This window comes from Perca fluviatilis, chromosome 9, assembly GCF_010015445.1.
Source record: "Perca fluviatilis chromosome 9, GENO_Pfluv_1.0, whole genome shotgun sequence".
Taxonomy (NCBI): domain Eukaryota; kingdom Metazoa; phylum Chordata; class Actinopteri; order Perciformes; family Percidae; genus Perca; species Perca fluviatilis.
Window position 1 is genome coordinate 24,459,725 of NC_053120.1, and position 121,896 is coordinate 24,581,620.

The 121,896-nt window shown below is 39.8% G+C and overlaps 9 protein-coding genes across 20 annotated transcripts; 4 read left to right on the plus strand and 5 right to left on the minus strand.

Annotated features, from left to right (window-relative positions):
- Positions 1 to 12,880: 12,880 nt before the first annotated feature.
- Positions 12,881 to 22,407, minus strand: lpxn (leupaxin). 6 transcript variants are annotated; one of them, XM_039810631.1, is made up of 10 exons: positions 18,341 to 18,368; positions 17,671 to 17,706; positions 17,222 to 17,307; positions 16,985 to 17,055; positions 16,399 to 16,495; positions 15,795 to 16,052; positions 15,450 to 15,623; positions 14,893 to 14,974; positions 14,638 to 14,786; positions 12,881 to 13,315 (listed from the first exon to the last, which is right to left on the minus strand). In XM_039810631.1, exons 1-10 carry the CDS (start codon positions 18,351 to 18,353, stop codon positions 13,049 to 13,051), a joined length of 1,233 nt encoding a protein of 410 aa, XP_039666565.1. In that variant the 5' UTR covers positions 18,354 to 18,368; the 3' UTR covers positions 12,881 to 13,048. The 6 variants fall into 6 exon arrangements, with proteins under 6 accessions (XP_039666565.1, XP_039666566.1, XP_039666571.1 ...); XM_039810632.1 differs by lacking the exon at positions 17,671 to 17,706 and having other exon boundaries at positions 18,341 to 18,440; XM_039810637.1 differs by lacking the exons at positions 16,985 to 17,055; positions 17,671 to 17,706; positions 18,341 to 18,368 and adding an exon at positions 22,384 to 22,407.
- Positions 21,979 to 29,027, plus strand: scyl3 (SCY1-like, kinase-like 3). Of its 2 annotated transcripts, none has more exons than XM_039810628.1 (14): positions 21,979 to 22,278; positions 22,410 to 22,594; positions 22,929 to 23,114; positions 24,225 to 24,338; positions 24,490 to 24,546; positions 24,639 to 24,741; positions 24,846 to 24,957; positions 25,048 to 25,125; positions 25,365 to 25,504; positions 25,687 to 25,877; positions 26,258 to 26,429; positions 26,699 to 26,869; positions 26,965 to 27,752; positions 28,488 to 29,027. In XM_039810628.1, exons 2-14 carry the CDS (start codon positions 22,430 to 22,432, stop codon positions 28,548 to 28,550), a joined length of 2,340 nt encoding a protein of 779 aa, XP_039666562.1. In that variant the 5' UTR covers positions 21,979 to 22,278; positions 22,410 to 22,429; the 3' UTR covers positions 28,551 to 29,027. The 2 variants fall into 2 exon arrangements, with proteins under 2 accessions (XP_039666562.1, XP_039666563.1); XM_039810629.1 differs by having other exon boundaries at positions 21,979 to 22,197.
- Positions 29,028 to 29,233: 206 nt separating this feature from the next.
- c9h1orf112 (chromosome 9 C1orf112 homolog) lies at positions 29,234 to 45,658 on the minus strand. The gene is made up of 25 exons (XM_039810627.1): positions 45,485 to 45,658; positions 45,104 to 45,231; positions 44,662 to 44,701; positions 44,471 to 44,559; positions 43,922 to 44,026; positions 43,603 to 43,743; positions 42,625 to 42,787; positions 42,078 to 42,162; positions 41,140 to 41,278; positions 40,614 to 40,703; positions 40,406 to 40,470; positions 40,163 to 40,311; positions 37,356 to 37,485; positions 36,639 to 36,825; positions 35,277 to 35,359; positions 35,020 to 35,071; positions 34,356 to 34,445; positions 33,070 to 33,255; positions 31,824 to 31,943; positions 31,649 to 31,744; positions 31,438 to 31,548; positions 30,843 to 30,947; positions 30,680 to 30,760; positions 30,450 to 30,596; positions 29,234 to 29,607 (listed from the first exon to the last, which is right to left on the minus strand). Exons 2-25 carry the CDS (start codon positions 45,197 to 45,199, stop codon positions 29,401 to 29,403), a joined length of 2,757 nt encoding a protein of 918 aa, XP_039666561.1. The 5' UTR covers positions 45,200 to 45,231; positions 45,485 to 45,658; the 3' UTR covers positions 29,234 to 29,400.
- A 6,629-nt stretch (positions 45,659 to 52,287) lies between these two features.
- si:dkey-51e6.1 (uncharacterized protein LOC558617 homolog) lies at positions 52,288 to 53,333 on the minus strand. The gene is made up of 3 exons (XM_039812308.1): positions 53,073 to 53,333; positions 52,677 to 52,801; positions 52,288 to 52,551 (listed from the first exon to the last, which is right to left on the minus strand). Exons 1-3 carry the CDS (start codon positions 53,212 to 53,214, stop codon positions 52,459 to 52,461), a joined length of 360 nt encoding a protein of 119 aa, XP_039668242.1. The 5' UTR covers positions 53,215 to 53,333; the 3' UTR covers positions 52,288 to 52,458.
- Positions 53,334 to 55,709: 2,376 nt separating this feature from the next.
- sele (selectin E) lies at positions 55,710 to 59,816 on the plus strand. The gene is made up of 12 exons (XM_039812307.1): positions 55,710 to 55,848; positions 55,948 to 56,020; positions 56,153 to 56,557; positions 56,923 to 57,027; positions 57,124 to 57,315; positions 57,416 to 57,607; positions 57,756 to 57,944; positions 58,065 to 58,250; positions 58,394 to 58,600; positions 58,718 to 58,897; positions 59,010 to 59,142; positions 59,245 to 59,816. The coding sequence occupies exons 1-12, from the start codon at positions 55,846 to 55,848 to the stop codon at positions 59,303 to 59,305; spliced, it is 1,926 nt and encodes a 641-aa protein (XP_039668241.1). The 5' UTR covers positions 55,710 to 55,845; the 3' UTR covers positions 59,306 to 59,816.
- A 1,093-nt stretch (positions 59,817 to 60,909) lies between these two features.
- LOC120565835 (L-selectin-like) lies at positions 60,910 to 64,634 on the plus strand. The gene is made up of 8 exons (XM_039811884.1): positions 60,910 to 60,995; positions 61,073 to 61,128; positions 61,278 to 61,673; positions 61,761 to 61,865; positions 63,100 to 63,279; positions 63,504 to 63,593; positions 63,688 to 63,709; positions 63,880 to 64,634. The coding sequence occupies exons 2-8, from the start codon at positions 61,101 to 61,103 to the stop codon at positions 63,923 to 63,925; spliced, it is 867 nt and encodes a 288-aa protein (XP_039667818.1). The 5' UTR covers positions 60,910 to 60,995; positions 61,073 to 61,100; the 3' UTR covers positions 63,926 to 64,634.
- A 114-nt stretch (positions 64,635 to 64,748) lies between these two features.
- Positions 64,749 to 71,864, plus strand: LOC120566076 (selectin P). Of its 3 annotated transcripts, none has more exons than XM_039812319.1 (17): positions 64,749 to 64,881; positions 65,108 to 65,310; positions 65,393 to 65,471; positions 65,579 to 65,965; positions 66,051 to 66,158; positions 66,250 to 66,435; positions 66,780 to 66,965; positions 67,068 to 67,253; positions 67,367 to 67,549; positions 67,660 to 67,845; positions 67,993 to 68,178; positions 69,116 to 69,301; positions 69,438 to 69,623; positions 70,164 to 70,352; positions 70,484 to 70,672; positions 71,303 to 71,422; positions 71,529 to 71,864. In XM_039812319.1, exons 2-17 carry the CDS (start codon positions 65,308 to 65,310, stop codon positions 71,600 to 71,602), a joined length of 2,634 nt encoding a protein of 877 aa, XP_039668253.1. In that variant the 5' UTR covers positions 64,749 to 64,881; positions 65,108 to 65,307; the 3' UTR covers positions 71,603 to 71,864. The 3 variants fall into 3 exon arrangements, with proteins under 3 accessions (XP_039668253.1, XP_039668255.1, XP_039668254.1); XM_039812320.1 differs by having other exon boundaries at positions 64,769 to 64,881; positions 65,137 to 65,310; XM_039812321.1 differs by lacking the exon at positions 69,116 to 69,301.
- A 1,834-nt stretch (positions 71,865 to 73,698) lies between these two features.
- Positions 73,699 to 85,406, minus strand: lmx1a (LIM homeobox transcription factor 1, alpha). The gene is given in 10 exon segments (XM_039811798.1): positions 73,699 to 74,199; positions 75,229 to 75,414; positions 75,737 to 75,821; positions 76,268 to 76,345; positions 77,126 to 77,289; positions 77,292 to 77,333; positions 78,163 to 78,383; positions 84,543 to 84,723; positions 85,106 to 85,153; positions 85,256 to 85,406. Coding segments are annotated over 9 exon segments (1,128 nt in total). The 5' UTR covers positions 85,134 to 85,153; positions 85,256 to 85,406; the 3' UTR covers positions 73,699 to 74,056.
- Positions 85,407 to 86,918: 1,512 nt separating this feature from the next.
- On the minus strand, positions 86,919 to 121,352 carry rxrgb (retinoid X receptor, gamma b). Of its 4 annotated transcripts, none has more exons than XM_039811991.1 (10): positions 111,601 to 111,667; positions 98,756 to 98,982; positions 94,762 to 94,906; positions 91,762 to 91,953; positions 90,880 to 91,043; positions 89,895 to 90,024; positions 89,146 to 89,278; positions 88,904 to 88,995; positions 88,157 to 88,262; positions 86,919 to 87,360 (listed from the first exon to the last, which is right to left on the minus strand). In XM_039811991.1, exons 1-10 carry the CDS (start codon positions 111,665 to 111,667, stop codon positions 87,213 to 87,215), a joined length of 1,404 nt encoding a protein of 467 aa, XP_039667925.1. In that variant the 3' UTR covers positions 86,919 to 87,212. The 4 variants fall into 4 exon arrangements, with proteins under 4 accessions (XP_039667925.1, XP_039667928.1, XP_039667927.1 ...); XM_039811993.1 differs by lacking the exon at positions 111,601 to 111,667 and adding an exon at positions 121,206 to 121,352 and having other exon boundaries at positions 87,213 to 87,360; XM_039811992.1 differs by having other exon boundaries at positions 87,213 to 87,360; positions 91,774 to 91,953; positions 111,601 to 112,071.
- Positions 121,353 to 121,896: the final 544 nt, after the last annotated feature.

A 121,896-nucleotide genomic window follows, 5' to 3' on the forward strand; every position in this document is an offset into this window, starting at 1 on the left:
GATGTGATTGTGTTTGAGGAGGTAGTCTTAGTCATAGGCTTTTGTTACCCACATCTGTGAAGCCAGGTGTCCAGAATACCACACGTGTGTACGCAGTACAAAATGGCCACTGTCTTTTGATTTACATTAGCGGCTGTTTTAGAGGGACTTGAACATGTGTGTGGAAGTATAAAATCTCTGCCTGACCTGTATATTGGCGTCCTTTGGGCCATTGTGGACTCCTGTGCTTAAAACTCATAGAAACAGGCAAAGAAGGGCAAACATCTTAAATCCGCTGCTGTCAAAGAGAACCATATGAAGCCTTCACAAGCTCTGTGATTATTAATGCTGGGCTTCAGGGGTGATGTCAGAACCAGTGTAAGGCCATGGGAGAGAGGGGCTGAATAATGTGAAAATCCCCTTTTTCTTCCACTATGCGTGTAATGTTGTTTTGGTAACAGAATATGACATTTCATGCTTCCTCTCCATCATCTGCTCTTTTCAAAGTCTCTTTTTCTGTCTTTTTCCCCCCACATCTCCTTTGGTTTTCAGCTCTGTTTATTTTCAAGATCAATGCGCAGTCTGTAACACTTGGCTGGTCTGCTCCCTCAAACCCGAAGACTTAAGTTCATGTGTCAGCATGGATATACAGTCATCTAAATATGAGACATGAAGAGATGAGAGAGATAGGGAGAAGAGGGAACTGAAAGGAATAGAAACACAAAAGGAAAAAGGTGGTGATGGAAAGCAATTGATGTGAAGAGATGCAGGAATGCCAGAGAGGAAAATGATTAGGTATGATTGATGACCTTGTATGGATACAACGCAGACATAATTTATTGCTTTAAAGGGCAGATTTCAAGTGTCTGGAATTAATGGTTTGTAGAAAGAGGGCAGAGGAGGAGGCGGTTGGAGCAAGATCTGTCTCCGTAATAACAACCTGGCTGTGGAGTCAGATAAACAAAGGTAGACACACACACACACACACACACACACACACTTCTTTCTGCTCTCTGGGCATCGTTCCTACAGCTACTCTTCACTCACACATAGAGCTGTTCTGGTGCTTGACAGGGAGCAGAGGAGCTGTCAACAGGCCCGGAGCCTGTCAAGACGTTACCACGCTACACTGCTACACACACACACACACACACACACACACACACACACACACACTGATATAAACACACACTGATATAAACACAAATTCATACATGCATACACAGTTGAAACATGTCAAACAGCATGGCTTCTATGACAAAATACACACAAACACACATGCATAGCAGGTCAAGAGACACACATTAAACAGCATGGCTTGTGCGACTGAACTGACTGAGCTGTGACACACACAAAGAACAGAAACACATTAAACAGCATGACCCTTATGACTGAATACACAAACACATATGCAGAGACAAATACACACAACAGTCTGCCCATGAAAGGTCTAGAGAGGTAATTTTCTGCTTCTTCAGCTGACCCTGAACATGTGTCAAGGTTTACACTGTAATCTACTGTAAGAGACTGAGAAAAGAAAATACACAGACTTCTTTCCTTTCATTTCTAGATTTATTTATGGTCTTGCTTGGAGCTCTGTTTGGGCTGTCGTGTGTGTGTGTGTGTGTGTGTGTGTGTGTGTGTGTGTGTGTGTGTGTGTGTGTGTGTGTGTGTGTGTGTGTGTGTGTGTGTGTGTGTGTGTGTGTGTGTGTGTGTGTGTGTGTGTGTGTGTGTGTGTGTGTGCAGTATGATGATATCATTAACCACTTACTACGACTTTCCTTAGTATTAACTACTTCAGGCAGATAATCATTAAACTTGGTCTAAGATTGTTTCCCGAAACATTATCATCTTATAGTCAAGATTTCCCTGGGGTAAACTCTATTTGAGCATAGCTCAGTTCTGTGTGTCTCGAGTGCAACCCATCAATAACATCACGATGACAGCCACCAGTCTCCACCTGGCCTCATAGAAGATGAATTACAGCCTGAATCTGACTGAACTCTGATGCTCAGCTCCCAGTGGAGGGCATTCTGAGAGCCTTAATGCCCCACCAGGGAGGCCAATAATACAGTCGGCGCAATACCGATGCAAACTGTATTCTTGTGTTCTATAAGTATACATATTTATATACTGGAACCTGCAAGCATTTGCACTTATTCTATACATAAAGTACCTAAACATTTTTGACAGAATAAAGTGAAGAAAGAAATTAGACGTGATTCAGTGACGCTTCAACAAATGCTGGTTAAATTTAGTTACTCTATTTTCAATAAGACTAAAAGTTGACAGCTATTGTCTTTGAGACTGTACTTAGGTAAATGCTAACGTCAGCATGCTAACAAACTCACAATGCCAATATGCTGATGTTTGACAGGTGTTGTTTACTATGTTCACAAACATGGTTTAGCGTATTAGCATGCTAACATATGCAACATTTTGCTATTAAATGATGTGAATGTGGCTAATAAAATTTTTGCCCGAATGATGGTGCTATATAAAAAGTTAAGAGATTCCAACACAACTTTTTTTTATCTTTTGCAAAACATAATGAAATACTTTTTCAGAACTATCATTTGTGAAAACAGAATAGTACAGCTTGCAGTCAAACCTCTGCACTCTTGCTGTGTTCCATACTTTTCCGGCCAAACACCAATCATTTACATCACATATATGAGGTACTATTACAAAGAGAGATTCTAGCGGTGACCCTGGTGACCACTGTGGCTATACAGAGGCCTGATGAGAGCAGCCTGGTCGGACTGCAGAGGGTTAAATCATGCAGTACACTCTGGGGAGTTCAGAACACTGCAGCCGACTCAGCGAGACAGTCGGTTGATTTATGAGCCGGTGCTGAGCCTAGCGCAGTCTACTGGGTCGAGGCAAGTCACCATGATTGAAAGTCACATCCAAGCCAATGTACCGGCCACTCACTCACCACACGGGGCACACGCCCAGAGATAACTGTGTTCTGTTTCAATATCATAGGGTCTCAAATAAAGTTGACAGAGTAGCATTTACAAAGTAATTTGAGCACACAGGATACAGATTCTACTGTTCGTGTGGTGTTCAATTTTTGTCCCTCGTAAGTTTATCTTTCCTTCACCTCCTCCTATTTGCTTAGATTTTATCTTTGCCCTCCTCTTCCCTCACTTACACACTATCCTCTCCCTGCATTCATATACTAATGATTAGATATACTGTTTTTTTTTTTTTAACAGAAATTCAAAATCAGATGATGCAGTCAGAAACTTAGTGGCAATAGCAATCTGTCAGTTCTGTCAGTTGACCACTATGTTGGTCAGACTGAAATATCTCAACAATGGGCCATCATTTTGTTTTTTTTTTTTAGTTTCTATTAGTTCGTCCGTAGTCAATAGTTAATTAGATTCACAATCCTGTCCATTGTCTGTTCGCAAATCTTGTTTTGCTTTAGCGTTCCATTCACTGTCTCTACCATCCCAAAACAATTGGATGGATTGTCATTAATGTTTGGCTTTCATGGTCACCACAGGATAAAACCCACTGACTTTGGTGATCCTTTGGCTTTTTTCTACTGCCACCATGAGGTTCACATTTGTAGTTTTGAGTGAAATGTCTCGATAACTATTGGATGGATAGCTGTAAAAGTTGGTTCAGACAATAATGTTCCCATCATGGTGAATTTAATCACTTTGGTGCCCCCCTGACTTTTCCTCTAGCACCATCATCAGGTAAAAATTTTATTTTGTCCAAAACATTGTTTTATGATTTAATACATGTGCAACTAATGACAATCACATTAGCCTCAGCTTGTCATGCTTTTTGCTAATCGCAAACGGTAGCATGCTTACATGCTAAACTAAGATGGTGAATGTGGTAAATACAGTATATAAGCACTGCCATTGTGAACATGTCGGCGAACGTTACGTTTACATAGCACACGTTATTTTCCAAGTCGCAATCATGACAGGGAAGCTCCATTATGTCCATCTTGGTACTTAATAATACGGAAGTGCCTGAAAACCAAACAAACATGGACGCCTCACAAACCATGACCTGACCTGACTGTTGTTCAGTGTGATTTAACCCACATTTATGGATATGGTTTTATACTGTCAACGGACAGTATTGTCACACAATCAACTATGTTATTATACAACAAATCTCTTGATGATGTAAATGCTTGCAAGTCTTAGCATGTTTCTTTCCAATTTCTACTATTATACCATATGACATGAACACAGCATAAGTACAGCCTCACAGAGCTGCTAGCATGGCTGTAGATTTTTTTTTCAAACTACAGTATTGCTGAAACTGGTAGAATTGTATCCACGTAATCAGTGAGTTCTACACTTAATTACGTTAAAGTTTCTATATTATTTCTTCCAATTTAATTTTATAACAAATGAATGCAATTCTTTTCAGCTGCCCATATGAAAGTCCTGGATCACACTGCTCCTGTACAGCATAATCTATCTTGATGTTCACCCTCATCTCCTGAGTGATCTTTTGAAACATTGTGTTTGGATGTGGTGGGGGAAGGTCATAACTGGAGTCAGCCGTCAGTGTCTTAGCCAGCTATCTAGCAGCATACAGTGATAATATCTCAGGAGATGGTAAATTGCATGGCACGTTGTTAAATGTTAACGTGGTTTTTCAGGCAGAAAAGGGAGATAGCAATAGATGGACGATGCAGGCTTCAGCAAACCACTCACACTGCAAACAGAGTGATCCAAAACTAGATATTTTGCAACTGTCCAAAACATCCTGTTTGTTTCCTGTTGTGTAGGCGGTGGTTGAACAGATATTGTAACTTCTGCAAAATTACACTGACCATTGTGTGTCAATATTGTTTGATTCAGTTCCAAAGCTTTGTCTTATTTTTCTTATCAAAACAAAAAATGAATGAACAATTTGACTGGATCAGAAACGACTGTACGGAGGAAAATAATATTGTATGTTTAAGACTGTTTAAACGGGGGAAATTAATGTACAACTACTTAACAATAAGTAGGTCACTTATAGGAAAAAAATTATAATTATTATAATCACTATCATTAATCACTTTAGAGTCCAAAATTATATTCTTTTGACATTTGTTTTATTATTCTGTTCTCAGCTTGGCCTCATCAAAATGCTAATGGTGTAACTTATGTCAACCAGTTGGCTTAGTACTATAATTATTACCCTGCTGCCAACTATTCTACCCAATTTTCTCCAAGGAATTGTAATTTCTTCCTTCTGTATCTAATACTATTGTCACTGCTTCTCTTGATCGTTCGAATGGACAGAACATCTTTACTTTTGTCTCGGCTTTTGCCTTTCACATCCTCTATGTGTTGCAATATCAAACGGTACACATAAAAGCCTCTCCGCGGCGCTGGAAAGAGTCTCTCTTGAAATGTGTTTCTCATTTCATGCTATTATCATATCACTGGACGTGTCCACATGCAGTTTTTGTTTTGAGGACTGTGGATTCAGAGAGTAAATGAGCCACAGAGTCAGTAATTGAGATCTAATCCTACCGTAAACCCTGATGGAGACTCAACTGTTTAGTGGAAACATTTCCGAAGCCAGACATCATTCGGTGAAGGAAAGTGAAGATGTTGATTAAAATGACTGAATAATCCTAGAGTTCCTGTTTGTCTTGGCTGTGTTGGTTGCTATGTGACAATGGTGTGTGTATGTGAGAGGGAGAGGAAGAGAGAGAGAGATGGAGAGATAGATGGAGAGAGTGAGTGAGACTGTCTACATGAGTTTGTGTAGCACCAGAAAAAAACTGATGTAAGATGGAAGTATCCTGTCATGAATCTACTATAGTTGGTTATCAAAAAACATTGTACTTTTAGATACAGTAAACAAGTGGGAGCCATGTTGGAGCATCTTCTCACATACTGTCGTGTCAAACCTATATTGTCTGTCAAACACAATCTGGTGACTTGTTTTATTATTTCTTTCATAGAACAGTTGGTAAGGGTATCCAAAACGACATCATTACTTAACTTCCCTAAAAAAAATATGTTTCGCAAATATAAAATAAAAAAAATATATCTAATAATGATAGTTAAATCCAAACATTCTCCACTGAAACTACCAGAAAAATAAAGGATTTATGAGTGCATTGCATCACTGCATTTATTTTAATGATTTCAACAAATATAAAATATGCATGATTTAAGGTGGCAGCTGTACTTTTTTTCAAAAAATTGATCCAAGTTTTAAGTAATTTAACTTGACTAAAGGACATTTTAGGTAATTTAGTCGAATTTGGATCAAATTCAATTGATTCAGTCGACTGGCAGTTAACTCAATTTCAAAGAAGCCAGATTTCATGATTGAATATTACATTCTAAGAACTTGTTTTGAGTGCAGTATATCCTCAGAGAGAACTTTCTGTAAAAGGCTCTGCTGCCTTTACAGATCAATGGACCAGGAGTGACTGAAGTTGCAGAATTATAAAATGAAGAAGTCATCTTTATGATGAAAGCAACGCGGTGGTTTTGAATTACTGCACACTAAATCATTTTTATGCAAAGAAGTAACTCCAGCTCCATCATCACATAGCTGTGGAGGAGCCCTGGGCTCAGACAAGAGCTTATGATTGCACCTTAATGGGTTTAGTGGGAACAGGGTGTCACAGAAAGTACTGTGGAATTAATGATTAGAAAAATATCTCCTCTGACTCGAAAGTTTTGGATCAAGCTGCTAATGTATCCATCTGCGCTGAAAACCTGAATCCTCTCAGTCCAATTTAAGTGGATGTTCTGTCAAACACGCCAGAGCTGAGGTGCTGGAAAATGGACACCTGCTAATGAAATTACTGTAAAACCCAATTTTACAGGCTACCCTGTTGCCAGGGTGAAATTTGTGTGTGCATAAGTGTGTTTTGCCATTAAACTCATTACGATGCAATTATAGGCCTTCGTATGTGTGTGTATGTTACTGTATGTGGGTGTGTGGTTCTACACAAAGTTTCCCAGTGTTTTCCATAGCCGGCCTGTTGAAGGTTTGACTAAAGGCCCGGCCTTGTGGGCTTCCCCTGCAGCGCCTGTGATTTATCAACCAGCCAGCCCTGATCTGCTCCTCGTGGGGCTTCCCAGCCCTCAACAAACCTCCACAAACTTGTCTAAACCCAAGAGGCCATTCAGCCCTCAGACAACAGGGCCATATTGCGGTTAACCATCACTCTTTAAAACAAATCTTATAATGATCCATGCTGTGGCTGCTACAGAGGCGGTGGATTTGGATCAGAGCCATATTCCCAATTGGCCCCTTCCCAGAGCCACTCTACTCACTGTCTGACCCCTGGTCCAAGCCTCAGCCTTGCCACATAAGCGGGGCCAAGAGCTGCTGCCGTACAAACAATGCAGGGCAGCAATGGAGATCCAAGTATGAGCAACCTCCACTCCAGTGTGGAATTTCCATCCATAACCCAGTTTTAACCCCTTTGAAAACCTGGTGTGAACCTCAGTTTTTCTCAACCAATGTCCTGTGATCTCAAGAAAATCAACCAAGTAATCACAGGCTTGCCCACCATTAAAAACAAGAAGGGTTTAATTTTCTCAAAGAGCTCCATCGATCACAAGACTGGTTTTACCGAACATATCACACACTGTACCCACACATGGACACAATGAGGCAGCATAATGAAACCATCTATCTTCTTGACACTAAAGGCTAGACAGAAGAAGCTTACTGTCTTATAAATCTTTCTCATAACTCTAGCCAGTCTGGCATGCGCCGTTATAAGGCTCCGGATATAATGCACTGTGCTCTCTTTCTCTCTGTTTTTCCATGTTTAGCATGGAGGTCCAAATGAGAGACTTGGCAGGAGATGTAAGGGAGATGAGACAAAGACATGCAGCGGAGGAATGGGAGATGAAGTGTTTTGAAAGTGTCTTGAAGAACCTCCTATAGTGTCTCCCTCGGGAGCTGACTCCATTTAACCCATAAAAGTGGAGACTTGAAGTTCACTTGGTTAAGGATCAGCAAGCACACAGAGAAGACAGTGAGGCATGCACAGATATGCTTTGTGTCAACCAAACCCAAGAAGATCATAGTTTTCTTGGCTTTGCGTGTGTGTGTGTGTGTGTGTGTGTGTGTGTGTGTGTGTGTGTGTGTGTGTGTGTGTGTGTGTGTGTGTGTGTGTGTGTGTGTGTGTGTTTGTGCATAGCAAGGAGCACACAGTGTTTGCCAAGGACAACAAGAAGTTCCTCTTGGACAGAGAAGCTAGTCATGAATCAGGTGTGATACCTGCGTCTAGCATCAGCAGAACGCCAAAACAAACACACCCAAAAGTGGAGCTGTGCTGCAGTTTAACTTCTCTCTGTGTGGAAGTAATTACTGAGCTGTTGAAGTTGTCACTTTTCCTTTGCTGTTAAAAAAAACACTCATTTAAACTCCTACACAGACACACTCTATTTCACTAAAGACTTAGCTCTATAAACAGGTTATGTAGGCTTACCAGCTTACCTTTGTTGAGCACTGAAATTTGCATGTTGTTTGGCCAATAACGATGTACACACACCAACTCTTTCCAGTTCAGACGACTTTAGTTCTTCACATGTTGTTTTGATTTTCTGGTCGTTCCGAATCGAAGTAACCTTCTTGTCTCACCTCTGACAGCTGACTGCTGTTCAGCTTCATGGTGAGAGGGTATGACAGTTTCTCAAATGTAATGAAGTGACTTAAAAATTATGAATGAATCATTTCCACATATTTTCCAGTCTACATTAAGAGCACTAACAGCTGTTTAATGCAGACATGATATTGAACTCACCATGTTTTTCAAGACGTGCATTATTGTCAGAGAATTACAACACAAACAAAGAGGAGTTCACATCTTATCGCTAGATCATAATTACGGGCAATCAAGTGGGAAACACGGTTTATGTCAGCCATCTAGTTCTAATTCCAGCTTTGAAATTTTGGGAATTACTGACAGCAACAATATTTTCCACTCAGGAAGAATAACTAGAGAACTCTCAAAGCTACCATTGCTGGCAGTTACTTCTAAATAATAATACAAAATCAAATATTAACACTATAGTCAATTCAGCTCATTTAAAAGGACCTGTGCAGCATCTCCAATATGCAACTCTGCAAAAGCTAACCCAGGCTACTAAAATGATGTGACTACAATGCTAGCAGTGGGGGTAACCGTTTTGGTAAAATGCATGAACACCTTTTCCTGTTTTGTTGACAATACATGAATGGCATTACTCATCCAGTTGCCATCTTTGTTTGGGTCTAGGAACTGTAATGCGTCTTGTGAAACAGATTTGAATCACTCGTTTCTTGTACACTGGGAATATCTTTGACCTGGCAGCACACAGTAGTCTTTAAAGATAATGGGCATATTAGATTAGATTAGATTAGATTAGATTAGATTAGATTAGATTAGATTAGATCAGATTAGATTAGATTAGATTTTTTTTATTGATCCCAAAAAAATGGGAAATAATGGTGTTGCAGCAGCAAAAATATCAGACACACAGCACACATACAGAGTATACATTAAATAATAGGAAACAATATACATTAGACAATAATTGAATACTGCACGAGCAATATTTTAAATATATACAATTTGGAAATAAAATGTACAACTGATTCAACAGATATAGATAAAGTTAATGTACAAGTTGGGGAGTAAAAATGTACTAGTACTAGTAAAACTGTTTCTCTAGTAAAGATAGGATGTAGAGAACCCTATTGTGCAAGGTTGTGTAAGGTGCAAGGTGCATTCAGTGCAGTTGTCTTCAAAAACTCAAGTAAGTTTTCGTTAAATGACCTGATAGGATTTTCCAAGTGCACATGGCTAAAACATGATGAGTACAAATTTTTTTGTTTGTGACACATACACCTAAATATTGTTGTTCCAAATCAGCCATTTCTTTCCCTTTAGAGCACCATGTTCAGAGTAATATATCTGCATTCACTTATGTTCCTAATAGATGATACAGTGACCTGTTAAGTTAATCAGTACATACATTGACATGCCTAGTAATGATGTTACAGTAATCTGATCTATCCATGTTTTACTGCACCTACTGGAGCTGGGATTTCACTTTGTCAGGACTGATTTGCAACTGGAGTTGTCTCCAGCTGGCGTTTCCATAGATGTGTATCTACAAGCAAATATACTGATTAATGAGCGGGTCTGTACCTCAGACCTATCTGACAGTTATGGGTTCAAATCTGATGTGAACTGCTGGTTTTACAGGGTAGGGCAGCGCCAGCCGGGCGTGACCCACATTGGAGCTGAATAGGTCTGGACAGGCAGCTCCACCATCCCCATCAGGGGTGGCCAAGGGGGCACGGCCATTTTACAGGAGAGGAGGTAAGTGTTGGGTTTCGGTGTCACGCAGGGGTAACTCTTGCAACTACACTTGTCAACCACTGCCCTTCTCACCCAGCCTCCCTCATCACCAGTATCCATTATGTCCCAATATATGCCTCACTCCCTTTCCCTCCCCCATTGAGCTCTAGCTGCCATCTCATGGCCAAGTGTGCTCCCAGACCGTCCGTACTCTGTTTCACTGCTGTAAATGTCACCTGAGTTACACTCTCTCTGCTTTCCACAGACGGCCCTTTATTCGCCACCCTTTTAAAAAGACCCCCGCTCACATTTCATGTTTTCTCATTTTTACTACGTGCCAGAGAACCCCTTTCCTCCCTCTTCACTCAGCCATACGATAACACTCATAATTTTTCTGTGAATGCCAGAACTTCTTTCCCTGCATCATATCAAGACTTTGCAAAGCGTTGGTGTTGTCTGTATTGTATGACAGTGAGGGTGAGTGTTCAATGTGTGTAGGAGGTTTTCCGCTAATCTAAATTTAGGATAACCACTAGTTTACAGCTTTTTAATTTTGGAAAGCGAGCTTTAAACAAGTCTTGAAACTTAAACAGTGTTGGTACATTGGCTCATAAAAGCAAAAAAGTTGTGACAGTGAATGGTGCCGAAAGAAAAAAAATGTATGCTTGGATGAACATAATCGTCCCCTTAAGTTGTAACAAAGTGAAATTTTACAAACGTGTCACATGCAAGTTGATGTTGTTCTATGTATGGTTCATGCTGGAAAGTGTACCTCCTCAAAATGCTAATCTCTCAGGCGTGTTTAAATATTTTTAACATTTAACGGGGTGTCTTTGAGTTCAGTAGAATCTGGGAACAAGACTGTTCGATCATTAAACACTTACGATCTTGGATTTTGACCGAACACGATACATTCACACTTCTTCCATGATGCATGGTCCGTATTCTGTGGAGGCTAAGAGAGGCCTGGTCTGACAGTGATGACAGCATGATTAATACCCGCCTCCGTTCCCACTCGCACACTAACTTCACACAGCAAGTCAAAGTGGATGGAAGAAAAGTTGAAGAAAACTGCCTGAAGGGCCGACAAAAAGTAGCCAGTGTTCATCTGAAGATAAGACACTGTTTGATGACATACCGTTTGACATTGGCAAGAAATCAGTATTCTCAGGAGGTTTGGCTAACTTCATTTTTTCAAAAGTTATTTCGGTGATGTTCATTGCCTTACAAAACTGCTTTACACTATTAATAAAGTGGTTTAATTTACTTTTCTGATGTACCCTTTATCCCTCAATCAGCTTAATTTACTTTTTACTTAATATATAATATAATTACTTATACCATCGCATTCATTATTGATTTCCTAAGCTTCCATTTTTTTCCATACTGTATGAAAATCAGTTGCTGAGGTTTTAAACTATTGAAGTAGTTAATCACAATTGTCGCATTGTCCTTGATGGTGTGTTCGAGGACATGCAGACATTTAAAAGCTGGCGACTAACAAGGTATCTTGCTGTAAAATCACATATAAGAAGAAGCAAAAAGAAAGCATTTACATCATGAAGAGGTTAATGTGCCTCTGCTTCAGTTAAAGATTTACTACAGTAGATGGTAAAATAATGTCCACTGCCACTGCGGGGCAGGGCTGATAACTCATTGAATTCACAAGCTTTTTGCAATTAGTGCATTTTGAAAAATATTGGTTGTATTAGTGTAAAACATGTATTTTTTTATGCTGTGATTCTGCAGAACTGATAACAAAATCTTACATTAAAATAGATCAAACATTTCCTACTAAATCCGAAATATGCTGCAAATATCTCATCTTGACATTCCACCCAAACTATTAGTTATCAGAGTGAGTGAACAAAAAAAATGGGCCCAGACATCTAAAGTGCATCACCAAAAATAAATGTCCTCTAAAACACTTTGTGGCTGATTCATCTCTCAACAGTCAAAGTGAGTTGCTGAAGAGATGCAGTGATGTGAAGGAGCTCCTTCTGAAACTACCTTTGTTCATCTCACCACTTTCATCAATCTTCCATAGGCATCTATAAAGGAGCCTGTGTGGAGAATGAAGAGGGCGTTTGAATCTAATGCATGTGCCAGGGACCAGATGGTAAGTCAGAGTAAGAGGAAACTCAGGTTGGCACACCGATTGCGTGCCAGTCACTGCCAATACAAGCTATCATACCACATAGACAAGCCCCTTGACAAACTGCTCCATACTGCCAGAGAGTATCTCCAGACTGCCAAGTCTTATGGCAAACTGAGGAAAGCTTAATGGAAACCACTGATTAAAACTGCACTTCTGTGTTTTTCTTACACCATTTATACATTTTATGTGATCGTGATGTATGAAATTCCATATAATTTAGCCCCTTTTAGAAGCATCCAAAGTTCACATGTGTAAAACGTTTCTTCAATGTTTTTATCATGGGAAATAGGTATTTTCCTTGTGTTTTACAACCGTGTCATTAATTGTGTTATAATGTGAGCATTTCTCTCTTGATATTAACATAATCTTTTAATACTTTACATCACATTTTCATGTTACGCACTCCTTATTTGTAATAAATTAACATGTTGGCAATGAAGGACTGAAAAAGTGAAACTTTTATTGCTCATCTGTACCAAATACCCTCTCGTACTACATATCTTGTTATATATAATCGTATAGTTGCCTCATTTAACTTATCACTCATACTATATGAAAATTATAATTTCAACAACGATGCATTGTTTGTACGTTACGTACTGTATGTCTCACACAAAGAGTTTGTCAAAGCAAGCCGAGCAGTATGGCTTCCCTTTCTGCTCCTTGAAGATGCCTTGGCTAAGCTGCCGCAGACAGAAGGCACACACAAAGTGCTCCGGGTGAAACTTGCGATCGAGAGCAGAGATGCAGCGGCCCGTGATGGGTTCACCGCAGCCACCGCACAGAGTGCCCTGCCGGGAGTGGAAGTGCTGTGAGCAGAGGGGGCGACCATTCAACTCCATGAAACAGCCATCAGTGAAGGGCTTCAGACAGTCCTGGATAAAAGAACAGAAGGGAAACACATGGGAAGTGGAAAGGTGGAAGAGAAGATAAAGAGAGACAGAAAAAAGATTAAAGATGGTAACATGGAGGAAGAAGGATAATTGTGTATTAAAAGTGTTTTAAAGGACCATGTTTGAGCCCCACGTATACTAACAGCATGCATTATCCAAAGCATGCCATAGCTTTATGAAAATGTAACTTTTGGGATAAGTAATCAATGAACATTGTTTATCTAAGTTAGATTATTACAATATGGAAATTTAGATGCAAGGAGAGACTGTTTGTAAGTTCCCTTCATTAGACATGCTGACATTAAAGACATGCGGACATTAGTTATTTGAAAGCCGGCTGCAGAAAAGAAATCTCAAGTGATCTTGCTGCTAAATCAGACGTGAGCAAAAAGAGGAACACAAATGTGATAATGTGAAATGTATAGCTTCATGCATTCAGTAGCTACTGTTTGGCAGCTGACTCTGAAATGTTGAATGCTTAAGTACCCTTTGATGAATAATGACAAATTAGACCTTGCTCACAATTGAATTACTATGCAAAGCCAATGAAACATCAACAAAATGTGAAATTAATGTAACAAAATGTGACCTATGTTATGAAGAGAAAGCTGAAACAGTGTTAGACAAGACTAAGAGTCTACATCCATGCTATTTGCTCTGTGAGGCTGTACTCTATAAATGCTCACATTAGCATTTTTAGATAATTTTTAGGTTCTCTGCTGATAGTGAGATGCTGGTTGTGATGGTGATGATAAAACTGCAGTAACAACTGGTTTAGGTAGTCATAGTTGGATGTATTCTATATTTTATGTGATGTTGTTAATCTAAATTGTATTTATGTAATTTTGAGCGGTAGGTTTTAGGAGCAATTTAATTTATGTATTTCATTTTCAGGTTTATGAATTGTACTTCCAGTCAATGAATGATTTTCTATAAGGGCCATAAAATTTGAAAAGTTACTACCCTAATGCCAGAGCATCTCTATTCAGAGCATTTTATGTTTAACAATTGCTCATATAGCTAAGTAAAGCAGAAGTAAAGCTGCACATTGAACCATTTGTGACCAGATGCTGCATACAGAAGTAGGTTTGAAGAGAGTGTAAAAGATACCCACAATGTGGAATATGGTTTCCTTGATTTATTTGCATCATTTCAACCGCAACGTAGTCATCAGACATAAGGTTTTCATCACCCTTGTGGTCAAATTGTTGCAAATAAAGCAAATGTGTGGGTATCTTTCTCATTTATTCCCAGACTTGTATGTGAGCCAAAGCTGTGTGTGTGGTCTGAGGTAAGAGGCTCACTGCGCAGACGAAGCACTCTGGATGCCAGGTGCCATTGGCTGCAGTCAGGTAGTTCTCCCTAACGGACTCCCCACAGCCTGAGCACTTGGGAGCAAAGAGGAGGTAGAAGTCCTCTCTACAATATGGCTTGCCATCCTTTTCTAGGAACCCTGGGACAGGTATAAAATACATCAGATTAAATGCATAAAGTGATTTCTAACTGTTTGCTGAAGTTTTGGTTTCCAGTGAAAAGAAATAAATGCACAAGCCTCTCACCGTCAGGTCCAAACAGGCCTCCACAGTGTGTACAGAAGAAGTGGTCGGGGTGCCAGGTCTGGTCCAGAGCTGTCAGGATGTTCTGGTAAACCAGCCAGACATAGACATATTACAGCATGCTTTTATGTCCTTTAAAGATTTGTAAGGTTTGTCTCATCTCATATGTTCAGATGTGAGGAAGCACCAAAATGTGGATTGTGAACCACATGAAGTGAATCGTTGGAGAAGTTGCATTTGTTTTTGATTAATGACTTTGGTCTGCAGCATAAGCCCAGACTGCAGAATCCCAATATGATTTTGTGTTTTATTTATTAAGATGACATGTGGGATACAAATCTACAAAAATGAACTACCTGCTACTGTATGTCATCATCCAATCTTCAAAAGATTATTGTTTAAATAAGTGGATGTAATATATGACAGATCGATTAGAATCAGAAAACAAAGGCAAGTGTGGCATTTCAGTGTATGACAGTTCCTTTTGTTTGGAAAAATTATCTATTTTTTACGTCAACATCAACAAGAAAGAAGAGTGTTGTTTTCAATCATTTCCTCACCTGCACAATGGGCCCCTTACAGTAGGCACAACGAGGAGAGAAGAGCTGATGGTAGTCTTTGTCACAGTACGGCTGGTCATCTCTCTCAAAGAAGCCTGTGGTGCTCAGCTCCGTCTTACACGCCACACACACAAAGTGCTCAGGGTGCCACACTTGACCCAGCGCTGTGATCATCTACAGAAGAAAAAGAAGAAAAAAAAGAACAAAAACAGGTTTTTATCTGATTCAACTTATTTGAATTTATACTACTTTATGTATAAAGCTTTTTTTTTTGTTGTGCAGATGTCTAAATCTACAATACATTGATTTCAAAGCTTGCCCATTAATTTATGTGACTTATTGTACCTTTCCCACAATGTTTTTGTTGCAGGAAGCACAGTGGCCCTTGGTCGTGGTGCGTACGCCAATCTTCTCCAAGTCAGAGCTCAGCCCTCCGAGCAGGTCATCTATAGTATCAGTTTTCTTGCTTGTGGTTGAGGCGTTTGCGTCTGAGCCTGCTCCGCTGCTGCTGCTCTCCTTGTTCTCCTGTTGCCCACCTTCCATTTTCTTTTTCACTGACTGTTTTTGTGTAAGAGGTGGTGGGGTCGTTGAAGACGCTGGATCCTAAATGATGATACAAAAAAGCAAAAATATCTTTTGTTTTTAGCTATGTATTTGATAAATGTAATTTTTTTTAAAGTCCCTTCTTAGAAATGCTCCTATACTGAAATGCTACTACTTGAGGCTGTGCAGTGTTGACATTAGTACAATGCTGCCCTCTGTTGTTAAACCTGGTTAATTTCAGTGATGTTTGGAAAGTTTATTACTGCACATCCACTCTTTACTCTTACCACATTGATCACTTGTTTATGTGGACTAGAAAGAAAAACTTTGCTGTGAATTATTCTTTAACAAGCCAAAATACAATTGCAATCATTCTGAAACATGCACTTGCAGATGCTGTACTGACCCCTTGTCCCAGACCCAACATATCCTGCAAGATAGCGTCCAGTTCCTTAGTGGGTGAGTCGGGGGTCAGGGAAGCTGCCACAGGAGCTGGCAGATCACTAAAACCCAGAGTGGAGCAAATGAGAAAGCATATTATAACACTACCTACCCAATGACACAAATTCCTATTGAGGGAAAACTGTCTCTCTGGGCACAATCTGAGGGTGATATCACTGATATTATACAATAATGTAATGTAGAGTAATGAACTGTAGAACCCAAAGACAGTACTAATAATACAAATCTACACAGAAGCCATACTGAAATTGGGGGAAACATACGGTCTGATGTCATTTGCAATACTTCTTGGGTGAGATCTAACAAAAGATTCTGGGAGAAAATATTTCTGGCATAAAAATTAAGTTTAAATTAGACAGTTACTCAGTCAGTAAGATAGTTTTGTACATTACGATGCTTTATAATTGGAAGACCTTATAATTATAAAATACATTGCACTATATATTTAATGCAATGACCTTTGTAATTTCCTGTTTCCTCAGTTTACACAATTATAACGTAAATTGGGTCAACAAGAGCTTGTGCTTCACCTGTACGCATTTGAGCAGACTGGACCTTTTTTGCCCTTTTTGGTAAGTCCAGAACAAACTGCACCTGGCACCTGTGGTCACACAACCAAAATATATGTGTTTTTCTTTGAGTACAGAGATTACAAGGTAATCGATCATATGAAGTCCCTAAATGCAAATCTTAACTTGTCAACTGGTTGGTTGAGAAGACATTTCAGGTTTGATGACAGTTGACTATTTGTGTGGCTTTGTCTTCACCTTTCCAGCAGCTGGATCATTGCTCCTGTTCTTATTGACACTCTCTGAACCCCCAGGATTCAAGGCCAGCTCCTCCAACAGCAAATCTGTGGCAGGATACAGGCCATAAATCTTCTGAGCACACATACAGTATAAACATGTGCATATGCAGGCATACATACATATTTAGTTTTCACACAACACCACCACTAAAACACATTGATCATGCTTTCTGACTGTTAACTGTTAAACCAGAGGATGTATATAATTTGTTTGGTGTGAAATATTTCCTGTGAAGTGTGATAGAGTGCATGCACCTCGATGTACAAATAAAGGTGTTGGCGGATTTGTTTGAGGTTGAATCATGCATCATTCATGCAAGTCAGCTTCCTCAGGAAGTGATGGCTGCATGTTGCAGAAGTGAAACTTGTAGTTATGTTGCAAGACCCTGTTGGCAATTATTACCTCACATTTAAATCTCCTTCGCTCGATGTAAACCCACATATCTAAGAAAATGGAAATATTTTTGTATGAAGTCTTTGTGGGGAGGTGGACAACACGGCTGTAAAAAAGTAAAGTTAATGTTCACCTTGTACTATTGTCTTTTACAGCTGATCAGTCTCTGTCTTACCATGTCTTCACATCTCAGAAAAATCTTAATCCTTCATAAAATTAAATCAAATTGTTGTGTTTTTTGCATGCATACATAGGTTGTATGTTATGGTGATCAGTGAAGCCCAATCTTTTCTTTGATTTACTTATTTTACCATGATACTATTATTTTAGAAAGTCCTGGCTAAAAATGGCTGCATAGTTTATAAACAATAAACAGCACGATTGAAATTACAATGAAAAACAAAACCAAGACACAGAAACAACACAGTGTAAAAAAAGTGATTTAAATAATTAGCTACACGATAAACTCCATTTAATAGACCAGTTTACTTGTATACTGTACTTAGTGTGAGTCACAGTACTGTACAGCACTGTCATTCTATGATCAATTCTTCTTTTCACTTCTATTTTCTACATCAATTGTAGATCATAGCACTTTTCATGTTCTAAAATAACAATAATCATTTCATATCTAACAGTTTGTCCACTGATCAACTTAAGGATAAAACATGACAGTTGTCTTACCGAGCTCGTCCATGTTGTCTTCTGCTCTCACTACTTGAGAATGAATGTGTGGGTTTTTACTATGGTAACCAGTCTAATAGCTCATCTAGTTTAAAACATCACTTCCTCTGACAAAGATTTGTTTTTCATTGTTACTGAAGCAAGACCCATAAGAGATGTTGCTGTTTCCTTGTAAAGAGGAAACCAAGAACAATTTCTGAAACTGAGATAACAACTGACTTTTGTACTGAGTTGTTAAGTGTGCTTGAGTCTGATACAACCATATTATTAAGGTATTGGGCTTTTATGTGTTTAATATGTAAATGTATGAATATGACAGTATGTTAATAAACCCACAGTATTGAAAACATGATCTCAACTTCTTTTTACTGTAAGTATTTGTGAGGCAAGGTGTTTATATGTATATTTTCACACACAGTGGCAATTCAAAGTGCTTACATAAAGCAAAAAAATGCATTTTAAGACAAGAAGTGGATTTTTTTTTAAGTAGAATAGAATTAAAAAATCAAATAAAAAATAGAAGAATCTTAGTGTTAGTCTTCACCAACCAAAGTACTGTACTGTGACTATTTTCTCACTTTTTTAGACATACTATACTGTGACTTTTTTATCCCTTTTTTCAACTTGCTATACTATGACTTTTTTGACATGCTATACTGTGAGTTTTTTCAATATACTATTACTTTTATCACTTTTTCAACATACTATACTATGACTTTTAATCACTTTTCTCAACATAGAATAGTTTTCAACAACGAAACACGGTTTAGCAGCTTTCAATATGACAGTTAAATCCCAGACAAACAGAAATAGAAAATTTTAAAAGTAAAATAGAAAATAACAACAAAAATAGAAAATTTAAATAATAAAATATAACAGTCAAGATAAATAAACACAATGAGGTGGCACTGTATACATAATGTTATTGCACTTCCAGTTTTGGGGGTCTATTGCACACAAGCTGGTTTTTAGTCTGTTGGTTCTGGATCTGATTGTCCTGTATCTTTTTCCAGAGGGCAGGGGGGAGAACAGGTGATGTTCAGGGTGAGTGGGGTCCTTTATGATACAGCTTGCTTTCTTTTGGAGTCGGCCAGTGTGACAGCCAGCTGGTGGCGGCCGGGATCGCTTGCTAGCCGGCTGGCCAGTATTGCTCACAGACCCTGCTGTCAGCTGGAAGTCTCTCAATAGAATCATGGACAAGTTTATTTCCTGAAATATGGCTCATTTTCCATTTGAACACATTGTCATCAATATTAACAAGGTTTCAAATTGGGATATCGTTTCAAAATTGGAAATCAAATTAACGAAAAAGTACACGGTCCCAATTACATGAAAACTTCACTGTTGTTGCATGAAATGTTGTTTGTGTTTAGCCTACATCATCAGTTTGTATCATCTAAAATGAAACAAGAGGCCAAGCCAGCCTGGTATCGAAGCTGCAGCCAAATGCTCCTCAACTGTGTTTCCCAGCAGTAAGCTCCCCCTGCTGTCCATAAGGTTCCTCTGCACCCCTTTTGTTTCAGACCCTCCCACCAGCCTTTGGGCCACGCCTCCACTTTTGACATCTGTCAGTGGAAAAGCCAAATGTTAAATCGAAATGGGAAAAGCCAAATGTTAAATTGAGATGGGAAAAGCCAAACGTTAAATCGAAATGGGAAAAGCCAAATGTTAAATCGAAATTGAAAAGTCAAATGTTAAATCAAAATGTAAAATTCAAAAGATAAATCATTTTACATTTCAACTTTGCTTCAGTTTCCTTTTTCTTTTTAATAATTCAATTATGGCATGATTTTTCCTAGTAGCGTAGTAAAATAATATTTTTAATTTGATCTGGCTTCGTTTTCTCTTTGGACTTTCAATTTTAATTATGAATAAATATATCTTCCATAAAGTCATAGTATAGTATGTTGAAAACAGTCATGAAAAAGTCAGTATAGCCAGTTGAAAAAAAGTATATAATAGCAAATTATAGCATGTTGCTGCTCTCCACACAGCCCTGACTCACCTGGATCAGGCGAACACCTATACTAGAGTTCTGTTTGTGGATTTAGCTCAGCATTCAATACAGTTATTCCCCACAAACTGGTTCAGAAGCTGAGTAACCTGACCTTAGGCAGTTCACGGTGCACATTGATACTGGACTTTCTGAGCAACAGACCCCAGAACGCCAGAGATCTCACATCATCCACTCTCATCATCACTGGCACACTGCAGTGGTGTGTCCTTAGCCCACTCCTCTACTCCCTCTTCACCCATTAGAGGTGTGTCAACCACTGAGCCACTGTGTCACCAGTCATTAAAAAGTCATATGGTGTATCGAAAACAGTCAAAGAATAGTTTGTTGAGAAAGAAGTGACCAAAAAGGCACAGTATGTTGAAAAAAGTGATTAAAAAAGTAATTTGTTGAAAAAAGTCAACGTATGTTATGTACAATAAAGTGATAAATAAGTCATAGTAAAATATGTCCAAAAAGTGATAAAAAATTAATGATAGTATGTTGAAAAAAGTGATATAAAGTCATAGTATAGTATGTCGAAAAAAGTGATAAAAAAATCATAGTATAGTATGTTGAAAAAGTGATCAAAAAGTCATAGTATAGTATGATGAAAAAAATCATATAGAATGTTAAGAAGATCTTAGTATAGTATATAAAAAAGTCATAGTATAGTATGTCAAAAAAGTGATAAAAAAGTCATATTATAGTATGACGACAAAATAGATAGATAGATAGATAGATAGATAGATAGATAGATTGGGAAATTCAGCAGCAAGTAGCAAGTTACACAGGACATACACACATACTCACTCACACGCAAACCGAAAATACAAGAAATATACTACAAATAATAAAATAGATAGAAAATAAGATGAAATAAAATAAGATAGCAATGATTAAAAAAATGCCAGAACTACTGAAAAATATACTTAGATGATTGAACAAACGTGATACAAAAAGTTATAGTATAGTTTGTCAAAAGATTTATTAAAAATCATAGTAGCCTATTTTAAGTACATTAAAAAGTCATAGTACCACTCCCCCTTCATATCTCAACTTTCCTATCTAATAAAGGCAGAAATGCCAAAAAATAAAAAGTCATAGTAATATGTCGAAAAAATCATAGTATAGAATGTTAAAAAAATAATCATAGTAGTAGGCCTAGGCCTATATCGAAAAAACATGATAGTATGTCGAAAAAAATGATAGTCATGGTAGGCTATAGTGTGTCCCTTTAATCACCACATGCAGTTCACGACCCTGCGGTAGAATTATTATCTGCAATGTAGTTGATAATCACCCAAGACCAAGGACATTTTTAAGATCGATTTTGGATCGTTTCTATTTTCATTTTAGTCACCATATGGTAGCCACCTTTCCGCGCACACACCTGCGTTGTCTCACACCACCTTGGATGCAACCATTAGCTTTTAAAGCAGGGGTGTTGGTGGTTTTGTATGATTTTAAAATTTAGGATTAATGTAATATTTAATGCCTGAGTGATATGAGTCTGCTGAATTATAAAAATTATTTTTCAAAACCTTAACGTTATGCAAATAACCTTAACGTTAAGCAAATAAGCCTCAGTGACTAATTTCTTACATGTTTTAAAGTAACACGGTCCCCTGCTCTGTGGTTCCGTCTTTTACCGGAAGAGTCCGTGTTTACAGCGCAGCTTTCGCTCCACGTTAGCATCGTTGATTCGTCAACAAGTGAATAGGAATTTATGTTGTTCACAGTTTGATCATTTTGTAAAATTACGTATTTAATTTTGCGCCACGCCGCGTTTAGCATGGTTGTTTGGAGGCGGAAGGGCAACCGACAGGCATAGCAATGACGAGCTGGCTAACGTAGCGCCGAGGTTAGTCAGCTAACGTTAGACAACTAACACTAGCTAACTTCTCACACAGCAGCGGTAGCTACATCAAGTACAGTGAAACAGGTATCAGTGTGTCAACTTCACTATGTAATACGCCTTTATATTTGCATGCTTAACGACTGACAACCTCGAATTGCCACATACGTTTGGCTTGCGTGTGTCATGTACCTCTGTTTCCCCACATTGGCCCACAGGTGCAGGAACAAGCGCGGCCATGGGTGCGGAGAGCAGCGCGTTGCGGAGCTTTACCCTGGAGGAGCCGCTTCTGACCCTGCCCTCCGGACTCACCATGTACTCGGCGAAGCTCCAGGATGGAAAGCCTGCGTCCGTGTTTGTTCACAAGCGGGGCAATGAGGATAAAGTCAACAAAGCTGCCAAGGTAGTTATACCGAAGCCTCATCCTGATATAATACCATACCCGCCGTTGCAGAAGCAAATGTGTTTCTGCTCGTTTAGGAGACCTACCACCAAATTCGCTATTATCATCATCATCATCATGACATAACATTTCTATAAAACCAATATCACCAAATTATGTATCGCAGCCTTCCATTGTCAGCAATGTGTACTTAGAGTTAAATTGCTTTTTTGTGGCTTTGGCACTCAAGGCTGCATAATCAGTTCCTACTCATGGAGCTTCCCATCAGCTGCATGACATGTACTTTTTTTCTTTTTTTTATGGGAAATAAAGAAATACTTTTCATTTCCTGCAGCACCTGAAGACCTTGAGGCACCCATGTCTGCTTCGTTTCCTGTCCTGCTCAGTGCAGGACGGCGACATCCACTTGGTGACAGAGCGTGTACAGCCTCTGGAACTGCTGCTGGACAGCCTCTCCCCAGAGGAAATCTGCGCAGGCATCTACGACCTCCTGCAAGCACTTGTGTTTCTGCACGAGAGGGTGAGCAAAAAGAAGCATGAAGGAGTTGCAAGTGGCCCATGCACAATTTTCTTAACGCATGTGATTATGATGTGATGGGTAATGAATGAGAGAAAGAAAAACAAGATGGCCAGAAGGCATCATTATGAAAAGTAACTACTGAGGTGTAGGGCTGGGCGATATGGAGAAAATCAAATATCACGATATTTTTTATCAAGTACCTCCGATACCGCAACGATATTGTAGTGTTGACTATGGTGCTTTCACAAAATAGTTACACAATGAAATTTTTTGATAAATAATCATCAGTGATGTGGATATAATGACTAAGTGAGTAAAGGCAAATAATAGAACAGTTACAACAGTCTGGTAAGTTCAGAAAATAACATCACCCTACTGTAATGCAGCCTTTAAAGGTCCCATGGCATGAAAATTTCACTTTATGAGGTTTTTTAACATTAATATGAGTTCCCCCAGCCTGTCTATTGTTCCCCAGTGGCTAAAAATGGTGATAGGTGTAAACCGAGCCCTGGGTATCCTGCTCTGCCTTTTGAGAAAATGAAAGCTCAGATGAGCCGTTTTGGAATCTGCTTGTTATGAGGTCATAACAAGCAAGGTTACCTCCCCCTTACTCTGCTTTGCCCGCCCAGAGAATTTGGCCAACCCATGAGAGAGAGACATCATGGCTTTCAAACGAGAAAAGTGGCAGTTGGTCAAGGCCACACCCCCACCATCCACCTTGCCACTCCCACTCTCCTCCTCAATAGCTTCAGACACAGAAATGGCACATACTAAGGAAAGCTCATTGTAGGACTGGCTTTAGTGGCTGTAGTTCTGCACCAAGGCTGAATTTTGGGAAAGAGACTTCAGATACAGTATTAGGGGACCACTAAGGTCTATATAAAAGCATCCAAAGAGCACCATGTCTTGGGACCTTTTAAAACCAGGAAAAGACAACATTTATGCCATATTACGATATCCAAAACCTAAGACGATATCTAGTCTCATATCACGATATTGATATAATATCGATATATTGCCCAGCTCTACTGAGATGCTTCTTCATGTTTTACAGTAGTTGTAGCTTGGTGTCTGTGAATTAATTCCTAACTTGTCTTCCTCAACCACCAGGGCAAATCAAGCCACAACAACGTCTGCATTTCATCTGTATTTGTCGGTGAAGACGGTCATTGGAAACTGGGAGGGATGGAGACTGTCTGCAAGTTCTCTGAAGCAACGCCTGAGGTGAGAAATTGAATTGTAGGTAGAATGTATCAAAGAGGCAGCCTTGTGTGTGTGTGTCATTTATTTTGGTTCCACAAATTAAAAGTACCTATGTTATGATATTTGTAAACTGTTTTTATGTTTTGATATTTCATTTTCTTCATATTCTCAGTTTCTTGCAAGCATTCAGAACGTGAGGGAGGCCAGCTGCGTTCCAACAGAAGAGCAGGTAAGCGGATTAAAGGTTGCGAAGGAAAACTGGAAGAACTTCGAAAAGTCTGCTTTTTGTTCACAAGTTCTCGTGAAACATGTTGTTGACAGGTTGAGGGCTTTAAAATGCTTCCGGATAAAAATGCTCACTCTCGGGACTCTTTCTCTTTTGGAATGATGGTAGAGACCCTCATCCCTCTCCTGAATGGCTACGGTGAGCAGAGTGGTGCTACTAATGTCCTCGACCGTAATGTTGCATCTTGTCTAATGTTATTATCATCCACTTGTTCATCCTTCTCTTTCCTCTGTCGTTTCCAGTGTCACAGGAGCTGTACGACAGTCTGCAGAAGACTCTGCAGACGGGCCTGCTGAACTCTGACCCCTTGTCTCGACCCCCACTCAGCTCCCTGCTGACTCATGACTTTTTCAGGTAAGTGTGATAACGTTTGCTTCTGCTGCCATCGGTACTTACTGAAAATGATTTTGTTTTTAGAAACGCTGCATATTTTTCTATTAATAGGAACGACTTTTTGGAAGTGAGGAATTTTCTGAAGAGCCTGACCATGAAGACGGAAGAAGAAAAGAATGAATTCTTCAAGTGAGAATATTTACTTGTCAAATGGTCTTTTTAAAAAACAGAAGTTATATATAGACTTTTAGTTAGATATACTACTCTTATTTGTAGGTAGACAATTGGAAAGTTTAAATTGTGTTTCTTATACATTCCCTTACTTAAATTATGTATAATTCTTATATTTCATTTTAATAATAATAATAATAATACCCTATTTTCCCAAGGATCCCCTTAACATGCTCATTGTGTGTTTGTCTGTGTAGGTTTCTTCTAGACCGGGTCCAGAGTCTCCCTGAAGAGCTGATAGCTTCACGCCTTGTCCCCAAACTCCTCAACTCTCTTGTTTTTGCAGAACCCATGGCTGTGAAAAGCTTCCTGCCTCATCTTCTAAGGCCAAAGAAGGGTAGGATGGCATTTTGTTGAACTCTTTCTGAACTCATACTGTTACTGCTAATAATAACTCAGATTTTTAATTCCCTACCAAAGAGAAAGAAGCATTCTGCCAGGCATAATTGTTGTTGTGAAACTGTACGTGGTGGTTGCTCATGCTCCTCTTTTTTTTTTTTTTTTTGTACGTACGGACAGATTCCAGTGGTGGCGGTAACGATGAAGAATGCCTGCTGTCTTTGTCCCTTTACCGTAAACACGTGATTCCTCAGCTTCTCAAGCACTTCAAGATCAACGAGGAACACATCCGGATCGTGTTGCTGGCTCACATCCACATCTACGCCGAGTACTTCTCCCACGATGAACTCAAAAACCAGATCCTACCTCAGGTGGAGTGCCGACACAGCAGCAGCATTTATAACTTTGAGATCAATGATAAACACTGAGCTAAGTTTTAAAGGAATAGTTAGCCATTTTGGGAAATGCGCCTAGAGAGCACTATCCCTCTCATGTTTAAGCATTACTTATGTTGCTAGAGCCAGGAGAAGCTTAGCTTAGCATAAAGACTGGAAGCAGGGGGTACAGCTAGCCTGGCTTCACTCCAAACCCGGTTCCTTCAATATCTAAAATTGGATTATGATGTATAAGAATGCCCCGAACAAGAAGAATGTAACATGTGTGTAACATTTAAGGGTAGACCTAAATGTCCTTATGCAATTCTCTTTGTTTGATAATTTATTATTTGTTTTGTTTTTTTCCCTGGCTGCAGGTTTTGTTAGGAATGAGAGACACCAATGATTCCCTGGTTGCCATGACGCTGCAGAGTCTGGCAGTGTTGGTGCCCTTGTTGGGGGCTCAGGTGGTGGTTGGTGGAGAGAGGACCAAGGTCTTTAAACGCACCACACCCAACTTCACCAAGTCTACAGAGGTCACTCCTGAAAGTGAGCAACACCGACCTAATAATGACAATAACAATGAAAGCTGCTATATATAGGAATTCCAAAATACAGCAGTGTGTAGTACAGGTAAAACCAGTACAGGGGAGGGTCAAACTGACCTTGCTGCAGTATTCTGGATAAGCTGAAGGTATACAGTAGTAGACTGCCTGTCGGTTAGCAAGGGTCATCTATCATTCAGAAAAAACTCTTAAGTTATCATCCCTATAATAAACATTTGGTCAGCACTAATCTTACTTGCATCTATTCTTTAGCTTCACCTGTCCATATAGTTGGAGGCCCCCACCCTCAGATGGCCCAGCCTTCAAAGGTCTTGAATTTGTTCCCCAGACCGTCGGGGACTGAAGGCCTGGTCCTGGGTCACATGGGTAGCTTAGGGGGTAGTAGGGTGACACCAAGAAGTTACTCTCTGCCACCAAAATCAGGTATGACCCCCCCCCACGCTAATATTTTTAGTTTAATTCACAGTTTGACGTTGCTGTGTCTGAATCTCAGTCTGTCTCTGTTTGACACGTTTCAGAGGGCAGTAGACAGATGTCTCTACCTTTGAACGGCTTTCATCAGGACCGTGAGATGGAGCCGCTGTCACCCAGCCCAGAGCAGCCCGACAGACTTGAAGGTCCAGCGGAGGACTGGCCCGACTGGAGCGACCCTGAAGAGAGCGAGAGCAGGTCTGGACAGTCAGTCCAGATCCACATTCAGGCCTCAGAGACAGAAGGTCCAGACAGCGGCAGGCTGCCACTCTCGCGCCCGCACTTTGAAGACGAGCCGTGGGACAACTTTGAGGACACTGAACCTACCTCAGATCTCTCCCCTACAGCTCCTTTATCAGACCCAGTTATACTCACAGCGCCCAGAGGCGACACTTCTACGCCTGATGATCCGGAAGCTCTGCCGCTGGGTGCCTCCAAACCCCTCAAGTTGACCTCAACACTGCGACAATCCACACAGAGCAAGACCACTTCCTGCGATGGCTGGGCTCAAGAAGAGAGCGACTCGCACAACCCACTGAACCCCAAGCCCAAAGCTACAGTGCCACGAAAGAATGGTGGGAGAGGAGGTCTTGGGGAGGAGTTCACCATTAAGGTGAAGAAAAAGAAAGCGCCGGACCCAGAGCTGGATTTGTTTGCAGACATGGTGCCGGACATCAAACTGTCCTCTCCAGCTCTGCTGCCACTGGAAGAGAGCAGTGTGAGCGACGCTGGACTGTCTAGAGCCTCTTCAGAAAACATTAAATCTCTGCAGGTTGACTCATCCATCGATACTGTAACACTCACTGCCAAGTTCGCAGTTGCCAACCTGACTGAGGTGAGTATGTCTGGTGGTGTGTTGAGTTTTTTTTGTCTTACTTTTATTTTCTGGGATTTTGATTAACTCAGGTTTCTAAGGTGGAAGTAGGACAAAAAATGTTTACTAGACTGTACCAATAGAACCAGAGCTGCCAACAGTGTAGGCTTGTCCTTCTGATCCCTTTTTAATATGAAGCAATGTCTGCTTAGTTGTAACTCCTTATCACAGGGGATGCATGTTTTGAGTTGTGAGAAGCTTTATTTTATTTTATTTTTTTTCTTTCTAGAAACAAAGTAGATCCACACATTTGTTTTGATCCAGTACCTATCCTGTTGGGCATTGGGATGTGCGTGTCTTTTATTTTTTATTTTTTTTAAGAAGTTTTTTTTCTTCTCCGACTGTTTCATTTAAATAGTTTAGTGGCCTGAAGAGATAAAACTATATAGTATTTTACAAGTACAAATATGGGATTAGAAAAATAATCTAGTATAGTAAATTCACTATCTTTACAACCTACATTTGTGTAACCAAGCAGTTTGAAATGTGTTATGTAAAACAGCGAACTCAAAGACATTAGAAATACAAATGCGGTGAAGTATAAGCCAAAAAGATGATGCATGTAAAGGGATGTACAAGTTTGTTTAATCCATGTTTTAAAAAGTGGCCTTTCCTGTCTTTTATTAATGATTGCCAAGGCAATGAGGAATTAAAGATTGTTTATTTATTTTTTTTCTTTGTCTTTTTCTCTCTAAGACTGAAACCGATGGCTGGGGAGATGGAGATGACCTGAACTGGGAGGAAGAGACTGTCTGGTGATGTTTGAGCCATCTGCTTCATTTGGAGCAACAGAACACTGGAAAACTCCAATCCTCATTTCAGAGAGTCAGCTGGAGGTTAACTGCATGATGCAGTAAGATAATGATGGGCTGAGACTTTTTATAACCTATTCTGTTGATTCCTGGACATTATCAGTCTGTTAAGTTACTGGAAGGAGTGGAAGCTTATAGGATGGTGCTGGACTTGGACAAATGACGCCATGTTTAATTGTTTGCCAACTGATACTAGTCACCTCAATATGAATGTCATCTTGTTTTCATCTGCTTCTCAACTCTTTTTTTGTTGTTGTTTTTTTTGTACGTGCCAACTTCACACCTGGCATGAAAATCAAGATATACTTTTTTGGCAAGGATTGACTACAAAGGCTTGCACTTTGAATGACTGTACAATAGAAATTACGTAATTTATTAGCTTTTGGTTGCTGGTGAAGTAAAGATTTTGCTGTATCAAATATGACCCTGTTTTGTTTTATAAGATTTGTTAGATTTATATTTATGAAGTAATTGCAATTGTTCTGGACTACTGACAGCTAGTCCTTAACTTGGACTTTTATAAAACAAGCTGACAGAAAAAGCTTCTATTCTAGCCGATATCGATACTTAATACAGGAATTTCTTCAGGCATACTTTTTATAACTAAGTTAGTGCTAAATAAAAACAAAGTTTATATTCAAACAAGTTTAATAAACAAAATAACATCAATCAAAATTTACCGGTTTTAAAACTGAAGACTTTTCAGCAGCAAAGGTTATACAGACTTTGACAGGCCCAGACTGTGGTTAATTATGTTTTCTATACATGAAGTCAATAGATGTGGGGCTAGAGAAGGGCTAGGTTGTGTGTCTGGCTGTGCTGATGTGGGTTATGAGGGTCTGGAGCTCCTGTAGTCTGGATTCCAGCCACTGTGGCGGTGGCTCAGTAGTGTTGGCTTCATCTTCGGTCAGAGCCTGAAGGGCTTTCAAAGCACTCTCAGCTGTCTGGATGTAGCGGCTGTACTCGTCTGCACTGGTCTCCTGCCGAGCTCTCTTTGGGCATGGCTGAGAGGGAGGGAGAATTACAGGGAAACTGTACATCAACGTGATTACATTTTACATCAAACAAGGCAGAAATCTTGCTTGTACAAATGAAATTTTGACTTGCTGAACAGAAAATTATGTAATAATTTTACTGAAGTACTTTGCTAAATAAATATACTATTTTACCGTGCTGGTGTTATTGCTAAGGAAAGTTTGGACTGTGCTACTAGAAATATATAAAATGTCAGGATTGCAAACACTAAAATTTCACATATTGATACATTTATAAAAAAATATATATAATAGACCAAGTGCAGTGAAAGAAGCCTCAACAGGCACAGAAAACAGAGATCATTTATACATGAAAGAAAGAATGCCGTAACCTTCATAGTCAGACAGGAGACAGAAGTTATGCTGCTTATCACCCCCTGCCCATGAGCCCTCAAGGGTGCCCTCGTGTGATACATTACATCACCTGGTTTCAAGACTAAACTTCCTACTCAGTAATTTTCCATAACACTCTACTCTTTTCATTACTTGTTAATCCCACAGTATGTATGTATGAAAAAAAATATATATAAATATTGCCTAAATGTTTTTTTAGAGACCATTATAAAAGGACTTTAATTACACATCATCCCCCTCTCTCTTTTCAAGTGCTTTTAGTCAACTATCAAAATACAAAAAAATAAGAACGCCACTACCTCCTAATGGTGGATGTACACTAGGAGGTAGTGTTGTACTGGCCAGCTGCCCCTCAGAGTGGCCTTGACAGTATAAGTGTGAAGCAACAGAGCGCGTGGTCATGCATATTCATGAAGCCTGCGAATGAAGTTTTAATTGAACTTAATGACACCACGAACCTCTGAATGGGCAACAGCTTCAGCAGCCGGTTTGTTTGAAGCATTTTCTTTGTTGTTCTCCAGCCTCTCGTTGTGTTGCTCAATAACGGCCGTCTCCAGCTTGAGCCTCTGTAGCCGTGACTCCACATCTTCCTGTGCATTAACAGTCTACAAACAAAGCACAGACTTGTTTACATCCGTATGTTTTATTCCAAGTTGATCTTCATCGCAATACGTCGGCATCCCCTTACCTTGCTAAGATAGTTCACCACCTTCGTCTTGGTATCTTCTACACCCAAACTCAGGGAAATGACCTCTTCATGGTTTGTAATCTTAAAAACCAAAAGGACACATTAATTTTGTGACGAGGCATAAACTGTATATAAGATTACAGCTATTGCGTTGCGGCCATACCTCTGCAAACTGAGAAAAGGCCTCCAGGGCGTGCTGATGTAGCAGCCAGGATCGGTCAGCCAACAGGACTCCAAACAGGTTACTCAGCCTCGGCAGAATTTGATTCTGTGGGACAAAAAAGTTGGTATGAAAGAGAAAATATAACAATAACAGACATTACATTACAGAATTTACATTGTAGACTTCAGAATTTAGCAAATTCAAATATCGTATCTACAGTTTCAACTAATGATTATTATTACATTTATTTAGTTTATGATGAGAAATGCATGTATTATGCAAGAAACCAAAGAGATGTTTCAAACTGCATTACTTTACAACACAAAAGTATTTACTTCATGAACACATGAGAGAGAAACAACTAAATTGGGAAACTACAAATGATTGGCATTTTGTTTTTTGCAAATACCAAACTGGATGATAAAAATGTTAATGTACCTCTTCAACCCCAATCAACCCCATTGCGTATGGACTCACTCGTAAGTCTTGCAGGGTCAAAGATGTTCAGAGTGACTTACAATGAGAACAGCAGTAGAATAATTGAATAAGGAGCGCAAAGAACGTGAAGGCATTTGCAATAATCTGGTCTCACTACCTGGCTGTCCGGAGGGACAAAAATCTTCCCCAAAGAAGAGAGGAACTGCAGAGCAGCCAGCAGCTGACCTGCACACTTCTGAGACACCACAGCATCCACACACAACAGAGCCTGGGTGGGACACACACACACACAAACGCACACGCACGTCAAAAGAAGTGTTCTCCATTCTTCAATTGTTCAATGTTAACTGTGATAACTAACAGCATACCTGACAAATGACTTGAGGTTCAAGGTTTTTCGCTAAAATGGCTGATATTGACAGGAGCAGCTGCAGAGTGCACTGGAGCGCAGGCTGGGTCTGCACCTGAAGTATGACAGGTTACAGGGATAATAGTCGCGTGTGTGCATGCGTGTGCGTGTGTGTGTGTGTATTTAGATCTCACCTGGTCCGGACTCATTCGTAACCAGAGCTGTGTGATTATCCTTGTTGCAGACAACACACACTGTTCCTCAAGAGATGATTGCACCCGGACCACCGCTAGGAGGGATAACAGCACCATGTTCTGGAGACAGGAGGGAATACGTAAAATACAACATTTTGTGCACATTTCCCCACCCTGCTTCCTTTTATTGTTTTCTCGGCTGGATTTAATCAGTCTGGCAAGAATTTGACTGATAGCAGCTGGACAACGTGACTGTATAATACGCTGCAACACCCTCAAGCAGAATATTATTTTTTACAATTATTAAAAAGGTGGATGAAAGGACAGGTCATTTATGTGTCAACAATAAATGAAATCAAGAAAATTCCACACTAACTTTCATGGTCCAAACCATCTCAAGACACTGAAGGCTTAATTCTCACCACGTCTGAGTTGAACAGCTTTTGACAATTATGTTTTATATCCTGCATGAGGTATCAAATGAATTATATTCTGTCAAACCCTATACATGCTTACAGAATGACAAATCATAAAAGGCGAGCATAAATTACACTATATGATAAAAGCAATAAATGTATAATTCAGTGCAATAAGTGTTATTATGCTGTCAAGACTTAAAACTTCATAAAAACATCCATGTAACCTCAAAAGGAGGAGAAAGAGTGAGAACATTTTGGCTCTCACTTTAATAAGGACAGAGTATTGGTGACCTCTCCTTTATCTGCGCCATCGGTTTTCAACAATGGGAGTTTATCTTACAATCGTACTCTTGATATCACTTGTTGTGGTCATTTGTCATCTATCCACTCTCTTAAGTGCACAAGGTCAGGCATTATGCGGCAGCCTTGCCCTTGATGTTTGTATTGCCCCTTTCCTCTAGATGTATTAAATATCACAATCACTACATTTTCCTTGTTACATTCAGAAGTAAAACGGGCAGTAAATGCACATTAACACCATTTACCCTTATCTCACATATTTGAAATAACATCTATGCAGAGTTTACATGAGTAAGTATGAGATCTTTTCCACATCCGTCACTTTGATATTTTAGAATTGCTAGTTGTGTCTTTGCACATTTATGGCATCTTGTTCACTTGAGCACAAAGCAGACATTAACCCACTACTCATTCATGCTAGGTGAAGATAAAAACCAACAGACCGTCCTCTACAGTGACATTAACAAATGGCACTGACTGGTTAAGATTGCCCTCCAGCTACAACCCGTATCTGAGGTTGTCCTCACCACTTTGTCCACTTGTCCTAGTTTGTACCCTCCGTTCTGCCAGGTGGTCAGAGCTTTTTGAGTAAGGCTGATGATGTCCGTCTCTACACGGTGGCGGGCATCATGTGAAAGAGCTCTGAGGAGGACGTGTCGCCACACTGGAAGGTTTTCCACCTCAGAGGGTGGGAAACGCGCTACCAGCTCCATCTGGGAAAACAAAACACTTCAGATGAATGAAAAATCACCTGATATCAAGGTCATGATCTTGTACAGGTGGATGTGTTTTTTCTTTTTTATTATATGGGCACAATCAACAAGTGTCATCCAAAACCAGAAACTATGACTCTAGACTGGTAGTGGTCTGGGGGATGGTACAGATGACATACTGACATAGTAAAAAAGTAAACCCGAGTAAATATCTGAGGGAATATCTTTTGGAAGAATAGTGGTCATCACTTCAAGAAAAGTTCCTGAGATTTGTAGAATCTTCTTGTGACCGAGCACCTTACTTTGTTGATTTGTCATGTCACCTATAGGTTTATAAAATGTAAAAACATATCTGTATGTATATAAAATAAACGGCCCCGTTTTGTTTGACACAATATAAACATGAGTCCCAACACCTCTAAATGTTTAAAAGGGGAACACCACCTAAATTAAAAGTTCCAGTATGTTATTTCCATTGCTGGGGAAAGTTCAATCAATATTTGTCTGGAGCTGATCCATAGGCAATGAATCTGTTTTTATTTTTTATACCCAAATGAGCTTTATTCTATGTAGTGCTCTCAGGTCTGAAACAGACAATGTTCCCATATGCTCAGAACATTCCCCTGGGTGCTCTGTGTCATCTATAACATATTTCCCAATTCAGAGTTGTTCATGTTTACCAATTTTTTTGGACTGTGTTAGACTGTAGAAATAACATGTATTAATTTTGAAAATGGGCGTTGTTCTCTTTTAAGGCTATAACAAGAGAATGTGACCTTTTAAACCCCTTTAATTCTTGAAGGTTTAAAAAACAATGCAAACGGTACACAGAATGATATTCAAAATAGACACTCGTTTTTTTTGTCAGTACTGTATAACTGTTAGATATAAATTGAATACTTGCATTACAAAGTTCACACAATTTTCAATATTTAAGTCACTATTCCAATGATTTTTCCATCTTTCATTTTATATGGCCTTTCAGTGTTCATAAATATTTGCTGAAGTGTCAAATGGGGTGGTAGTAAGCTTGTGTACTTCGTTTATGAGTGAATTTCAACAGAAAACTAATTTTAATTTCAGTTCCCGGCATTTCTAACCTGGTGGTTCGGCGTCATGAGGAAAACCATGCGTTTGAGCAGCAGGCCCAGGTGGACTGACTTGTAACACTCAGTGGTGCAAGCTTTCACCTAGGGGAGAACAGTGAGAAGCAGAGAGGAGGTGAGGAACAGTGTGAAGGCTCAGGAGGAGTAAAATCAACAGGGCATCAGGGGAGAAGAAAGGTGGAGAACTGGAGGGGGGACGTGTGGAAAAGAGCGGGATCCAGCCTAATCTGATGACGCAATGACGTAACAGGTTATGAAAAGGTGTCCCCGAGGTCCAACAACACCAATTGTCACCTCTGTTGGAGTGCCACAGTAAACACAAAGGACCACATACTAATAACCCTACAGAGAGAGATTAAGTGGATTTAGAGTTATTTTAGAAAGTGCTCAGGAAGAGGTCACTGACATGGAGAAACATCCATGACCGTGTAGTGACAAGATGGTGAGAGCAAAGATTTTGGGATGAGATCCTGTTTATGTCTGAAAAATATAACAAGTCTACAATATGAACGTCTACTGAGCATCTTTATAATTCATGTCTACAAAATGGGTTGTAAAGTGCTATTGGCTGTTAACTCTCTTTTTAAATCAAAATAAACAAGACCACAAAATGTATTCTCTCTAAACTGTATTGTGTATTTTCCTGGTCTCTACCCACCAGCTGAGCAACGAGGAGGACATGATGTAGACAGAGTTCTGCTGTCCCATACCTGTAAGAAGAGAAGATAATATAAGCAGTTGATTCAATATAGTGCAGAAACTGTATTTGTAAAAAATGTTTACAAGACTTTGGTGAAACAGGGTCTGAAAAGGTGCCTGAAATGCTGGGATACTGTAGCATACACTGATCAAAATACAGCTGCACAGTGTACGCTTTTTCTAAAGCTAATGATATATGTGAAAACACACTCTCACCGTGCTGTAAAGCACCACACATCTGTTGCCAGTAGAGCTGTCTGAGTATCAGCCTGCAGTACAGTATCGACCAAACATCGCTCCTGGCAAACAGATAAAGAAGAGGGGAAGTCAGAGAGACAGGAAAGAAGCAGGGTGTAAACGGCAGAAAACACAGGAGACCTACCATGAAATTGAATGGAAAAGGAGAAAACGAAAGTGAAAGAACTTGCATTGAATGACAGGAAATCCTGCACCCCAACCGCCAGAGTGAGATTAGATATCCAAAATAAAAAAATACTTTTAACTAGAATCCAACAACTACTTCATTTGTATGCAGATATCTAGTTCATTGTTTGAGAGTAAAAAAAAAAGAAACTTAAAAGCACATAAAGGCCAATATTAATTTTTAACATGATCACATGTTGGCTGGTTATTTTATGCTTGAATAATAAATGTTTTTTTAATCAAAGTTGACAGTAACAGTAAATACAAACATACGAAAACAAATATATTAAAGCTGAATTCCATCAAATAATGATACAATGCAGCCTATGAATGTTAATGCATATTTGCCAGTATGGAAATACAGTATCTGTGATAAACCAATATTGGCCAATAATGCCTTGGCTTCCCACATATCGGTAGGGCTCTAATTAAAACAAACATCTTTGACCAAGAAAACATCAGTTATCATTAGTAAAGTAACTTAGATAATATCAAACTCATGGCAAGCATCCATCTACAGATGGGTTTGAGGTCAGGTCACGTCCATGAGACTAAGGACAAATGGATTGAAGACAAATCTTGGCAAGTTTGATTGTAACCCTGTTGTGCGAAGGTCTGCACCCACTGTTGCCAAGCACCACACCCGCAACTACACAAATCCTGTTTATATCAAAACATTCTTGATTATTTGTAAGATGGCTTGCCAATCGGGTTCCTCTGGCTGATTACATTTCAGCAGATTCTGTCAAATAAGTGTGCTACGTGACTACTACTACTTCATAAAGAAAGATGCACAACATTCTCTCCAGAGGTTTGAGGATAAACCCCAACGGCAGGACATAAGAGGCCTGAAGATAAAAAAGTGAAAAAGAAAGAATGTCTGGTTTCACATTTAGTTTAGGTTTGCTTTCTCTATCACTCCCCAACTCCCATCCTGTTTTGTCAAACTCAATATGCATCCCTATTTTCTACCACTTAAAAAATGGGCAAATGCTTGGTTTTTGTGTCCAGTGTGGTGGGAAGTTGGTAGAGACAATGCCTGAACCAAAACCTACACAATGGATCATAGTCAACATTATCAGCAAAACAGTGTCAAATCTCTTATACTGATGCTGCTTCTGATACAGTGTATGTGGTTACATGTTTAGACCTCACCAGCACGTGGAAGTACACCGGGGGGAGTGCAGCCACACTGGCACAGAGTTGCACACAGATGTGGTTGTGTAGAGTGACCTGGACCTGGGCCTGACCCTTCATCATCACCCCTGGCAACAGCACAGGTACCTGACGCTCAGCGTAGCATCGCCTGAAACTAGCGAACATGGCCTGGTAGAGAGGAAGCCTGGAGACAGAGGGGGTGGACATACTCTTCATGTCTCATTTAGATACATGCATATTCAATATTTAACTCTTAAAGTCCTAAATCACTATCTATGATGCTTCTTTTCAAAGCTATAATGTCCTCAGGTTCCATTACTGCTAAATATGATACCAATATCATTATGTATACAAAGCAAAGGTTGAATGATTATAATTATTCTTAAATATTTCCCACACTCAATATTCCGTGCTGTGCAGTGTGTTCTATCTCACCTTACCTATATACAGCAGGTCCTTGTGTTTTATAATAATTATTTTAATACTTATTTGGAATGCATTCTAAAAGAAATCTAAATAAAAATCATGTGTTATCAGTTACGTTGGAGCTAAAATGGATACAATTGTGAATAAAGTGGTTTGAGTCATTAATAATCCATCCATCATTAAGCAATATCATGCCAGCCAGTTCTAGAGTTAACTGCTATTCTCTGCAGCCAAATATTTCAACAACAACAAAATTCAGTTGATGACAGCAAACTCCCCATTCATTACCTGGGTGTTTCCTCTGAGAACTTGCTGCCAGTGTACCAAAGCTGCAGCACCTCTTCTGGTTGGGAGGGGAGCTGACCCAGGACGCTCACCAGCAAAAGACTATGAGGAAGCTCATGTTCAGGAGTTAACCCTGAAGACAAACAAGGCAACGGACAGTACTGGATTGTATGTTGCATGTTTTGTGGCACAAGTCAGCTGCAAGAAACAAGATGACAACCTCCCTTTAAAAGGGTAACTACTGTTTTTTTCAACCTGTACCCTATTTTCCTATGTTTGTGTGTGTAAGTGACTGATAGAAACAACAATCTTTGAAACTGGTCCAGTATTAAGCGTGAGCGCTGTAACCGGCAGCCACAGACCTGGCTGCAATGTAACCCTATTTGGCAAATGTGCATCGTCAATTTGGTCCACTATAAGTGCTTTATTTGCCACTGAAAGGCTTGGGTTAGTGTCTGACAACACTATGGAAAGGATCCCTACAGAGATAGGCCATTTTAAATCCTCTTGAAGACCTTTTTGTTTAACCAGAAACAGCTCTGAGGTCGCTAGCTAAACAAACCAAACTCCATTTAAAAAAAACGGATGGAGCCAACATATTTTCACATGTAAACTATGTTTATTTCAACCAAAACTAGAGTTGTGATGGTTGGAAAACTGGACCCAAATTGCCTTTTCATAGTTTTATTTTGTTTTGGTCGACTTTGAATGAAGTGTATTTTACGATGCTAAAATTACTGTTTATTTACATGGAGTCTGGTGGCTTTAGCAAACGCAATGTCGCGAATGTTTTTATGTTTAAAAAAAAGGATCTTACTCTTTAACAGAAAGTTTGATCGGCTTAAAAATCCTTTCCATAACGTTGTCAAACACTTAGAATATTAATCTGAGCCTGTCAATGGCAAGCACTTTTGTGAAGGTAAATACAAGCTGCAAAATTGCCCTATTAACTTACTGTACATTGTAGCTTCTTTCGCTGCTGCCACCTGCAGCAATCTTGCTTAACACTGGACCAACTTTAAAGATTGTTGTTCCCATCAGACACTTAGACACAAAAATATAGGAAAATAGGGTCCAGGTTGGAAGAAACGGTAGTTACCCTTTAAGTAAGAACATTTCCAGCATTTTCCAGCAATTTCCTAAATATAGAAATTGTCATAGATGGGAGTTGTCCGCAGATTAAAAAGATTGGAAAGTCAGCAAGCATGTTAGCTGAAGACCGCTCAAGTTGTCTATACATTGTATTAGTGATGCACTGATGCATTATACTGGACTGGTATCAGCACCAATGCTAATCTAAGTCACCAAACTAGACAGGAATGGTGGAATTAACTAATTAGTTTATCCAAAAGGAAAGTGAACCTTAGACACACATTACTGTTAATGTGCCAAAAAGCTTTCATCTGTAGGATCTGGACAGATGTTACATTGTCACCCTAACAGTACGTAAAATGGATATAAAACAGTTATTAAAATAGAACATGGACACCATTGTCTCACAGAGCTGAAGAAAAGAATTATGGATGGTGGTGAAACTCCTCCAGCAACCATTTAGAAAATAAAACAAACAGCAGGTAGAATTGCCTTAAAGTGATGGTTCGGAATAATTCACCCTAGGGTCCTTTGCACCATGACCTTGAGCCAAACACCCCCCCAGAAGCTTTTTTCACCTGGGTCGAACATTGGGAGAGTTAGCTAGAGTAGTGTTATCAGCTGAATAGCTTAGCGCAGGGGCTAATGGACCCACGTTTGTATCTTGTAAGTTACCCCACTAATAATGCCCGAAATGATACCAAACGTCTACAAGTAGAACAAATAGGTTATGCTCTCATAAAACGATGGATTGGAAAGTTTGTAAGTACACCAGAAGTTTATGAACACTTGCCTGCTCTCTTCAGCTCTCTGTTTCTGCTGCTGCTACCTGCAGTTAGACAGTGCTTAGGGCCGTCTACAAATGACTACACCGAAAAGAGATAAAACAAAAATATTTATTAATTTCATGATTAAATAAGGTAATGTCTCCAAACTTACCTCAATTATTACTTGTCTCCTGCTAGTTATACTACAGCACTTACTTTAAAAAAAAAGTTAAATTAAAAAATATTTTTGTTGCATCTCTTTTCGGTGTTGTAATTTGTAGACGGCCCTTAGCACTCGTCTTACAGCAGCAACAACAACAACAGCAGAGAGCAGAAGCCAGCAGGCAAGTGTTATTTACATAAACTTCTGGTGTACTTACAAACTTTCCAATCCATCGTTTTATGAGAGCATAACCTATTTGTACTACTTGTAGACGTTTGGTATCATTTCGGGCATTATTAGTGGGGTAACTTACAAGATACAAACGTGGGTCCATTAGCCCGTGCGCTAAGCTATTCAGCTGATAACGCTACTCTAGCTAACTCTCCCAATGTTCGACCCAGGTGAAAAAGGCTTCTGGGGGGGGTGTTTGGCTCGAGGTCATGGTGCAAAGGACCCTAGGGTGAATTACTCCGAACCATCACTTTAACTAACATTGCCCTATTTGTTAAGTTTGCAAAATTGAGAGCTGTTTTTCCAAAGCCACAATTTGATTCATGTCCATCGCCACAAGTCAGACTTCTATTATTTTCAGTTACAATTACATTGAACATGTAATACAATATTTATTGTATAACACTGCCAACATAGTGCACATTACTAGTACATATACTTTATGGCATTAGAATGAGGAATTGGCACCCGCTCATCACAGAAAAGTATATAAAACAATGTCTCCAATGCAAAGGGAAACAGAGAATCTGGGAAAAGAGAACAAGCTTTAAACTTACGCAGGTCCTGCTGGAGGACAACTTCGGCAAAGGGCCTTAAAGGCAACAGCTGGAGCACGAGGGCATCCATGGGAACCAGAGCTGCTGCATTCAGCTCCTCGGACAGAGCCGAGGGCAGTGTTGGAGCACACAAGCTGGGAGGGAACTTACTGAAAGACGAGAATGTACGTTACCGTGCAACTCATAATTGTCAACTAAAAGGTTAAACTGTAGTCTGAATCTGCTACTTAAAACCACACGTACCTGATGATCTGGAGGTAGAGTTGATGAACAATACAACAATACTTTGTCAGAAAAAATTTAAATTCCTGTAGAAAAGATAAGGAATGATGGTATGTAAGATCAGCAGTTTTGTATTATGAAGAGAGAATGAAATATGTAGCAGACATAAAGATGGTGTATTGTTCTTATAAAGTTGAAAGGAAGTCAAGAAGATCCTGATTTTTAGTACCTTTATGTAATGAACCAAAGTGTTGGCAAAAAATCTACACATCTTTGCAGTTTTCTGGAACAGCTTGTATTCTGGGCTTTGTGTTGCTTCCTTTAAAAATGACAAAAGAGCATCAATGCAAAAAGGTGACAAAGATCAAGTCTACTTTAATAAACCCAAGTGTCACTTTTTTTTTGTTTTGTTTTTAAGAACAAAAGGGATATAGCAGAGGAAAAACCCACAAATAAATATCCACCATTGTGGTGAATCTAGGTCAAATAAGGAATGTACTGTACTTGGGCCACCACATTTACATTTTTCATATTGAGCTTACACTAATTCTCAAGTGAACAAAAATAACAGTTAAAGACAAATAAGTTCATACTCTTAAAACTCCCAACACAAAATGTTTTCAAATTTTAAAGAAAACAAAACTTCATACTCATTTAATAGACCTGCATCTGTGAAACTGTGAAAAGCTGCTAAAAAGCTATAAATAATCATTTTTGTAATCCTTTTTTGCTACTACCAATCAGAACTTCCCTACCTGCAGACCAGCATGTTTTATCTGTTCAGCCAGCTGCACACAATTGTGGAAGGAGGCCAACAGGTTGTCACACAGGCTGTTGCTGATGTCACCGTGATGTAGATGTTCCTCCACCAATGACTGGTATTTCAGACTCTGTCTGAACAGAAATAACCAAAAGTAATTATTAAATCCATCCAACTCTTATACCAAAGTGATGCATGTAGTAACACAACATAGGTGTCAACTAGAGTTGTTGAAATTAATCAAATAATCTATGCATTGAATCGTGGACATGGACGATGCTGCATCGATAATCGGCAGGCTCATTAGGGCTGCTCCCTCTTAGTCGATTAGTCGACTAATCAATCGTTTTGGTCTTAGTCAACTTAGATTTCTTTAGTCGATTAGTCATGTTTTATGCTTTTTTCATGCTGAATGACTTATTTCCAAGAACCGTACAAGCACATCTCTGGTAAACACAAGAATTAAAGTGGCGCTTTTGCATGACTCTTTGCGCAGAAACTCAGATTTACAGATCTGTCGATTAAATCAACTAATCGATTAGTCGATACAATTGAATGAGTGTTAGTCGACTAAGAATTTCTTCAATCGAGCACAGCCCTAACGCTCATAATCGATTATTTCTGTTTACAATTTAATGTAGGCCTAACAACATTTCTGTTTACATATTCTGTTATGTTTTGCACATTCAGGAACTTCCATGTGCTCAGTGCTGTAGTTTCATGTATCCAATTTATTTAGTATTAGAGCACTGCAGAATGTTTTGTTTTTGAAGCTTGAAAAGCTATGAATTAAATAATAATATATATTAAATATGGCTTTAATAGAAACATTTATTTGACGCATCGAATCGAAGACATGATAATCGTAATCGAATCGGGAGGTCAGTGAAGATTCACACCTCTAGTGTCAACATGAGTGTCTGTTGTACTGACTTGATGAGGAATTTCCATGTGTTTGCATGAAGTGCTATGTCCAGGTTGGAGATAATAGAGCAGATATCCAGCAGGTTGTGAATCACTGAGGAAAGAAAAAAAAAACTTGTATTGAATGTTTACAGGTAGGGCTTAATAACAAAGGGTGTGGAAGTGGAAAACAGACAGATGCATATTAGGGCTGGGCGATATGTAGAAAATTAAATATCACGATATTTTTTACCAAATATCTCGATAGACGATATTGTAGTGTTGACTATTGGTGCTTTCACAAAATTAGATTTTTGATAAATAATCATCAGTAATGTGGATATAATGACTAAGTGGGTATAGGCAAATAATAGAACAGTTACAACAGTCTGGTAAGTTCAGAAAATAACATCACTTTACTGTAATGCAGCCTTTTAAACCAGTAAAAGACAACAATTATGCCATATTACGATATCCAAAATCTAAGACGACATCTATTCTCATATCATGATATCGATATAATATCGATATATTGCCCAGTTCTAATGCATACACAAACACACACACAAACTCCCACCTGTTACAATGTCAGAGACCTCTTCCTCTGAGGCACTGCTGTCCAGGGAGATCCTGTCCAGCAGCTCCAACAAACCCTTCTGCAAGGAGTAGGCCTCCTTGAAGAGTCGCTGCAGCAGGTCGGCCACCAGGGACAGGCGGCCACAGTAAACCACCTCACTCTCCTTAAGACAACAAGCAGTTATGCTTAAACTCCTTGTTTTCATTTTTATAGAGTTTCATACAAACAAAATAAATACAAATAATTCTTAAGAAGAAGATTGATTTAAATGCATTTGGGACTGAATTTTATGTTCCCATGCATCCCTAAGTGGTTGTGTTTCCTGCTACATAAAGACCAGTTAGTGAGGTCCTCTTAAGCTGTTTACACCTCAGATAATACTTCTGCCTGGTAATAAAAGATTACAAAAATAAGAAACAGCTAAATGAGGAGGAAGTACAAATGAGCTAAGTCCCTCTCGGTATGTTTGTGCTAGTGGTATTTTAAATTTTTTTTTTATTTTAGTGTCGCCTGGACTTTGGAATTACTAATAAATGTTTCAAATCCAATTTTAACCATTTTAAAATAGTCAAAATAAACACTTATAAATTCCCAAAAGTTTGTTTTAAATAAAAACTGAAATGATCCCTATGTATAAACTAATCTTGAACCACATGAGGTTAGATCTGAATTCACTGTGTATACTTATTTTAGTCCAACAACTCAAGTTGTTAATCACAACATTTAAACCATTCATTTTACTTAACGCATCTCCTGTACGTAATAACATAGTTATCTTATATATCTTTATAATTCATTCTGATTAATACTAGCATTATTATTGTACTAAAATAGTGTTACAAATACAAAGCATTAAGCCATAATTATAGCAATTATGGCACAGCATAATTAAAGTTGCATAAAAACATGCAATACAGATTGGGAGTGACCTCTGCATACAGTTAAAATGTCAGCCAGCGGTGAACTAAACACACCAACCTTGCAGTGCTGAAAGGTTTCCCTCAGGACTTTCAGGATACAAGTTGGTAACGAGCGGATAGCATCCAAGTCAGGGGCTTCCTCAAATGTACCAATGTGACGCACACATGTGGATAGTGCATCAATAATCTGCATCATTGCCTGAAATAGACAAGAGGATCTTATTAAAATATTGGTAAGGAATGAAGTGACAACTATGTTTTTCAGAAAATATATATCAATGTACATCATAAACTTGTAAGGTACTAATTGTACCATTTTGAAATGAACAGCATTTACATGTAATAACTAAGTCAGCAATTATATAATATAATAGGACCTGCAGAATGTTCCTTAGTAAGGAACACAGTTCAGTGTTTTGACTGGACAGCCCTCCAACTTGGTCCAAGATTTCTTTCATCATGCCGTCAAACATCGTCACCGCCTGCAGACATTTGTGACAGATAAGGACAGAAACGGTCACAGACAAATCAATACACTTTTAAGGGAAGATGTATATGTACCAGTTATTCACAAGAAAACTATAGTTCTATCAAAAATTCCTACAATCACAAGAAATCTTTCATAAGGCATAGATTTAGTGTGATTAAGTCTGCAGAAAAAACTCACTGTCTGAAATAGTTATTAATAATAATAATAATAGTTTTAAAAATGTTATCCTCTTCAGACATCGGAAATGACTAGTTACTTAAGATGTAAAATGTTATAGAAGCTGTTTAAATAACTAAATATGCTGTTCTTTAACAGCCTTGAGTTTAGATAACATATAATTTAAGGATGTTTCCCATGACTCTGTGCTATTTAAAAAATGCTAGTAACGGTATTTACATAAGTCCTGAAGACAATATGGATTTACCATGTTTTTTACCTTTGGTAAGATCTTGGAGAAGCACTCATCTTCTAGCTCAGACAAACCAATATGAGGGAGGAACAGGTCTGTAATGATCTTCAGTATACCTGTAGGGATGTTGTTTTTAAGACGGTTCATAATTAGATCACAAATAGTACTCGAGGCACAAAGTAAGCTGTTTGTAATTACAAATTGTGCAACAAACTTACGTATATGATCATCCCAACTCTCAGAGTTATTATGCAAAGAGTGCAAATAGTCAAGGAAAACAACAACATTTACATCAAATTCATGTCCAATGTATAAACCTGACAAATATATCATGATCGCAGTAGTGAGAAAAAAAGATAGATGAGCATGAGCAAAACGCAAACTTACCCAGAAAATACCAAAACAAATGTTAACCAAACATTATCATATTGGGAGGGCTTTTTTCCCCATTATAATTCATAAGAACAGGCACACTGCCTCCACCTCATTAAAATGGTAAATTCAATAGAAATGTATATTAAACTATAGAACTAATCTCTAATCGCATTTCAAAACTTTACAAGACCAGGATATCACTAAACTATTCTTATAGAAAGCACTCGTATGATGCCATGAATCATGATATCACAATAATAAACTGAGTTACGTTTAAGAGGATATAGTGAGTTTTGGCAGGACAGTCTTGAGCTTCTGGCGACAGGTTTCCTGACTCCATTGCACCACCTCGTCCAGGAGAGAAGTGTTGGTCTGGGACATGATGACAGCAGTCACCGGGGGAGCCAAGAACACTGACAACAAAACAAAGTTTTAGAACAATGTCACCGAGTGAGTCACTCCAAGTGACTTCATTTAGCACAATAACTTTATCAGTATTTTCGTCCCAAAGATGATGTTTTTAGACTATTTCTGTAGTTGTTTGGACTAGAGACAACTGAGGCCAACGTGTGTGTTTTCTGCGGTATGTTTTGCTAAAGGTAACATTTAACGTTAGCCTGGTAACGTTAGTGTTAATTTGGATAGGTAGATATAGCTTTTTCTTACCAGAAACGAGACTGTATGTTCTGTTCAGAAGCGTACAGTCACACCTACACGTTTGTTTCTTACAACGGCACCATTGTATATTTGTTAACGACTATAACGTAGCTAAATAGAGCAGCCACAAAGTTGATTGTGGGATAGAAACACCGCGCGCCGCTGTTTGAACGGATGTGACGTAGTGAGCAAAGCTACTCATCCGCCCTCACTCTGATTGGTTGAAATAACGCAATGACTGCAAAGCGCTGTAAACATAGACTGTATATTATTAACAGTCTATGGCTGTAAATAACAACTGTCACTATGAACCCACCAACTTTATCTACTCCTTTAACCTTAAAGATATTATCTGTTTCTATGATAATTCAGATAATGGTGCTCTTGAGTATCTAATACATTTTGTTATTCTGTATGCAAAATTCTATATCCACAAGCAGAAATTCTGTAACTCATCTCATAATTGTGTACCTTTTCTTATAGAATTTAAATCTCCACTGAAGTCACTTAGAACGTTGTATCACAAAAAAAGTATTAAAATCGTGGACACTGTAGAGCTTGAAACCTCTGACTAACTGTAAATGTATGTCTTCTTATACTTTTTTTGTTGTTGTTTATAATGTATTATTTCTTTTTTTAATATTTTTTTATATATATTATATTGCTTCGTATGTTTCTATATATATTATTTTTTTTATTATTTTCATAACTTTGTGGACTTGTTGTTCACGTGCAATCATGGCTTACCTGATTTTTTGTAAACTGCATTTTTTTTTTAACGTCACTATGAGTCTGTGACATATAAAAAGATATATTCTGTATTACTGTAAGTGAAGCCTCAAATGCGTAAATACTGTATTGTATATCTGTAAATAATATATAATGATTCCAAAGAAGAAGAAAAATATCCCGTACACACTTACCACTTCTGCATTGATTATTTAAAAAAAGAGCCAAAGTTTTGGTTAAGGACCTTTCACAGGCTACATATTTTTTTCAGACATTTTTCATTTACCTAGGGTATAAAAATGGAATTTTATGTATTGTCTCGTGTCCCATGTAATGAACTTAAAATGCTGTAACTACTGTACATTTAATAACCCTTACAAAATGGAGGACACTTAATGAAATATGATGATGGAAATATAATAAATTCCAGGGCAGAGTCGCAACATAAAACACTGCTGTCAGAACAAATCTCGTCAGATGCATTCATAGAAATGTTCTTAAAGTTGACCTAATGCTTAGCTCTATAATAATAATAGGGGATGAGCCTTCGCAAATCTGGGATCATAAAGTTAAAACACCCAAAAGTGGCTATAATGGTCTCCATGTTATAGAATAACATAATAGGATATATCAGACCTATGTTATGCACACTTGTTATATGTTCTGTTATATACAGTATGTCGAGGTTTAAACAATACTGGACAACAGGAAATGTTGAACAAATGACAGGGAAACAAGCAAAACAGTGAATGAATTAACAGAATAAAACACAACTGTTGTTGTTGGGTTTACAAAATGCCACCTTACATGCACCCATCTGTATGTTTTACAGTAAAATGTGTGTTCGCATAGTTTTTGTCTATGTGAAATTGTGCAATGCATCACTGCTTTTTTCACCACATAGGACTGCAAGATTACCTCAAACCGGTGGCAGAGGACGCCTTTTCACACCTCGACAGGAGGAGGCTATATGGCACCATGGTCTGAGCAAACAATGCCATGAGACTCAGGGAAATACAAAGGACCATTACAGACGACAACAATGTCTTGGAAAACATCCATACGGTTAGCATCTCAACCATCGACAGGGTGCTGCATAGAAACCAGATGAGTATGAAACAGCTGTACCGTGTACCATTCCAAAGGAATGAGGACAGAGTTAAGGAGCTACGGTACCAGTATGTACAGGTAAAACATATATCTATGTAACTACTTTACAGCAACATTTTATAGTGATACATAGTACAGTAAGCATAAACTGCACACATTTCCATTGCTGTGGAAGGAACATGCAATATATGTACATTTTATGTCACTCTTCCTTACCAAAACAAATTCAACTGTGTGTTCTGGGATATGGCGTATAATGGAGTTGGAATCAAATGAACCCTCTCACAACTTTGTATACGTGGATGAGGCTGGCTTCAACCTGACCAAATGCAGAAGGTGGAGTCGGAATATCATCGGTCACAGAGCTACTGTGGATTTGCCAGGCCAACGGGGAGGAAATATCACCATGTGTGCTGCTATTTCGGAGAATGATGTCCTAACCCATATCCCCCTTATAGGGCCATACAACACCCAGCATCTACTCAACTTTTTAGACTCTCTACAGGGCTCTCATCCCTGATGATGAGAGGGGTCTGTTTAGAGAGGATTTGCCAATGTGGTCATTTGTGATAATGTGAGTTTCACATCACAGTAGACGCCTGCAGAGGATGATAAGGCATTCCAAAAGATTCTTTCCACGTTGCATTGCAAGGGAAAATATCCGGAGTGATGTGGATGAGAATATGTGGTTCAACAGACAGGAACGTCTGGATGTGTAAAGCACGAGAACAGCGCTGCGGGCAAGTGCCTTAGGGGTGTTTCCTGTGTTTCTTTCTAATTTAATTTAGTTTTTTTTTCCTTTGTGCCCCTTGCCTTTTTCTTACTGTAAATTATTTTGTTTTCTTCTTTCATAAAGTAGCACTAGTAAAAGCTGTGAAAAACTAAATCCTGTCCAGTCTCTTTCAATCAATAACCCACATACAGTAATATGTAAATAGTACTGTTGAAATTGATATATGCCATAGAAGTGCAGCCTTGTGCATTTTTAATACAGTAACTGTCATCCAAACTGTAGCGTAAGTTTACATCAGGTAATACTGTCAGTACACAGTTACATTGACAACATGCCTAAACATTTTGACGACCTTGTTCGTGAACAATGACTCAATGACTTATCATTCTGATGACACTGACATGATCATTGCATGAATATTTACTTTTGAGAGATGTGCTAAGGATTTTTAGTGACTGACTAGCTTTAGAAACATATCTAATGTATATTGCAGTTTGTACAAATTGTTCTGAGAAATGCACTAATTATTTTGCACGTTAGGGATGATGTGAAAAATGCACCAAAGCGACTGAGAAAAACTGTAATAATGAATAAAGAGGCATAAACAAGAAAGCTTTCATAAGGATTAAATAGCCAAAGGCAATAAGAATAATTATATGTAATCCAAATAATGAGATGACTTTATAATAACATATCAAGCTTGCATGGCCACGTAAGGTAGGTAGATGTATTTAGGATACATATTAAAGCCCTGCATCTGTAATCTGTGAGGGGTTTGGCTCTGTCCCTTTTACAGGAAGTGTCCATTCTCTCAAAGCACTTTGCTTTTGAGCAAAACACACTTTGTTTGAGAAATTCCACTCCATGCTTATCTAATGTAATGTCAAACTCTGTGTCAAAATGAAATGAAGCACATAATGGATATACTGTATATTGGAAATCACAATTCCCTAGGCCCATGGTTAGTGACTGGCCATAGACAGCACACTCTATTTGTATATATTTCTAACACTAACTTAATTAAGAAAACACCAGAACCAAGTGGGCAGAAAATGATTGAGAAGTTTGGGAATTTTTGATTGTATTTAAATCAGTTCAGGGAAGGATGGTATTTATCCTTTAGGAGTCTGGAATTTCTGTTGGCTCTGACCTGATTGTTTCACAGATAAGATCTTGAGCATTGAAGTAAACCATCCTGCTTTTGCTGCACCTTTGTTTCCCGACAGCCTAAGGTGTTAGCGGTTGTCACCGCAGGAAGGAACTAACTTCTTGTTAAGGAAACAGGACTCCACATTGATGCTTATCAGTTTCACATATAGTGGATTGGGATACTACTCGCAGCGTACCTAAACTTTAAAGGAAATGTCGAAATATATGGTATTTTCCCCCCCACTGAATCAAGTTGCGCACCAAGGCAGGGTGATCAACCTGATTCAGTAGAGAGACTCATTACTTTGGTCTAAAAAAAAACGCAGTATTGGCAAAATCCATGTAGGATACAGTAGTTTGGCTTTTGAGGGATGATGGAAAGCATGCTTCTGATTTTTTATGTTTCCCCAAACAAAAATATTTTGACTTGCCATCTCCACTTCAACACTGGACTGTGTCTGTCTTCTCCAGTTGTAGTTATTTCCATCATTATAAGCAGCTATGAATCTATGAATGTCTGACTTGCTCTGTGAGAGAGAGTATGTGCTCTTGGTTTTAAAACAAATTCTAAAGAAATTGGAGGTTAAAGTAAATCTAATCTAATAAACAAATTAAGGAAAAAGTCATTCTGTGAGATTGTAAACACAAGGCCTCCACCTAGATTGCAGAATTTGCCCTTTTAACCATTGCATGACTAAACAGACTGATTACTGTTTGGTCATAATGTTTCATGTGAAATTTCATTAAACCTTTACTGTAACATATAATGCTTTTTCCACGAAGAGGGTTGAGCCTAACACAGTTTAAGACTTCTCCTCCTGTGCTGACCTCCCTGTTGTAGATAATGGAGAGGTTATTAGTTTACAGGAAACTGGCTCCGGATTTGGGATAGAAAACGGAAGGATTTTTTGTTTCCCTTCTTTTGAGGTCCCACAGTACCTGTTGCAGTGAGTATCAGTGTCTATGTTAACCCTGCTAATGACGGTCAAGGCGAATGGAGCTCTCTTCAGTGTGTCGACAGTAGCTAATTCTGTTCATATAACAGTTACGCGCCGCTCTTCCTCTAAATGTTTTCTTTATAACTCACCACGGTGAGTAACGAGCACAAAGATAAAGTACTGTCAAGAATGTGTTCCACTGCTGAAAGACAACATGTAAAACCCAGTCAATCTCACATGGGAAAAACCCATAGGAAAAGAGGGTAGACTATTGTGTTATGGAAAGTGGAATCTCATGGGAATAAGCGTAATATATTGTGGTTAATAGTACCCATAATATGGATTTACAAAACCAAATGAAAGAAAACTATCAAGACAGCTAATCAGTCACCCCTTTAAAGACACCTGAACAGCCCAGGTATCATCACTTGATTTCTGATTTTGGATGGATCACAAATAGTGATCAGTGGTGCAAGACATATTACTAAACAATTTTTAAACATTTACCCTGACTTTGTCTTCTGCTGCCAACAGCAGATCAAGGTGTTCACTTATCCTGTGAAGTGAATTTGGTGATCTCATCACTTTTCTCTAGCATCAATGTGAGGTTCTTTTGTAGTTTAGAGTCTCAACAACAGTTAGATGTATTACCATGAAATTTGGATTCAGAAATCCATGGACCCCTCGGGATGAATACTAATAATTTATATATTATAGTAATAATCCGTTAACTTTTTCTCATCACCATCATCAGGTCAAAATTTCTATTTGTACATACTTTGGTTTCTGACCAAATACCTGCAGAACTAACGACATCCCATCAGCCTCAGCTGTACTTTGTGTGTGCTAACTACCCTCGCAAAGGAGGTTATGTTTCTGTTCAGTTTCTCTGTTTCTTTGTTTGTTTGTTGGTTGGTTTGTCTGTCAGAAGGATTATAGAAACATTAATGGCCTGATTTTAATGAAACTTGATTGAAGGATGTAGCAAGGGCCACGGAAGAACCCATTAAAGCAGATCCTAATCACAGGGCGGATACACAAATTCTTTTTCACTTTCATTAACATTTCGAGATAGGGCATTTGTGCTGCGTTCATATGGTGTCGGATTAACTGAAAAATGTTCCAATGTCCCAAATGGGAAAATTCACACTGCATTAACATTGTAAGATAGGGCATGCCTTGGCGGTCCAAAATTGATACTGCGTATTAACTGTCATAATATAGTGTCTTAGCATTTAGTATAAAAAATATCAACTTAGTTTACCATGTTATACAAACAGAAAATTATACAAAATGTTTGACGTTGGTTATCAAAGTACCACTTAAAAAACTGCAAATTAAAGTTTACAAATAGACATTATAAAAGTGTTTTAATTACTTATTGTTGTTTGAATGATGTTTTATAGTGGTTTCACCACCACCCACAAATTATTTTAAATTGTTTTAAGTGAATTGTACTGAATCATTATGTAGTATTGATTTGGGGCACAGTGTTAGTTTTGTTTTTCCTTTGACACACAGTCCGTCCCCAGAAGGAAAACATTAGATATTTTCACCTGTTGTCGTTTCACATGAAGTTTTGAGTATTGCAAAAAAGTCAAAAATGTCAATTAAATATCCGACTGGAGGGAATGAGGATGTTTAATGTTGAGGTGGGAGAAAAGAGAGAAAAAGAACAGGCTTTTTCTGTGTAATTGTTAAAGGATGACTCAGCTCAGGTTATTTTATCCCTCTGTGACCTTATTTTAGTTTTTCGCCGATTTTTAGATTGGTTTCTTTTCCCGTCTTCTTATTATTATTATTGTCTGTAAAGTGCTGTGGCATTCAGTTTGAAGTTTATTATTACTTAGCATTACTCACACATTTAAGCAAGTGAAACAATAACAGTAAGTGAAAGCCCCTCTTATCGTTTCTTCATTTTTAAACAACAAACTTTCCCTCAGAGTAACAGGATATGTTAGTGATTCCATCTGGCTCACCCCTTCCTTAATGGACTTCACACTTGGCACCTGGCCTTCAATTCTGATGAAGTCAATCAGAAACCAAGCAAAAAGCAAAACTTAATCTTTCTTTGTATAAGGAGAATGATGTCTGCAGAGTGTATACTACATCCGGCATTATATTACATTTTAGGTGAATGAAAATGAACAAACTTGCATAACAAGGATTTTTATTTTAGGAGTCAGTTTTAGTGCTTTAACAGAATCCAAAGCAAACAGTTAAATGCAGAATGGTGTATTTGAATTAAATGATGGTTATACAGAAGGTTCGTTTTGGAACTGATAAATAAAGTCAGACATTACAGATGAGATGCGGGTTCACACTTATTTTTTGTCGTCAGACCAGGTGATCTCATAGTCACTGAAGGCACTCTTCAATTTCTCAACAGACACAGAATGGTCTGCTTTACCAAACGCCTGCAAATAAATGAGAAGCAAATGAGCATTTACATTATTACATCCAAAGATTGTTGAGTATTTGTAGTAGTATATTATCAGTCGTTGATTCAAGATTTAATGCATTTCTAATCAAATGAACTTACAGTTGATTCTCCAAAAACCCTTAGTTTTTTTTCTTGGCTGTTGTGCTCTATCTTCCCTCCTCCAAGGCATTTACACTCCATTCCCATGGCCTCCATGGCTGGATTGACCTTCTCAAATATATGATCTGTAAATAATTCAAATCATTCAATCAACCAAAGCATACAATCTGGTTTGGTTACAGGACAGTCAAATAGGCAACGATTTAAAGCATTTTACTGTCATTATCTCCCATATTGTCTTCTAAAGCTGTTGCCTCCAATATTTGCCATACGCTAACGTTACTGCACGTTTACAGGCTGCACCAAAAGGACATGGGTCTAGTCAGCAACGACTCAGGTGCTGAACTGACGCACTTGGCGCTCCTCTTCTGCAGAAAACTACAGCTATCAACTTACTGTGATACTCTGCACTTTTTGTGCCTCGGACTATGTCTTTATGCACATCGCCATCTTTCACTTTCACTCGGACCAGTATGTACTTAAATGCTCCTTCTGGATCAATCTCTACAACGGGGATTTTAGCTAGAGCGTCTGCCATTGCGGCTGTAGCTTTTAGTTAAAGCACCGGAGACCCTCAGGCTGTTCAGAGGTCTACCAACGACAGACAACAGCGGTGCGTTCTGGTTCTCACAAATGCCTTTATTCGGATTGGGACGTCTATTTCCTGTCTTAAAGAGACAGACCATTTGCAACGTGTCGCCATTACTGTACAGGATTACGCACGCTGGCGACCCCATATGGCAACAAGAGGGAACTGTTAAAATTGTACAGCTCTCAAAACCCAGAAACCACGTCAATATAGGCTGCCATTAGCATCAGTCCACTGCAGCTTATTCTTCCAAATCCGGTTTGTAGCAAATGCAATTGATTAACGAGCCCATTTTTCACCAAGCAGACATTTTCTTTTATCTGTCTGTTTGTTAATTTCCTGTAACGATTTTCCCGCTGGTGTCTATCAAAGACAGAGGTCAAAGACTCTAAGCTAATTGGGAATTTAGTGAAAGCTGAGATGGATGGATGACCCTGCCACAGGTGCTTGAACCTCTGGTTACCGGATTCTTTAACCAGTAATCCATCGTGCAGCCTTTAATTCGGAGCCAAAAGAACTCAGAGGTTCGTGAGACAGAGACAATTAAACCTCTCCTTTCCTGCTTTATCGCGCCAGATGAGACAGTGACGTTAAAAATATGTTTTGATGCTGTGATTTATGGTGACTAATAAATGCATGCACAGACATAGGCCTATAGTAGTCTATAAGAATATTATCTACATAAAGTGATTAAAATTGCTTTGCCCTAACCCATTTCTTAAATGCATGATTATATTTGCGAGAATAAATCAGTGGCAAGACCCCTGACCAGCTCATTATGATCAGAGCACAAATGAAAAATCTATATAAGCATCTGTTTAGGGTGTTCTATTAGCTGAAAAGTTGTTCTTGTTCCCCAAGAGTTAATTAGAGAGTTTATATTAGTTTTCAGGGAAAAGGGTGAAGGTTAAAAGGTGGCTACTATCCTGTGCCTCGGGTCAGAGAGGAAGGATATGATCTGTCACTTCTAATAACACAGGCAGACAGCAGGCGCCGCTGCTCATGCAGCACACATTTCCCGTCTCTGGACACTTGTAAAAAATAGTAAAATAAAAAAGTATTTGTTTGCTGCCATTGCATTGTTTTTTTCCTCTTCTTTTGATGAGCACATCCTTTGAACTGTGGAAAGCATGTTCCAGTCTACGGACTGTTTGTTGGCTAGGCTGGTGTTGAATGAATCGTCATACACACTCATGAAGCTTACACTTTTCTTCGCATTCATTTGCTGGCAAATATATAAAAGGTTTAAATTCAAATAAGAGGAACCAGAGGGGATATCTTTGGCACTCTAAATCTCTGTCACTATCTTATCAACTTACAGGATTTCACAGCTTCCAAAATTGCAATTTCCTTCACTTCACTTCACATATGTTGTGTGGTATTGTGCCTTCCCCAGGAAACTATCACTTTCTTTGTGATATTAATTTTGTTTTTGCTATGTGTGTGCTAATGTACTAATGTGTTTTTTAGGGACATTAGTACATTATAAGTACATTAGCACAATGTTAGGTCATTTTGAACCTGCACTTCTGTAAAAGTACCAATAATATAATAAGTAAGGATCAATCCCTGTGCAATAACCCTGTAACACCAAGCAGCCACCTTTCTGTAAATAGTGTTAAACACATAATTTAAACCTGTAAATATCTGTCAAATATATAATATATAATATATACTGTATATACTGTCATATCCATATATATATATATATATATATATATATATATATATATATATATAAGCAACCTGTTATATTAGTAACTCTTTAGTCCAGCACCATTTGCACTTTTGCATTGCCCTTTTGTCTTACTGTTTACAAACCTCATAGAACAGTTTGTTTGGATGTGTGTAGGCACGTATATATGTACACTTTTTTTATATGCAAACTTTTTTCTGTACATAGTAGTCAAAAGTTTATGTTTACCTTGTTCAGCTTTGTTGTCCTTGTATATTTCTGTCTATGTACTTTGAAAGCAACAAAAAGCCGGAGTCAAATTTCTTGGATGTGTTCACACTTACTTGGCCATTAAAGCTGATTCTGATTCGGAAGTACAACTATGTAAATTCTCCATTACAGAAGTCCTGCATTGAGAATTGTACTTAAGTCAAAGTGCAGCAGCAAAATGTACAATAAGTTCATTAATTGTACGTTTTGGATGAAAAGTATAAGAGTAGAAGTGTAAAGTAGCATAAATTGGAAACGTTGCATTAATAAGGCAAAGTGTAGTACAACTTCCTTAAAATTTTTCTAAAAGGGCAGTAATTAAATAAATACTTTCCAGTGACAATACTATTGATACAATATGATAGAAATGCAAAAAAAAAATAAAACAAAGGAGGAATGCAGTGGGAAAGAGATAGGGAAAGTTTCCAAGGGCCCTGGTGGGATGGGGCAATAGTGGTGGGGGATTTCCACTGAAAAGCCCGCTTGTGATGAGAGCTTCCAGGAAAAGTGGAGCAGGCTGATATAAAAGCAGCACACTCAGCACATGCAACTCTCAGAATCCTCTCTTCCTCAGATGTGTTGAGACCAAAGAAATACTAAGAGTCTTCAGTAGGTTATCACACATACAACTTAAAATGGTGAGTGTAGAGGTATCAATTTAAATACTTTGTGGTCAGTGATGTATTTATGGTATGAATTTATCGTAACTGATCTTTTTTTAAACTTAATTCTTACAGAAGTTCTGCTTTGGATTACTTCAGACCCGTGGATTTAAGTCCTCATGGATCAGCTTGACCTTTCTTTGCTCAAGTACGTTAATCCAATGTTAAAAGAATCTTTAGTGTCTCACTTTCAACTTTTATTTTCTTCTATATGTTCCTTTTCTTAAATCCATCCTTATTACCTTACCATCTAAATTGTGTCTCTGTACTCCATCCTCAGTGCTGTGCATGTGGACTAGTGTAGAGAGCTGGTCCTACTACTACTCTAACACCACCATGAATTGGCCGGAAGCTAGAACCTGGTGCCAGAAGCACTACACAGACATGGTGGCCATCCAGAACCAGGAGGAGATCGGGCATCTCAACAGCTGGCTGCCCAGGAAATCCACTTACTACTGGATCGGGATCCGCAAGGTCAATAATGTCTGGACCTGGGTAGGAACCAACAAGGCTCTGACAGCAGAAGCAACCAACTGGGCTCTGGGCGAACCAAACAATGGCAAACGGAAACAGAGAGTGAGGACGAATGAGGACTGTGTGGAGATGTACATTAAAAGCGATAAGCATCCAGGCAAATGGAATGATGAGAGGTGCGAGAAGTTGAAGACCGCTCTGTGCTACGCAGGTGAGCAAAAGTTAGGGATAAGGACAAAAGAGCTGCTCATTTTAGCTGCCCTAAATTGTTTGATTATTAGGGCATCTCTTTTAACCCTTGTGTTGTCTTCCCGTCAACCTTGAAACCTTTCCAATGTTTTTGACGCCTTTTTTTCACAGTTTGTTTTTGCTTTTTCATCTTTTTCATCTACACATTTTCAGCGCTTATGTCCATATTTTCTGATATAAAACTAAAATTGAAAATGGGTCAACCGGGTTGACCCGAAGTCAACACAAGGGTTAAATGATTTGTTGATGTTGTTTTAAAAAATAAAAGCTCAGAAACAGTTATAACATTGTATGCAAGTTATGTGAAAGTACTACTTCTTCCCCCAGCTGCCTGTAAGAACAACTCATGCCGCTATGGAGACTGTGTCGAAACCATCAACAGCCACAAGTGTGCTTGCTTTGAAGGCTTTTATGGAGAGGAGTGTGAGCACGGTAAGAAAATACAGTGCGTTGAACTTGTTTTAAAGTTTAAAGTCACTTACAGCCAGGACCTGATGTCTAATTGTGTCTTGTTTTCTTTGTTGGCAGTTGTCAAGTGTAACAAAGAGCAGGTGACCGTTCCATATAAAGGAAGTGTGAATTGCATTCACAAGCATGGAAACTTCTCCTACGACTCCTTGTGCCAGTATTCCTGCGAGGAAGGATACAAGCTGAGTATGTCAAGACCCATGAAATGCACTGCCTCGACACAGTGGTCAGAGCGGCCACCTACATGTGAATGTGAGTTGAGGTGTATTGCAAAGCTGCAAAAAATAAAAAAAAAGTGATGTGATTTTGACCAATGGGACTAACATGTTGTTGTTGATGGTGCTGTCCACAGTGGTCCAGTGTCAGGAGCTGTCTAGTCCAACAAGAGGATCCATGAAGTGCTCCGATCCTCTGGGCCCCTCCAGCTACCAGTCCACCTGTGTGTTTACCTGTGATGAAGGCTATGTACTCGCTGATTCCCCGTCTGACACTCTGCAATGTAAAGCGTCAGGATTTTGGAATGCCTCCCAGCCGCTTTGTGTTGGTACGCCCACATTTTCACGTTTTTTTTTCTCCCAGGATTTCATAGTATCCATGCTATTTTGTATTTCAGTCTGTTATATTGAGGGAAAAGCTTTCTTTTTTTATTAAGGCAACAGTTGAACCTGTTCTGCTCCCCCTCTATTTTGCAGCTGTCCAGTGCCCTGCTCTCCCCGAGCTAGACAATGGCACTGTCAGCTGTGGAGACGATGCAGATGTGAGGTTTAGCTACGGAAACACCTGCAGCGTCAGCTGTGCTCCCGGCTACCACCTGGTGGGACCAAGCAGGGTGACATGCACATCAGCAGCTGAGTGGAGTGAGAGTATGCCTCGCTGTGAAGGTGAGGGCACACTTTAAGTTTAGTCCAATCACCTTCTATACGATTAAGAAGAGCTTTCTTGTTTTGTGACTTTGTGAATAACATACTAAAAATATATTTTTTTAACTTTTCCTGTTTAAGCCATCACATGCCAGAATCCAGAGGGAGAAGCTCACCTCATCACCCAGTGCAGCCGACCTTCGACCGAACTGCGGCCAGACTCCACCTGCAGCTTCAGCTGTGAAGCAGGCTTTGAACTGCAGGGAGCGCACACCACTCAGTGTTCTGAGGACGGACAGTGGAGTAAAGCCATACCTACCTGCAAAGGTATGGTAGCATATGTTCACATAAATCTGTGCCTTGTCTGCACACTTTGTTTACTGCGTAGCTTTTTCAGTCTTTTACTCTGTGCTATGTCATGTACTTTGTCTGTGCTAACATTACTTCATCTTTTTTTCTTTTCTTTTTAGCAATAGGATGTCCTGCTCCTGAGATCCCAACAAATGCCCAGATCAGCTGCATCCCTTCTCTGTCTTCACTTGTTTCTACCGTGACCCCCAATCCACTTGGTATGGTCTGCATTTTCAGCTGTGATGAAGGCCATGAGCTGCAAGGTGCCCTAAGCATGGAGTGTGCAAATCCAGGCCAGTGGACCTCCACCCCACCAAACTGCTCAGGTATACACATGTACCCATTTTACCTTCACCATCTGTAATGCCTACTTTATTCGCAAAATGAGATCTTCTTTATCAATACATGATGGTTAACTAAATTCTTGCTGTCTTCTCCCACAGCGGTGAGATGCCCATTGCTCGAGGCTCCTGAAAACGGTCATATCAACTGCTCAAACAGGGAGTCAGTGTACAACTCACAGTGCTCCTTCACATGCAAACAAGATTACTCTTTAGACGGCCACGAGCTGCTGATCTGTGATCGTCATGGCAATTGGACTGGAGAGAAACCCTCCTGCCAAGGTAAAACAGAAAGGGAACAAATGTTAGAAGATATTTTAATACAATGCCTTACTAAAATATCCATTTTAGTTAAACAAGGTCAAATAATTCACATTTGATAATGTTTCCACAGCTCCCCCATCTCCGATTACTGCCATTGCTTCTGTAGCGGCAACAGGGGGCGCTGTTTTATTATCTGGTGTGTCTCTGGCTATGTGGATCCTGAAACGACTGAAGCAGAAAGCAAACAAGTTTGAGCTAAACAGGTAAGCATTCACCTCGCTTAAATCATACTTTTTTTCTTTTTTTTAAAGAAACACATTTGTTGAATTGCAGTGCTCATCTTCTTCTTTTGTCTTTTCTTACAGCAACTCTGACATCGAGGCCCCTCCACAGGTCTACAAAAACAGCATTGACAGCCTCATCTAGTCATATTCTTCAGAGACAGCAAAGGATAATTATATATATCTCTAACATAACTGTATGCCAGTCACTCGTCATAGTAATGTGAACAATATGAATACTTTACATTGTATAACACTTGTTAACAGGAAAACTCAATATGTCAGAGCTATCTATGGTGAGGGGAGAGTTTTTTCAGACCTTTGCATTTGATTGCTGCATTACGTTTTGTTGAATTTCATGATTTTCTTTGTAATGTTATTCAGACATGTATTTCCTCCCAATGGGAGTTTTATATTGAGCACATTGTTCTACAGCTTTATGAACATGCTGGAAAGGGGGCTCGAATCATGTTGTTGTAATGTAATGTTATATAATGTCGTAGGTGGATTGCCATGTCATTGCAGAACTGTGAATCATTTCAGTATTTATGTACTATTTATTTAACAGATGGTTATTGCATTTGAAATGCTCATTCATATTTCTGTATGTTTAAAGCACTGCTGCTTTTAATTCATAATAAAACTTCAAAATATAATTTGCTTTTGGTATTCAATTCAATATAAAACACTTTATTTGTACCCACAGGGCAATTTGCAGAGCTATATAGAGTAACATAATATAGGATATAAAATAAAAACTTAAAAAAATAGAATACAAAGAATAAGCTGTACACATTGCGATAATAATGAGAATTATATGAGAATAATTATGCATCTTCCAGTATCATGACCAATATCTACTGTCAGTTAAAATAAATAATAAAAAAAGGTATTTTCAGGCTTGTTACTATACTTACTATACTTATTCACCGTTCCAAAGGTTCAGCCATCAACACACAACGCCAGCATATTCCCACACTTTGAGCAGGGACGTTTATCCTGACATTGCAGGACATCATGTGTTTTGTCAGTGCTCCAGGAAGAACCTTTTTCCAAACACAATGCAGACCTCTTGTCTGTTCCTGTCACCTCCATCACAATGGTCGGGACAGAGATGAATAGTTGAATAACAGTGAGACATACCTTAAGTACTGCAGGAAGAGCTATATTGCTGTAGTAATCTGTTTTACAGATCATAACCATTGTATGTTTCAACTAGGTTTCTTCTATGTCAGCACTTCAGCAGAACTAGAAATAGATCTGATATCTTCCATCAGACTGAAGGCGACAGTGTTTCAAAAGCAAAGATGAATTCAAAAAGCCTAATTTGTTCTCTAAGTAAAGGTTGTAAAGGAATACATCATTTGAACAAAACAGCCAAAGTCACCAAGAAAAAACACAAAACTAATTTTTGGAGGGAACTATTTCTTTGTGTTGGCTCCGAGATTCATTGGTGACCTTCACTGTGATGTTTGTGTTTCCTTTTATTGCTTTTTTTTTCATGCATTACTGAAAGATCTGCCCCGATTTCACGTTAACCAGAAACAAGGGGCATTTCCCAAACGGTCTGTTCAGGTATAACAAGCAAATAGTCATTCATTCATCACATGCATTCACTCTGTAAAGTAAACATCCCGGTATTCAATGATAATGTTGGACTGAATAGCCTAAGAGAAATATAAAAGCCTGACATTGGTCCCTGCTTGCAGCAAACACTCACTTACTGTATAATGGTTCATGTTTGATATGATTAGAAAAACAAGGATTTAACTTAAGTAGAAAAGTTATTTCAATCAACTTAGAAAATATAGTTCTTCATATATTACCAATTCTGGGTAAGTCTGGTATTCCATTACTTTCCATGATGATATTCATTAATATTTTGGCTTCTGATTATTTTTTCTTTGGACAGGCAACAGGTGTTTGTGGGTCACTCACTGATGCAGTGGACATTAATCCTTTTCCTTGGTGAGTTTTGTTTAACTAAGGCAAAATGTATAGTTGGTGGTATCTGATCTGATGTGAGACATAACATTGTGTATTACCTCTTACTTACACTTTGGATGATGAATTAGGCTATCACATAAATTTGTTTTTTCTTTCAAAATGTATATTAGGTAGCTCCTTGGCTGTGACTACCTTGGGCTGGACATATCATTACTCAAAAACGACCATGAACTGGACCCAGGCCCGACGTTGGTGCCAAACCGATTACACAGACATGGTGGTTATCCAAAACCAGACAGAGAACGACTATCTGGTCTCCAAGTTGCCAAACAGAACTAGGAGTCCATATTATTGGATTGGAATCACTAAAAACCACATGAATGAAAATTGGACCTGGATTGGGAATAACAGCACGTGGGTTGGTGAGCAGTCATGGGCAGTAAATGAGCCCAATAACAACCACAGCAATGAGTTTTGTGTGGAGATCTATGTGAACACAGGACGAAACCGAGGGAAGTGGAATGATGAGAAATGTGCCCTACAAAAATACGCTGTTTGTTATAAAGGTAGGCTATGCAAAGCTGATTGTTTTTTTAATTTGTCAATTTCAAATGTGGTAGTGGTTGTTTTAGTATTGCACTTTGTTTTAACAGCCCAATGTAATGCAACATCATGTGGCAGAGGAAGATGCCAGGAGATGATAGAAAACATAACCTGCCTCTGTGAACCTGGCTTTAAGGGAGATAGATGCCAAACAGGTGAGGAGTTAGCTCTCTGAAACTATGCCACCAATTATTATAGTAGGGAATGTTTTTTTAAAGGATAAGCCTAGGTTTACACTTTTGAAAGTTTATCTTTAAACAATTCTGAAACAGTTTTTGGTTGCTGTAATTGTTCATGTCCATATGCTGTAAACTGCGAATTTAACACAAAATATTCTTGGCAATTTTTAAAATAATGAGTGCTTACCATAGGTGCTAACAGTACATAACGTGTACTGTATATAGCTATGATTGGACAATGACTTTTCAAGGGAGGGGTTTAGCGAACTGTCACCCAACTCTGCAGTTCCCTTCATCTCTATGGAGCTTTATAGCTTCATCTTTCAGCTTATTGTTTTCCTTTTCCAGTCCAAAACTTTACTGTTTTGGTTTACTGTCATCGCTTACTGTTAGCGTTGTTTTGGCAGCAGCAGGAAGCTCAAAAAATTCCCTGTACACTATCTGACCAGACCAAACTAGCCTTTAGACAAAGTAGTCAATAGCTATTATTGCTGAGCACATTGGAGCATTTAATGCTATAAAGCCATATATCTCCCTCAGAAGTTGGTGGAGACCAAAAACAGAGCTAAAAGTAGAGAAACTTAAATTATTCAGGTGGAAATATACACAATTTCGCATGAATGCTAATGTTAAGTTGGATGTATAAAAAGCAGTGGTTTGCTCAGAAAATCAGAAAAAAATATACTTAAACTGTGATGATAATCAGTTTTGGGTTGACAGCTTGTTTCTGCTGCCTCCAAGTGGATAAAAATCCATTATTGCAGGTTTAAGATCAACAAGAGGTTGTTGATTCTTTCTGTAAACAAATTTAACCAATACAACCTCAGAATGTCATTTGAGGTGCTCTTGTCCCCTGAGAAGCCTTTTATGTTCTTCTCCCAGACAATTATTACTGTATGTGGAGGCATATCTGAAAACTACCAGGGTATAGTTATATGTCATAACTAACTCACATTCTGATATTATATCCTCTGCATAGTTCTTCAGAAGTTAAATTAGTTTTTGGACATTTTAACATGGTGATCATAATCCTCGCATCTGTTTCCTCTGTTTCCTGAGACCAGCCTGAGGATCACATTCAAAATACTGATTAGAATACTTGCATCAGCATGAATGTGCTCTAAAAATGTATTATTTTCACAGTAGAAAGCTAGCGTAAGAAGTTACATAAGTGCACTCCTGGTAAACTTGAACCTGTTTGTGCCCCCAGCTATGGAATGCCCCCCTCTGTCTCAGCCTGATAACGGATACCTTAGCTGCTCGGGAGGAAACCTGACATTCAACTCAACCTGTCGATTTAAATGCTACCCAGGCTTCCTGATAATAGGCCCGCCAGATGTTACCTGTACTGTCACCGGGGTCTGGAGCGGCCCAAGACCTATTTGTACAAGTAAATATTTGAAGTTATGTAAAAGATTAAAATACCATTAAAAAAAAAAAAGATAAATACAGCAAAACCATTGTACTCTGCAAAAATGATTCTGCTTCTGATAAATAATAAATGCATTGTTATTATAATAGGCAGCAGTAGTTGTAGTAGTAATCTTTTTGAAAAAAAAACTATCACACTGTCAAGTATTGTATGATTTAGGATAAACATGTTTGTTTTCCCAGGCTATAAACAAGCTCTGTTAGCTGTCGTTGGGTGTGGAGCTCTCTCAGCCTTCTGCTGCATCTGCTTTTGCTGGATGAAACACAGAAAAAGTCAGTATTTTTCCATCACTCTTCATAGAAATAGAGATGCATGTTATTGCAACAGACCTCAATATTGATCTGGTTGTCTGTTCATTTCTCACAGGAAAGAAACTTGCCCAAGTAAGGTCAGTGTTGAAATGTCCAAAGCAGCTCCACCCATTCATGCACATTCAATATTTCAAAACTCAAATGTTACGGTTTATTGCTTCTGTATGCTGAAATAATTTACAGTTATTTAGCTCAGTAAATCATCCTGGAAGCTTCCCTTTATTGTCAATATGCTTGTCCTTCATAGGCAGCCTGAAGAAGCGACAAGTCCATCCACTGAGGCACAAGGATGAAGGACAACTGGGACCTCATTTATGTCTTATTAAAATATATCTATAATGACCCAAATGCAGTTACTCGTATTAACTTTAGTACATTGTTAAAGCCTCTGAACAGGTGTTTTCAGTTATTCTGGCTGATTAGACTCTTTTTAGGTTGAAAATTGAAATTGTTTCCACCAATAAGGATGACAAAGGTGTCATTAGTCCCGCCCAAACACGTGCAACAACACTAACAGTGGACTCAGAAAGATGTCAATCTATCCTGAAGGATTGGAAGAGTGTCATCCCCCCCAGCCAAAAACACTGGGCTAATGAACTCCTGTCGTACTGCACACCAGAAAAAATTAAATTGGGGAACTAGATGACTTTGAACTGATTTGGACTCCTTTTTTGAACATCCTGACCCAACTTGACATGACCTCAGACTAGATGTAAATCTATGCTTATTACTGTTTATTCTTTATTTTATGATTATTTAATATCTTGCCTTGCGGAGAGAGGGTTTTTGTTGTTTGATTTCGTTGTTTTCTTTTTGTTTTTGTGTCTTGTTAAATTTAAACTATAAATAAAATATATAAAAAAAATAAAAGAAAGATGTCAATCACTCAGTCTAACCACACCCACAAGAAAGGTCCAATCAGCCACATTAACAATAAACACCTGTGTAGGTGTTCAGGGCCTTTTTAATAGACCTTTTTCACGGCAGACATGTTGACATGTCATAGTAGGAAAAGCACAGGTGTATTAAAAACCATTAATGCATTCCACTTAGGAGAGGCCCTGGTATTGTGCATGCTGACTCACTGAAATAGCTTACTGGGACACTTGATGGAACTGAGCCATCGTTAAGGTTATCAATTTCAGCTGTGCTTTTCCTACTATGACAAGTCAAAATGTCTGCTGTGAAAAAGGCCCATAAATAAACCTAAACAGTCCCTGCCTGCCCAGGCTGTGTGCCAGGATAATCAGTAAGCAACGCTTTTTCAAATATAATATATGTTAAAGCTTCATTTGGATATACTGCATGGTTGTAGTATTTTTGTGTACATGATGGTTTATTATAAGAACCTGTATCTAAACTCATTTAATAATAGTAGAGGTGTATTTCTGTGGTATATTTGGTAAACATCCATTAAATTAATTTAAATAAAATGAATTGAGTGTAAGTGCGTGTCTGTATATGTGTGGTGCAAGTGTGTGGGTCTGTGTGTGTGTGTTTCCAGAGAGGGTGGTAGAACGGTGCCCTTCCTGAGAGGAAGTTGCAGCAAAAGTGATATGACACAATTCGTCATTGACTCATTCCCTGAAGAACAATTAATACCAGTTTGCCATTGATTGTCTGTCTGCATAGTGGAGTAAATGCAACCACAAGATTGAGCGACTGACCATATAAAATGGTAAGACCTGTGAAATATCAGTGCAAGAAGTGTAAGTTTTCAAATGCAATTATGAGGAAAAGTAAATCTCTTTTTACTTCAGATGTTTCAAGAATTGGTTGATACTAGACAAAGCCTGCATCGCATGGTGCTGGTAGCTGCATTTATAGTATTCGTCCAAGGTAGGTCTGCATAATCCTACAAACTCTTCTTACCAAACTTCATTCAGACTCTTCTTTTCTGCTTTACTGGTTCAATTCTGTCTCATTGCCCATTAACCTTATCTTAGACCTGAGCAGCGGAGGAGCAGTGCAGGCATGGACCTACAACTACAGCACCGTTCCCAGCCGTAGATGGCCTGATGCCCGCCAGTGGTGCCTGCAGCACTTTACAGACATGGTGCCCATCCGGAACCAGGAGGAGAGTGACTTCATCAATGATCTGCTGCCGTTAAACACAAGATATTACTGGATAGGCATAGTCAAAAAGGATGGCGAGTGGATCTGGCAAGAAACCTCTGAGAAGGTGCCTAAAGAGGCTCAGAATTGGGCACCAGAGGAGCCAGATAACATAATGAATCAGGACTGTGTGGAGATTTACATAAAGAGGGAGAAAGACACAGCCAAGTGGAACAACGAGAGCTGTCGGAAGAAGAAGGGAACCATCTGCTATGCTAGTAAAACCTTATTTTGTTAAATGTACACATTTACTGACTCCTGTAGATGTATTATAGTATGTGAGATATATCTCTCTCTCTATAGCCTCTTGCAGACAGGATTCCTGCAGTGCCAATGCAGACTGTGTGGAGACCATTGGGAACTATACCTGCCAGTGCCATCCTGGTTTCCTGGGGTCACGCTGTGAAGAGGGTAAATGTATTTGTCATATTTAAAGTCATGCATTTTATTTTTCTCGGAGTTAAAGAGAAATATCTAACAATACATCTTTTGTTTTCTTCAGCAATCGCATGCAAACCCTTGCTGGATCCAGAACAGGGATCTCACTACTGTTTCCATCCCTATGGGTCCAATCGTTTCAACTCTTCCTGCCGTTTTGACTGTGAACTTGGCTTTCAGTTGGTAGGCGTGCCACAACTGCTTTGCCAAGCCAGCGGACGTTGGAACCACCATGTTCCTCTGTGTCAAGGTATGTCAACTAACTTTTACAAATACTTAGCTGGCCTCAATATACAGTATGTAGTCCTCAATATATGTAGTCACATCCTATCCAGACTGCACAGCAGATCAGATTCAGGTCACACCTGTTGGCACTTAACTTCACACTCATTTATGTCTGCATAGGGAAAACAACATTGCAATTTAATGTGGTTGGTCAGTTACTGTTTCCCTTGACTGTAAATTATGTCAGCATGGTTATTCATACCCCCCCATTCCCACAAATGCTATGTTTATATAAGTGGAGTCATTCTACATTGACTTCCATTTGAGTGGACTACTGCATGTGTGATTTATATCTATATCCCACTACAGTAAAAAAGTGCTCCCCCGGTTTCTTTCCTGTTACGGGCAATGTGACATGTGTGGACCCTCTGGAGCCTTTCTCCTTTGGCTCACAGTGTAACTTCACCTGCCAAGAAGGCTACTACCTGACCGGAGACAACACATTCACCTGTCTGGCCTCGGGACAATGGAGCAACCCTACACCTACATGCACAGGTGGGTCGCAGAAGTTATGTCAGGGCTCCCAGAAAGCAACATTTCCTAAAAACCAACAAAACTGTACACGGATGATAAATTATGGTGTTTCTCCTTCTCCAGTGGTAAAGTGCAACAGTTTAAAGACTCCACCCAATGCCTTCATGCAATGTCAGGACCCTCGAGGAGTGTACAGCTATGGCTCAATATGTTCCGTGCTATGTGAAGAAGGATTTGATCTGATTGGCACAAACATGACAAAATGTTCTTCTCAGGGAAACTGGAGTCATGCACTTCCTGTTTGCCAGGGTATGACCACAGATGACCAAGTATTGCTCCTTCACCTTAATCAGTCAATTTTTTTTTTCTTTTACTATCTTGTATGTGTAATGGTCTCTCTCTTGTCTCTGTTTTTCTTCAAGCTAAGAGGTGTGAACCAATAAAGCCTCATCATGGCTCCCTATCGTGTTATGACCCAAATGGTTCCTTCAGTTTTGGTTCTTGGTGTACTACAACCTGTGATGAGGGCTTTCTACTGAATGGAACAGACAGCACTGAGTGCACCTCCCTGGGCATGTGGAGTGCAGACATACCACATTGTCTTGGTAAAAAATATAAATAATATCAGGGTCTGTAATTTATGTCTCCTATCACTTTACCACATACAATTCTAACATATCTCATTGGTCTCTCCCTCTCTCTGTTCCCTTTCCAGCTAAGAGATGTCCAACTGTGAACTCCTCCTCTCATGGCTACTTGGTGTGCTCTGATCCTCATGGAGAATTCAGTTTTGGTTCTCTGTGTACATCAACCTGTGAGGAGGGTTTTCTCCTGAATGGGACGGCTGACATGCAGTGCACCTCTCTGGGCACATGGAGCACAGACATCCCTCATTGCAACGGTAAAAAAGTGTAAATCTCTGTATCCTTATCTGTTGTTCAAAATCAACAGTAGCTCTTAATGTAATGGTTTAGGTGGCTTGATTTTGTCTTTACCATGCAAAGCTCTTAAATATATTGGGTTCTCCTTCTCTTTGTTCCCCTTTCAGCTAAAAGATGTCCCGCTTTGGTCGCTCCCTCAAATGGCTCCCTAGTTTGCTCTGATCCTCATGGAGAGTTCAGTTTTGGTTCTCAATGCAAGTCAACATGTGAGGAGGGTTTTCTCCTGAATGGGACAGCTGACACAGAGTGTACCTCTCTGGGCATGTGGAGCACAGACATCCCAGGTTGCTTGGGTAAAGTACATTACATTTTTATTTATAGTATCAAATCATAAGTTATCTTGAGACACTTTACAGATAGATTAGGTCTAGACCACACTGTATAATTTATAAAGTCCCAACAATTGTAGTTATTCCCCCAAGAGCAAGCATAGTGCGTTAGTGGCAAGGGAAAACTCCCTTTTTAGGAAGAAACCTCGGCCAGACCCAGGTTCTTGGTAGGTGGTGTCTGACGGTGCCGGTTGGATGTGAAGAACAGTGGCAAGAAGGGTCACAATAAAGCAGGGGCGGATCTACCGGGGTGGCATAGGTTGGTAAATGCCACCCTAAAAGAGAGCCTTGCCACCCCAGTTGGTAGCAACGAATTAAAAGTTAGGTCTAATTTGACCATTTACGAGCGCGAATCTCCAAAGTCCGACTGCAGTCAGTCAAAAACTGTTTGCTTCCCCTTTCACACATCTGCCACTCATCATCTGTGTCTTACCTTAATGCCTTTCCTGTGATATTCCCCCTTACTTCTATCATACTTCTATCTCCTGTTAAGTGAGATCACATTGTATAGTCACCTCAAATGCAAGACATTGATTGCATGAGATTAAGTTTGTCTGTATGAGTTTGTAAATGGCAGCCTGTGCCCTTTAGTAGTGTGTACATACTATTTCTCATCAAACTGTGATTAAATTCAGTGTGTATATATACGTCTGCCATGTTACCACCCCTCAAATTCCTGCCCCCCTCTCACCACCCCATTAATATTTTTCTAGATCCGCCCCTACAATAAAGATAATGGAACGGTGACTAAAAAAATGGTAGTCGTAGTAGTTCATGTCATAGCATCATCTGTTAACATAAGAAGAGCTCATATCATGGTTTAGATAATGTTCAAATGCCATTTTACATCATAAAGCTCTAAAATATCTTGTTGGTCTCCTTCTACTTGTTTACCTCCCAGCTAAAAGATGTTCAACCCTGAGCTCTCCCTCTCATGGCTCCCTAGTTTGCTCTGATCCTTATGGCGAGTTCAGTTTTGGTTCTCAGTGCATGTCAACATGTGAGGAGGGCTTTCTCCTGAATGGGACAGCTGACACAGAGTGCACCTCTCTGGGCATGTGGACCTCGGACGTCCCAGGTTGCTTGGGTAAAGTACATATTTTTATATCATCTCTTAAATAACATAAGAGCTCATATCATGGTTTAGATGGTGTTCAAATGCCATTTTACATCATAAAGCTCTAAAATATCTTGTTGGTCTCTCCTATTTGTTTACCTCCCAGCTAAAAGATGTTCGACCCTGAGCTCTCCCTCTCATGGCTCCTTTTTCTGTGTTGATCCTCATGGAGAGTTCAGTTTTGGTTCTTGGTGTAAATCAACATGTGAGGAGGGTTTTCTCCTGAATGGGACAGCTGACACAGAGTGCACCTCTCTGGGCACGTGGAGCACAGACACCCCTCGTTGCTTGGGTAAAAACAGTCTCTGTATCTGTTGAGCATAATTACAAGAGAACTCATGGTTAAGATGGCATGACTACCTACAGTATTTGCTTACAGCACTAAAAGATGTCCCACTCTGAGCTCATCCTCTCATGACTCCTTAGTTTGTTCTGATCCCCATGAAGAGTTCAGTTTTGGTCCTCTGTGTACATCAACCTGTGAGGAGGGTTTTGTCCTGAAAGGCACAGCTGACACAGAGTGCACCTCTTTGGGCTCGTGGAACAGAGAGAAATACCCCACTGTCTGGGTAATAAATCATAAACGAGCTGAAATTGGCATATATTCGCTCCTGCTGGGTGCATATTTACATTAAATTTGTGATTTGGAATGTGGGTTTACATCGGTCTATACATTCATTTGTATCACAACACACCAGATGTCTGTAACTTGTCATGTCTTAAATCAACAGTTAGAATTTGAAGGAAATGAACTTTTTGCCACTTTGTTTCAGAAGATTAGAATTATCTGGTCTGAAGCTAGCAGTCATATTTTTTTTTTTGTTATCTACAGCACAGCCATGCCCCCTACTGGCCAAGGCTCCACAACATGGTAAGATGAACTGCAGCCATCCATACTCTCCTTTCAGCTTTGGCTCCCACTGTGAATTTGAATGTGATGAGGGCTTCCGGCTGAGAGGAACACAGACTATGACATGCAACAACTCAGGCCACTGGAGTCAAGATCTACCCACCTGCCAGCGTGAGGGCTCAATATAACCTTAAACTTACTTTTTTCTTGATGTTCTGGTATTCAAACAGTTGATCCAATGTCAATAATTACACTTTCTGTCTTTTTATATTTTTTTTAATTTTATTTTTTTTACATCTCAGCTGTACAGTGCGAGTCCATTCGTACCTTGTCTTTATCCCTGTCTATGAACTGCTCCCATCCTCTGGGGAACTTTAGCATTGGCTCCCAGTGTCTTTTCACCTGTGAGGAGGGATTCTCCCTGAATGGCACAGATGTGCTGATTTGCTCCTCCACTGGGTTCTGGAATGCCAGCCTGCCTACCTGCACAGGTAAATAGATTTTTGTCTGCATGCTCAAGATGGCAATGCTATCAGGCTGATATTATGCCAGTGTCTTATACAAACTACAGCTGAGGCTGATGGGAATGCCATTAGTTTTGAAGGAAGCTGATCATAAACCAAAGGCCATATCTGATCATCAGTGTCAGAATTCCCGAGTTGTGTGTGTGTGTGTGTGTGTGTGTGGCAGGCAAATGTCATGGAATTTTAATTCAACAGTTTAAGATATTTCACTAAACAACAAATGTCAACCTCATAGTGGCACTAGAGAAGTCTGAGGGTCACCAAAATCAAAAGGATAAATCATCTGGGAACCATAAATGTCAGGTGGTAGATAATGATGATGATGGTGATGAAATATTTGACTGCATAAGTGTAAACTTTGACCTGCTGGTGGTGCTAAAGGGAAAATCAGGGGATCACCAAGATTAGGATTCATCATCTGGGAACTATTCATGTCTGTACCAACTTTCAAAGAAATCCATCTAATGGTTGTTGAGATATTGCAGTCTAGACCAAAAGTGATGGACCGACCTAGGGATTATTAACTAATGATGATTAAGAAACATGGAGTAGTGAAAAACTTGTGTTTACTGTGATCTTTGTGTGTTCCTGTGGAAGGTATGCCAGTGGGGTGGACTGCCATGCTGCTGTCTCCAGGTTTAAGAGCAGTTTATGTTGTCCTGCTGCTTGTCCTGATAGGACTGGCTGTGGTGATTATAATGCGATTTAAGAAAAAAGGTGAGACCACTCTACTACTGTACTGCTGCTGTGCTGTTTCACATATACTCATACAGCATATTGTAGCACTCGGTGTCGCCTTGATCCTTGTTTCTGATCTTTGCAGGAAATACGATCATGGAACCGCATGCACCAGCATGGGGAGACAGAGAGAATCCAGCATTTGATTTTAAGACTTGATTTTTGCAGCAAATCATTTAAAACATACTGCACCCAAACACTTGCTGTTATTATATGAAACTTGGTAGTTGTTGTGGTATGATACTGGTAAGAAAAGAATACAGTAGGATTAGAGCTTCACTGGAACTGATTTAATGCACATTTTGCATGAAAACAGTTACCTTTTTGTTATTAAAGTCATAAAGCAAAGTTTGTTTGCTGCTTTTGCTGTGTCCTGCTTGTGTATTGCTTGATTGTCAATAAACTAGCAACAATTCTTAAATCTGCCCTTTTATTTCATGAGCTGACTCACCCAATACCGCACAGTTCTTTGTCCAGGTCTAGTGTCAGTTGGTACAGTATGGGGTGACACTGTCCTGCAGGTGAACTACCTGGTATCTCATTTCCACACATTTGACTTCCCACATAGGAACTAATTGTGGGGTCAATTGAGGAAGTGGCAGAAACCCTCGGAGATCACCAAACTGCCAGTTGCCACAAAAGTGTCAGTTTAGCACATTTAGTGGCCAGAAAGTGCCTGTCACTGATTGGTGGGGAGGTGATCTATTATCAGTCTCTCCTCATTGTGTCACACTGGGCACTGATCCCACATTGAGGGGCAATCCACTACCCCCACATTGACTAGAGTTCATTGAATTAAATGGTCTGAAATGAGACTCGCATGGTGTTGAAAATGTTTCGTATTAGGGCTGATACACATTTTATAGTAACCAATTTAGGTGTAAGTCCATTGTCTTAAGTATGGAATTTCTATTGTATGGCTGTATCTACTGTGTCGAATATTCCCTGTGTATCTGTGCCAATAGTATACCCCCAGACTTTAAATATGTGCTGCCAATGGAGTATCTTCAGCAAAGCATGTGCATCTGTCTTGGCGCTGCAACAGCATGAAGCCAATTATAGCGGTTAAAAGACAGAGGGTTTGTGGCCTGTGGTTGGCATGAAGGGTGCAATAAATAACCATGCTGTCGACAGGAAACTGTTTGGCTACCATCAGAATAATAATGAGTTTATTGCTACCTGCTGTTACCGTATGATCACGGTTTGATTATATTTCTCATCCCACCCACTGCTGCTGGCATCCATATAAGCGTGCCAACTGCACACAAGAAGAGAAAAAGTCCCTGCAGGTGACCACCTTGGCTTCCTTCCCTGATATTTAAGGCTGGCTTTTCTCCCTTTATCTACCTCTAAATATACAAGGAAGTACATCATGATACTTTAGTCCCTACAACAAAGAGTGTTGTTCCACCTAACACATGAGCATGCACACACACATGCCAGCAGACACTTAGAGCAGAGATACAAAGGCTGACTCAAAGAAACACACACTCGGTATACTCTGCTGCACACTTCTTTAGTTCTGCTTGGCAGTAGCATACCACGGTGACAGACAGTTAGATTGTTCCTGACCATTGACTTGCGCTCTCTGCTCTGCAAGGTCTGATTTCATAGTGGGAAATATGAGATGGGTCCAGGAGAGGGTTCATGGCTGGGGCAAGGAGGCACTCCATACAGTGGGGCTTCATATCTCTGTGTCACCCTGGGCATTCTCCCCTGACACAGCTTTCAGCCCCTCCGTTGTCTGGAGCCCCCACCCTAGGTTTCTTAACCTCCCTCCCCAGGATAGGTGCATTCCAGCTGGGCATAGTACCTGGGTGGTCCCCCCCCTCCCGTCCTCCATGACTGGAGGAAGGAAAAGGCAGAAAAATGCAGCAAGGGCCTTTGACTGTGAGGAGCACAATGTGTGCGTTGATGATGGCGGCGTGGATGTGATGCTTACCTGCCACTGACCCATACAGCTGTCATAGCCCAGCATTTCACAATCTGATGATCCACCCAACAGCCAGGGGAAGATGCCTCGCCGACCTGTCACCTAGATTGGAACGATAAGCACCGAGGATAGACTGACCCGGCTGTAACCCTCAGCATGAATACCCCATCTTCATAATAAATCAGCCCGTGTTTTATACACGTGTTCATTCATTTCATTCAGTGTTTCATACTCACTATGCACACATTTTACACTGAATATTCACTGTATCATACCATGATTTATTGATCATTGTTGATTCATTCAAGATGAACAGCATACACACACATTGTGAGAATAAATACAAATACACACCCAAACAGTTATTTACATTAGTAGATGAAGTTATAATCTCATAATCTATGAGATTTCAAACATGGTGAGAGAGGTCTGGCAGCATCGTGCTTACACATGAGCCTGTGTCGTGCAGTGGGATTGTAAAGCATAAGAGGCAGTAGTGTAATCAAGTTTATATGCATGTGCACAGGGTATACTGCAAGGTATCACAGTGTACCCACGTCTCCGAGGCGGTGACCATGTCTTCAGCTTCTACCTTGTGCACGGTACAGAAAGATAAATGATGAGACCGGAGAGCGATGCAGAGTGAGGGAGATGCTTCTCACTGAGTCCGAGCTCCACCCTCAGGAGGTGAAGTAAGAGTCCTGCATGGAGTAGAGGCGGTCAATAGGGGTGAGCAGAGAGGAGTCACCCAGGGACAGGCAGTCGCTGTCAGCCACATGACACAGAGGGTCTCTGTCCATGTCACCGTACAGACCCTTAAAACCTAAAAACGACACAGCATTATTAATCAATTTCTTAAAGCGGCACTTCATCAATTTTACTCATGAAGTTCAGTTTATTCATCATTAGGAGAACTACTCAGCCAAACAGTGGTATTATGTATTCTGTGGAGGGAGCGTTCTAAAGTTAAAAGAAATAACCCTAGTGATGTCATCAGGGTGGAGCTGCATTATGGGAAATGAAGGATGTAAGGACTGAAAGCCTCTCCTCTCAGCCTCTGCTTTATCAATTATGAACATGTGGCCCAACTTTATGGAAGTGCAATACATTGCTGAAGTACTGCTTTGAGTAAAAGATATAATTTGGATTTGTAAAGGGCTTTAAAGTTAATTTGCACTGTACAAGGGATGGACAAAATAACAGGAGCAACAATATCATAAATTCTAATATAAAAGCCTTGCAGTAAATACTCCCTTTGTAAAGGACAGATATTGTTTCATTAGTGTTGTAACTGTGCTAGAGAGGTGTTGATTCAGGTCATTGTGGTTTTGTTACATTACATTATACTGTAAGATGTCATTTTGCTGTTATTTTCCATTATTTTGTCCAACCACAATATATTTTTACCTCTGGAATTATTCAGAGAAAATTGCATTAAGTTTAACACAAAGTAGAGCTACGACACCAATCGTATTGCATGTCAACAGCACATGCTGACCTCTGTTTGGCCAATACTAGCTCCATTTTAAACATTTTGCCCTACAAATCAGTCTTATACTAAATAGGAAAGGAGTTATTCTACAGCACAAGGAAACCCTAGGAAAACTTACTGCAATACTAAAGATAACTGGGATCCAAATTGAAAAAAGATAAACTATTGTGTATTTGAAAATAATAAACTCCTGACTAAAGTTCTGATTTCACATTGCCAACAAATAATGGCAATACATCATATGTCATTTTAAAATCTTTTTTCATAATTGTACTACTCCCACTCATCACAGAGACTTTGTAGTGCAATACTTTAAACATGTAATTCTCCATTGTGGTTTGATAGCACAGAGGTGTTTACCGTAGGGGTGCATGTGATCCCCTGGCATCTGAGGCGGGGTCAGGCCCTGTCTGAAGGGGTCCATGTCATAGTCCTGCTGCTCCAGTGTGGTGAGTCCCATCTGCTGCTGTTGCTGCTGCTGCTGAATGTGGGTATAGGAGGACCCCAGGTGCTCCAGCTCAGAGGTCAAAGCACCACAGGAGGGTGCTGTGGGGCACCGGAGAAAACACAGGCGACGTGTTTACTGCTGTCTGTTACAGTAATGTTGTCTTTAAGTGAGCTTTTGTGCCCTGTGCTATCTTCATGTAGCTATCAGCCTCTTTAGAGCTCTATTACCAGACCTTTGAGGCTTTCAAAACTTGCATGTGTCAAGATTTCTGACTCTTTGCAATATCTTTGTCTGCTAAAAGAAAATTAAGTAAAGAAAAAAAATGTGTTTCTCATGGCTGAGAAGAAAGATATCTAGGTTTAGCTTTAGGTTTATCATATCATATCATATGGGAGTAATAATGCTATATTAAAATAATACCTGTGTGATGTGATGGGTGCTCTCGCTGCTCCTGAGTCTGCTGCTGCTCCTGCTGCTGCTGCTGTCTCCTGGCCAGTTTCTTCATCTGAAAACATGCACCAGCAGACATAAATCTTACATACAGGCCGAGTGTAAAACATTTTTTTCTCACTCCACAGTCCCCTCTGCCACCCAGGCATAGGGTGTTCACTCAATTGCAAAGTATTAACAGTGAGGTAAAGGACATCTTTCAGTGGAGGAGGGAAACCACACATGAGCCCACTTTGTGAGGAAATATGGGGTTTAATCTACAGTGATCTCGCAATGAGATGTCATCAGTTTCCTGTATGAAGAGATAACCAGGCTGATTTCCACTCTGGCATACAAACACGGTGCAGAAAGACTCCTTTTATTAGTAGCGCATATGACTGTGTGTGTGTGTGTGTGTGTGTGTGTGTGTGTGTGTGTGTGTGTGTGTGTGTGTGTGTGTGTGTGTGTGTGTGTGTGTGTGTGTGTGTGGCGCGGCGCATGCGTGTGTGTACTTTGTATTACTTTGGCTCTTTGGTTCTGGAACCAGACCTGCACAACCCGGACGCTCAGACCAGTCTCTGCTGCCAAGGTCTCCCTTACCTTGGATTAAGATTCAGGGGGAGGAGAAAGTAAGAAAGGGAGGGTAAAGATTGGAAAATAGAAACAGAGAAGAGGTCACTTGAAGGTTAAAAAAATCTGTTTTGCTTCACTAATCCGCCTCAAACAAAGAGGAAACAATAAAGCATGTATGAAATGTCTGTATGTCTGTACTTTGAAGCTTTTAAAGTCAAGTCTCCTTTATAATGTTGCCACGGCTATAGCATATCTGCACTACTAGAAACAGTAGATAGCTGAAATCCTGTCAGACTTATGGGCTAACTTCTATATTTTTTGCATTGAAAAGTTATTTCTTTTTTCCTTCTAAAAAACATGATACAGTAGCAACACATGATTCAATGATTTTCAGTCCACATTCCATAAAATCTGAGCATCACCTTATTCCAAAAAAAGATAAGACAACCATTATTTTGTTAAAATAAAAAAACTACGAAACAAAGTGCTCTTGCATTAGCATCACCTTTTCGGTCCTTCCGTTCAACACACCTGCACAGTAGAATTCGTTTTTTTTAAATGCCACCTCCTATAGAAATGTGATACTGTTATACCTATAGTCTATGTTATATTCTGATTAAAATGACAAGATCCTCAGTTTTAGTTGGAATTACAGTAAGATTGTTAACAGAAAACAACAGTATAAATTGTCTTTTTTTCAGATAGACACCCTCTATGCAAAAAAACACGTGTCATATCTGGAACAGAAGCTATGGAGCGAGGCAGGAACTACAGTTCCTCCAGACTAACACAGAATAAACACTCTACCTTTCGGCAAGGCTTGGATGAGACCTCAAATGAGACTTTAAAGGTCCGTCTTTGTTGAGTTGTCAGAATAGTGCGCGGCCTTTTGGGACGTTTGCTCTCCAGGTCTTCTGATCTAACTCGTCTGCCTGTAACCCTCACAGATTCCTCCTCCTCTTCCTCTTCCCCTCCTCTTCTTCTTCTTCTTCTTCTTCTCCATCAACACTTTTACCTAGTGGGCAGACATGATTTAAAGCAAATGTTTATTTACCTACAAGGAATCCAAGAAGACAAATTTTGAGGGACAGATTTAAAAAAAAGGAAATTTCCTGCCATCAATCTGAGCTCTTCAACTAACCATTTGCCTTCAGTTATGTTGCTATTTAGAGTTGTAGTTTTTATCTTTTATTTAACCACTTTGCCTGATCTCTGCTTTGGTTTGTGGTTGCCTGCATTTCCCATTATGCTTTTGAACAGCCTAGTGACAGAATCCCCACCGGACCACTTGAATTCCTTGATGAGTAGATGCAGCCAGTAGTGGTTTCAGGCATTTGATTAAAAGAAGAACCTGTACCCATATTGACACCTAATCACTTTTCCCAACAATTGTTTATTTTGACCCAGTGTTGGTGTCATATTTTCATATTACTGTTGGGTTATTTATCCAAACTAAAACATGGTTATTTTAACCCGATCTTAGACACAAAAAACTGTCACAAATGTATTGTTGTACAAAATGGTATGCATATGACATTCAAAATTGCAAAGAATACACAAATACTTTACAATTAATAACAAATGACATGTAAGAACTAGATCATAACAGTTCGCAACCACCATATTATAATTTGGGTAAATAACCAAACAGTAATATAAAAATAATACAAACAGTCAAACAAACAACCCGTTGTCTTGTCTTTTCTAACCAAGTATTGCATTGGTACTGGGTCAATTTTGACCTATGATTAGTATACATTTACAAAACACACAGACACACACACGCTCACACGCACGCACACACGCACGCACATACCCACACACACACTGTACACAGCTTGTACCTGTGTCGGAGGAGGTCGGGCTGGCCACACACTGGTGATAGTCCTCTCTGGCACACAGTAGCTGTCCCTCTCTGAGGACGCAGCGGTCTCCAGTCTGCAGGCGGCAGGAACAAACGCTGCAGGTGAAGCAGCGCAGGTGGAACACAGCGGCCCCTGCACGCATCACCAGTTCTGCAGGAGAGATGGCCTCCGCACAGCCCCCACAACGCACTGCAAACAGACTGGAGAGAGGGAAAGGAGGGTGAGGGTGTAACAAGGGAGGAAACTGAGAAAAATGGTGAGAGCTCAGTAAATAACAGAGAGCAATGCTTTTGTTTGGCTGCCTAGAGCTTGAGTATAAGCTGAGACACTTGAGGGCCCCTCACACCTCAGTAAGAAGGGACTCCAAGAGAAAAAAAATGCTTGGTTGACTTGGGGAATGTTGCTGAGTCGAGCTGTCACTCAAAACAACTGCCAACCTGACTTCTCCCCTCTCCTCCTCCTCCTCCTCCTCCTCCTCCTTCTGCCCTAACCACTCAGACACATACCCTTAGCGTGGCGGGTGTGCATCTTAGCGCCTGGCAACCAGGACTGGTGGGCTTAGCCTCAGAGACTGTTGCCGTGGCTCCGGCTGCCTTGTCCGAGGCTGTGCTCCTGGAGAGGCAGGAGAAAAGCTCTCGGCAGGCCATGGCTCCAGGCAGAGGGGGGGAATCAGATCTCCCGGTGGGAGAGGCTGAGCCGCCGGTCCCATGAATTATCTGCGGAATTATCTAAGTCTGCTTAACCAGAGCGGGACAAAGACAGAGCCAGCCCCCAAGCAGCAGGACCATTGTCCGCTGGCTGGCACCGCGGCATTTTGGGTCTGTCACGGAGGATGATGCGTCATCATTCTGGAGCTGGCGTTTGTCTCCAGACTTGACTGGGTCACCATACTAGTCAGCCCAGAGGCATGAGAAAGTGACAGCCTTTTTGCCATGTTTTTGTTTTCACATAAAAAATACTTCATGTGGCCCCAAAAGGAGAGCCTACATAAATCGCTAATTTTTGTAGCCATCAGAACAAAATAGAAGCATCAAAGGTTAGTGTGAAATAAAAAAATAAAAAACGTAATTTGCTGATCAATGCAACTACTCATGTAGTTGATGTTAAAAAGAAATTTCCTGAATAACAGAATAATATTGTCCGTATGTATCTTATACTGGCCACCTATGATGAACCACAGCCGTCATATTTGCCTCATTAAAAAACACTTTTTTTAATCATTTTAATTGTTCATTTATGTATTTTATTCCAGATAATTGTAATTATGTATTCAGGGAAAGGATGCTGTGTCATAGGCCCTTTCAAAGCATGTGCACCACCCATACAAATAAATTACACATCACAAAAAGGAAAGAACTGTGGCACTTTCATGCCTAAAGCAGTTTGACATAATAATAGTGAAAATAAGCACAAACATAAGCAATGGTTGATACCAGTGAATCCACACCTAACAAAGATTTCACATTAACTTTCAAGTGAAACAAATATTACATTTGACTTCCTTCTGAATATGAATAATGTTAAATGGGCATTTAACATTCTGTATTTACAAGCAAACAAAACCTCAGACTAAACACAAAGCAAACAGCCAGGTTGAGACATCCCTGTCAAAAGGTCTGGAGCTGCAACATCCTAAAGACAAACATTGCTGGGACCTCTCACTGTTGCTGGGGGGTCGCTAGGGAAACAGTAAAGTCCATTCCCAGCAGTTCAGGAGGGTCAGTCGGGCTGCTTGACCCATCCGAGTCGTCTGCCCCACGGCCTCAATGGTATGCGCTTTAATATGGCCAACATACCGTCTGGGGTATGTGCATTCCTGTGGCAACACAAGATGCATCAACGAAAACATCTTCAAAGGAAGTGTGGCAGAGGAAATACCCGGAATGTTTCTGGGTTTCTATGATACAGCAAAGTACTTGATTTAATGTCTCATCACGATGCTAATGCTAGATGTCAGCGAAGAAAAAAACGACGGGCATTAATGTTGATAGATCATTCGTGTTTTCGAGAATTGCTTTTTCCATTATGCGCCTTGTCCAGATCGTCTCACCGTAGCCATTATTCTTAAGCGTTGTTAATGCAAAGGTAAGAGCGCCTCCAATACTTATGGAGCAGCTCAAGGTGTTTAATATTTCAGAGTTTCCGTTGACATGATTGGCCCAGAGGCCCTGCCAGGAGAGCGGGAACACTCAGTCACGCTGGATTTAGACATGGCAATTAGTGACAAGATCATTAGAGAGAAATAAGTCAGCAAAATTCTGAGCTCCTCAACACTGACATGGCCAGGGTCAGCCACTCTCAAGGTAGATGCACTGTATAATAAGATGAGGGTTTGGCAGAAATGTGCACGCACACATTTACTCACAGCAAAGCTCTCCTCTCTCATTGTTCTCGCTGTGACTTCAGAGCTGACCTTTGGCAGACAGACTGCTGGTCTAGTGGACATGCAGGCAGACGGATCCTGTTTCTGGATCAGGTTAACCTGGATCCTTTGCTGAACATGCACAGCAACAGAGACATCAGATACAGATCTGCGGGTCAAGTGCACCTCCAGACACACCGCTGATCTGACGACCAATCTGCTGTCCAGTCCACCTGTCCACTGAACCATTTAGCCAATCTTAATCTACTGACTATCTGAGCAACCTAAACATCACATTGTCAGACAGGAATTTGCATGCTGCTTCATTAAATTACAGTACAGGCTGTATTGAATGTATTGTGTGTCCTGTGTGACTGCTGCGGGTCAGACACACAAACTAGATGAATTATATGGACAATACAGTCATGTCGGGAATATTTGACAATCTTCTAATGTGTTGTTTTGTCTCCAGGAACAGTTAATTAATTATTTCACCAAGAATGGCCAAAAGAAAAAGAAATCCATCCAGCCATCCAACCTAGATCGACTTATCATTAATGAGTTGCTGTGATGTAAGTATTAGAGGAATGTATACCAATCTCAGGAATACGCCAATGGTTTTAATACATTTCTGTTAATGTCGCTAAAGACATAAACAATAAGGTCAGTTGGTATGTGGGCCTTATTGGACATCATTTCACCATAATGTTTTGAACTAATAAAGAAGTAAATAAATCATATGTCGTTAAAAATAATTTTACCTCAAGACATCATGATGTGAAAAAACATTTGTGCAGGAAAATGATTGACTCAATTATTGTCCTCTAAAGCCCTAATGCCTAATCTTTCCGTTCTGGTGCTGTATTGCATGAGTCTAAAGTTGCTTAAGTTACACTGGTGCAGTAATTGATACATATGTATTCAAACTATTGTCAAACTGACTGAAAATCAGTACAGTTTTGTAAAGAAACACTCAACAAGAATGCCATTTACGCAACTTGTTTGAATTATTAGGAAGTTGCTAAGAAATGCCCTCTAATCTATAGCGATCAGTGTAACAAAGAACATGCCTCCATTAATGTAATAGTTAAAAAAGATCAAAACTACTCTAGGGGCCAGTGTGAAAAATCTTTTTTAGTTTTTTGAATTCTGTTTGTATGTGATATATCGTGCTTATAGGTAATCCACTAAATGCAAGTTTTTCTCCTTTTTAGCCCATTTAAAAAAAAATATTGCTTATTGCTTATTTGTTGGTGTTGATTTGATTTGATATTTTACTGTAATTATACTTGATCAAATCAAAATTTTCCTGAATATTGGGAGAGAATTGTTTTTAAATTTGCTTGGATATGAACCCTCGGTATGTCCTGGCATGAATCTAAATAATGATCTTGGCATATGAAATAATTCACTATTCTGACACTAGTTGTGTATGTGCAGTATGGCCTCTTGGAGACAGTAATAAAAGCAAGCACTGATGAATTTAGAGTGAAGAGGATATATATATATATATATATATATATATATATATATATATATATATATATATATATAATATAAACTACTTTGTTCAGGAAATTAAAATACTGGCATTATTGTCTTTTAGCTTCCATAAACAGGCCAACGGGCCAAACCTTGTGGCCTGGCTGCCATTGATTTACCACACGAGCGAAACGAAAAACAAGGCGAGATTCAGACAGAAGATGCTGCATGTGGTAAGAGACTAATGTTGTCACAGTATGGAATAATTGTCACTTATGAGCTGGCTTCACACTAGTCCTGCTGGATCAAAGAAGGGAGGGAGCAGAACACAGTTTGCACCACGAGTGAAACACTGACACACTTTTAAAACCGTCATAGTGGACAAAAGTGGCGCTCATGTGTTCTAGGGTGTCTTAACCCCAGACAGGATGAGCAGGGAGGTGAAGACGTGAGACTTTAGAGGCAGAGCTCTGGCACCGGGCCTCCTGCTAATTGGTCAGGTCAGATATCTCACGGTCGGCTGGGCGTTGTCCCATTGCTAGACACAGGGGCTGCTGTGAGCAGAGCTTTCCAGATGCCGCGGCACATAACGCCAGGGCTCATGGAGCGCACTGTCCCCCAAAATAAGTTCACACCATCCTCACCGGCTCTCTTGTATGGATGCACCAGACCTTCTGACATATGGCTCTACTCTCCTAATTACCTCTCAGCCCTGCTTGTTTCTCTGTGCTTTGGCCAAGTGCTATGTTCTCCACTGATCATGCTAAGCACTTTGAATTGTGTGGTTTTATGAGAATCCACTCTGATTTCCATTTATCCATTAAAATGCTGGGTACAATGTTTACGTTAGTGCTTGGTTATCATAAAAAAATGGCATGTTTTAAATGTTTTGCTAACGAAGACTCTGTTCACAAAGGTACAAAGGCCTCCAGCACTGCTGCAGTGTAATTTAGTTGACTGGAAACATGATGGTGCGGAGTGTTTTGGACCAGTAAGTGTAACATTTTCTTGTTTCCCTGCTTGCTTGGCAGAACGACCGTCACTAAATTGTTCAGAAATAATGTGCGCTTCTGCCTGTTAGGCTGTGCAGTTTTTATCTTGGCTCTTGTTTATGTTGTTCTTGTTTTGGAGGAAGAATGAAGGGATGTGGCAGTTGCAGTGGGTGAGAAGGGAGTCGGCCGATGGGAGTTTTGGGAGGGAAGGCCTCATCGACGAGACCATATGTTGTCCCCAGCTTGCAGTTGCCACGCCAATGGGCCTCGAAATTTTAACACATTTTGACAACGTGTCAGTTGAGCTCTACCCCTGGTTGTGTGCTGCGTGTGTGTGAAGGTGTGACTGTGTTGTTTTGTGTGTGTGTGTGTGACCGTGTTGTTTTGTGTGCGTGAATGTGCATATGTGTGTGTGTGTGTGTGTGTTGTTTTGTGTGTGTGTATGTGCATATGTGTGTGTGTGTGTGTGTGTGTGTGTGTGTGTGTGTGTGTGTGTGTGTGTGTGTGTGTGTGTGTGTGTGTGTGTGTGTGTGTGGACTATGCAGTAGTGTTCTCACATTCCTGCTCCCTCGCCACCCCTTCCTCCTACAGTCACCTTGTTTCTTAGTGCACTGTGCCAAGTTCCCTCGAAGTCAGTTTACACCATATACGCACATAAAACAACTACACACACACACACACACACACACACACACACACACACACACACACACACACAGTGCTTTTGCCATAAAATGTACCATTTTACAGTATGTAAAACTAAGTTAGATACATTTGAGTTACTATAAAGAGAAATCCCCCCCCGACACACGCACACACACATAAGTTCTTATTCAAGGTCAGATCTGGACAAGGGTTCCGTTGTGAAAATAGACTTAATAGCGCAGTCATTTTTGGACCCCAAGATCAAATCATAAAATAAAATGAAACTAAACAAAATAAACATCCTATAAGATAATGTAAAGTACAAAACACCATTAGATGTTTTATGTAATATAACATGGACTATAATGTTGGTAGCATTCTTTGCAACATATACGCATGCATGTGCCAAAGCTAAAAGTGAATGATAGAAAAAAAGTACATTATACTACAAACAATCTTTTATTTAAACAAGTAATGTGGTGCAGCTAAATGGGATTAATTTATATACATTTTAGCAGAAATTTTCATCACAAACTGTAATGACAAATTAACATGTGTTACTCTCATTGAATTAACTGTCTTCATGCAGTGACTTTAAAAACTGATGTAGCCACATGAGTTGATAGCCCTTAAAAAATATTTTTCTTACTTAAATTTAATTGTATTTCTTAATGCACCTCTGAGAAAAAAATTATGCCTCCAATACAAAATCAGATGTGCTCAAACAGGAACAGAGTTCATTCAATTGGATGAAGTCGAAATTGAGCCTCTCCCATAGTTGGAAAGTAATGTAGGCCTATATATGCTTGAGTGTTTTATGATTTCAACTGTAGCATCAGAAGGAAACAAATAATGAAGATTAGGAGTTCAGCACTCACTCAGCATAGTCCCGCTTGCAGTAGAGTTTGCGGTCCCGCAGAAAGCAGGAGTTCCTGAGCGCGTCCCCGCACGCAGCGCACCGCACACACTCCTCATGCCAGAGGCCGTCAGTGACTCTGAGCAGGAATCTGTCTGTGATCAGCCGGTGGCATCCGGCACACACTGCCCTCTGATCCATATCTGCAATGACGTGGAAATCCTTTAATTAGGACTCTTTTCCAATCAGCAGGACGCAGCTGAAATACTGGCTAATTTGGCTGAACAAAGTTTGATTAAATTTCATTAAAATGCGTCTTTACTTCGTTATAATGGGAGGGAAAATGGTTAAATAGGCAGTATTGTTTATGAAAATGTGGATAGAGACGTCAATCGTGTTTTAATCGAGTTTAACCGTTGTTTAAATTGACCAAATAGCCTATTACTGTAAGTTCGTTTGATGACCATGTGGCAAAAAACAGTGCAACAAATCAAACAAGTTAAATTCATACTTAAAATGTGTATTTTTAACATCTCTATGTTACTCACTAAAGCTGTATTTACTATGTTATCCAGTTGTACCCACCTAAGCATAATGCCGCTCGATCCACCATTGCACTCCTCTGAAGAAACACTGTGAAACATATTTTTGCCCAAAGTTAATTGAAGGAAAATGAATATTGTCAAATACCACTTTAAATACAGTTAATGTAAGTTTATGAACCCCGTAGCCTACCTGTAAAGTGCGAGTTTCCAGACGGTAGGGAAGTATTTTGGCAACTCTTCTGTTCTTCTCAGAGCATCTCCGGCGCTCAAAGTCCTGCTGCAACTTGCTTCTCGGAGCACAGAGCAGAGCATCAAAGTTTATCTCAGAGCTTCCGACGACCTCTCTCAGTCCACCGGTATTGACTATTTAGGCTTTCTATCAATTATCCTATTAGGAGTGAACGGGAAGGAGAGAGAGAGAGAGAGAGAGAGAGAGAGAGAGAGAGAGAGAGAGAGAGAGACTTCCTCCATGTGCAGGTGCCGGTTACCTCTCTCTCCCCTCTCTCCATCTCCCCCTCTCTCTCTCTCTCTCTTCACATTGGATGCCACAAAGTTACCAGAGACGCGCATGAAAGGTTTTTTTTTCTATTAGAAAGCAATAATGCATATAGTGGTCAGGAAGTATGTGCAGAATGAAAGGTCAAACTTTAAAGGGATACATTGTCCATTAGTTAAATTATTAGATAGATAGATAGATAGATAGATAGATAGATAGATAGATAGATAGACAGATAGATAGATAGATAGACACACAGACAGAGAGATAGATAGATAGATAGATAGATAGATAGATAGATAGATAGATAGATAGATAGACGCTTTAACAAACTTCATCAAGTTTTACAAACAGGATTGTCAATGAAGATGCCAAATATGGGGTAGTGAACCAAAACAAAAAACAATTATTAAAAAAATCTGATTTCCGTCAATATTCTGTTTGTTTTTAAATATATGTATGAACACATACCATGCAAACATGTTTCTGTAAAAGCTCTAACATATCTTAAGTATTTCTGTATAGCCTAACTTGTCATCCGATATACAGTGATGCCGATAGCCTGTCTCCGATAAATGAATATGCGCCAATATATCGGCCTGCACGATTTATCAGTCTGGCTCCACTATATACCACATTTTGATTTATTCTTCTTTTACACTGATATTCAATTTTATACAATATGTGGCAGCACCACCACCAGCTTGTGATGAGGAGTAAAAGGCGTTTGTGATGTTGAGGCCTGTAACTGTGACAGACTGGAACCATGAGAAGGATTCAGGAACATCGAACATGCTTCAGTATGTGTTTACACTCGGCAGACGCCATCTGGTGGTCAACGACTGGAAATATAAAGAAGGGACAACAGTTAAAAATGGAAAATATTTCTGGGCTGCTTTTGTCTGTGACATATTAAAAGAAAGATTTAAGCACATTGGTCAAATGTGATGAGAAAATTGATATTCTATCAACAGATTAGATTGTTGCTCTCTCAAAATGTTTTCATAATTTTAAAACATGTCCTTGTTTCTCTACATTTTGTCTAGTTTTAGAGCCACATAATAAAATGCAGTTTCAGATTATTAAGGGTGGAAAGTAAAAATGTATTTGAATTTTAAAAGCAGCGTTAAAAAATATAAATCAATTAAACAACATTTGCACTGGCTTCAAATGTCCAGATCCCCCTAGCTCTAACTGTGATGTTAGAATATATTATATAATAAGTGAAATAAAAACACAAGACAAACACATTTCAGATACATTTTTAAATAACTTTATTCTGTAAGAATTCTCAAATGAGTTTTAAGAAATGCATGGATGGTTTCTGTTTTTATACAATTCCTCTTTGAATAAAATATGATTTATTTTCAAATTGCATTGGGTTGCTTTCAAAACGGACACCTGAAATTACCTATTTACAAAAGAAATCTGTTAACAATTCTATTAGAATTCATTTGACAGTGTACTCGATCCTCCGTCTCAAGACTCCACCCTCCCCACAACCTCAAAATACTTTTTTTGTTTTGTTTTATTTTTAATTACAATGTATTGCTTGGTACAAAATATGCTGTTTTACAATTTGAATCAAGTCTTCCGTCTTCATATAGCTGACAATGTGGGAGTATTTACAGGGGGAAGGGGGGGACTGGTGTCATGTAATCTGATGCGGAGCCTCCAGCATCTCCATCAGGAAGGTGTCGATAGGCGTGTCCCCGATCAGCTTGAAGAAGAACAGATGCTCCAGACACTTGAGGCCGATGGAGCGCAGGGCGGGCAGGCGGAGCAGCAGCTTGGCAAACCTGCCGAAAGGGAAGGTAAGAAGGAGAATCAAACTTTAGTGATCATCATTTTCTATTAGGCAGAAAACCATTATTATGTTCACCATTCCAAATATATAAAACTGCATCCCAATCAATAAGATAATAAAATCCTGTTTTCAAAACACTTTCTCCAGTCTAACATTTCAATTTGATCAGACATGCTCCCAAAGTTTTTTGACTGCACTACATTTCATTTGGAAATGTCACACTACCATATTAATCTCACAACTGTAGTTAATAGTTACTTTGTCGATCACGATTTATGCAAACCATGCAAAAACACATCAAATATGATGCACTACTCTTTGGTTTATTAGCAAATAGAGTATTTAATTAGGTCTATAGCCCAGTGAAATGCTGAATCCAAGAATTCTACTTTTAAAGCAGTATTTTTTTGTTACGTTATCAATGTATCTATTTAAGAAAATTAATTAATCCAATAGTGTAATATTAATTTAATTTCTTCTTTTTTATTGTGCTGTCAATTAAAATCGCAAGTACATCTTAAACTAACTAACAGGGTAGGGCTTTTATTTCACATCATCTGTTGATCTTATAAAGCTCCCAACAGTAAATGACAATAATCAATTGCAACCTTTTTCTATAGGCAATAACACTACGGCCTCTGTCCTTTTAAGTCTAATGCTGTAGTAAGTGTTTAAGAGCTGTGCGGTAATGTAAAATAATCTATCTTCATTGCTACGTACAAGTCAAAGCGGTAACTAAACAATGGTGTTTGGTATTGATTGATGCTGTAACGTAATGCGTTTCCTACCTGCCAGGCTGGTCTGGGTATTTCTGTTTCGTGTACGACTCCAATGAGGCGTAAACTTTTTCCCTCAGCGCCTCGACCTCGGGTGGGCTTGAAAGACCTTTTGCATCTGAAACAAACACATAGTCACAGTCAGACCACACTAATACATCAAATGCACAATATCTCAAAGCCACAGTCTAAACTGTAAAAATACATGGGTTTCATAGTGAAGTCCCTCCGATTCAGAATCGTGTACTGTACGTCAAATACATACATATCCACCTTTTGCATCACAATCTACCTGATTTAGCAGCATGCAAATCAAAATCCAGATTCATTTCTCATCCAAGGTGTTCTTGCTTTCTAGCATACTGTGTAAAAGTGAGCAGTGACTGGTGGCCGGTTAGCTCAGTTGGTGGGGCAGGCGCACATACGTGGAGGTTTGTTCCTCAATGCAGAAGGTCCATGGTTTGAGTCCGACCTGTGATGGTTTTCCTGCATGTCTTCCCCCTCTCATGTCTGAGCTGTCCTATCATTAAAAGCGGATTTTTGGGGCTTTTCCCTTTATTGACAGTGGATAGACCGGAAAGGGGGAGAGAGATGGGGGATGGCACGCAGCAAAGGGCAACAGGTCAGATTCAAACCCTACGCCGCTGCAGGACACAGCCAACATGGGGTGAACGCTCTTACTGGGTGAGCTACAGGCTGCCCGCATAAAAAAATCTTTTTAAAAAAAATAAGTGAACTGTGACTGGAGGCTGAGCTGACCTGGGTTGAAGAGGACGATGGCTCGCAGGCAGCCAAGCTCTGTCTTATCCATTTGCATATCTTTCATTTTGGATACCAACTCTGTCAGGACTCTGCAGGAGATCAATAACATTAGAGAGTTTTGATAATGAAAGTGAATGAACCAAAAAAATAACTAACAAAATACTGTATATACGTTGCATCCATTTCTCCACAAAATTTCAATACGGTAACTAATTGCCTCATCTTTGCACGCTACCTACCTATCAAAGATGGAGCCCACTCCAGCACTGTGGGCGCTGCTTCTGTGGACGTGGAGGCCTGTCGCCAACAGGATGCCATCTTTTACCGTGACTGAGCGATGCGAGAAAGATGCGATAAGAAGCTCGTTCCAGCCTGGATGCAAAACAACAAAACAAGCCATCCTTTAATCCCTCCCTTCAGGTCCTTCTCAAATATGTGTTAATGATACATGACGTGATTTCTGTGTCAGTTTTCCCCTGCTTTGCTTAAAGCTGCACGGATTCTTATTAGGTCTCATGTGTGGCTTCAGCACTTCCTCCTTCAGGCCTGTGTGTGAAATGTCTCACCAGCAGAGGTCAGCGCTGGTGTGGCTGCAAACCACACTGCTGGGACTTTGCAAATAGTCCAGTTATATTTGGTTTCACTGCTCCATTAAACTAGATGGCAAAAATTGTATTGAGCAAATGTAAAAGACTCAAATAGACAGCATGCCTGGGGATGAATAAGTGCCCTGAAGGAAATGCTGCCCCAGCATGCAGACAATGGGGCGTAGAAAGGCCTGTTTACTGTTGTAGGGAAATAACAGTAATAATAATAATTTATAGTTTTTATTAATACCCAGTGGGGAAATTACAATTTATACATGTGTGTGTGTTTTCTGTTTTTATATTAATGCTGTGCATCTCACAAATGCACATGTAGGCGTGTGCATATATGTCTGCTGCATGCATGGGATTGTGTGTGTGTGTGTGTGCGTGCGTGCTTGTACCTGCTCGTAATAGGATGACCTGGTCATCCAGGGGGAGTTCGGAAAAGTGTGGGATCCTTTTGGCCCACTCCACCAAGGTGAAGAGCTGCTTGTCTGCTGCTTGGCAGATATTGGTGACAGGGTCGTTTGTCTGGAGAGGAACACGGGGGAGGAATGCAAAAACAAAGCAGTCAATAACTGTGCTGGTGAGCTCCTTCAGTGACATCTAAACGTGTCTGACGGCGGTTAATGAGTGGGTGCAGCTGTGACTATTTCCGGGTCTTAAATTTCCTCTCAAGACTTGTGAATGTTTTAACACATTGTTGAAGTATTGAAGTTTAAAGAACAGAAACATTAGAGCCACCTTACAGTGCAATGCAAGCTAACCTAAGTGCAGCCTAAAAGCGACCACTGAGTTGAATCACTTCTTTTCTGATGCACTGTTAGCAAAGTTCAACATTATGAGCTTTGGGTGGTAGAGTTTATTGCGGAGCTGTTGCAATGGATTGCATGAGATTGTACAGGTCTAGCCAATAAATTGGCAACACTGTGTCTACTTACTGATAATGTAATGACCTCTGAAATGGTTCTCAAGTCAAATACTGCAATAAATATTGCATTGTAAAAAAATAAATACTGTCAGTCTGATTCAATTATGCAGTAACACTAGAGACTGGATTTAGTCCCAAAAACGGTTTGTTGTGTTATTTATTTTTGAGTAGCTTACTAATCGAAAAAAAAACTTTGAATCTTGCAATTCATGGATCTGTTGCATTAAGTGTTTGGAGATTATGTCCTGAATTGAATTTGACTTGGCCTGATCATATTCCTTCATTCAGCTCCTTTACTCAGCTTGCTACATATGTTTTTACCACCACAGATCAGCCAGTATAATAAAGCAGCATTTAAATCCTCCATCTGTTAGATACCACTTCAGCCTCATGATAGAAACAGATTAATAATTCATGGGTTTGACCAAACCACGCTCAGTGTCTGTGATTCTTACTGAGTTGCTGGGGCTGCCGTCGCTGTACGACGTCTCTGTTTTGGGCTCCACAGCCAGCTCAGCATCCAGGATCTTGTCCACGGGCATTTCCTCGTTGAAACTGCTGGTAGATTCCACCTCGTTCTCCCCTCGCTCCCTTCCACGCTGCCTCTCTTCCTGCACCGCTGCGCGCACGCACACATGCACACACGCACACACACACACGCACGCAAGCACGCACGCACGCACACACAGGACAATATTAAAAACGATTCTTTGCTCTACAGTTTGACTATAAGAAGACTAAAGAAACACCCTCAAAGAGGACAGAGAGTCTTACTGTAATCACTTGAACCCAATAATTAATGAATCAATTCATTTGACCAACAAAATGTCAGAAAATTCCTATCAACATTTCCTAAAGATCCAAGATCGTGGTAGTAAGCAATTTCTTCAGTCCAAGACATAAACAATATTTAGTATAATATTACATAAAACAAAGAAAAGCACCAAAGACTCACAATAATGAGGCTCCAAGTCAGGAATGTTTGACATTTCGCTTAAGAAATTACATTAACAAATAATTGATTACCAAAATAGTTGCTGACCATTTATATTGATCGATTAATCAATGGTAAACTAATAGTTTCAGCTCTGAATTGAATACTTTTCTTAAATGACCCCTTTAGCAGCTTCAAAATGAGATTAGATTTTGTCGTGTTACACATATTTCCATGGAGCCTGACATGTTTAGTATTTTTGGTAGCTTTGAGATCTTGACTAGAATTTAAAATACATTTCTGCAGGTTTTCAACAATGCTTACCCCCTTAACAAGCATTTGTAATAATGGAAATAAAGATCAAGAACAAATCCCAGACCAATCCTTATTAAACATATCACACCTGCACACACACCTTCTCTCTTCATGCCCATGGCCAGGCACTTCTGGTAGCGACAGTATTGGCAGCGGTTTCGCTGGCGCTTGTCAATCAGGCACTCCTTCATGTCTCGACATGTGTAGGTAAGATCTTTACGTACGGTCCTCTTGAAGAAGCCTTTGCATCCCTCACAGCTGTACACACCGTAGTGCTTTCCTGTGGAAACACAATTCACAACATCAGTACTGCTTTTGAACCAACAATGTGGCTCGATCTCCCAGTGCATAAAACGTAAACATGTAAGGTGACCAGAGGGCTATTTCACAAAACCAAGATAAGGGATTAACCTGGGATTTCCCACTTATCCTAGCACCTAAGTTACCATGGAGATTTATTCTGTACAGCTAGCCTAGTCCCGACCAGGCTAACAGCCATGATTTATTAATCCTGCTGCCTTTTATGTTCACTCAGCAGTGCTTTTACCTTATTGTTATCATCCTGCATTACAATACAACAGGTGCATATTGCTGTTCAGTTAACTAATGTTATTATTTAAAGTTGTGACCATTATTTTTTATAATTATTCATGTTGCCTGCCTGCTGTTCATATTGTTGTTAGAAGTTTGATGAATATATTATGGCAGTTGTTGAGATAATTACAAAAGGCTGATAACACTTCAACTGTGTTTTAAATGAAGTCTGTTACTAAGGGAAATGCATGCAATGCTGTACATGTACATTTTTTTTAATTCTTTAACAATAAAGGATCATGTTTGTTCTGCTTCCATGTGCATTGTATTTGGCATTCTTAGCACACAATTTGTGTTGTCCAGTAAACTGGGATTATAATTTGGGAGGATTGTACAATTTTAACAACATATCCTAATTATACAATCCTCCCAAATTATAGACTTAGTTCACTGGACCAGTAACTATCTAGTGTTGTAGGCTACTGTACATTCATGTAACAACAGGGAGAGGACACCCTAATGGTTTTTTACCTTATATTTTGCTGGGGGGAAATGACTGATGAATATACTCTGTTGCATTCATGTTTACAGTGTGCATGGAATTTATCACTTAATTATCTTTATAGTTTCTAGATTTTAGAGTCCAATTTCTTCAGTGTCTTTCTTTTCTATGTCCATATATACGAGGGAGCAAAGCATATAATATGTAGAGACGGAAACTCGGCCTCTGTTAAAAAAAAAAAAGCGAGAAAAAGCGTGGCAGATAATAGCGGGCCGACTGAATGATATATCTAAAAATATACATTTAAGAACTACTGCTCTTAACTGAAACCATTCAATGAGTCACTAGTCATTTGCAAAAACAAACAGTTGTACACTTTGCATTAAAAGCGAGCAGTGTAAGTTAATATGACTTAGGTAATTTATATTTTAGCCCATGAGAGAGAGGGAGAAACAGAATGAAAGAGATATTTACGCATCATATTCTAGCATTATAGAAAATTGATCTTCATGATAAATTTCCTGAGTAACATTATCTTCTGCTTACTTTTAAGGCAAAGAATACAACTGTTAATTGATGCAAATGATAATTTTGTTTTATACAAATAATGTGTTTCATGTTATCATGCTTCCATAAGAAGCTGCTGCTCACTCTGTGTAAAGTATGTGCAATGCAGATTCTCCATTTTGGCATCAGTAAATCTGTGATCGACCTCGTGGTCTGTTAAAGAAAGCCGTGAGCGCGCATCTATCCAAATTACTTCAGCCTGGCTTGACCTAGTCGCACCTCCTCAGCCTGGCTTGGTCTTCGTGAAACGCACCAAGCCAGGATGCACAGATTAGACTAGGTCAAGCCTCACTTTATCGGTTATCCTGGATTTATAAATTCTGCTTTCGTGAAACAGCCCCCAGATGGTGAATCTGTATTTAGGTACATCTTTGGAATCACTATTGAAAGCATGTAGCCTTTCACTTCAGAATGACACACCCTTTGTAAATACACAAAAACAATTAAGAGATCTTAGCAACAGCCCAAATGCTAGGCAAGGCATTTATGATCACCAACCACAACAACATAGCCCCTGCTTTTGAGATTTGATCTGAACCAACTGAGGACTGTACCAGATAATCACACCCACACAGTAGCAATGGCTCGCTGAGATAAAGCAGCACCAAACTGATGTTTTACCTGAATCCGTATTCAGATGAATATCATTTAGCAGTGCTGTGATGAGGTCTGAAGCCAGATTGAAATCTTTCAACCTGTCCAGGTTGCCTTTCTTTAGAAGTGGCTTAACAACTGCAGTTGTCAGTGATTTTGGAAAAATGCCTGAGAGGAGTGAGTGAAAACATTTTTGAAAGAGCTGATCGGCAGTGTGTCATGACAGCAGGTGGATAAATTAAGATGCTTCACTAAATCCTCCAGAGTTTTAAATGTTAACAATCTCGCCCAATTGTTTTTATGCGGTTGCAGCTGCCGTCTGGTTCTTACTGTTTGACATGGAGGAATTTATAGCGACTCTGATATTTTTCCGATTTTTTCTTTACTAGAAAAAGTTGCAAACTCTTTACACTCATTTAGAGATAGGAAGTCAGTGGCTAACCATGTTAGGGGATTAGTTTGCTTCATAACAGTGGTAAACAAGGCACAATATTCCTGTTAATGTTAGAGAAAATGGTTTGTCTAGCCTCATTTATTTCACAATTGTGAATATGGAGCCTCTCTTTAAAGATGTTGTAATACATCTGAGGATTGCTTATTCTCCGTTTGCGCTCAGCTTTCCTGCATTCTCTTTACTTTTAACAGCTGGGGTATTTCTCCACGGTGCTTACTTGTTTCAGGTGCAATAACTTTACGAGTTTTACAGTCAGGGTTGTCAAAGAGCAAATCAACATTACACTGATCAAACTGACAAAATGCCTAAAAAGTAACTTTGAAATCAATCTTTCTTTCTTATCTTTCCTTCAGTTATCTGGGTGGCAATGTTTGTGATGAGTGGGAGTGTAGTTTGTTTGCCCTTCCCTCTCCCCCCTCCTCACCCTCTAACATTACCTGAGGAGCGGTCCCCGCAAATGGAGCAGATGTGCTTTGACATTCCCCCGGGGCTCGTACACTGGTAGTTGATGTTTCCCAGGTTCTGTAGGCCCGGCGGAGGCTTGATGTCCTCCGAGCTGCTTACACTGTTCATAGAGTTCATCTGACACGATGACAGGAAGACAGAACAGAGAACAGAGACAACAGAGACAAAGAGTTGAAGCTGAGGTGGCCAGAACTGAACGACACAGAGCCGAGGAGGAAGCGGAGGGGAAGTAAGAGTGAAAAGTGCAGAGGCCGTCTCATGACACTCTCCCCCTTCCTCTATTTTCACATTTTGTCTTCCGCTCACCCATTATATTTTTTTCTTTTCTCCACCCACACCCTTTATTGTGAAAGTGCAGGTTGCGATCACATGCTGGGTAAGTGGGTGGTGCAGAGGCTTCTGTCAGAGGCTTGTCATACAGGTTTTTTAGTGTTTGTTGACAGGGAGAGGCGTACGAGAGGAGTCACGTGTGCAGAAAAAGCACTTCTCAGACACAAACAGCAGAGGGCGCTAGTGTGTAGGGTCTTCCAATTTCTGAGAATAAGTTAAAGTTGTTAAAGACATTGCACTTGTGATCCACACACAATTAGTTTCACCACTTGTTTTCATTGATCACAAGCTTCTTATAATGGCACCACAACAATTCAAACCTGAATTAAAGGGACTCTGAGACATTAACACATCTCATATGTCACCGCTGAAACCTCTTAAATGAGGGAAACCTGTTCGGGACCGCGGAACCAGTCCTGTTTCCTTTTTTTTTCGATCTTATCATCCTTTCACCCTTTGACCGTCTCCCGCTGATGACCGCCTGACCGGATTCCATTTTTGTGCTGTGCATTTTTGGTTTTGGTTTAGTTGTTGTTGTAAACATCTGCAATCTTGAGTGGAAACAACAAGACTGACCTATACATGCCCTGCTGCCCTATATATTTGATGCTGCGAAGCATATAGGACATCGTTCCCACAGTCACCTCAGGCTCTTCCTATCACTTATTTACAATGTGCACTCTCTTCTGAATATCCTCCAATGGCAGACTTAACTCAGGCCTGTGACCCTGACAGCAGAGGAGAGTATACAAGACATCTTTTTTTATGTTATTTTCTTTGAGTTTTCCTGGAGCTCACTAGTTCTCTGCACCGCAAACAACTCCTGCTGTAGATGCTTCAAAGGCCGACAGTCACACTTAAATGAGTGGTAGTCACACTTAAATGAGCATTGAGCCCCCTGCGTACTTGCTAATGTGAGTCAATAAATAATGAGCAGCTATTCCTCTTCAGCGCAGAATATTCACAAATAAATCATTTTACACATGTATGGATTGAAAATACTTGTGGTGCATTCAAACAGTTGTTCAGACATGTCGCTTTAGACAGACAACATACTTCTTTAGAAAAGTGCTACAAGCACTGAATATGGATTATTGATGCATCATACATTCTTTATACAACACATGCTTTGAGGACCACACTACATCACATATGTAATGTTTACAAGAGACAAGCGCCTCCACTGTTATTTATTTTTAACTAAATGTCATTGGGTTTTAGATTGTTGGTCAGACATAACAGGCATGTCAATGTGGGCTTTGGGAAATTGTAATGAGCATTTTTTCAACTTTTTTTCTGTCATTTTTTGGACCAAATGATTAATCAGTAATTAAATCGGTCATGGAAATGCAGCTCCTCCCCCCCCACCCTATGTGAAACTCAAAGCACATGAATGGAAGCAGCTATCACTCTCAGATTGATTGACAGGTATTCCTATGCATAATGAAACGATATGACATAACTAAATATCAAATCTGAGTTTCAAATGTTTACGCTTGCTGCTGTTACAGGTTTGTTTACATCGAAATGCAGCATAAAAATCATATTATGTCATATTATGAGTTGAAAAATACTTTATTCTTCACTATGAGTCAAACTATTCATTTATCTATGTAAATAAAGCTGTAATTTATATGATAAGAAAATACTGATCAGGCCTTTTAAAGTGATAATAACGAGATAATAGTAGAAAACAAAAACAACAATATTGAATTTGCTCATGCTTCTGTCAGCCCAGCACAGCTCATGAACTTCAGTTCACCCAAGGAAATAGTATAGTATGAGATGTTGCATGACACAATGACCCGATTGAGTCTTGGTCACTGGTTGTTGGCGAGCAGTGAAAAGATGGTTAGTCCGTACAATATCATCAACCCTGGCTGCCCCTTAAGGCACAGATCCATACTGTGATTGAACCAATTTATATCATTGTCTGCTGTGCCCTGCAGCACTGGCCTCGATCCAGCCTCTGAAGCACTCTATGTGTTTCTATATGTACGGGTGATCATCAAAGCACTGAGCCTTGTGTGGTTTGTAGTTCATTCAAGAGACCACTTAAAGAAAGCAGCTCCATTAGATCTCTCTCTTGTAGTCCTTTGTGCAAGACAGTGAAAAAAAGGGCAGTCTTATGGGAGTTTCTGTCTATTATTTATGCAATCTAAAAGATGCAACCTCACAGCGAAAGGAGCTGTGTCAGGATCATGAACAACTCCGGTATCCTAAAGTGACAAGGGAAGAGAGAGTGTGGTAAAAAAAATATGAAAAGGAGAAATGGTGAGAAAGAGAGAACAAATCAAAAGAAAATGGGGGCTGCTTTTTTTCTCTTTTTTTTTTTTTTCAGTAATCCATTAACGGGCTAATAGACAGACTGCGCCTTAAGTCCCCCCGCATGACAGCAGTAACACAGAACTCAGGAATGACCTTTAGGGCGAGAAGTTTAAAGGTCAGTAGAAGGGTAGGGGAGAGAGTGGAAAGCCAAGCTTTGCCAGCCAAACACATTGGATATGCCCAACCTTCAACCTCCCGACTGTTGTCGGAGATTCCTGACAGAGAGGCACATGATCGACCAAAGAACATGATAGTTTAAAGCGGGCCGAGCTTGCCGAAGGTAGAAATTTGAAAGAATATGAACCACTAAAGCTGAGAGCTTAGGGGGAATAAATAGAAAGTTAGTATTGAGGACTAATTTAAACACATTAACTCTGTTTCAAAGCACCTTGTTTAATGTTTCGTAATGTCTTTCTGAATATTGTTTAAAGTGCTCATATTATGCTCATTTTCAGGTTCATAATTGCATTTTGAGGTTGTACCAGAATAGGTTTACATGGTTTAATTTTCAATAAACACCATATTTTTGTTGTACTGCACATTGCTGCAGACCATCTTTTCACCCTGTGTGTTCAGGTCTCTGTTTTAGCTACAGAGTGAGACATCTTACCTCTGTATCATCTTTGTTGGCACTCGCACATGCGAAGTAGCTAGGTAAGGATCATAATCAGCTAGCTAGCTAGCTAGCTGTTTCCATAGACAGTAAAAGAAAGGCTGTTTCTCTAACTTCGGTCAGTTACAAGGCTGGATTAGCCGGGAGACTTCTTCTAAATGAGGGCGCACTTCCAACTTTGCGTGGAATACCTGCAGAACAGGGACATGTAAGTAGTTCTTTTGTAGATTATGGTGAACTTGTGTGTGTTGTAGCAGTGTTTTGCCATTGAGAACGAGGTAGCGCTAGCTAGCGGTTAGCTACCTCGTCTCGGCTACTGACGTAGAAAGCTGTGCAGATTTTGAACAGCTCACCTGGAGACTGAAGGCAGGACACATTCAGAAACCTGTATCTCACTCAAAACGGCATGGATGGATTCTTTTCCAAGTTTGTATGCATGTGGAAGCACCAGAGACACAAAGTAACACCCCAAATCCCAGAAAAAGTGTTTTTTTTCTTTGAAAGGCATGGCAAAGGATAACAGATAAACCAACCAAGGGTGAATTACAACTTTTTATCACAACTCAAATTCGCACATAATTTGAATATAAACCTTCTATTAATTTTAAGTACAAAGGTATATTTTCTTCAAGTTCCTTTCAAGACAATGTACATATCTATCTGTTGACCATTAGAGCACCCACACATTTTCTCACCTGTGGACTGCAGAGTGGTCCAAAGTTCATGTTGGGCGTGGACGGCAACGATATAGAGGGCGAGCCCAGAGAAGATGTAATGACGGGGTAGGGTGAGGCCAGGCCGTTCATTGGCGAGCCCAAGCCGGACATGGGGGACAGTAAGGGCCTGGAGGTGCTGATGACTGACGGGTGGCCGACCATGCCACCCATGGGAGGAGAGTGGGTGTGGGTCATTGGCCCCGAGTCTGGAGGAGAAGGAGAATGTGTTACCAAGAATGAGGAGACACAGAATAGAAATATATCAACTAAGTTACCAGTTAATTAGGTACACATACACAATCGAATGCATCCATTATAACAAATCCTTCTAACGTTGGCCTCATCAATGACCTACTGAACGCAGAACTTTGTGTATCATGTCAAACAAAATAATGCAAACAAGCCAAAGTTTTAAAAATACATCCAAAATAAATCATATTGCGTAAAGCTGCTCATAAGTGATTTAAGCAAGCCGTAAACATATAAGCACCTTATAAAGACTGCCATTTGGTGCTGAGCAGGTAGTGCACAGTGGGTTTATCAGAGCTTTTTAGCTGAAAACAGCTGCCTGCAGTGGCTGGAAACAACACTTATGACAGCAGTGAGAATCTATGGCGGTAAAAAACAAAATGAGCTGAAAAACACAAAAACGCTCAGTAGTACTGCATGGTTGAATAATTTCTGTGGGTTCGTCAGTACAAGGGGGAAACTCTCACAGTGCACATAGTTTTGATTGAATTTAATCCAGCTGCTATAGTCCATATAAAAATATGGACTATAGCAGCTTTAAGAACCCACAACATATCACACTTTAAAATAAGCGGCATATAAATAGATTAAAAGATATAGTAAGCGATGTTGATCTAATACACCTTTTTTCTAATTCAGCAAATATCTCCTCACGGTCAGCTAGCTCTCTATTTTGTGTGCGCTGAAAAAAAATCTGGTGTTCCTACACAGCCCTGTATTGTGTAAATGGAAAAAAAACAGAAAGGTGAGCACGGGCCAAACAACACTATTCCACCCAATCAGCACCAGGTGGCGCGTGCAAAAAAGTGATGGGGGCGGGGGGAGGCAGCACCGGCCAGGAGTCATCAACAGGAAGAGTTGGTAGCGAAACAGCAAAAGGACTGTAAAAGGACTTTAATACAAATTAAAGAAGTTGTATGAACGGGAAAGGAGGAAGAGCCTTGTTAACATCGATGAGGTGTTTCAACCATGGTTTCAACACGGCAGAAACCTCTCGTCGTTATGGACAAATGAGTAATAATATTAGGTTTGCTGTTTCACTGTTTGCTGTTTTCAATAGGTCAGTTTAACCTTGTCCGTTAGCTATTGTTTACTGTTGTTTACAGCAGTAGCGACAGTTTCTAATCCACAACTTAACATGGGCTAACATCGACTCTGCCATATTTCGTTTAGTCTGCCATATTTCGTTTAGTCAGCAGAGACACCAACAGAAGTGATTGCTATGGCAATGCCCGTCCATGAATCTGGGCGGGGGCAGAGATTCTGAAGGGGCGGGGGTTGTATTTGTATGGCAGTTGAATTTAACTATTAACAATCTTCGCGCAGCATTGCTTACTGCACCTTTAAACAAGCCTGAGAATCCGAGAATATATTGTCGACTAACCGTGCATTAGCGTGTATTTTTGCAGTCAGTGTTGTGTAAATATGGCTACACAGAGTGATGAAGCTCTGCTGATTTTGGTCAGAGGGTGCTGACTTTGCTTTGCATCCAATGATGTAAACTGACAGGCTGGCATTTACATAGATGACCTACTTAGAAAAGCTGTCAGTCAACTGTGTAACAGGGCGTGGTGTGTAAATTCATGCATGTGCTGTAGTTGTGAGGACAATCATTCATCATCAACACATACTACAAATACCAACATACACATACAGAATGCACATGTAAGGACCAACATGTACTGTACTCGTTGTATACTGCCACAGGCTGTCTGTCACTGCTTGTTCAGTGACAGACAGATGCAATAAGCAGTCCGTCTCACTGCTATGACTCAAAGAAATTAATAAAACTGGGGTTTTCTTTGCAAAATGATACTGATGAAGAAATACATGCCACCATTATGCACATTTGGACTGATCTAATGCTCAGAAAAATTCAACAGCTTGTGCTTGTGTGTCAGTGCACCATCCCCCACTTTCACACACACACACACACACACACACACACACACACACACACACACACACACACACACACACACACACACACACACACACACGGTTACTTAAAAGATGCAAAAAGGTTATATTTTTTCTTTTTCTACCATAAAGCTCAACAGGGTGCTCAGAGATCAGAAATCCATTAAAACAGACAATCCATCATTGATAAGCATTACAAAAATATACCTTTGCAAAGCTGATTTTTTATTATATATATATTTTCAGGAAATATAAACTTTTCAACGATAATGCAGTCCCCTTGCCACTTGAAAATCCATTTTATATTAGCACAGATTCACTGTTGCCACTCATGGCCCAACAAGAGGGAGCTTGTTTTGTCTCACTAATGAGCAAACAGATTAAAAGTGTAAATAACAAGACAAGATTGTATTGATAATTTCTCTGGCTCCAAGCTGCTCTGATCATTGAACCTCACATGTGTTCAATTGCAGCATTTCAGTTCCCTATTTGTAATTCCTCGAGCCTAAAGATTTAACCTGAATGAGAGGATCCATCTCTGCATGGAAACTCAGTGATGTTTCTTTACAACCAATGCTGTCTGAAGACTTATACAGGCTTGTTTTGTGTAATCATCTCTCCTCTGGGGATCAATAAAGGCTTATCTAATCTTAAATCAAAGGTCCACTTTTTTCAACCTCAGCTCTATTTATTTGTTATCACATCTTTATCTGTATCATTACACTTGTCAGTATATGTTGTAGGAGACTCTATTTAAAGGTGCCATATTGTAAAAGTGAGATTTGGTGCTATATAAATACCATAAAATATCAAAAGGCTTAATAATCCACAGAGAAATGCACATTGCCAGAAACTGTGCCTTTAAACAAACTGTCAGGACTTCCGTATGGTTGTGATGTCACAACTATATATATATTGAGTAATGCAAGATATATATATCTTGGTAGAAAGTGCCGCTACCGTGCCATTACAGTCATTCCTTGGCTGTAAAGACAGTGTGGAGATTCCGAGAGCACATTTGCAGAAGACCCGGAAATGCTGACCAATCAGAGCAGACTGGACTTTTCGGGAGGGGGGCTTAAAGAGACAAAAATTGGGTGTTTCAGAAGGAGGGTGAATACAGGTTTATTCAGACAAACAGTATGAGACTGTATGTGTTTTTGAACATTAAATCATATAAACAAGTTCTAGTGAGACCCAAAATAAAAATGATAAGCTGAAAATTTGCATAATATGGGATCTTTAAGACAAATCTTACCCCTGGTGATGCAGCCATCATGTGCTGAGCATTATCGACAATAACTAGTTTCATTAGTTTTGGCATCTAATTTAAATTTACTTTTCCACATTTCACGGTTTCTAAGTTTTAACTGGTAAAGAGAAATGAGTTGCTACTGCAGGATTTTTTGGGGGTGAACAAAACTATTTTCCTATGATAATAACATGTGTAACGCCTAGACATACCAGGAAGAGTACATATTAGGGTGAAAATTGCTTTGACCTCTTATGCCTTTCTTGGTTCTTTATTTGAATGTCACATATCCTATCATGTGGTCTTTCCTGTTTCTGTAACCACTTTGAAACAGTTTTTTATATGTAATACAAAAATAAGGATCTCACTTGACGCTGTGAGATTAACTTCATGGAAAATCTCAAGAGATCTACTGGCCCACAGGCAGTGGCTGTCACAGGAGCATCTCCTAAGTTTACAAAGATGTGTTTCTTGGTGTCTACTTCTGAGAAATAATTGCTTGTGTGCACAAATAATGTTTGGACTATCTCTGCCTGTGATTTCAGTTTGCAGGCGTTTTGAAAGTTAAACAGAACTGTTTGCTAAATACTTTGCAATTGTTTTGAAATGTTGCTCTGATACTTAACCTCTGGCAGTGATTTAGCCCCCTCTCCCATTAGTTTCTTCCCCACTGGACATGACTCTATTTTAAGGAAATGGAAAGTTTGAGTAATGCAAGATAGTTGCTTTCAAATTTCAAGGAATAGGGAAACAGAGAGGAATGTCACATTGTCTGCCTGGATTTTTTTTTTAACATGAGGACAAACTGTAAAACACACAGCTGGCCATTCACTCCCTCTCTGTATGCCAAGGAACAGATGTTGTGCAACTTCCTGTTTAGTGCAGAGACTATAGCCTCCACCCCCTCTCTTATATTCTCCCACTTTCTCCAACCCTCCATGAGTGAACCCTGGCAGGCAAATGTGTATTTGGGCCTCCCTCTGTCCCACAGAGCTGACTGGACACACAAGATATATTGTAGTGAAATACACCAAACCCTTTAAACGGTATGCTACTGCCCGTAAGCACTATCTAGTTTTAAATTCTACAATGGCGGGAGTGTAGTCCCAGCTTTTTGGAGAAGAGATTCATCTAAATAACGAGCTTATGTAATGGATGAGGACCGTACAGCATGTACTGTGTCTGATTTTGTGCACTGACCCCTCTCTTTATGTGCATGACAAATTCCCTTCGGGGTTCGTAAAAGATCTATTCTATTCTAGAAGTGCTGAGTAGAAGACATAGTAACGGGGGTATCATCACTCCAGCCAACAATTTGCCAATGTGATCTCGAGGACCAACAAGTATTCTGCCTAGGCCAAATGAAAAGATGGCAAGATAAAGGTTGAGATCTGAAACAGTAAGAACACAGACTGGTGGGGTAGACAGGCACCGTTTAAAACTAAACTCACAACTAGCAGCAGTGTACAGATGTTCATATTCTTTCCTTTTGTGCGAAATTGTGTCTACACTTTTCCACTTTCTCATAAGCTTGAAATCAGGAAATTCAAGCAAGACAGTAGCCCCAACCAGAACTCAAATTCACTGTTTCTGATCAATAATGCACTCACACAAAATGTCCAGGTGAGGGATTTTCGAGATGATCAGAAGGACAGAATTTGCTCTGGCCGAGAACAGTGACGATTCTAGACCATTTCAAATCTCAATAATTTATGAAAATGGTAAAAATCCCTCCAAAATGTCACATTAAGGGACCAAGACCTTGAGGAACACCGTAGAAAAATCCATGCTGTGAATAAAGGGTAATTACGTTTACTGTTTTCGTTCGTTTCATTTTTTTTTTTACTTGGACCCCATTTGTGTCTCATAAGCCGCTTTCTGACCAAGTAGTTACAGGAACGTAGTTAAAGGAAAAGTCCACTTCTAAGCAGATCTACTAACTACTCTCCCCCAAAACCGTTTTTTCCATTTGCATTCGCACTGGCCAAGTGGCCATAGGGACTATAGGAGGGGTAAGGGAATGATGCAACCACGGCAACGTTCTATCTATAGCATTAAAATCAGAAAACATATACATATATATATATATATATATATATATATATATATATATATAGCATATTTGTCATAATTTAAACAAGTCTCCCGAAGAGAAACGGGTATCTCTCTCTCCCCCGCCTCTGCCTGCTGCGCTGTGGACGTGTGTCTGTGTGTGTGACCGTCGGGCAGCGGGGTAGTCAAGCCCGCTTGTGGAGTTTAACTCCAAAATGGTGAAATAAAAGCCTGTTATTTACGAGACCGGTCTGAGAGATCTCCAGCTTACGGCGGGGTCTCTGAGCATGTGAGATAGCGGCCAGGGCAGGCGCCTGCTGGCTGTCGCTTCACTTCATGGAGCTTCTCAACTCCGAAAACTGGGGCAATTGTGCACTCTCGATTTTTGTCTTCTAAAAGTGATTGTTTTTGCAACATCGATCTCACAAGGTTTTCTTTTTTGGGCAATTGGATACTTTTGGACTACTTTTCTGGAACTGCTCAAAAACTACTTATTGTCAATTTGCATAGAAAAGCCTTACATGTTCTGAATGCCCTGGGTCTCTAGTTTGTGGTTGTAAAGTTTCATGAGGCTGTCATTATCCTCGAGGTCACAACAAGTCATTTTATAGAGTGAGGTCAAGTCTCAAAAAATGGATTCACTACAATGAAATAGCTACTTTGGGGTCTAACATCATCCTACATGAATAACATTGGGCTCATTATATCCACAACAGTCTCAGCTTTCCAGTCATACCCAATTTTTGCAATCCTTAGACTGTTTAAGGACCCCAGCATGCAGAAATATTCAAATTCACCATTTTAGAATAGGCGAAAATAAGACATTTATACTGCATGAGAAAAACTGCATTGGAGTAGCATTAAGTGGGCATGTCTGGAAAGGAGACTTGTGGATATAGAACCCATTTTCATTCAGATATCTAGAAGTGAGAGATAAAGGGACTGCTTTGAAAATGGCCGTGCCAATTTTTCCCTCGCCAAAATAGCCTAAATAGCCTTTCGCCCTTCCTGACACTCTAATACCAATGGATGCCTTAAGCAGTCCTGTTTGATATGATACTAGTATCTTCACTATAGCTTTGAAACAGATCCTCTTAAAGACAGTCTAGTTAGGGGTTCCAGGCTTAATATTACAGCCCCCCACCCCTTCAGAATAGCAATTGCTGCTAGCAGACTAATAACATCAAAACTAAAACTGAGGTGATTAGCCAATTAATCGATTAGTTGAACATTTATTGACAACATTTCAATTGTTCTTTGGTTCCAGCTTTTCAAATGTGTGGATTTGCAGCTTGATGTTTTATAGCATTGTTAATTGAAAATCTCTGGATTTTGCAATGTTGGGTCATCTTAAGCTCAGATAACTTTTGACCAGCAAAGTTTCAGATATTTTCTAGATAAACCAATTAAAAAACAACCGATCAATAATAAAATAATAGTCATGAGTTGCAGTTCCTATTTGAAACTTACTCAGTCTCTGTCATGGTGAAGTGCTAGTTTCCTACAATATGACATTGCAAACGTCTTAAAGGACTACGCCACCTTTTGTTGAAATAGGGCTTATCACGGTCTCCCCTGTAGATAGGTGGGCCAATGCATTTTTTTGTCTCAGTGCAAGTAATTAGGTTGTTTTTTTTGTCTTTTGTTGGCTCACTTTTACTCACAACATGCTAACCGGCAACATAGGATTCCATTCACTACGCTAAGCTAACTAGCGGTGGCGCTGCCGGTGTTTTACCCGACCAAAACAATGCATGCACAAAAAATGCGTTGGCCCACCTATGTACAGTTAGGGAAGACCGTGATAAACCCTATTTTAACAAACGGTGGCGTATCCCTTTAAACATAACCTGCATGTTTGAGACAAAACCAAAGATGGCTGCATTCTGTCCAGACTTGAGAGTCTTTGTTGCTGCAGTACACAGGAGAGCACAGAAGCACATGGACAGTCAGCTGGTGGAATGCCTAAAAGGGAATGGCCAGCGAGTTGTGCATGCTTTGTGAAAGGAGTGTGTATTTGTGTTTGTGTGGAAGGAGGCCAACATGTTTAGCGGAGGAAGCATAAATCGTCCCAGAGCGGCTCAATGGGGCCTATCCTTGAATGACCCTACTCAACCGGCTGTTCCATCTCTATTCTATGTAAATCACCTCTACACAAAGAAGCCTCTGGAAGGTACATGCCTATCACACGTTGCACAGCAGAGGACGGTACATTAGCAAGCACTGGGAGGTTTTTCATAAACAGCCTGCAATATCATAAGACACAGATTTAGTTCCAGTGCTTCCTGTCAGTCTCTGTTTGAACCTATACAGTGCTGCAGCAACACAAGCATCTATTTGAGAGCAAAACAAACAGACAGAGCAGTGAAGGGCACCTTTGACCACCGGCGGTGCACATCAAAGGAGGTCGCCTGTTGCCAAACTCCTGAACCAAGGTCAAAAAAGTTCCTATCTGCAGCAGTTACACTGATCATTCTCAGAAATGACTGCAGCGAGGGAACGCACAACAAAATGACTAACATAATGCCATTAAAACAGCAGTAGACCATCAAAGTTTGATCTGAATAAAGGATGGATGATGTCCACTAATCATCATAACTTAGCTTCAACAGCAATAAATGTAAATATACATTTTTTTCAGCATATTTTCTTTCAGGCTCACCTTTGATATGTTTGTCCTAATTAATTATAGTATGACCAGTTAATGATTCTGGACTGAACTGTGGGCTGATTTGTTTACTAGATGTTTTGTAGAAATTTGGAGTATAATGTTATAGAAGTTATTTGAATAAACAATTTAGTAAGATAGTATTAAAATAGGCTATTTTGCTACATTCATTTTATTGTTCATTCCTGTTGTGAAATCATTATAACAACTATATATACAAGGATTTGTCTTGGTGACAATAGTGTAGGAACTGTATTTATATCTGGATTTAAAATATATATCTGGTCTCCCACAGAATAAGATATATATATATATATAGATATATATATATATATCTATATATAAATTCATTCACATATTTTCACTACTACAAATTGAATCGATAGTGAAAAAAATGCAGTCCCACAATGAACTTTGATCAGTAAACTGCATTTCTCCCTCTTCGCATTAATATTTTTCCATTGTATACACTGGATATACACAGGAAAATGCTTAAATCATTATTTCTTATATCACAATGTAAACAAGTAATCAGAAACAGTGTAAACTATTTCAGATTCCCTGTATACACAGAGCACCAATGCCACATCATCATCACCATCAAACAGCTGCTGCATGCTTTAGGTGATCATTTATGTAGGTCAAACACAATTTATTCTCACATTTGTGACCGAGAACAGCCTAAGCCACAAATGTATCACACTGATGTGCCGATCAACAGGTTGAAAGAAACATCACAGACCGCAAACCCTCTAAATCCCTTACTGTTAATTACTGGGTAGTGGCTGGATGGAGCACTTCACTGTGGTAATTCAATAAACCCATGGCCCACTAGCTAATAATATCTCCTGTCTGGAGAAACAGACCAGCACTGGGAGTGTATATTGTGTGTGTGTGTGTGTGTGTGTGTGTGTGTGTGTGTGTGTGTGTGTGTGTGGGGGGGGTCTGATGACCAAGCAGCAGATCGATTTCTGAACAACAAAACAATTTCTATCAGATTAGCCCCCATAAAGACAGATCCTCAGCGTGTGCATCGATCTGTTTAATACCTATGTCTGTTATGTGTCTGCATATGTGTGTGTGTGTGTGTGTGTGTGTGTTCTCATGCCCATATTTGAGTCTGACAGTGACCAAGTGACAGAGCAGAACGCATCCTAAAGTAATCAGACGGATAGCCTGTGGAGCTCATTAGATACAGCGGACATGTAATTAAGAAATCCCTTCGCTGCCAATCCCGCTCATGAGCACCAGCCATGAACCCTCGTCTGATACACACACACTCCCCGCGTGCACACACACTCGTCGTCTTTCACATTAGAAAAGAAAAAAACACACACTAGGACAAAATCACCACCCTTTGAACATTCATTTCTGTGCTAAATGAGGTTGATGTCTGATCAATTGTGTCAGTAAATCCTCTTATCCCTGGGTAAGTATCTGCAGCTCAGCGGGCCAGCTGTCAAGAAGGTGGGAGGCCGAGGAGGGGACAGAGACAGGGACAGAGCCAGATAGGAAGGAAGGGAGCAATGGATGGATGAATGGATGGATGGAAAGGACGATGGGTGGATGGGGCTGCGCATTGTGTCCCGCTTCAAAACGTCATCCCTCCCCAACGCTCACATGATCCCACCACCACACACGCCTAATCTCTCCGCCTGGCTGAGAACATTAGATCCATGATTTAGAAATCGTTTGTTTTCTGCACAGCTGAGGAGATTGAAATAGTTATTGGTGAGAGAAAATAATATATTCTCTATTGAGAAAAGACATTCTCTACTGTTAAATAAACAGCAAACTGTCCAAAGCTGCTTCAAGGTAACCTGATCCATTTTCTGACTTTTTTGGAGTTTAAAGGCAAAAAAAAAATAGCCCATAACATCAGTTGAACAGATACTGTGTAAAGCATTCCTCTCTTGTTGAAAATATTAATAAAATTTTTTTTCCCATAAAGGGATACTGCTGTGACAACACAAGCACTTGAGCTGGCAAACTGAGTGAACCCTCTAGAGAACTCGCTTTCCTTGAAAAGAAGAGAAATACCTCCATTTCCATCTACTGTATCCCGCCTCACTATGTAGTTTCCCTATAGCATAGCTTCAAACAAATAACATAAAATGTCAAACAAATGAACATAAAGTGCACATCATCATATTGCATTTCCCATATGTAGGCCATTGCTGCCGTGTCCTCACATTCACAAACACCGCAGACTGGCTAGTGGGATACTTTTTACACAGAAGCATAGGATCGATGAGGAGGCCAGGGCTGAGACAGGGACGAGATAAAGATTGTTTTGCAAGTGATCAAAAAGTTTGGACCTTAAACAACAAGAGCTAACAGACAGGCAGAACAGGCTGACCAAGCACTCCTAAAAAACAAACAAACAGGTGGACTGAAAGGCCCGATGCAAACCGAAGCATCGTCTGAAGTATTGTCTCACTGCTACAGACGGTTATGGAGAGATGGGTATGTGCCATTAACACACACACACACACACACACACACAGAATACACACTAACCCACTTAGCTCATGCTGTGACCAAGTGAGTGTGACCAGGGCGACCTGACCTCTGGATCTGTGACCAGATACTAAAAAGACAGTCAGATTCATTAACCAGCTGAGTAGCTACAGTTACTCGAGTTTAGTCTAAAAACTGGGAAAGAAAATATGTTGGACATGGACAAAGAGGTGGAAAAGTGTGTCGATGAAACCTAAAAGAAAACAGACGTACACGTGATTTAAACATCCACTGATGTGGCAAAAAATTGCGTCAGACGAAAACGAGCGATGTACAGACTATGACCTTCATCATACTATTACTTTAAACAAACATTTGTAGGTAAATCTGGCTATCGATTAAGGTACTAACAAGACATGTCATCTACTGCCACACTAGCAGCTCTGTGAGGCTGTACTTAGAATCATGCTTCAAGCTAAATGCTAAAGTCTGTGCTAACTTGTTCACAAAGACAACGATAACATGTTGAGGTTTAGCAGATATACCATTTAAAATGTTCACTATCTTAGTTTAGTGTGTTAGCATGCTAACATTAGCTCTTTAGCACGATACACAAAGTGCAGCTAAGCCTATTAGTATTTGGTCATTAATCAATAAAACAGTGGACTTGATGGGGCCCCAAGAGGAAAAGTTATCAGGATTCATCCTGAGCGGGACGTATATGTCATAGCAATCCATCCAATCTATTTTAATCTGGACCTAGTGGCAGATCGACTCACAGACCGACATTGCCATACCAAAGCCCTAAAAGGACTGGTAGCTTTGCATGTTTTACCCCTTTAACTTATTATTATTAATTTCTTACCTTATACATACAACTAGAATGCAGAAATGAACAGAAACTCAAAATTAGCTTGAAATAGAACCAAAATTACATTATTTGCTTGTTTTATTTGTCTTGCAGGCTTATTTTCTAATAACATAGCTCCTGAATTCTATACTTGTAAGCAGCGGTTCAAGTATGGAGTCTCTGAAAAGTTTATTTTCACCTTATACTGGTATGGACTGAAACTAATGGCTGTCTAGAACATAGAAAACCAATAATAAAAAATCTCAATTTTAAATCTTCAGAGTTAATGTTACATGCAAAACCTCTAGTATAATCCTCTAGCTTTTAATATACCCTAGCCCAGTTGTTTTGACAAATTATTCCTAGGATTCAATTGAAGCTCAAACATTATTGTCGAGTAATGATGAGTATTATTGTAATCACAGCTGCTGTGCTCTCAGTGGAGAGAGCAGGACAGAAAATGTAGACATCGTGTACATGCAGCACAGGTGGATAAGCATGGCCATTATGAACTCCAGGGTCAAGATCAGAAGCTGGAAAATGCTTTGTGCAGTGTGTCCACTATTATTTATATCCATTCATCAGCCCAGAGCTGGAGCATGAATGAACATCTTCAGCGTAGATGAACTACCATTGTAAACAGAAGCGTCAAATGCTTCTCTCAAAGACACTAGAGAAAAGAACCTACACAATACATCATATACACATACACACAGTGAGCCAGTTAATGGGCCGACGACAGTATGTGTGGAAGTGAGCTCACATCAACACCTCCCACACCTCTATAAACACAGGAAGGAGGAAAAGCAAAGAAACCTCATCAGAGTGAGCGTTGATGGAAGGATGCAGGGTGACAGACAGCAGACAGACAGAAAGAGAACGCAGGATGGTGAGGGGTAATAGGAAGGGACAAGTGTTGAGAGAAAAACTGATAGTGAAGGACAAGGCAATGCGAGCTGGAAGCGTCCTTTGAAGTTGAGTGGCATCCCCGCTGACCACATCTGAGACCTCAAGTGAGTCACAAGCCAACAACCAAGTCTTGTACCTGTCACAATTTGCTAAAATGATCCAATGATTTTAAAGACAAAACCTGAGCTGTTGGGGCCCAATAAGATCACAAAATGCGTATCTTAAAGATACCATGCCTACAAAAATACATGTATTACAGCGAGGATCATATATAATCCATAAGGAAAACCCCAAATGCAAAGAAGTTCAACTGCTAAATTTGCCCTGTTAGTTGCAGGTTTCTCCTGCTGGGGAAATTAATTTAAAATAACTTGTTCAAAGAGTGGGATTACAGGCATTACCTAAACTTTTAGTGCTCAAGCTGCACTTCTGATTCTGATCTGATCCAACAACAAACTACTCACAGTGGCCGTAACCTATCTCCCTCCCAGGGCTGCCTCCAGTTGCAGGTGATGACATGGGCTGCCACATGCCTTCGGGTGAAAGTGTGGCCCTGGCTGGACGTCACTCACCCAGGACCAGGACTCCGACTCAAGTGTTGGCACGGTCACAAACAAAAAAAAAATGACGTGGATACTCCCATCAACCACTTTTCGGGACAGAGCAGGAACAGAGGGGTCGACGAGTAAAAAGGACAGGGCGTAAGGGAAGAGCAAAAGAGGCTGAGTCCACCGCCACCGGTTATAGGATTACCCAGATTATCCTTTCCCAGAGATCAATCCCACAGGAACTGTTTACTGAGCGACTGCTGCACAAATCAGCTCTTCTACTGCCCGCTCAAAGCGTTTCAAAGCATTCTCTCTCAGCGTTGATAAAACTCTCTGTACAGAGACACCTGTCATAGTGGCAGAACAGTGTGTATGGCACAGAGAGGGAGGGTGGTCATGTGTACTTCACACCAAGTGTACAGTACAACCAGAAGTTTCCGATTGCTCCCTCTTAAAAGGGAGCAGGACCAGAGAACAGGAGGAGACAGTGTGACACTGATGTTCCTGTCGTCAGCAGAGGTTTTTATGTGTCAATGACATTTATTTTTTTCATTTTGTTCCCTTTTTATGAGTCACAGACTTTCTTTCTGATGTGTAGGTGGTATAAATGGGATGTGAGTGTTGAAAATGGAAGTGACAAGAAGTGGCCAGAGGCTAAAGAATTCTCTCTTCTATCTCCCTCAAAACAGCTTGAATTGATTTTATTTGATTTGATTTATTATTTATCTCGAACAATCAACAGTGTTGCAAAAGAAAAAAAAAGAAAAAATGTAAACCACAAAATTAAAACACAAACAATCAGAATTTACCAAAGACCCAAAAAAATAATTAAAAAGGATAAGTTTGAGAAGGAGCAGGCGGAAGCATACAGCTTATTAGGTCCTTCCCCTACTTCACAACATGATATCATTACAAAACAAACAGATATGCAAATACAGCATACAATATTGCAGGTCTTACAATAACTTACAACAATACAACAATACATTACAATTCCATTTCTATGTTTCGGTCTATTCCTTTCTGTATTGGTCAAGTATTGATTTATTTAATCTATTTTTGAACTGAATGATATTATGGCTCTGTTTCCTTTCATGCTCAGACATAGCTGTGCCAGCATGCATGCTTAATGGTGCTGTTGTGGAGTTGCCTACGTGCGCATTGTTAGTATGTTTGTGTGTTTAACAAGTGTTATAGCTTTCCAGGAAGTCAGGAATTGTCTGTTTCAGTGGATGGTCAAGCAAACACACAGCAAAGTGAAAACCCAGATGCAAACACAGGCCAAAAATATACCTTAAAGGCAAAGCGGAACAATTCATGACAAACCCAAAGGGAACCTAAATAAACTACAAAACTCATGCAGGGTTGGATTCAATCTTTAGTCCGATCGTTTTAAGGCTTTGTGTATCAGAACAGGCTTTAAAAAATAGTAATAAAATGGAACAAACAGCACTTAAATCAGCCTACGAAAATAGGAGTTAACTTTGTTTAACGTCAGAGGCAGCATGCATTCTTGGCCACTGAAGTATGTCATATCATTATCACCAGAAAATACCCCTAGCCAATAAATGTGAAATTGGCACAGATTTTAGTCTGCAGCTGTTCCTTTTAATCTATCCTGCCATCCTATCAAATGTTCACCCTATTCTACCCTTCAAGCTTTGGAAACAGTCATTTGCATTGAAAGATAGCACAAAAAAACTTGATAAGCCTTCCCCAACATGTGTGCATCTGTTTTACTATATATGACTCAAAAGAGTTTTCTTGTGCAGTGCACCTGCATGAGGCTGGATCAAATGTCTATACAGCGCTTGAAGGAGAGCCACCAGTAACCAGATCCCCTCAGTGACAGTAACCTGGCAGGAGACTGAGCAGCCCGACACAAGAAGAGGGGAGGACGGAGAAGGAGAAGAGACACTTGCTGCCTCTCTTTTAGACATAACAAATCCCGCAGGGAGAAGCTAAAATAATACAGTCCTTCTTAAATGCATGCTGTGTTATAATAGTGTGTCATGGCCCACATAAAACATGCCAAATTAACCCAGAGAGCCATAATTAGCATTTGTAGATCCATCATGGACTATGAAGATGGAGGAGGAGGACAATTGGCAACTAATAATGTGACTAATAATCTAATCGCTATTGTGTCATCACTGTCATGTATACTTGTGTCTACAAATTGGAAATCTTGTATAGACGTGACTGAGAACAGAGAAGCAATGAATCAGATAGTTTGCCCCGCTAAACGGATCTCAAGAGGAGACAGTTTTCTATTTACATCCTCTCGTTGCTAGCAGTGAGTTTTGATCAGGCAACACACTCGGTGGGGTGGACATTTGTAGGAAAACGGCAGTAGAAAAACAAATTAGTGAAAAGCAAAAATGAATAGAAAAATATGTTACAATGTGCGCTTGTGAAGAAATAAAGAAACATCTTCAATTCTTGATAAGAGGAGATTTTGAGAGATTCATGGCTCAGCAGAAGTTGGTTTGACTGACCAGGCAAAGAGCTCTTCATGGCACTCTGTGCCTCTGCAACAGGTAACAGCTAAGTACATTATGTCTCATTAAACCTCTAAATTAAGAGGCATGAAGAACAGTCTAAAAAGTGTGACATACAGCACTTTTTGTTGCCATTTGTGGATTATGAAGTTATTGAAGTTAGCTATCCGTCAACTTATTTGAACATCGTGATCGCATATATTATTGCAGATATCTGCTGTTAACCTAGCGTTAGCGTTTTGCTCTTTATTATATTCGAATCATGTGATCACAATCACGGATAGCAGACTTCAATAACTTCATAAGCCACAAACCATGGCAGCAACAAGCATGCCCCAGCAGTGTGCATCACCTTTTAGTGTCCCCTTGTGTTGTGAGCTTCTCTACTGTATGTGCATCACTTTTTCTAAATGATGCGCATGTGTCGTCAAATTGGTGAAGATGTTTCTTCATCTGCTTGTGTTGTGTCAATTTGCATGGATTCTCTTGATCGCAGTGTGTTAAGCTTTTAGGGGCACCGTAGAGACGAGTAAACAAAAATTGCACTCAGAGCACTCAAAATAGCCAAGCGAGGTCTTCAGCATCTTCTTTATATCTCTCAATGGAGAGGTTTAATGAGACATAATGTACTGTTACTTGTTGCTCCTGAGGAGCACAGCGTGCAATGAAGAACTCTGCCTCGTCAGTCAAACGAAACTGAGAGCCATAAATCTCTCGTCATCATCAGGCCCATTCCTATTTATCTTTCTAATCACATACTTGTTTTGGGACTGATTCTGGCTATAGGGCTGCAAAAAAACTGTTGTTTTCCTTATTGATTGATATGTTAATAATTGTCAAAATCAAATCATAAATCATAAGTATGATGAAATGACACTCTGTCTGGGTATATCAAAGGCTGTTGTACTGTATAACTATACACAGTGGTGGAAAGCAACTAAGTACATATACTCAAGAACTGTACTTCGTATCATTTTGAGATTGTACTTTATTTAAGTATTTCCTTTTTCTGCACTGCATTTATTTTACATCTATAGTTAGAAGTACATTACGTTATATTAAACCTATGCTCAGTTTATAAATGTATAGCATTATAGATTAAACTACTCAGTATATGGAGTTAAAATTAGGTCCACTGCTCCTTACAAGTTAATGCATCAAAAATACCAATCCAATAATATAATATAACACTGTCAAGAGTCCAGTCTACATAATGAGTACATTAGATACTTTAAAGGTGCAATATGTAATACTGAAAGTTAGCATTTAAAATAGTTATTGCAGTCCAAATTCAAAATACTGGAGAGAGTCGTCTCCCCCTGGCCCCTCCTGGAATGTCACGGAGGTTGCCAGGTTGAGAATTCAATATCCAACAATGTTGCTAGATGCTAGTCTCAAATAGCCAGACATATCTGCACAGCACAGCGGAGTAGCTAACGTTAGATGCTGGCTATGTTGACAATCATAAAAGCCCGTGCTCACGCGGAGCTTTGTATCTGACTGACTACGGCATCAACCACTAAAAACACCACTACCTCGCCGTCCTCTCTACCCCACTGACAGACACACTTTCTCGGCTTAAAATTACGGCAACAACCACTAAAAATAGCGCAAACTCACGGTCCTCTCTACCCAATTTACAGCCACCCTTTTTTGGCTTAAAATTGCTCACCGTTTGTTGGCTACGGCCGTTGAACAGGCTACACGTTGTAAACAGCCGTGGCCCAGTTAGCTGGTCCTCTTCTAACGTTAGCTTACGTTAGCAGTTATGGCGTGTTAGCATGGCAGCGACCAGTCAGGATCACTTTACTGGCTGTGTCTCAATTGTTTTTGCGAGTAACCAACTCAAGTACTCTATATAATTCAATGTGAGTACACAAATATTGAAATTACATAAAATCCCTGTCCCTAGTAGCCGTGATAAATTAGCCTGAAGCTAATGCTTACCTGTTCAAGGAGGAAATTAGCCAACTCTGCATTCTTTTGTGCTCTAAGCTGTCTCCATATTTTAAACACATCTCCAATATTTACCCAGGGTTTGTTACGTCTCTGGTCATGCAACTGTTAGAAACATGGCAATTTTTTTTTTTAGGTCGGGTAGAATCTATCTCCGTTGATCCCATTTGTTTGTTTGCTGCTTCCATGGCTGAACTACAGCTGAAGCGCGCTGGGTTTGCGTTTGTACAGGTAACAGGTTATATCTGGCAACACGGCCTGGCTGGTGGTCATTTTTGGATTTAATACAGTCAATTTATTACATATTGCACCTTTAAGTACATTTTGTTTCAAATACTTTTTTACTTTTATTTAACTATATCTTGATTGCAGGATTTTTACTTGTAATGCAGTATTTCATAGTGTGGTATTTAATTTAATGATCCAAATACTTCCTCCACTGCCGCCTATCCACTTATTCTTTTGGCGACCAATAATGTTACCCTGCAGTGATGACTGGAAATAATTTTGGTTTTAGAGACACATCAACAGCTATTGCTCCATGTGTGTCTGCTTGTGAAAGTTGTCGCATAATAACCTACACTGAGCTACACTGTCATGAGGAGACGGTAATTTATTCAACACTTTATGTAAAATATAGCCACATATTTAGCTGTTATGCCTTTGCGATTAATGACTTAATTAGAAGCAAACACTGAAATGCATAGATGCTTAAGATCAGAGGGATATGTTACATGATGTTCAGTGCATGGAAAATTAGAGTTGCTGTGCATCCATGTGTAACATGTATGTTGCTACTGCATAATTAGCAAAGAAATAGCTATACACATCTCACAACCTAACACCGCTGCAGCCCGTGGGCCTTTCAAGGTTCTCTGCTTGATTAAAGATGGAATTAAATCAAGGCTTTGACCTTCTTCACTAATGACTAATAACTGGCAATTAGCCCAGAGAATGGCCTCCTTACGCCCCTTATCTTCCCTCATCCTGTTCTCACAATTAGCACCCACTCACACACAGTCAAGACAATAGGCATACTCTTTTACACTGACACATAAATACACACACTCAGTCAAAAGTGCCTGGGAATAAACCCATTGTGTGCATTGTGTGCTAACGCATGTGTTGAGGCATTGCAGGTCTCAAAGCAACAGAATTCTTGAGCAAATACCTGCAGAGAGCCACACCCCTTTACCTGTATGGTTTATTTAATTCTGCAGGAGTGGGTGGGGAATGCTATGTGCAGGGATCGGCCGTTAGAGATCAGGTTTAATACTGCCAGCACCTCACAGTCATATAGTACCACCCACACATTCTTTAACTCACATGATGTCACGGTCACATTTTGCTCTGCAATAAGCTATGTATATGGTCGGCATATTTGCAGCTGTGAAGTTTAGGCATGAGTGTGTGACTGGGTGTGTCCCTCTCTGTCTCTGAGTAAATCACTGACCCCTTCCCCCCATCCCCCCATCCCCACACATTTCCCCTTTATTTTGCTTCCTTCACTCTCCCATCCCGTTCTTCTTACTGCCGTGACTTCCCTGATCTGCAAGCTAAATATGTTCTCACTGTCAAATTTAGCAAGTGGGTGCTCGTCAGGGCGTCTAGAATCACTTCCACTGATGGAAAATTAAAGAAAAAATGCTGAAGAGCTAAGAGAGAAAAATGCTGATTCTACTTAAAGCCCAGGGCAGGCCTACATCAAACCTGCTGAAACACCACATGTCTGGGAAAAGCTTAGTGGATCACGAAAAAATCTGCACGTAATCACCAGATTGTTTTTCGACTGCTTCGCTTTGGCCACACGCTGATGACAAATTCATTTTAGAGTGACCATCTCCCATCTCCCATTCAAGATGGGAGTCGAGTTTGATGTATTTTTTGTTGATGCAAAAAATACATCATAAATCATAGTTGGGGGCATAGTAGGATAAAACAACCTATCATTTATAGGGTTAAACTGATAACTGACTGATTCACCACCAGTACTTTTAGACTTCAAAAATTACAAATATTTAGCATTTTACTAAGAGTGCCAGAAATTGTGGGCTGGAAAGCTGCAACAGCATTACTGTATGACCATAATGGGACAACAAAACTCTCTACTGAAACCAAGATTGATCAAATTTTGTGAGATGAGCATCTTTTAAATGGCTCTTCGTACTTTCTAAACAGTTTCATAAACCTTGAAATACAATTCAAATTGGAAATGTCTCAATTAAAACCAAAGTTACAAATTAAGTATAAGTGAAATGTTAAACTATCTGTATCTTAAACTGTGATTGCCTGCCTGGTCATAGGTGGGACCTTAGGCTTATTTATTTGAATTTTGTAATTAAGGACTTGTGAATTATGGAAGTTTTATATTACATGTATATGCTGCACTATTGTGTTATGTTTGGTAGGTCTATTTATTAAAAATGACAAAAAAAGGGTCCCTCTACCTCTCACCTCAAGATATCTGAATGAAAATGGGTTCTATGGGTACCTACGAGTCTCCCCTTTACTAGTCTCACATTGCCAGACCTATCTTCACAGCGCTGAGGAGGAAGGTCTGGCTAGTCCACACAACATTCCGGGATAGAATAAAAACATATTCTGGTTTATTGGGATTTCTTTAAACCAATCACAATCGTCTTGGGCGGCACTAAGCGCTGGAAGCAGATACAGTGTCTCAGCAAAATAGCCTCGGGAAGGAACTTGTTTTGGTGGAACGTGCATGTAGGGAGTCAAGCTCTGGAATGGCTGTCAAGTGTGGGATGAGAATTTTATTTAAAAAAAAATATAAATATAATTTGATTGTCGGTTCTAGCTCGAAGGATGTTTCCCGAATCAACTAGAGTTAGGGGGACATACAGACGAAAATGAGGGAGATCCGGCAGAACCTCCAGCAGCTAACCCAATGCAGTTTTTGCCCATTACAAATGTATACTGCATGCACTGATAAAATGACCGGTTGTGACCTCGAGGATAATCACAGCCTAATGCAACTTTACAACTACTAACTACAGATCTAGGGCATTCAGAGGATGCATGGCTTTCCTCAGCATATTGACAATAAGGGAGTTTCAGAAAATGAGCAGTTTCAGAACAAAAGTGCTCGCTGACAAATGCAATTGCTACAGAAATATCCAAATGTCAAAGGTTTTTAATACCAAATCACAGCTTGGATTTTTCTATGGTTTTCCTTAAGGCCTTGGTGTCTTACTGTAATGTGGTATTTTAGAGGGGTCGACCATTTCTATCAATCCTGTTGGTAAAAAAAATTGTTAAATTTTGCACCACATCTGTGTAACAAATGGTATCAACCCCGATATTGCTGCAACAACTTATGAGATGTAATTGAGCATGAGAATAGCCATACTAACCAAAACACAATGTTAATAACAGATTTATGACTGGAAAAACTTGCATGATGCGGTGCATTTCAAAATATTCCTCATGTTCCCAGATGTTGTATGCCACTTCTGTGTGGCATTGACTGTTGACCTGCTATCACATTAGACAAACATGGGTCTGTGGTGGGTCTCTAAGGGTTAAAGTGGAGACAGAAATGGTAAATTAATGTAATGTGTGTGTGTGTGTGTCTGTGTGTCTGTGTGCGCACGCGCACGCGTGCGTGTGCGGGTGTGTATGTGTGTGTGTGTAGGCCACCCCAGTCAAAAGGGTCTGGACACGCCACTGATTAGCAGGATATGACTAACTAATATCTCATACTTAATAATAAAGGATCAAAAATATATCTGCACAATAATACAGTGATCTGATGCAATCCTACTCTGAAGTACCTTAAGATGACACTACTGTCTGATCAGAGTCTTTGAAGACAAACAAGAAAGCCTCTGTAGCCCAGAGGGACTGCTCTGTTACTCCTGTATGCTGTGGGATTCCCTCTACATGCTCTCCCATCCAGATGTCTCTCTCATTCCCCTGGGAACCACATTCATTATGGAAACAATTTTCAGCCCCTCAAAATGGTGCAGAGATATCTGTGATAACATAAAGCGGTAGCATAGTTTTGTCTTCAAAGAACAGTTTTATTTGTTATCTTGTACACTATTATTTTCTATTCCCCACACAGAAAACAGGGGTTTACAAGCAAATGGCATATCTCTACTGCAGTGGGGTTTGACAAATGACAATGAGTGTATCTCTCAGGGAGAGAGAAAAAACATCACATGATAAATGATGCATATAGTGTGTGACTCAGTGGAGCTCAAACAGCATCAGACTTACTTCAAATAGAGTCTGATCTAAAAAAAGGTTTAACTTACAAACAAACAAAGCAGAAGCAGAGGACTGATGCTTATTTGCAATACTATATGTAGCCTGTGTGTCACACATGTTGCAAACTCCATACAGTGGAGTCCCATTTCCTTCTCTCTGTGATTTTTTGGCTGTCACAAAAAAAAAAAAAAAAAACGATAATAGAAAAGAAAAAGGCATCAGCTGGTTCAAGGGCAAAGTTGCCGAGTCAGAGCAGAGTTCAGCTTTACTGAGCAAAAATCACATCATGCTGTCATTCAGCTGAATTTAGCCACAGCGCTGACCTGGGCGCGTCTTACACTCGTTTTACCACAAAGTAGCCTACAAGTTTGTTTATCAGTAGAGATCCGCCATTCCTCACCGCTGTTTCGTGCATTTCTCTCGGGATCTGACGACCACCCCAGACAAATAAATTGTGGTTCTGTCTCAAACAGTTTAGCAAGAGACGCGCGACAAGCGCCATAAATTACATAAGCGCAATTAAAGTGCCAACCTCTGACCTTGCCTGACCGGCACAACAACGATCACCTGACTTTTGTATTGGTCGCAGCTTTCGTTTCAATCGGCACAGTTGCAAAACGAGAATTAACAAAGGGAGTAGCATAACAAACGGATTCACAGACGGGAGTCCGTGGTTAAAGTCCGCGGACGCTTTCGCGCACAGCTCGCAGGCTGTAGAGAAGACGCCATGAAACGAACGCACTCTCTCCTCTTAAGTCCAAACAAAATGCTGCAGCTTCGCGAGGAACACAACAGGCAGACTGGGCTCTGAATAAATGCTTGAAGCGTACTTACTGAGGTGTAAATACGGATCATTACTGTCCATACTGTGCGAGTTGTTGCGTCGATTTCCTAGACTCGGTGCTGCTCCGCATCCCAGCGCATTCCTCTCCCAGCCCGACTGAACTCTGCAAGGCGGCTCTACACGGGGGCCCAGCGAGGGGGCGGTAAAACAGGGCTTCTCCCAATGACAACAGTGGTCGATATCAAGCTCCAACACGATCATGACGAAACATCTCTCCTGCAGTGACACCGTGTTGCAATATTTTCACAGTAAAATGTAAAAAGAAAAAAAGACGGCGGTGCATTTCAATACAGCCTGCTCCCCCCCCCCCAATCGCTTTTCAGCATGGTCTAATCTGAAATATCTCCCTTAATGCCAAAAACAACTGCTGCCAGCAAGTTTTGATAGCACATAGCTACCAATTTAGATAAGGCATTTTCTGCTGTTGATTATTTTGAACAATCAGACACTGATTGCAATGACCTACTTAGGTCTACTAGCCTACAACATACATTTATTTTAAATGTCTTAAAGTGTAATTTTCAAAGACTGATTTTTAGCTCCCAAATTATCCTTGCTATAGCCTAATCTGTATTATGGAATCTAATGAAATATCTAATCGATCACTGTTTAGGCTGTTTAATCTGAATGCACATTTCAAACGTAAAACACTGTTTTTATTCTCTTGCCGTCCTTGTCTGG

Bases quoted from the DNA above. Each gene is read 5' to 3' on its own strand.
- LOC120565835 (XM_039811884.1), top strand. From the start codon at position 61,101: ATGCAGTGGACATTAATCCTTTTCCTTG. The intron at 61,674-61,760 runs GTAGGCTATGCA...TTGTTTTAACAG, and splicing joins ATACGCTGTTTGTTATAAAG to CCCAATGTAATGCAACATCA. The intron at 63,710-63,879 runs GTCAGTGTTGAA...TGTCCTTCATAG, and splicing joins AAGAAACTTGCCCAAGTAAG to GCAGCCTGAAGAAGCGACAA.
- rxrgb (XM_039811991.1), bottom strand. From the start codon at position 111,667: ATGTGGCAGCCCATGTCATCACCTGCAACTGGAGGCAGCCCTGGGAGG. The intron at 98,983-111,600 runs GTGAGTAGTTTG...CTTCTCCTCCAG, and splicing joins GGAGATAGGTTACGGCCACT to ACTCGGGGCCAATGACCCAC. The intron at 88,996-89,145 runs GTAGGTAGCGTG...GATCTCCTGCAG, and splicing joins GTGGGCTCCATCTTTGATAG to AGTCCTGACAGAGTTGGTAT.
- si:dkey-51e6.1 (XM_039812308.1), bottom strand. From the start codon at position 53,214: ATGGCAGACGCTCTAGCTAAAATCCCCGTTGTAGAGATTGATCCAGAA. The intron at 52,802-53,072 runs GTAAGTTGATAG...AATTATTTACAG, and splicing joins AAAAAGTGCAGAGTATCACA to ATCATATATTTGAGAAGGTC. The intron at 52,552-52,676 runs GTAAGTTCATTT...ATTTATTTGCAG, and splicing joins GGGTTTTTGGAGAATCAACT to GCGTTTGGTAAAGCAGACCA.
- sele (XM_039812307.1), top strand. The intron at 58,251-58,393 runs GTATGGTAGCAT...TTTTCTTTTTAG, and splicing joins AGCCATACCTACCTGCAAAG to CAATAGGATGTCCTGCTCCT. The intron at 59,143-59,244 runs GTAAGCATTCAC...CTTTTCTTACAG, and splicing joins AACAAGTTTGAGCTAAACAG to CAACTCTGACATCGAGGCCC.
- LOC120566076 (XM_039812319.1), top strand. The intron at 66,159-66,249 runs GTAAATGTATTT...TGTTTTCTTCAG, and splicing joins GGGGTCACGCTGTGAAGAGG to CAATCGCATGCAAACCCTTG. The intron at 69,302-69,437 runs GTAAAGTACATA...TTTACCTCCCAG, and splicing joins GGACGTCCCAGGTTGCTTGG to CTAAAAGATGTTCGACCCTG.
- lpxn (XM_039810631.1), bottom strand. The intron at 17,056-17,221 runs GTGAAGACAAAG...GTGTGACCACAG, and splicing joins ATGATCCAGCTGCTGGAAAG to GTGCCAGGTGCAGTTTGTTC. The intron at 13,316-14,637 runs GTGAGCCTCTTA...TCTTTTATCCAG, and splicing joins CAGAGTGCTTCGTCTGCGCA to GACTGTCTGAAGCCCTTCAC.
- c9h1orf112 (XM_039810627.1), bottom strand. From the start codon at position 45,199: ATGTCCCAGACCAACACTTCTCTCCTGGACGAGGTGGTGCAATGGAGT. The intron at 42,788-43,602 runs GTTGGTGTGTTT...TGTTGTCTTAAG, and splicing joins AAACCTTTCAGCACTGCAAG to GAGAGTGAGGTGGTTTACTG. The intron at 36,826-37,355 runs GTAATGAATGGG...CTCTGTCTCCAG, and splicing joins TTCTCAGAGGAAACACCCAG to GCTTCCTCTCTACCAGGCCA.
- scyl3 (XM_039810628.1), top strand. From the start codon at position 22,430: ATGGGTGCGGAGAGCAGCGCGTTGCGGAGCTTTACCCTGGAGGAGCCG. The intron at 23,115-24,224 runs GTGAGCAAAAAG...CTCAACCACCAG, and splicing joins TTGTGTTTCTGCACGAGAGG to GGCAAATCAAGCCACAACAA. The intron at 27,753-28,487 runs GTGAGTATGTCT...TTTCTCTCTAAG, and splicing joins CAGTTGCCAACCTGACTGAG to ACTGAAACCGATGGCTGGGG.